General features: G+C 40.1%; 2 protein-coding genes across 2 annotated transcripts; one reads left to right on the top strand and one right to left on the bottom strand.

The window, feature by feature from the left end:
- Nucleotides 1-245: 245 nt before the first annotated feature.
- tgif1 (TGFB-induced factor homeobox 1) lies at nucleotides 246-6,204 on the top strand. Its single transcript, XM_088919577.1, has 3 exons — nucleotides 246-554; nucleotides 3,113-3,339; nucleotides 4,770-6,204. The coding sequence occupies exons 1-3, from the start codon at nucleotides 539-541 to the stop codon at nucleotides 5,331-5,333; spliced, it is 807 nt and encodes a 268-aa protein (XP_088775703.1). The 5' UTR covers nucleotides 246-538; the 3' UTR covers nucleotides 5,334-6,204.
- Nucleotides 6,205-12,052: 5,848 nt separating this feature from the next.
- On the bottom strand, nucleotides 12,053-108,186 carry dlgap1a (DLG associated protein 1a). The gene is made up of 10 exons (XM_088919010.1): nucleotides 107,230-108,186; nucleotides 89,804-90,018; nucleotides 73,424-73,601; nucleotides 70,988-71,228; nucleotides 31,265-31,635; nucleotides 29,795-29,886; nucleotides 20,694-21,118; nucleotides 17,983-18,074; nucleotides 17,135-17,287; nucleotides 12,053-16,121 (listed from the first exon to the last, which is right to left on the bottom strand). Exons 1-10 carry the CDS (start codon nucleotides 108,184-108,186, stop codon nucleotides 15,906-15,908), a joined length of 2,940 nt encoding a protein of 979 aa, XP_088775136.1. The 3' UTR covers nucleotides 12,053-15,905.
- Between the last annotated feature and the right edge of the window lie 13,710 nt (nucleotides 108,187-121,896).

The following is a 121,896-nucleotide window of genomic DNA, read 5'->3' as shown; positions in this document are numbered from 1 at the left end:
AATCATGTGTTTAACCTTTTAAAAAGACCGATTAAACATTACCTCGGCTTCTGTAAAATATTATTTAATTTCTCTTTCAGCAAGCAGCCACCTTCTTCGTAATATACTCCTTTTCAATTACAGTAGCTGATTGCCCTTAACGTACAAGCTGAGTTGGAGAAAATAAGTTTTCATTTCACTGGGTTTAGCATGCTGATGTCAGATTTTTTTTTTCCTTCGCGCTGGTGGGTGGACCCTACAGCGTTGAGTCACGCAGCTGTCAAAGATAGCTGTCACCCTGTTTAATGATCAAACACACATTGAGCAAGAAGAAAAGCCGAGGGTAACTGGAGATTTCAGGTACTTCGACAATGTGTTTTGTTTGCAACAAATGAGCACGCCGGAGAGACATTTAAGACTTCAAGAAACCAGCGCAAAAACGATTTCGCTCTCTGGATTTTCGGTGTGGTTTAACTGGAAAAGACGAACTGCGACTTTGGGATATAAAACTCTCGTATCTGCATTTCTGTTGTAACGTGAAAGGAAATTGGGGACCAGGATGAAAGCAAAAAAAGGTATGTGTCACGTTCGCAAACTGTTGGTTTTTCAAAACCCAGTTTAGTAATATTGTTATACGTAGATGTTGTGTAACCTAGACCCGCACTTTACATTTTGAAAAAGGCTTTGTATGATGTTCGAGGCGTGTGTGCCATTTTTTTTCCGCTCCAGACAAAACATGTTTTTTCCATGTGCTGGCGGGCTGTCAAAAATTGTTTGGTTTCCTTGTTCGCCTTATTTTTTACGCTAACGTAAACTGAAGTAATACAACGGACTAAACGTGTTGAAATTTATTTAAATTCACTTAGCACGTAGGAAAAAAAACCCCAAGATTTTTGTAAAACAAATAGGACTTCGTGAGACATGCTGTTTTCGTTTACAACTTAGTTTGAGACGGGTCGATTTTCATCTGTTAAATTTAAAAAAAAAGACTGAATTTCGACGACCTCAAAAGCACGCGTTTAATAAGAGAAACGCAGTTAAAGTTTTTAGTTTCCGTGTGCTCGAAACGCTAGCTTTATTACGCAGTCTTTTTTTTAAACTTTTCACTTATTCACACTCGGCTGCACTTATCCGTACACGGTCAGCGCAGTGGTTACATATTTTAACTTTCTTTCGGTTTTTTTTTTTTGTATTAGGTTTGGAAACGTGCAGACTCGTGTAACTTGTGTCTAGCTCAGCGTCTGGTAACAAAACGTTATAACCTGACCTCCTTTGTCAAGTTACTGTTTGTCTTCCTTCCTGCCTCAGGCTGGGCTTAGACATTCTTCAACCTCGTGTTACTGAGCACACAATAGAACTAGTTTCGGATCAGCCTTTTCCCTTTTGTTTTTCACCCGTGTTGCAAACGACGTAAAAAATTAAATCGGGACTCGCTGTATTTCCCCCGTAGCAGTTTTTCCCCCCCGGTAAAACCTGGGTATTTTATTTTTCAAATGTGCGGTTTGAAAGTGTGAAATGGCACAGATTGAATTGCACAGGACGCGGACGGAGACTGAGATTCTTTTGTTAAGTCCTGCAACAGGTCTTCAAGGAGCGTGAAGTTTTCTTTTAAGAAAATAAAAACAGATTTGACTCTAGGAAGATAAATCCGAAACTTTTTTGTAACATTTGTTAACCAGGGAATAATCTTTACAAAAAAAAGCATCCACTGATTTCGTGATTTTCGTCTATATGAATTAAAAACGTTTTACGTCATGGCTGCATACTTTGTGGTGCTTGTCTCGTTTTCTACCCCAATTTTAAAGATAACGTCATCGAACCATTGACAGCGATACAGCTATAAAATTACTCATTAATCCGGAGTAGTCAGACGTTTTTTAGGTTGGCCTCTTAGCGATGTGTCCTTTTATGAATTACAGTTTGACAAACCTCGACAGGACTTCATTGAAAACATGCCACGTGTGTCTCAGACATTTTCTGTTTAAAGATGTGTGTGAACATCTATCTATGTTCCTTACTGGAGTAAACGTTCAAAGCAGCTCCCTCTCCTTTTAATGTTTTGTAATGCATTTTTGGTGGATTTATTTGTTCACCAAAGGCTAACGTCGCCTGCTTCGACATTTTGGGAGGCGTTTGGGAAACTGGGCTGCAAAGAGTTAATTACACAGTTGTAACAGCTGTCAAAGAAAGTTGCCTGACAGGATAAAGGATTCAGAGCGCATTTATATAGCTGCTCTTTGGAATTTGATTAGAACTTTGCATGTCGTCTTGGCATCTCTGTATTTGTTGGGACTTTCAGAAATTAATGTATGTTCTATTAGTTGTAAGAGGAAGTTCTGAAGGGAGGGTGAGATTCAAGATTTCGGACAACTGGCTGTTCTGCAGTTTTGAACCTTCTAGGCCTATAAGCTTTGTGAGGAGGCCTTGGCAACCTGATTAATTTGTCAATCTTGTCCCTCTCTTGTGTTTTGAAAATGAGTTAAAGCACATTCAACACACACCACGTGAATTTCTAAAGAAGCTTTAGCAACCCCCCCCCCCCAAAAAAAAAACCCCAAAACAATTCCCATGAAATTGATCAATTCAAGTCTCTTTACAACAATAACTGCTTGCATTTGTATTTGTATTGACTTCACGCATAGTAAAAAAAAAGAATTTCTTACGCTTATATAGCGCTTTTCTGGACACTCCACTCAAAGCGCTTTACAGGTAATGGGGATCCCCTCCACCACCACCAGTGTGCAGCCCCACCTGGTTCACCAGTGAAGTGCACTCACATTCCTGTCCCACTACACACGGCCACTTGGTATTTTCCTGAACAAATTAGGATGATTTTTTTCTATCAAAGGATCTGTCCCAGTGGTTTTGGCCCTGAAGCCCTGAGACAGGCTTCCTGAAGTGTTGTGCGTCTGCCAGAAACGGAGGTGTGTTCTGCGTCTGTTTGGGCAGGTTTTCACTTGACACCTAGTCGCACTGGTGCGTGTGATCCCCTCTCTCCTTGTCTCCCAGCTTCGGATACAAACGTAGCTTGAGGACAGTGACTGTGGATTTTGAGCAGGTTTTTTGGGGGGATCAGCTGTCGGCCTGTCTCGGGCCCGCAGAGCGAACTGAGCCCCGTGCCTTATTTTCACAGCCATGCCATCGCTGTCCGGCAGTGAGACGGAGGACGAGGACAGCATGGACGCTCCGCTGGACTTGTCCTCCAGCACGGGGAGCGGGAAGAGGAAGAGACGGGGCAATCTTCCCAAAGAGTCGGTGCAGATCCTGAGGGAGTGGCTGTATGAGCACCGCTACAATGCCTATCCCTCCGAACAAGAGAAAGCACTTCTCTCCAAGCAAACACGCCTCTCAACACTACAAGTAAGACTCAATTACAGAGTGATATTCAGTTTTTCCAAAAAGTTGTAGTAACTAGATGGCACTGTATTGTCGCTTGAATTTCTGTCGTGCCTTTTTAAAAGCTGTGTGAATAAGCGTGCATGTGACTCAGGCATGCTCTTGAAAGGTACCTAAAATTTGCCTGTTTGCTCACTAGCTTTCAGGAACACACAGTTGACTTGTGTTGACAGAGCTGTCATTCTGTGTTTTTGTGATAAAGCCATGTATAGAAGTTCACAAACCTTCCACTTTTCAGAAAAAGAAACAAACTGTATGTTACTCAGTCCTTTGGCTGCAGAGCAGAAAAGTGGCTTGATATGTAAACAGTGTGATAAAGTCAAATTCAGATGACGTAATGCCTGGCACTGAAGATTACACAGTCAGTTGAGCAAGGAAAATTACTCACTTTCTGTGGGAGGTGCTACAGTATTCACACAGGAATTTCCCCTGCTTTTCATTACCCTGCTGCTTGTGAACAATAGTGTGACAGAGACATTTGCATGTTAAGTGTTGCGCATTTCTGAGCTATCTATTCTAAACCAAGACAGTTGCTCTTCACATTGTTTTCCCTAAGTACTGTAGGGCCTTTGAGTACTTAACCTTATCACATTTATAATTACAGATGATAGTTCAAGTAGCATTAGAACTCAATGGTTAAATTTCACACAGTGCAGCTTTGGTAGTACTTATTTAGTCTTATTATTTTATATCAGTGCATGTGTCCTGCCGACTACAGCGTCCTCCTCACATCGTTGTGCACCTGCACAAAAAAGGAAAAGTGCTGTTTCGCTCTTCCTGGTACTTTTTTTCTGCAATTTCCCTCACGGGATTAATAAAGTACTGGTGTTTCTAGGGCTGACATCTCTCTCTCTCCTTTAAAGAAAATTATTTCTGTGGTTTGGTTGCCGTTTATGCTTATAGACCACTAGTTGATAGTAGTTTCATTATTTCAATCTTTTTTTTAAATAGTTTCATTATTTAAATCTTATGCAAATACAGTAGTGACATTTAGCAGAAGGGTGATTGTCAGTAGATTAAAGTATTTAAATATCCCTTGGTCAGTATGTCCAAAATTAGGTTTTGATTACACTTACTGATTTAGACGTGCCTCATATCATAAAACTGGGATGATTGGGAAGATTTTCCTTCAGTGCTGTAACTGCTATACAGTATGTGAAGTATTGGTGGTTCAGTGTCTCTGTCAAAGTGCACTGGCTTATCCCCTTAGATTTACATCTGGAAAAGATCATCTAGTTATGTGTGAGTTGACAACAGTCCATGCTGTATAAAAGCTGTGTATTTTGGGTGTCTAATTGTCCGAAGCAAAAGTAGTTTAAAAAAGCTGTATCCGTAAAAAAAAAAGCTTTGAAGACCTTTGTTAAAACCAGGCCTCCTGACGTTGTGCTCTCTAGGTCTGTAACTGGTTCATCAATGCCCGCCGGAGACTGCTCCCAGAAATGCTGAGGAAAGACGGGAAGGACCCGAACCAGTTCACCATCTCGCGCAAGGGGAGTAAGGTTTGTGAGGCCGGTGCGACGGAGAGCTCTCTGTCCCCCAAGTCTCTCGTTTCAGAAGGCGTGGACAAGAGGTCCTTCCACCCTTCCAGCATGGATCCCGTCCTGGCTAAGAAAAGCCCGTCCCCGAAGGGCCCCTCTCCGGGGCCCGCGCTCCCCCGGCCGTCAGTAATATGCCACACTACGATCACCGCGGTGCAGGGCGGCCCTGTGCACTACTACCAGGCCATCAGCACGGACAGACCCACAGACCTGCATTCCTCGGCGGCTCCCGGCCTGCACAAGTGCCACAGCGCGGGGGCGCTGGAGGGTCACTCCAGCCCTCAGGGCGGGCTTTTCAACACTCCTCCCCCCACCCCCCCGGACCTGACGCAGGACTTCAGTGGCTTTCAGCTGCTGGTGGATGTTGCACTGAAACGGGCGGCGGAGATGGAACTGCAGGCCAAACAGCTCGTGTCTTAAGCGTCAACTGGATTGTCCGAACTGAACTACGCCGCGGACGGGCCGCCTTGGAGACCACGCCTGCTCGTTTTCCATTTCGGTGGACTCATCCAGTCACATTGGGGACCTGGTGGACAGTGTTGTGACGCCTTGTTTACTTTTGTTATTTTCTTGCTTAAACAGAGGACCAAAAAACAAGGCAGACTGCAGCTTTCTTACAATCCCTTATTCTGAGACGGGAGTCTCCTGAACATAAATGGTTTGTTTGTTATTATAAAATCAAGTCTCAGCGGGACTCTTCGTTTTCCAGTTGTGTTTTTTTTTTGCAAACAAGTTTGCAATACTTCTGCCTTGTTCATTTGCACATTAGGGCCAAAAAGGTCATTTCCCTGTCTTAATTTGTACCTTTTTTTGATATAAAAGATGAGCTTAGTCACTACTGTAGTTTAAGAGGTTCTTTGTTTCGTGTTATAAATAAGTATAGTTTTTTTACTTTTGAAAGAGAGGTCATTTTTGTTCAGTTATTTGTTAGCTTTTCTCACTGATAGGGGGCATTTAAACTTTACTTTTGTAGCAGTTCCACATTTATCTGAGCCATGATACTGAGTAGAAATGGCCAGTAACTTTGCTGAGGGAACATGCGCTAGAAGGTGCCTTGTGTCACGTTAGTGGGACCTGTATCATACGCGTGAACTGGAAATACAACACTACGCTAGTTAGAATTCAAGACTTTTTTTATATCACCGCTAAAAACTGTTAGATGAAAATTAAATTACGCTGTGCATCAATAATGTGAGAAGACACCCTATTATGTGATTTCTTACTTTCATACTGTGCAATGTTTGTGGCAAATTTTGGTCACTTTGTTTCAATAAAGATTGTTTTGTACAAATACTTTGGTACTCGGATGAATAACGCACAGTCTGGCAATTTTGCCGCAATACGTCATTATCCTAATATAAACATTATCTTGTTTTTAGAGGAGTATGGAGGATGAGGTTTGTAACAGATAGCTGTTGTTGAAGAAACAAAAGTGTATTGCACAACTTAATTCAGCTTGACCGAAACCTAGACCTAGAAATTTTTACTTGGATCTTTAGAATTGAAACATTTAGTACACCCCAAGACAGACAAAAGTCCTATGATTTGCATTTTTTTGTTCCAAAGGTCTCAATTTTAATTGGTATCTTAAAGTTTAAACCTGAAGTATTTCCAAGATTTAAAAATCTTGGAAAAAGAGTTTAAGAGCTAAAATTTTATATAGTCCAATATTTTGTGAAATATATATAGGTTAGCATGTAAGCAACAACACTATTTTTTTCATTCAGACACAGGTGAATCGCTAAACTTTTTAAATGACCTGTAGTTAATGGTATTCTAAAGGAACGCAGATGAAATTAAAGGATTACTTAACCAGCAATGAGAGTAGGTATCCCGGATTGTGCTGCTTACATCAGTTTGTAAATGTTTTGGCCCTGCAATAAAAAAAACACTTGAGAGCAAGAAAGATGTGATGTATAGAGTGCTGGTGACGTTAAAGGAATAAGTATGCCCAGATTCCTAATGTATTGGTCTTTTAAGATATATGATTTAATAGCACTTAAGAGATTTTACTACTGTGATGAGGACTGCTCACCATACCCCAGGAAAGAAGTGCTTGAAATGGTACCGGACTTGCTAGTTTTATTTAGGATTCCTTTTGAAATTGCCCTCTCTGTAAATGAATCTAAGCAGGGATGAAACTCTGAAGGGTCTGTATGGTACGAGTATCGATAACCAAGGTAGATGGAAAAGTCATATTTTTGATTTAAGCTGACAACATAAAAGCATACTTAAAATGTTTTTTTAAGCCATTGGCCTCAAACGATTCACTTCAAATACTAGTGTTCTTGGCAGGGATCCTGAGAAAATATAGAGCTTTCCTTTAACTGGTGCAAAATGCAAACTCTGTTATTGTTATTCTTGACACTCATTATCGGGGGCAGAGGTGGCACGGTGGTTAGGGGGTTTGTATGCTCTCTCTGCGTTTGTGGGATCCCTTTCTGCACCCCCTTGTTGCCGAGTGGCGTCCCGCAGGGGGTGCCAGTGGTTTGTCCTGCGCTGGTGTTCCCAGTCCTGGTCCTGCTGGTTTCCATTCCAGCCCACCTTCAGTACATAAGTGAAGCCTTGATCTCAGAAGTGGCTTCACTGGAATATTTACCTTTTCTTCCCTGGCACAAGTTTTGAGATTTTATTTCACTTGCAAAATACAACCGCTGAAGCTCCATGTTGAAGAGCCTGGGAGGCAACAGTCCGAGTCAATGTTAGGAAGTCAGTGGTGGCTTTGATTGCGTAACTGAGGGCTCGGCTGGAACAGAAACCGGCAGGCGTGTTGGTCACCAGCACCAGGACTGGGAACAGATTGCTCTGGATTGCTCTGGAGTCTGCATGTGTTTCCTCCTGCAGAATGTGAATGTGTGCTGTGTTGGGGTTCATGGTATCATGGGGGAATGGGATTCATTTGTGCACCCTGACCTCGATGAGTGCCTGTCTGACAGCGGGGTGTTGCTAACTGCTGAAAAGATTCAGGCCTCCTCCCCTTTACCCCAGCCACCAGCACCTCCAGACAAAGACTGGCTGCTCAGACTGTCAGGATAAAGCATCCAAAACGGATGTCTCCTTTTAACCATTTGAGAGATAGCAAGCCCAGCACAGCAACGTGCATGAAACAAATAATTGCTAAAGTAAAGTTAATTAGGCTGCCGTCAGTAAAACAACCCCTTGCACATAAAGTAACATACAGTATATTACTATTCATACTGTACGTGAAGATGGAGGCTGACTAATACAAAGCTGTTACAGAGGGTCACCATGATCTGTCGCCTTGAAATTTGTCATTTTGTACATGTTTGTCAGCAGTTAATTAAGGAAAGTAAATGAATTATATGTCACACACATCCTCACTTACGTTGCTTCCAGATTGCCAAAAGTCAGTGATGTAGGCCGGGCAGCCTGGATGCGTTTCTGTAGGCGCTGTAGTGGTGCCAGCAGAAGTCACACCACACTCCTCTGCGTCTTCCTGCTCACTGTCTGTAAATTTTGAAGTGCACATGCGTCATCTTATCAATGTAATTGTGTAAACCTTCAAACATGACTGGGAAATCATGTGTTTGTATAACGTGATGTGCTATTTGTGAGCAGCGATGCGTTAGTGAGATTCTTGCTGTGAAAAGACACCTCCACCATCAAGCAGCTGCTGACAGGGATAGCCCTTCCTGGATTACTTTTCAGCAGATCCATTTACAAACTAGGAATAATAACACACTTGTCTGCTGTTTTTCTATTTCTCATGGATGATAGCTATAATTATATGTACATGCATTGGCAACGTACATATATGAAGCTTATTACTGTGCATTATTTGTTATGCATATTATTTCCCCTTTATACGGTAAATTGTTTTGCTATAAGTTGCAGTACTTAAGAACATAATCTGGACTTGTAAAGGGTACCCGCCACATCTGCAACCATAGCGTTTATTCACTATTTCAGGAAATTATATGTGTAAGCACCCTCTTGATTTAGGATGTCTCAGTGTGTATCTTATTTTTTGCATCGTCGCAAAGCAACGAAGGCGTTTTCTTGCATTTTCTTAAATGGAAAGCAAAGCAAGGAGCTGTGGTGTGTTTTTGTACTGTTGTGCGTCTCACCCAGGTGTGTCATTCTCTGAATGGCCTGTCAGAGCTGCAGTTGCTGACAGTGATGGCCCTGCTTGTACCATTTCTTTTTACCGGCGAAAACAAGAGGTTTCAGGTTCCATTCTAAGCTTTTCATTGCATGCTCCCCATCAACATGTTGCAAAGTAATTTTCAGCAAGGCATTTTCACAATTTCATCATGCTTAGCAAGTGTGCTTAAGTAGCCCATGAACAAACGTGTGGGCCACAGGATGCCAGGATGGTTTCTGCTTATGCCCGAGATCATCTGATTTCTAAAGTAAATGAAGTAAAGTTTTAAAAGGGATAAAAAAATGTGCCCTGAAATTTGAGGGGCTTATCTAGGCTTAATGGGAATAAAATCATTTTGTTCTGAAATTATTGGTTGTGCTGACATCCTCAGCCTCATTTAAAGCACATGCAGATTCCATCACAAAATCCTATTATTAGGATTATTAAAAAAAAAGTAAACTATTGACATTTTGCACCGGCTAATATCTGGAAGATTTATGAGTGCGTTTGCAGAAATTACCTGACAAGACCAGTGACTATTGGGAAGCTGTGCCAGTTCCCTTTCCTTTACTTGTGTAAGTATGTATACACAAACCAATAGTGAATCTCGACTCTGCAATGCACATTTATTTGAACTGTCAGATGTGTGGAGGAATAGTTCAGGAGGCAGGGAATTCATGTCATGGAGACCATCGTGACATGATCATCATCATGCTCCTGTCTCTGTGGGGCCACCCAGACAACATACTGGACTTGCATATGGGTGGCTTTTTACACTCTCTAAAGTATCAAGGGCTCTCTCTAATTCTAATGAATATCGGTTGTACTTGATGAGCTCTGCATGGAAGTGCATGGAAAAAAAATTGCCATGTTTTTAAAACTGTTTACTGCCCTTTTTTTAAAAACTATATGAGTTGAAACTATGTAAGTGCATTTCAATCTGTGTGCAGGAGGCACGTCTTTACCCAAAGGGAGGTGGGAGTATGGAACTAGCTCGCCAGCCATGTTGTCAAAGCCGATACCCTGGCTTCTTTCAAAGATCCCTGCACCAGTTAACTCCTAACTACCAACAAAGCTTGATGGGCCAAAAACTGTCTCTCATTTCTGGCCTTTTTGTAGTGCTCTGATGATTCCCATCACTTGTGCTGCTGGCCAATGAGACTTCATGTCAGTGGCCACAGGTCCAGGTTTCTAGGAAGTGGAACTACAGTGTGGGTGGAATAGTGTTGTCTGTTGTGAGTCCCGGTGATTGCTTTAAGTTTGCTGTGCATGGGATCAGCTGCCTGCTGGTTTCTGGCAAATGTTCCTAGGCTCATCTCGCAGTGGCTGTATTTTGCATCTTTTTGTTGCTGCTCTTTTGCCTCCATCTAGATCATGGGTTTCCAGGTCATGGTTAGACATTCTGGAGTGTGGCAGTTGTTACAGTTCAGAAGAGCATTGTTTTTGCTGAGCGCTGGGCATTCTGGGAAATGCCAAAGGGCAGTGGCTATATGGTATTCGGTATTAGAGTTGTTCTGTCATTAACAAGTGAATATGCGCTGTTCGTCACATCTCTTTGAAGTCTGTGTTTGCTTTTTACTTTCTTAGGATTTGACCTATGTCATTGTTATTCAGAATGCTTAATGGAGGGGTCTTTTCTGTCTCTGGGTCTGATCTTATGTGCTTACACAACCATTCTCTATCTCAACCGTTCTATATCCCAGATGCCAGGTTACAGGCTGTCATTGTCACCCTCATCTCTTTGGTTAGCTTTGCTTAATACGATATCCGTTTTCTATAAGAAAGCTTTGCGATAATAATAACAACAATACTAATGCAGTTTTATCTCTGAGTGCATTACAGCAATCCCAAAACACTGTACACAAGCACAGCAATCATCTCTGAAAAAAAGAGTCAAGTGAATTATTGGAAATCACACTGATGAAACGTAGGGATTTAAGCAAGTTTGAAAAATGTCTTCTACTACTGCCTCTAGACTTGGGCAGTGAGTTCCACAGATGAGGTGCTATTCATGAGAAGGCTCAGTCACTCATCAGATCTCAGATTAAGAACTGATTTGTAATCTCTTCTTATATAATACGTCTTTAAGATAACCTGTCACTCAACAGAAGGAAATCATTTGGTCCATCTAGCCTACTAAGTATGGTATAATTACAAAGATTTTGTAACATTGAGTGCCTTATATAGGAGAGCTTTAAAGTCCAATGTAAATTTTACTGGTCACTGGAGTTATATTCTGATGCAGAGTACTTCTAATTTGCTCTCGAACCACAGAATTCTGGGCAAGTCGGGTATTGCAGTTTTTTCTGTCCCAGGGTAGAAAGAGCCGCCTGAATAAGCAATAAATTATCACATGATGTCATATTTTAGTCCAGCATAAAAAACAAGATTATCATCATTTATTATATATTGATATTATCATATATATATATATAAGTTGTCACAGTGATTAGGTTTGCTGCCTTGCAGCACTGGAGCCCTGGGTTCAATTCTGGATCTGGGTGATGTCTGCATAGTTTGCGTGTTCTCCCTGTGTTTATGTGGGTTTCCTCCCACAGTCCAAAGACATACTAGTAGGCTAACTGGCTTCAGGGAAAATTGACCCTGATGGGAATATGTTTGTGTCTGTGTGTGCCCTGTGATGGACTGGCATATTGACGAGGGTGTACCGTTGCTTGTTGGGATAGGCTCTTGTGAATTGGAAGCAGTGGTTGGAAATGGATGGTCATGTATATTATTATGGTTATATTTGTTTATTTCCAGAATGGTACTTTAAAAGCAAAATGCTTTAAAAAAAACCAACAACCTGAGAGTGGATTTGAATGAGACATCAGTTTTTTTTTTCCTGAAAAAAAAGATGTTAGCCACTATGAAAAAAAAAACACTAGGCAAAATGTAACGATTATCTCTGAATAAAATGAAACTCAGTTACCACATAAGTAAAGGCATTAAAGAAGCTCTTTAATGCAGTCCTTTTCATCCACATGCAATCACATTAACATTAATAGTAATAATAATGATACAAAATGTATAATTGTTTAGTAGTTTATTTTTTACATCTGGGAAACATTCATATATTTACAGATATTCCTTCATAATGGTTTGGTCAATCCATACATAAACTATTTCCAGTCTCTTCTGAAAATCACATAGCATATCAAAGCAAAATCCTTGTTTTAGCAACTCACTGTTTCTTACATTCTTCAGAACTGTCACCCCCTTCAGGACAAACTGAAATCAATCAGGGAATACTGGTTTGCTAACTTACATTCAAACTGTATATATAAAATAAAATACATAATTAAACCATACAATACTGAACAAATGAAATCCTATCCTACTTCGCTGAAGAAAAATAAAGGTGAATCGTTCTTAATTTCCTTTTCTTTACAAAAAGCATAAAAACAAAACAAATGAGATTGTAATTGAAGTAAACAAGTGTAATGTTAGTGCATTATCTCAGTTTATTTCACTTGCCTCTCGCAAAACTAATTTGCCCAAGTTATGAAAAAGAAATACTTTAATCCACTAACACAACACAGTGTTAAAATGGACTTCTGTAAATCGGCAGGCATTGAATTTTTAATTATTATAGAAAATACAAAATTGGGCAGATACTTCAATTATACAGCTGGTAGCCCCACTATAACTAAAACTTAGATTAATATACAGTTAAGTATCATAGGGAGCTTTAGTACCCAAAAATTTAAAAGACATGTTCAGTAAGTCAGTTACTGGAAAGTCTAGGAACATGCTACCAAAATGCGTTATTCACTGTAGTACTTGTCAAAAAGTATTTTTTGTAAAACTCTTTCACTTGCCTTAGAACACCATCTGATAGCTTGTCAACAAATCTTTGCCCAGTGAGATTTACTGCAAGATAGCAAAATGACTGTTTTATATCCTGACTGTTAAGGCAAAAGATGGGTCTCAGTAAGGTCTCCATATAAGCTTAATATTTTGCTGATGGGCAGAACATTTCAAAATGAGTTGTGACCTTTTTTTAAAATAAAAACTAATGTAAAAAAAAAAACCTCTATACATTTAAAGAGGGACGAGGTTCTCCTCCCTCTCACCCTGAGTCTTGGTTGTGCTCAACTGCTACATTATAAATTAAGGCAAATAGATATGATGACTACCTTTTTATATACCGGAGAGAAATGTCTCTGTCTCTACATTGTGAAAGTTTTTTTTGCATTGTATTTTTTTTCTTTGGGCAACTTGAAGCTATAGTTAATTCTGATGTTGTCATGTGTTCCCTTTGTAGAGAATGGACTGCCTATGTTTCTAAGCGGCTGTATAATCAGATGGTTGCACCTATATGCTAGAGGTCAAGTCCGAAACAGCATTTGGAGTTCCTGTTCATTAACTTGTTTAAACAAATCATCAAACAATTCAAAGATATAAAATATGAAAAAAAGTTGCTGTAAGAAATTAGATACAGAAATATGTTTGTGCGTAGAATGGAATAAACCATTATTAATCTTACTGCGACCCATCTTATGTGCATTCACTTAAAAAAAAGCACTATCAATTGATCTCTTAGAGAGAACTGAAAGATGATAATGCCTGTATCCTGGAAGCTTTAATACTCGTCAAGTTAATTTTATCACATCTTTCAATTGTAATGCATTACTTTCTTGTTCTTCTCTTGGCACACAGACAAGTTTTTAGTAGCATGGTACTTATCGGGATCGGCTTCTGAGCCAGCTGTGAGTTCAAGTAATGGCAGCTTTTTTAACTGTACATTTATCATTATCAATCCTTTGCAAACCTGCTAGCAGCTCATATAGTATTGCAATAAATACTGACTCTTATTCCCTGTACAAAATACCTGACAATCAGGTTAATTCTGCACACAAAGGAAAGTCCTTCAAGGAATCAGGAGTTACAATAAAACATGGATTTAAGGGCAGACAAAATAAATGCAGTTTTTTCAGGAGAGACTGAGAATCAATTGGAAGGTTCTTCAGTTTTGAAACCAGGGAACAATAAAAAAGAAACACAATTGAATTGAGCATATTTATTTTGTCTGTCTAAACAAAAACAAAACATAAAAACCAAAAATAATTTCCAGGTAAATGCAGAGCAACAGTGCACATAAAATTGAACTGGTACAAAAAACATAAATAAAAATAGATCAGATCTCCTAAAATAATGATGAAAATTCGTTTCTACATGCTCTGGGGTATACCTTTTTCTATTTGATTTTCCTACATACATTAATTTAAAATAAATACACGTGGGTCTGGATTTTCTATAATACAGTATGTCTTTGAGGCTACTTCATTACATCCAAAAAATAGGTCAATATCAACCTTGAAAATTAGGAAGCACTTGAAAGACACACACTCACACACACACACACACACACACACACACACTCACACACATAAATACACGCGTACTTAACACCACGCCTGTTTTCTGGGAGATCCGGATTTAGCTCCACTGGCTTTGCCCCAACTCTTCCTGAGAGTTAATACTAACACAGCCCACCATGCACAAGGCAGGAGAGGATGAGTAACACTGTCTTCTTGATGCACCAGGCTAGCCCCGGGCCATATATCACAAAGGCCTTCTGCTGAAGAAGGTTCAATAAGAGAGTTCAATAATATTTTGAGCCACTGTACTACCTACTGGAAAGACTTTGTTTAAAAAGTTAAATAAACCAGTTTGTGTTAAATGTTTTGATGACTCTTCAGAGTCCCGTATAGATGATCAATAAACATGTCAGTTAGGAGCCTCTTCCCAAGTCCTCAGCTGAACCAAAAGTAGCAAAAGTTTTGATGAATGAAGAATTACAACTTGTAGAGGGCCTGCCATCATCTTTGTAATTACCGATTATAAACACTTACAACAACAAGCGTGCTCATGATTAACAAAACATAGCTACAGACAAGTGAAATGATCGTGTTAATGCAAATCATTGATAATGTACATGGAACCCTTAATCTAAGGTGTTATCTTGTACAGTTTCTTGTCTCCTTGCTTTATAATGCAGGTTTCAAAAGGTACAGTAGCACACCTTCCTCTCTTTCTACTCTTGAGAATGATGACAACCTTGAAGAAAGAGCTTCAGCTGAACGTTTCAGGAAAGCAAGTGAGTCTGATGTCTTCACGTTTTCATGAATTAACGCACAGCGGCTTGTTGTTCCCTTTCCACCTTTGCCCAAGAATGCCCATTCAGTTTTTGCGTTTCAGACACCGCTTATTCAGGTACAAAGATATGACTAAACAAAAGAAAATGAATTTCCAGCTGCTCTTAAATTTCCTAGTTTCTACAAAATTGCTAAATTCAATTACCAGAGCAGAATCCAGTACCAACCTCCGGCTGCCCGAAAAAGGGATATTTTGGCTTTTGCCTTACTGTTGCTCACAAAGACATCATACAGCGTACTCAAGTTAACAGGAGTACCGCAGGGTAATTATTATAGCATTATAGAGATACTGCATCTGTTCAATACTGCATCTGCTGCACTTAGCTTTGTTTTGTAACACTTTCTTTTCTACGGCTGTTCTCAAGAGCAAGGTCAAGAAATAAAAAAAAAATGTGCACAGCAGCTATGGTACATTAGATATGTGGCTAAGCTATATTGGTTAGGAAGTTAGGAAACTAAGAAGTAGGTTCACAAAACAGTTTTCTGGGAGTCGGGAGAACAGCTACATCACATAGGTGGAAACAAACCTGATCATAACTCTTAGTGATCAGAGAGAGAGAGAAAATGAAAAAGAAATACGACTGGCTTTATTGTGTTTCCGCCCCCACGCCCCCCGCAGAAGGGGGGATAGAGGAGTGATTGGATTACAAGCACCCTGTCCTTGACCTGCATGTGTGTGTGTCTGTGTGTCGGTGTCTGTGTAGGGAGGGGGTGTTGCAGGGCGGTTCATAGCCGGGTCTGAGCCTCGGGGATGTAGATTTCGATGCTGTCCGCGCTCTCGGTGGCGGAGTTCTGCCGCACGGACGCGGCGCGCTTCGCGGCCATCAGCCTCTTCCGGGCCTCCTGCCGCTGCTTCTCTGTGCTCTCCAGGGACCGGTCTCTCGCCAGGGGAGGGTGACCTTTCGGGGGTTTCTTTGGCACAGGAGGAGGCATCTTTCTCTCCTGGACAGGGACGAGAATCATTCCGTTAGCCGCTCGGAGGCCAGAGCGCTCTCAGGCGCCACCCGCGCCGGTAAGGTGAAGTCTAAAGACCACCCGCGCCGGTAAGGGGAAGTCTAAAGACCACCTGCGCCGGTAAGGTGAAGTCTAAAGACCACCCGCGCTGGTAAGGTGAAGTCTAAAGACCACCCGCGCCGGTAAGGTGAAGTCTAAAGACCACCCGTGCCGCAAAGTGCCCAACTGCATTTGACAGGACTGGCCCCGGGAGGCCAGGCCGATGGCGAGTGCCACGTGGGACGCCCTCTTAAAACTGGCTCACCGTCAACAAAACAAACAAAATAAAAAGATTTCAGGAAATGAAATGCAAAACAGACAGAATTTACCTTATCTGGTTGTTTCGAAGTCATGAAAGTAGTGCGTCTGACAAACGTTTAGAGAAAATAAGAAAAACAATGGTTCAAAATTAACACAAAGCGAAATAATAATAAAATAATGAAGAAAGGAAGAAGGGTGGACAGCAGAACTTTTATAGAGAAGACAACCTGTTCCACGGACAGTACTTCATGGGAAACATTAAAGCACGTATGATCGCTCATTGAGATACAGTATTACCGCCCATGTGGCATTTGATATTGGCACAGTTTTACAGTGTTGACTGATTTAGGATTCATTTTTTTCCTACAGTAGATGTTCAAAATGAAGCAGGCATCTTTTAGGGACGACAAAGTAGTGAGAGCAATTCAGAAACAGATAAATGAGAGCTTATCAAGGAGCCATGCAGTGTAGTCCATCCTGGAGTTTTACATGGAAGACTGAAGACTGTAATCTAGGAGCATTTCCTCTGTGGTTTGCCTGATCAGTAACTCCTCACAGTTTTTTGGAATTATCTACTTGTCAGAGGTGTTGCATAAATACTTTATAGAGATCCCACACTATTTTCCCGCAGTGTGCTGCCGACATGGAGCAGACAGTGGGCGGGTTAGGACGGGCCACTGCTCAGGGTTCAGCTGCGTCACCTTTCGTTCTGGGGGATCCAGGGGTTTCCAGTTGTTTGCCTTGAGCTGGTGCAGTTCGTCAAACTTCAGGCTGATGTTCTCGATGGAGAGCTGCAGCATGTCCCAGAATCCTGCGAGGTCCTGCGATATGGGTCGCGGGTGTGCGTGGGGGTTCTGTAAACAGCAGCATGGAAGTCACGACGTTTGTGAATTTTATTTTGAAAAAACTGCGCTTATTTGATTTCTGACAGGTAGATAGTAGATAAGAAATGAAACACATAGAATACACGTTACGATATTGCAGTACAATCCGAAAAATCACTCTGATACCTACTGTTTACCTTGCCTATAGTCATTTAAAAAGTGGTACCTGGGTATAGAGGAACGCTTTCACATGTAACCAAAGTAAAACAGATAAAGGCACAATAAAAGGTACTATTTTGAAAGTCTGTTCCCCCACCTTAAACAACTGTAATCTTTAACTTCTGTCTCTTGCAGAGGAATGAACAAATTGTTATAATACTTTATTCAAATGTTGCTGCATGATGGCTTAATAATCCCTTCATAACTGCTACACAAGATGCATACTGTACATAATGCTTTACAGGGACATGCACAAATGACAAAATGTGCATTAGAGGTCATTACATTTGTTTTTGCATGACGTACAGTATGGCACTTGGTACGATGAAATGCTAAAATGACCTTCATGACCTCTTACGCACGCTGTGTCATTTGCGCATGTGCCCATAAAGCAATATGTACAGTATGTGATTAAAACATCTTGTGTCGCTGTAATTATGAAGCCATCATGCAGCAACATACAGATAAAGTTTAACCGTGATAAAGTTAATGTCAACAATTTTTACCAGGTTTTCTTCACAGAGCTCCCTGAACTGCTGGAATTTCTGAGACATCAGCAGCTGGGCACTCCCCACAGCACTCCGGATTTTCCCCAGGACTGAATCAAACAGACATGAATTATTAGTGCACCTTCACGGAATCAATGTTGTGAATTGTCATTTCACAGAAAAAGTATGCAGTACATGAAGTAAATTGCATTAAGAGCAAACTCCTTTTCTTTTGTATCGTTGAGTGATTTCCTCCACATTATAAGTGACAAATTCTAGGGTGAAAACTAACAAAATACACTTCATCATTCTGTGTGCTGGGGTAACAACATCTCTGTCTGGGGAAGCAGACATCCTGCTTACAAAGAGTAATACATTTTAGCCTTTCTACTACCAACTAAAAGACACACTTTTTGAACAATAAAGAGATGGGCAAGTTTTCCAAGCTGCTTTTCCACACTCTTATTATTGGAAACTTATTTACAATAAGAATATACAATGAGACTATCAACTGCACAAAAGTAATGTAATATTGGGAGCCAGCTCATTTGTAATGCCACATTTTACACATAAGGATACGCCGGTCAATATCCTGTTTCTTTTTTTCCCCCAAAAGAAGCTGACCGAAAGGAAAAAAAAAATGTTGCTGCAGACTATAGAAATCACAGCAGCAGGATGTGACATCGGCACATATCTCAGGCTGCAAAACGTAAACAGGACTTTTGTCAGTTGGACAGCGTGCAGCTCCTGAATGAGGAAGGACTGGATCGGTTAGACTGAGTGCCAGAATGGATGTTACAGTAGCTTTCCATCAAGAATAAGGCCAACAAAACCCGTGTGCCAGCTACTTCGACTGTGGCATTACAACCTTTCACAAACGTAAAACAAGGCTGTTTGGGCTTGTTGCTGGCAAGGCGAAAGAACCTCCTGCTCCCCGCTCACTGCAGCAGCTTGACACGTGTATAGAGCTGGTAAAAACAGTGATAGCTTACAGATCTGTTTCGAAATAGACTTCCTATAAATAGCCCCAGAACAGGAACAACAACAGTGATTAAACGTAGCCTGACTGTGGAGTTTGCTCATGTAGAAAACACAGTGGAGACTGAAGACACTTTGAAGGTGAGAGGATGCCATCCGCACATCGAGAGGACGGGGACAAGTGGGGTGGAACGATAAGAAATCACTGGCTCAATAAACTGGGTTTCATTATCAGAGGAGAGAAGAACATCCAGTAACGAGCCGAATTCCACTGTGTGGTGAACTAGATGACCCCCCGGAGCATAAGACGGGTTATGTCAGTACTAGACGGCTGAGACTTTCTTTTATTTTTAGAGAACAGACTGTTTAACTCATGCATTTTAAATCAAAGCTGCATTTGTGTTTCGGCAAATGCAAACACTGAAAGGAGCTGTTTCATTCACCATGTGTGCGTATTAGAATTATGTTAATAAAGGATCAAGCCGAAGGAAAGCAAAACGTTTTCTACTGTTCAGCCTGGAACTAAGCTCTACGTGTTTCTTTGGAGCCCAGACGCTGACAAAGCTCTCCGCTCACACCTGTAAAAGTTTCTCACTCTTCTTATGCTAGTTCGAGATCGTGACTTGCCTTCAGAGACGAAAAACGTGTCAAGATCCAAATTTACAATAAACAGTACTTGGTAACAGAGGTTCAATTAGTGTTTTGTTACTGTGACCTTGCACCTCCTGGTTTCTTTATGCTGGATTTCTGGATTGGCGCAAGGAAATAAATGACATTTTGAAGAATTGTGGCATGTTAAAGTACTGATACTTGATATTACACACAAGGGCATTTCTGAAGCAGGTTTACAATAAATCAGCTGCCAGCTCAGTTTGGTGCATTAGTTTAATTTTTTGTTTTTAATTTTGTTGTAAAAATGAAAGAGAATTAAACTCAAACCATTTGTTCTCACAGAGGAGAATAAAGTGGTTATGCTGTTGTCTAATTCTATATCTATCAAAATGCACTGATAACCTGTTAAAACATTAAGAATCAGCTTGCCGTCCTTTAAAACACAATTCCTTTAACTTTCTAAAATACTGTACACATACATACAACTGCCAGCAGCAAATTCAAAAGGCTCATTAAGAGGAGCTGAGTGATGAAGACCAGTATTCAGAGTGCTCAGGGGACTATTATGTATCATGAAGACAGATGTTCATTCAACTAACACCCTGATAATAAAAATTCTTGGTATGCCTACTGAACTGCTGAATGAGGATAATAGAACAACAAAGCTTTGTGACTTTTCACCACAAAATATATTTGTATGTTTGCTTGCATTACTGTGCAACACAGAGAGAGGTGGAGCTCACACTAGCAATCTGTAATTTCATTAGTGCGCAAAAGATGAAGGTTTGCTTGAAAAGGTATGTTTTGTTTTTCTGCATCTTTTTCATAGCTTACCCACTCGCCATTAATAGTAAACAGCTCTTCAATACTGAAGGGCTCAAAGCAGCTTTAATGCCGCCTTTACATCTCCCGACACTCCCATCATGTATCTCTCTGTACGTCTGTATTTCGATTTCTTCCGGCTTAATGTCTGTGTCCTTAAACTTGAAAGATGAGCGGCCTAAATTATGATCAGCTTCTTCACGAAGACGGAGCAGAGATGAGTAACCGGGAAGACAAGGACCCTCTCTGCATCAAGGCATCAACTGTCTCCCGACTGTCAACGGCATGGACCAGTACAACACCGCCAGCTCACTTACTGTCATCAGGCAGCTCGTTCTCCTGCTCGTCCTGCTCCATCTGCTGACACCAGCCTTCCATTCGGTCCGTCTCGGCCTGCAGCAGCTTCAGAAACCAGCGCCCGTCCCTGTGGCACACGGACCTCTGCACCACCTCCATGGGGTCTTCGGTCACACTGTCGATCCAGGGGTCCGGGGGTGGAAGGATGGAGGGGTCGAAGCCCACATCGAAGTCGTCGTCCGCGGCGCAGGCGTGATAGTGGTTCCCCGAGCCCTGGATGCTGACCGTGGAAGTGCTGGCGTCGCGGGAGAACTGCCTGGACACCGAGCCGGAGGACGGCACGTCGGTCTCTGGCGATTCTGCCGAGCCGTACAAGACCTCGTGGGTATCCAGATCGGCCTGCACAGCCGTCGTCACGCTATTGGACCTCGTGAACCTTCGGAAGCTGCAAAACGCGGGCAAGCAGATATTACAGACAAGCAATTAAAAAAAAATCTGTTTTACAGTAAGTTGGGATTCTGTTGTCTTAAAGCAGCGCAGCTTCAGATGTTCCTTTGCAAACAGGATACTGAAGAGTTTCCCTTTAAACGAGGTAGCAGTAGGTGTCTGCATGAAAAGTAAGTTTCTTGGGAAACACAAAGCTTCATAGTTCTCTTTGATGAGTTATAAGGCCGCCTTTAAAAATACTAAATAATGAAGCCGATTTGAGGAACCTTTGTACCTTTAACTATTGTTTTCTTGAAGTCTGAAATTAAGAAACTCAGTACTGCAAACATCAGAGTAAAGAGGAAGTTTAAGATTGTTTTTTTTAGTTAAATACATTTTCATTACCCTTTAAAAACCCACTAATAGCTTTAAAGTGCAGCAACTGACAGCTCAGCGCTAACAAGAAAAGCTCAGACACCATAAAGAAATCCTACTGTCCATTCTAACCACTCCTACATTGATAAAAATAACAATGCTTAAAAAATCTCAACCATATAACATCAGATCATTCCACTCTGAGGGCACCTTGAAACCTGAGAGACTATTACCAAACCCATAGTTTGGAAAGTTCACTCTTCATCCAGCTGAAAAATATCTTTGTACTTCTAAAAAGAAGCTGATTATTTAAAGATCTTAATTTAAATACAATATTTAGACATGAATCTCACAAACTGTAAAATGATGAGCAAAGAAGGTTCTAATTCTTCTTTGAACTAGTTTGAAGCGCTGTGAGTATATAAAGTTGAAGGTAATTAGAAAATAAAATAAAGAACAAAATTAACGAGCGCATCCAGAAAACCCATTTCAAAGCCAGGTTTTTGAGGATGCCTTTCAAGAGGGTGTGTTCAAATTTAGAAACATCTAATAATTCTCCACAGAAGACAGCGCTCCGCCATCGGTACAACTGATGTGTGTTGTGTTAAAAAAGACAGTATTGACAGCAGCATTGAATCACTGAAATCTCTGAGTTGCCTGGAGTGGTCTCTGCCGATGATAGATCTCAATGGCAGAAGTGAGAAGAGAAACTTAAGCAGAGCAAGATAATGTCAACAGAATGAAATCTTATCACTTTGCCAAAGGAGCTCTTGGCATTGTGGTCTCTGCATCCTCCTGGGACAAATGGTTTATAATCCTTTAGCAAGTGAAGTGTTTCACATCTTCCTGCCTGCTCACCGCAGAATGATTTCATTCACCGAGATTTCACTGCCTCTTAGGAAACAAGGGCATGTATAAAAATCCATTTGTAGATTTCACTTATTATGCTGTTTTTTCCTATTTGTTTTCACTTACATTAAGAATCTGTAAAACGGCATATTTCTGACTTATGAAACAACACACAAAAGTATTTCAATAACTAGTTCAAGCAGGCAGCTGCTTCAGCATGTGTAGACTGTCTCACACCTGAAGAAGGCACCACAGCCGAAATGTTGTGTTTCTTTTCTTCTCTTTTCAGCATGGAATTTTCAGCATTACTTGTTCCTTTTCAATAACTAGCACCATTTCCAGCTTCTGCTTAATGTTTTTTATTAGAAATATAAAACCTTAAATTTAGAAATACAATACAACTAATAAGGAAGAAATGTGATTTCCCTGTTTATACTGTTTTTCAGTCAGACATTTTACATGACATTCCTAAGTGTAACTGAGCAGTACTGCTTTTAGAAAAAAACATGCATTAAATAGTACTATAAATTTCCTATTAAAGAATGAATATATATTGACAGAAAAAACGCTAATTCGTTTTTTCCCCTCTTTACTGTCAGTTATAATTCTATAATTGTGTTTTACTGTGAAGCAATTTGTATTTATGATCAGGAGACTAATATGAATGACAAGTACAGTACAATATCCTTTTTATTTTTGACTAATTTAATCCATATATTTGATCACATCAGAACAAAAACATACTCTTGTAAATATATGGGGACACATTCATTTTAAGTACATTTCAGAGTGTAAAAGTAATTATTTGTATACTAATTGATAGGCTTTGCTGAGTTCTTGTCTATTGTTGGAATGTTCTGGGTGAGATCTGAAACATTCAAAACAACGTTCTTCATCATGTAAAATGCATGCTTAAAGGATTGGACTGAACTTGATAGGACTGGGTATATGATTTGGTTTATTGCCATGCTGAAACGCCAACCAATAAATATGGAAGCATTTTCCATAAGCGGACAGAATACTTCTAAAATGAAAAGAATAAAACCACATAAGTTTCATTACATGTTTGTTCGGCACTTACAAACATACCAATATATGTGGTCATTATTACATATTAATATATTAAATATTATATAGTATATTGTATGAAATGTGTAATATAAAATATTCTGAAAGGTACTTTAGAAAATGTTAGAGAGAACATTCCAAAATATTAGAGCTCACATTCCCCTTTTGCACTTCTTTATATGAAATGCCAATACGTACATTCATACATATGACAAAAAAAATGCTGCCTCTGAGTTTGGATGGACAAAAGCAATGGTCCCACAGCCAAAGGGGCTGTAATGACAGGAGTACCTCAAAGAGAGAAGCTCGGAGAACAGGACTGTCGAAACATGAAAGCCCTGGGACCTTCTGATCGACATGCAGGGACTGCCTAGCTACCATCACCGACTGCCAACAAGCAGGAAGCAACCCTGATCAACCCAGGTCCTGTCGACCACATGAACACCCAACAACCACAGTTGCCAACCAACAACTGATTACATTCACCAGCCGAGTCCAAGTGGGCACCCCAGAAATGGTTAAAAACTGACTCCAGACCACTGGGCATCACAAGGCTGGGTGGTGGCAGTGTATGCATCAGCATGAAAGACAATCTCATGGATACTTGCAAAGGGCAGAGCCTACACTATCGGTCAGCTCCTTGCTTTGCTTGAACAAGAACTTCTCTGAACAGTTCGAATGAGAGACATTTTGAAGCCTGTCCTCTACTGCAGATTGTAACAGCAACAGCATCAATGTCATCCCATGTAATTCCAAGAAGATGGTGTGACTTCCGACATGGTAATGATGTCTCAATACTTTCTCCTTCAGTCTAGAAAATTACTGGATCTTGACTCCATCGAGCACCAGCTGAGGAGCCACGTATGTAAAAGCTAACTACCAAAACATATCATTCATCTTTCTGCAGCACTGCAGACTGGATGAATGGCTATCCCTGTAGCCCATGTCCACTGCCTTTGCCTGTCTGTGCAAGATCATACTGTCTGCATGTTTGTGTTCGAGCTAATGGTTTGACAACATGAGTTGATCTCTTACGGATGTCTGTCAGACATGTGACCATTCCACATGTTTTAGCTTCCTTTCAGAAACACATTTATAAATGATTCAATAAATACCGGCACTATGTATCCTCTTTTTTCTCATCTATGCTTCTATTAATTTTATTTCTATGTGCAACATAATTGAAACGTTAAGTAAAACTGCTGACGCTATTTCATTCTGTGTACTAGCGGGTTTGGCGATGATGGTGATCAGGTGCAGCTGTGTGAGATTGAAATGCCGTTGTTATCCCTCCCCAACTTCAGCTAATAACTTCCATGTACTGTTTGTTTTATACCGAATTACAGTGTAAAGGCACTATTCTTGCCTTTTAGAACATCATAGATATAATAACATAAGACAGGTTCAAACAAAAGGAGGCCACTTGGCCACTTGGTACTTAATAGCTAATTGATCCAAGGATCACATCCAGCCATGTCTTGAAGGAAGCCAGGGGTATTAAATGTAAGGATTTATGAAAACAAACAGCAAGAAGGCTGCTCGAACTGAACACACCCGAACATGATGTCCTGTAGTTTTTGGTGAACGTTTCCTGAAGTATTATCGCTTGAGATATAAACATGTGTGCGAAAATATTGCATAAAACACACAAAGACGTATGTTATTAAACCAACACACACTTGAACGTTTACCTGCCTGAAAGGTGGCCCTGCCCTTTTGCAAGACGCTAGGACATGCCTCCATGAATGACACATGAAAGGATGTCAATGACTGGGAAAAAAACAGTAGGGCCACAGAGTTATGACTGAAGATGTCACATGGTCTCTGAACTGTTGTCATTACAATCACATCGGCTTCTTCAGAGATTTAACACTACCGGGCTCAGAAACCACAAAGACTGGATAAACGAGTATGAAGTACAATGCAGAGTCTGTTCTGCAGCGCCCTTCATGGTTGACACCGACTCTTCAATTTTTAACACTGTTTCCTTTAAAACACTGGGCAAGTTCTCCTCCCGCATGATCAAACAGTCTGCTTTCACAAGTTAAAGAATAACTCGGCAAAACAGGTGGTGAGTAGGGGTGCCGCACTTTAATAATTTCAGGCTGCATTTTATCAGCCTCCTAACAACTTCCTGGATGGGATGTGTGTGCCAAGGTCACTATGTTGCTGAAGAAAACAAGCTTCAGAGAGATTTAACATTATCTGTGTTCACTGGTGTAAAGCTCATGTTACAGTCAGGTGGAGTCAATCAAACAGGATCATAAATCACACAGCTGAATGCCCAAGTTAGTTGAGACTGGAGAGAAAGCGGTGCACATTAGTCGAACCAAAAGAACTGCCACCCAGCCTTGAAAAAGATTTTTAGTAATTATTACTGGTGGTCTTGGCCAGCTTGGTTTTCAGTGGAAAATGTCTGCCGTTTCATAAGAAATTACATACAGTTAATCAGATTTCTGATGGAAACCATTGAAGTTGACCTAATTTGTTTTTGTAACTGAAACAAACAAATATTAAGCAACTGGTTCTGACACACCAAGGTGACATGGAGAGATATCTTTACAGGAAAATAAGAGACTGCTGCAGTACTCTGGTAACACTGACAGGATCCAGATGTGAGTACTTGACCTATGAACTTGCACGCTAAAACAACTGGACTGTGAGTGAACAGACTGAAAGCCCACACTCTTTGGTGTTATTGCATTTTAATTAACTGGGCTAGAAACGCATCTTCTGCCATGTGTGTTTGACAAACTAGCGTACCTTTGCAGGGCAGCACGGAAGACAAATATATCTGCATATTTATAAATCATTCATCATTGAATTCAAGACCAAAAAAATACTGCAAAAGTAACATGAGACATTAAAACAAATAGGTAGGCTGATAAGTGAATCATAATATTTAATATAGTGTTAATTAGTTGGTATTAAAGACCATAAGACTTTTATGTCCTTTATCTTAATACAATAAGTACTGTTCAATTTAACATTTAGGAGAAATACAAGTGCCAGAGATTCAAGAGAAAGCAAAACTGATTTTTTATATGCCTTGTGAACATAAGACAGTACTGTATGTACTAGAATCTTCCTTGTTCAAAAATATTTACTAAAAATAAACATATATATGCTTAAATGATATATTTGATATCTAGTATGACGGTAAAACTTTGAAGGATGTAATTTTCTAAATACAGTATATATCAATTTGCCGTTAACTCATCAAATCCTAATTATCCAAGACCATGGTGCAGATCTTCTACTTAAACTAAAAACCTTTCTAAACACACCCAAGAAACACATAAAAAATTACATGAAACTTTTGATGGCCTTTTCCAGGTTTCAACACCAGCAATTAACAAAGGTAGTGTATCTACTCCTTATCCCTTTTTCTGATGTACAAGTGTTTGTAATAATCGAAATAATTAGTGCCGTAGGCAACAAAAAGCCTATCACTCCAAATCTGTTTCTTCTTGCAAAGGGAAAGGATTTTATTATGGGCTAATTTTAACGTATACAATTATTATTAATAACAGCATGCTTAGAACAGTTGTTCATTTAAGGAAATGGTACGCTGGAAAGTTCATGGCAGGTTGCCAATATTTTTTTTTTCAACCAGCAGCAAAAGGAAGCACTTTCAAAACCGTTTTTAAGAGGACCCGAACAAAACAGTCGCACCTTAAAGATAACAGATGCTCAAGTAATTGCTTACGCTAACGTTTCACACCCTGCATGTTATCCAAGAAGAAACACTTTGCCTAAAGAACTGCCTTCAAAAAGAAGTGGTTTGGTGAGGCTACTATAAGCTTTCTGCTTTCCTGAAACCAAAAGGCTGCAGCCCTTTTTAATCATTGAAGTGATCTGCCCTACCCCACACCCCTACCTCCAAGACTGTTAAGTAAGTTAAATGATTACTTGGTGTCTGGTGTTGAGTTACAGTCAGATTTACTGTCAGGAGCACAGGAGGATTTAGAGATTCTCACTGTCTGGGAATCTCTTGCCAGGGTCCACACAGCCTCTGGTAAAAATGTTAAGACCTCCCAGGAACTGGCCTACTATTGCGAGACAATACAACTTTAAAGTCCCAGATAAACAGCAAGGACTCAGGCAGGGGTCAAACAGCACACACACAGTTAATGCCTAACTTGTTTATACTGGGCTGTCTTCTTCTAAGAGTGACCTGGCACAGATTTCCATAGCAGTGGCCTGGATCTTTGGCACTGAGAGTAATTACAGCTGCAACCTTGCAAGTCTTAACAACAATGAGAAACGGACCCCTTCACACTGTGGTATAGGATGTGCAGTTTTGCAAGACGATTTTTGCTAACTGAAAGGTAAAGTCAGTTACAGGCACCTAAACCTAATTTTGAGGAGTCTTCAGAGTGTATTTAGCCGAAACTATCATCCATGCCACTTAACACTGTAACATTAGAGACAAAACCATTATGGAACAGTCGCTATCCTTCCCCATTGGATTTCTAGACTGATTTCTCTTGTATGCGACTTCCTAATTAGTTCACTAATCAGTGGTCGTGGAGTCTGGTGTGCGATTGTGAAAGAAAGGCGCGATTCAGTTGTTAAAGAATTACACTTTCCCATCCTCAGCAGCTTTGTGCATCGAGAATATGGGAAAGATGGCATTTCGATTCTCAAAGTCGAATTCCGAACAGCAAGGCCGAACAAAGGCCAAATTTTCATTTTTGTCTTATTAAAGTAACAGGTGAGGGGGAATGGTTTAGTCTATGCTGATATGATAAGTACAGTGGTGCTCTGCCATGATCACACTTGATGCCTTTACTTGAAGGCTGAGACCACAAAAAGACCACATCTTTTAGAATTTAGAATACTTTTGAGTGCTTATTTTCAAAATAGTATTATCAGTGTTAATAATTTTATAAATCAATAACATTAATTCATTATAATTAATCGTTTAGAACATTTAGTCATTTATCATTTACACGATTATTCTCATAGACAATTAACTAGTTAAATCATTTATTACTCAGAAGAACTGAGAGTTAGAATCCTCTGCTGTCTAGGCTTCAAGGGGATGAGGTCACTCTTACAGCACACTCAGTGCCGCTGAGCACTGAGCCAGCGTATGCGTATGCCAGCAGCGATACACATTGGCCTGGCGGCAGCAGTGTGAGGAGCTTTCATCATGGGGGCACAAGCATAAAGCCCTGGGATTTTTAATGACCACATAGTCAGGACTTCGGTTTTATGTCTCATCCGAAGGATGGCATCTTTTTACAGTACAGTGTCCCCGTCACTATATTGGGGCATTAGGACCCACACAGTCTGCAGGGTGAGCGCCCCCTGCTGGCCCCACTAACACCTCTTCCACCAGCAGCCTTAGCTTTCTCTAGGAGGTCTCCCATCCAGGTACTGACCAGGCTTCCATCTGCTGAGCTTCAGTGGGCTGCCAGTGGTGCGCTGCAGGGTGATAGGGCTGCTGGCCATAAATTGTACAAAGTACTGTAACGGGAGAATGCCTGAGCTTCCAACCAGCAGCACAGGCCAACTATCCTACACGCACTGAATATGACAGATGGCAGGGCAAGGAAGTTGGCTGAAAGCTTCCAGGACCAATGGCTGCAGCCCCAGATTCTCCTTTCTCCACTGGAAGCAGCTGCACTGCCGGTACACACTGGGTAACATCACACTCAGGCAGTGCCAGGGACTCTGACAGCACCTGCAACAACCTGCGTGTTGGCAGACAGCTAGCCCAAGCTGAAGGGAAACAGCTACATCTCTCTCACATTTCATCGGTCCTAAGTGTCTGCCGACACATCTAAGCGACATTTAAGCCATAGCGTGAGTAACTAGAAGCTAGAAATATAAATGAAACTCACAGTGCAGCATACTATATTTAAAAAGAACATTTGATATAAAGTCAGCATTTATATTTGCTGCCAAAAATGAGCAAAACAGGAAAATAAAAAAGCCTTCAGTACTTTTAAATGCTACAGTGGTTATGTTCTGTGCCTGTTCTCTTAACTAACAGGTGGAGGTCAAATTCTAATCTCGCACTCCTGCAGTTGATGTGTTTTTCAGTTTTCCATGCTGCACACACGTTCAGCTCTGCTCTAGCGAGAGGACAGCTGAGTCAGCGCGCTCTGAGCTCAGCGTTTGAAATCTGTGTTGGTGGTTTGGGGATTCTTCCGGGGGGAAATAACAGGTCCGATCTTTGACAAGCACTGTCATTTCCTCAGCCAGGAAAGTAAAAGCCAAATTATTCAGCACGCTATCTCTTTAGTTTCATTACAAAAAACAGTAACAAAACCCTCGGCGAACAGTCACAATGTTTGTTTTGAAATGGAACAATGAAATTAAAAAATATATGAAGTCAAATGCACCTTTAACAAACAAAACAATCTCCTACTTGATAAAAGGTCTTACTCACCATCTCTCCTCCTCAACTTGAATCCCCACGGACTGGAACTTATGTGAAACAGAATTTTCTTCCATATCAGGTGACTCATCAGGTCCATCAACCTGAGACAAAAAAAGAAGGAAGCATTATTTTCCACAAACTGCTGTAAAATATTACCTGATTTTTTTTACCCAATCTATTACCTATTATTACCTGATGATAACTTACAAAAAGTGTCTTATGAGCAAGATGAGCATAGAGATCACATGTACTAATGAAAAGCTCAAGACAGCTGGATTCCCATAATGTACAAAAGTCTGCTGTCCATAAGTTTGCTGAATTTAGAAAAAGTAGGTCTTGTTTTACTAAATTGTTCAATCAGGTTCAATCAATTATTCACAATTCTCGAAGGTATTCAGAAACTCCAGCCAGTGAACTTCTTCAGTATCAACAGTGAAACAAACACAAACCTGAGGGTGGAAACTCAGCAAGTGCAAGTGCTGCTATTGTTGTTTTTGCATTAAAATTGAAAGAGAAGAAGAATTTGCATCAGCACCCAATGACCTGCTAGGGTCATAGGTCAGGGGTAAGGGGTCATGTAGTAATGTGTACAGTGTGGAAACACACAACATGATTTGATCGCAGCTGGTGACTTCCACGCGCACATTTATAAACCATTCAAAACTGAGGCCGATGGGAACAGCTTCTACCCTACTGCACTGCACATTCTTAACGGCTACTGTAACTGCACTGCCTCAGAACTCAATGCATCTCTGCACAAAGCACTTTTTGCATGGCCTACCAAGTTTTTTGCTGTCACTACCACATATGTATTGTTATCTACAACGCATTTATTGTTCTGGTTGTTACTATTTATTATGTACTGTTTTGTGATGCACTGTCTACATTGTGTGGTGTTGTCTGTTGTACTGTGTTGCCTGCACACCACCACCAGTGTGCAGCCCCACCTGGATGATACGACAGCAGCTGAAGTGCACCAGAACGCTCACCACACACCTGCTACCAGTGCGGAGGACAACAGAGTGATGAAGCCAGTTTAGAGATGGGGATTATTAGGAGGCTATGATTGGTAAAGGCCAATGGCAAATTTGGCCAGGATGCCGGGGTTACAGCACTACTCTTTTCGAGAAACACCCTGGGATTTTTAATGACCACAGAGAGTCAGGACCTTGGTTTTACATCTCATCCAAAGGACAGTATAGTGTCCCCGTCACTATACTGAGGCATTAGGACCCAGACAGACTGCTGGCCCCACTAACACCTCTTCCAGCAGCAGCCTTAGTTTTTCCCAGGAGGTCACCCATCCAGGTACTGACCAGGGTCACACCTGCTGAGCTTCAGTGGGGCTGCCAGCGGTGAGCTGCAGGGCGATCTGGCAAATAAACTCCTCTCCTCACCTACTCTACTCCTCCGCTGCACAGCCGCTGAGAGGAAGCCACAGTCAGGTACCGGCGTACCTTCCTCCGAGGAGCGCCGTACCTGTATCCCAATGGACAAGCACTTGCTCTTGCGCAGCAGGTCTTTCTTGCTGTCCCCGGGGGCCTGCACCAGCGCGGAGGCGGAGGCCAGGGCGATGGTGCTGCTGCTGACGTGCTGGCTGGCGGGGCCGTGGATCTGGGCGTTGGCGGCCTCAATGGCGGCCGTCAGGGCCTTCATGCTGTCGATGCTCTCCGTGGAGTTGCTGAGGCCCGACTGGCTGGTGATGTCCCCCCGCTGGCCCTGGCCGTCCATGTAGGCGTCCTGGGCCGACTCAGTGCTGCTCTGCGCCGTGATGGAGATGAAGGGCTTGGTGGTGGTCCTGGGGGGGACAGGCGGGGGCGTCTTCTTGTAGGTGGTGATGCATGACGACACTGGAGAGAAGACAGACGTGGCAGGGGAGTCACAGCCAGCCCTGTGCCACCGAGACCATGCAGAAGAAAGCAAGTACCCTCTTCTCCAGGACAGGCAACGGTTGGTAGCAGAGATTTTTTTCCCCCATCTCGAAGAACACTTTACTACGACACCGCCATCGAATCTGGGGGGGGCTCTCTGTTTAGGGAATAAACAAGCTGATACTTGTCTGCTCTGTAACCATACGAATCATCCTCTGTTGTTTCTATGGCGTGAATACAAGTCAGCAGTTTACAGCAGGTAGCATCAATAGAAATCATGATATGTGAAAGCTATATGAAAAAGCTCAATGGTAATACTGTACCAGAGGAACTGTACAGTACATTACAATAGATCCACGTTTCAAAGTGCTGACATCAAGGAAGATTTCACCATTTTAATTTCTAATGGTATGCAGCAAGTAAAGGCGTGACACATAGTTTCAATAAAAGAGTAAACAGCTGATTTGGTTATTTAACTACATACGCAATAATACAGTACAGAGGACAGGATGCTTAACTTAACTTTAGAGCATCTTACATTTCATAGCAAGCAGGTGTGGAGTCTTTGTCACAGTTCCAGAGTGATGGAGATATTTTAAAACATCTCCATTATAACCCCTCAGAATGGCATTTGGAAATATGCTTATTCAATTTAGCACATACTTTGTGGCTCTGAAATCTTTGCAGTGTAAAGTTGCTAGAATTGTAACTTGTAGTTCTTACTAATGGGAATTTGCCTGCAATCAAATTGAGAAGAAATTAAACAATTTAATTCTAAAAATATTTCCACTCTTTAAAAAAACTAGATAAAAAAACACTTTTTTGACATTCATGTTTTTTTCTTCAAATACTTTGTTCATGGTGAGGAAAACATGAAAAGAGCTCAAGACATGATTTCACATTTAGAGTGTCTCTAGTCTTCCATCAAGATGCTCTACACCTCACATTAGCTCTTATTGTGGAGGAGAACAGAGTGATGAAGCCAGTTCATAGATGGGGATTGTAAGGAGGCCATGATAGGTAAAGGCCAATAGGAAATTTGGTCAGAACAATGGAGTAACACCCCTACTCTTTTCAATAAAGCCTTGGGATTTTTAATGACCACAGAGAGTCAGGATTTCAGGTTTACATCTCACCTGAAGGACGGCACCTTTTTTACAGTACAGTGTCCCCATCACTATACTGGGGCATTAGGACCCACACAGACTGCAGGGTGAGCACCCCCTACTGGTCCCACTAACACCTCTTCTAGCAGCAGCCTTAGTTTTTCCCAGGAGGTCTCTCATCCAGGTACTGACCAGTCTCACACCTGCTGAGCTCCAATGGAGCTGCCAGATGCGAGTTGCAGGGTGATATAGTTCCTGGCTACATATACCAAATGTATACCAAAATCATTTCAATATGACACAGAAGCATTCTAAGAATAATATGTAGTTGTTTATGCTAAGACTTTTTTTAACTTTAGGGTTTTCCAACCCTCGGCCTAAATGTAGCAATGTTAGATCTTTACATTTCTGGAGGAAAACTGCAATGTCTTCTCTTTGTAGCACAGACCACAGATAAATTACACTGACCCAAGGGAGGGAAATTAGCTACAGGATGCCTGTGAACTCACTGACTTACTGGGGATCTGGAGCAAAGAATTTAAAGTATGAGTCAGACCAAATATTGTCCATATTATCACTCAGTGAAAATTTGAGGTTACCTTTTAGGGTTCAAATTGCCCTGTAATTGCTACAGAAATATTTTGAACTGAAAAATTAGTCTACTAACAAAGTTAAGATGAGCTACACAATGCTAAGAATTATAAAATAGAGAAAGTTTTTAAATCATTCTTAAAAAACATGTAGAAGGCTACAACAATATGCAGTTTAATCTCTGAAAGTTTCATATAAAATACTAAAAACTTATTAACATGAACAAGAATTGTAGTTCTTGACCAGCATAACTTTAATATATTTTTAGAAATGTTCAATGGAAAATAAGCTTGAATAATAGTGACTATTGCAATAAATAATGTTATTGTCACTTTAATGTTAATGGTATACAGTATATATACAAGTGACAGTAATAAAAAGGCAGTATGCAGCCATACTTCATGCAATACATTTTTACGTTCCTTAAAATTAGACTTTGGAGGAGGCTTTTTTTTAATCTAGAACTTTTTTTGTTAAATGGAAAACTTCAAAGGCTGGCAATGTTTTATAAAGTTAATGGACAGTTTAGAGTTGATGTTCCAGGCCTATAGGGCCTTTCTGTCTCAGGGCTGTGAGAGCTCCCCGAAAGAATCTAGTTAATAAGAAACCAGCTGCCTGAAGCAGACAAAACAAAGCCCTAGCGCTGCAGAGCTGTGTGGGCTTCTCCTTCATTTCCTGGTCCAAGAGTGCAGACACACAGCTGCACCGGCAGGTTATCACAGGTCCTGGCACTTGTTAGGGCTGGGGAGGGGGTGGCTCAATTCTGATCTCCTGATGGCTGAGCACACATCACAAAGCTCTCTGAGTCTGGTCATGCAAACCGAGCCTTGCCGGCTTTCTTCAGGGCTGGAAACAATTCAAGCTGCCACTCCTGTCTCAGATTACAACAGCAGAACATAGGTTAGCGAAGAGGAAGCCTTTTCACTGATCTTCTGCAGTGCCAGAAAGAAGCAAGTAATCACTGCTGTTGTTTGAATTACTTACAGTACATACATCCATAGAAATCTAGAATCACTGACTGTCCCCTTTCTACCCCCTCCCTTTGGAAATCTCAGGTGTTCACAACTTTGTTATAACCCTTGTACCTGTACAGGAGGGATAAAGAGCACGCAGACTATTATCCAATACACAGACTGTCAGCATCTCCCACGTCTTTATTCACACTGTGAGCTTCACACGATCCAGAGTTAGCAGCAATTAGAGATGAGATATTTCTCTCACTGACAGCAATGCAAACTAGAGGTGACAGTGAGAGAAGAGGTTTTTAGTCCAGTTGGGCTTTGACGTATGCAGAATCTGGTTGACAACCAATAAAAGACGTAGCCTTTACTTAAACTAGCATTTTTCTGGCCAGGGGGCTGACTTGGAATCTTGAACGATACTTTTTACTGGCTGAGCAATACTGCATGGCTTGGCACCTCAGGACCAGTCGGAATTATTATCTTCCTGCTCTCCACCTTGCAACCTTCATTCGCCTGACTCTGGTCTCTCCTCTCTCCCAAGCTCTTCTACACTCTGGGGGTGACAGGGTCTTCTCCTGCTGTGCCCCAGAGCTGTGGAATTCTATCCCCAAGGATATCAGAGAGTCCCCTTCCCTGAGCTAAAAAACTTCTTCTTCAAAAGGGCTTTTACTTAACTGATGTCTGTGTCTGCGCCTTTGCATCTTCCAACACACTCAAAAACCTTGTATTTTAATGTACTCTTTTCTTTTTTTAATCATTTTTGTTTTTGTTTCTAACCGTAAAGTGCTTTGAGAAACTACTTTAAAAGGTGCTATACAAAATCGTACATGCTATACATGTTTATTTTTTATCACCACCACCATCATCATCATCACATTATTATAATTTTATCAAATCATTTTTTATTAAAAAGAGACACTGTAAATTAATCATCATTCCACAAATGAAAGCAACCAGAATGTAAAGACTTTCAATTATTTAAAAAGGAAGATAATTCAAATTATGCATCTTAAAACATCCTTTGGGATGAAAAGTGTTGTATAATTTAAATTGATTATTACTGAGAACTACTAGAACTCAAGTAGTGAAATTTCATACATACGATTTAAAATGAATGAATGTTCTAGGGTTGAATGGTAATTCTAAGGGAATTACAAACTTGCAAAATTCCTTTTCATGTTTTCTTTTTTTAATATAGACCTGTTCTAGGTAACGGAAAAATCTTACACTGTCCACACTAACACATGCAAGAAGTTCCTTTTTATTTCATTTTGTAAAAACAATTATACAAAACATACCTAGAGGGTACCTTTTGACTATACTCAACTCCCAACCAGAACAAACAAAGATAACAAGTGACACTGATGCCTCTTCTAAGTGAATGTCAGCAGTAATAAAAACCACAAGGAAATCCTTAAACAAAAAACTTTCTGATCTTCTCATTTATACAGAAGACTAATATTAATTTTTCGGTAGGGGGTCTTGACTTTCTTAAAGGTTTACTGTGTATAACAACAATATTTATAATTATTTGTATCTGGCTTGGCTTTTGAAAATGTACTGGATTTGTAAATGTATTCCCCAAGACCGAGCTGTGAGGCACCCATTGTGTTGTTCATGTTTGTCAGACAAACAGACCTTGGATTAATTTATTATTTAACTTCTCAAATCTGTCATCTCTCTGCAGCCCGGGTGTTTCAGAAACATCGATAGTGTTTTGTCAACGTGATAAAGATTTACTGTAAACAATAAAAAACAAAAATGAAAACTTCACTGTGCATTTTTTTTAGATACAAAAAACATGAATCAGAAAGAGGGGAAATCGTGCAGTAGTTTGTCAACAGGAAGAGTAAAACATTCTGCATCTTGAACATCCAGCACATCCTTCCCTCCCATGGAAATCATAAGTCAATATTTGTAAATGCAGAAAAGAAAAAACACAACAAATGTTATACCAGCCACAACTGACAACTTTGCTTTTAAGGTGCACACAATTAGAATAGCCTGGCTCCTGTTCCAGCCTGAGTGACTCAAGGACATATTGTTTTCATGGTACAGGAAGCGATCAGAGAAGTAGGATCGTGACACTGGAACTCCAAGTGTCATTAAGCAGATGCAAACCAATCAGCGTCCAACTGAGATAATTCCAGTGAACATTTTGCTCCCATTTTGCCTCTTTCCCCTTATCGTGAGAGTGTTTGAGCTACACATTGTCTTAGAATGCCTTACTCGCATGCCTTCTGTCTATTCATCCATCACAACCTTCATTTTCTCCCAGAAACCTATTTTAAAAGCACATATTGTTCAATTTGTTTGGATTGAGTTTCTATTTCATTCTGTTTGGCAGTTTTTCATATTACAGTTCCAACGCGGTTTGAAAATGCTCTTGCCTTGAGAGCAGAAACATGTTTTATGCCTTGTTTGTGCTTTGGCCCAGAAGAGGCAATGAGGGACAGCTCCTCTGACTGGTGCTCAGGACTTGCTTTCTTTGATGAATGGTTCAAAAACCCCAACAAGGGGGTGTGAAAAGCACTGCTCTTCAGGATGATCCCATCCCCCAGGCCTTCCAGAGTGTCAAAGACACCCCTTCCCCCAGAAATTCATTCAACATGCCCTTTATTCAGTCCAAATGGGGGAATGATGCCTACTGCTTCCTCTATTTCCATTTAGCGGAAACATTTGTTGAAAGCAACCCTTAAGCAGATCCAGTCTTAGGTCACAGTTCTACTAAAAACAGCAACGAAGTTAAAGGCTCTCACCACTTTATAAAGTTTCAAAAACTACAAAGAGACCACAGCTCACCCACACAGAGCTCTGTGAATCTGATTTCATTTCGCACATGGGGTTTCCTAACACATGCGTAGAAAGGCAAAGAAACCTCGAAGTTGGATGAAAAACAGCTTTTGTACTTTCTCCCTCGTTTACAATTCAGCTTAAACAGACTGACAGACTGACAGCCGAATCTGGCCGCACTTTAGTGAAGCACTAAACGGCGAGGAAGGAGAATTACAGTTTGTGTGGTTTCTGGCTCTGTGCTCCCCCTGCCTGTCTGTTTGCTGTTTGCGCCTGTTGTTACCATCCAGTCAGCTAAAATGCTTTGTACTGCTGTCTCCACAGCAACGCCTGCACCATTAAAAATCTACCCTCTACAGTGAAGTTAATTTAATTATAGCGCGGACCGTTCATAGACTAAATGAAAAAAGTAAACAGACTGCTATCTCTCGCATGCACCGGTAGAATTTATTCAAACAAAGCAGGGACTCTTTCTGATTTTGAAGTGAGACTGGTGTAATGAGGCTTGGGGGCATGAGTAATTAGAGCTTGTGTTAGACGTGAGCGTGTGTACTTACTGTTTGTCTTCTGCAAGCAAAAATCTGAACGCTCTCCCTGTTGAATCACAGCCTGCTGACTACCTCTGAAGATACGATGCAACAGTCTCCCCCAGAGCCAAACATATGAGACACACGGAACTGCTATCCCCTTACAAACAATCTATACATGTAAACGTGAATAGAACTTCCAAAAAAACACAATAACAATCGTTATTGTTATATAAAGGTAATCTTTAAAAAAGAGGAAAAATTATGAGGCTAGGTTAAAAAATAATGCCTTCTATTTCTCACCAAATATTTGAACAAAAAAATTCTAGCATGGACTGAGAAATGCTGTTCTCTCAGTGACAATTTTTTGCTTTGCTACAGGGCATAACCTGATAGAAACGAGAACGTTGCACCTTCATCAATTGTGTCTCAGTTTTTCTCAATAAAACTACTTGGTAGTACGCTCATGACTCATGTAGTTTTCAGTTTTCTTAGCAATCAATTTAAACTTTGGTAAAATCTATGGTAAATGAAAGAAAAAAACGACCCTACTATTCGGTTTGCAGGTATAAAAAAGCAAGACTCACAGCAGCCTAATGCTTACTCAGACAGCAATGAGCTGGCAATGCCACGCTATTACATGTTTTATTGGGGGTTTTTTCCCCCATCACCAGTAAACGGGTTAAAATATGCAAGTAAAGAACAATGTAGAATGTCTGGTGCTTCACAGCTGAAGAAAAGTTCAGTTTAAAACCTCCCCACTAAACTCCAAACACAGCCACAATGACACTTGGAGCGACTGTCATATTTCTCTCAGGTCAGCTGTGGTCCTTGTGCTCTTCTCTGCCTCACCCCCCACGCTCTTTAAACTGTACTTCTCTCCCCCCCAGGGTGTTGACCTCCACTGGAATCTGAAACCACTGGTCCATTCCCTCCAACAGTTGCTTTTCATTAGCAACAGTAAATCCTTTGTGTAAATGCAATTGTTCCTGTGGAAAAAGGGGCATCTGCACTAAAGACTTCCAAGGACCTCTGACCTATTATTTGTTTGTGGTGAAGAATAATGAGGAGAGCTTTGCATTTTATTCAGGTGAGTCACATCATTGTCTACGGAGTGGAATTTCTAGCTGGGCAGAATTTGATTGAAAGTGTAGCGGGACCACATTTTAATTAAAGCACCCGACTCCAAGTCATCCAAAGGACAAAAATGGAAGATCCCTGGACAGGAAAGTTAGGGGTCTGGCACTGCTGGAGCGCGGAGCTGCTTCGACACCTGCTCCTGCAAGCCCTCCAGCTCTCGGTTTGAGTCCGTAGAGGAGGTGGCATGAAGAGTCCTGCGTTCACACTGCTGAAGGTTGGCTTGCAGTAGCTGTTTAAGACCCACATCACGCGCTGATATCACCGTCATGAGTCAGTGTAAGGCACAAATGGTATTCAGTGAACGGCTAATTTTATAGTTACACGTCTTATGGAAATCACCCTGCTGTTCTACATTTCTTAAAGTGAAATACATGCTCTTATCCGAGGAAACTGGGACTGAGTGACAGTGATGTAATGAACAGCAAAATGAACCTACAGATCATCTGCTTCTGTTTTACAGAATCTGAGATCTGAATCTGAGGGGCATGTTAAGCCAGAGCAGCTCCTTATAATCGTCACCAGAGTCGCCTACATTTTCCTGTGCCAGGTTCAGATGTACAGAGTTGTTTACTTGGTCTGTCTCCAGAAGAGGGTGATTTCAAGCAACTACAGTAAATTACATACTAGCCTGGTTCCAAGATGATAAGACCAACCTGCTTCAAAGGAAGTCAAGACTTGACCAAAGTACTCTGACATAATTCAGTATCTAAGGTGATATTAATGTAAATAATCCAAAATAAATGTAGTGATTTGATTATGTCAGAATACAGCAGTCTACTTATTTTTTCATTAACCATGTGTAAGGTGGTTTAAAGCCACTACACAACAAATAGTAATTTGAAAAAAAAAATCCCTCATTACTGTTTCTCAGTAGTTATAAATGTGTTCTTTTTTTTCTGGGTTTATCAAAGAGAAGAGAAACTCACAGAAGCAAGGCAGCCCATGGCATCCCCTCCCCCTTGCCCAGCCTGAGCTCTCTGCCATGAGAACCTGAAATCTGACCATTCCTTTCAGCTATGTGCAGTCAGCCAGACTTGGAAACCAGAAACGAGAGGAGATGACTCTGATATGAGCTGTGCGCACAGCTGGGCCTGAGGGTACCGGGGATGGGAACAGCTCAAAGATCTTTCTGACTCACTGATAATAAGCTTGCCTGGTAACCAGTAGGAATAAGGCACTTCTTGTCAGCTATCTCACTGGCCTGTCAAACAAAGCAAACTGACTGCCACTGGCTGGAGGGAGGAGGAGCTGCAGTCTCTCAGCTGACAGGTAAACAGAGGTGTCCTGGTGACACACAGAGATAACTTTTAATGACAGGAAGTATCATTCGCGTGTTACATATTTCGCTAGAGCAAGATACTAGAAGGGTCATAAAACCAAGTAAAGATCTTTTCACCACTGCAGAACAACATTACATAAAAAGAAAAGACATATTATTTTCCCTCCACAGGCAAAGCTGCGATGTGCCTGAATCCACTAGCACCAAGAAAACTTACAATTCATCAACTCTGCTGTTCTAGAAAACTAAACCGTCTCCTTAATGGTGATAAGTTATTTTAGTGAGGAAAGTGTGCTTACACTACAAATTACATTTATATGAATCATACAGAAACGCAATGTTTTTCTAGAGTTTGTGATGCAGATTGTGCCTTGACTGTTATTGCTGGTAACAGCTGAGCCTTACACAGGGTTAACCTTCCCACTACTTTAATGTCTGTTTATCCTGTACAAAGTCAAAATGAAACCAGGAGGTTCCTGTACCTATTTTAACCTCGAAGAGGTTCTCATTACATCAATAACAGTGCCCTGGGGGCACAGACAATACCTATTACACAAATTCAAAATTATCTACTGTCAACTGCAACTTGGCGATCTTTAACCAAATGAAGAAATCTATCACCCTGTCGTTTCAGGCAAACAAGCTTTGACAGCCTCAGGGAGAGCAGAAGCCACTGAACCCTGGTGCCTAAGCAGCACCTTCAGACACAGAGAGCATCTGATTAGGGAGCACTGATCTCCGGCTCCTCTTTATTGTTCTTGACAGGAGGCGAATGCACCCCAAATACTGCATTCCCACTACAGCCGATCATTTTGCTGTGTTTTTCACTGTGAAGCTACAATCTGTCTCTCAGAAGCATGCTGCTTCATGTTCAAACTCTACCTTGAGGAAACGCGCCTTGACAATTTTGTGAATGACTCCTCTTAGGAATAGGCTCTTCCTGTGGTCATGCCACTCAAATATCTCCTTTCTTTCACAGAGATACTTTCTGTGTACTCAGTCGTTAGTGTTTTCAATTTTGACTAAATTCATCGTTTCTGCATGAAAAAGTGGGAGTATCTATTCTCAAGGTTTAAAATTTCAACTTTGATGATGACTTGAAGAGCATTCCAGTGTTTTCTGATTGTTATATGTGGAAATATACTCTTACCTGTCAGGTTAATTCATAAAGACTGTACTGACAAATTAAGTAATTTGAATATTATTGCTTACAATTCTGTGTGTCATTTAAAGTGTTGTATTGCACAGTTTGTACCTGAGACATCATACAAGTTACTAGACCTGTGTAGCTCTGCAGCACACAAATGACATGTTTATTAAGGTCTGGTGAGCCCGTGGAATGGAGGGGTGTCATGTAGTTATCTCCAGGAGATTAGGTTTCAGTTGGCGGGTGCAGATGTAAAAAGATTAGGAAGTTCAGTGAAAGAAACGGGGTTTGAACACATTTATTTAAAAGTAGCCTTGATGCAAATCAAGAATGTGCTAATAGTTAAGTAGTATTCATGATTTCCTTTGAAGGAGTGTTCATAACACATTCCTCACCAGTTTTCTTGTGTGACACCTAAAAGTCTGCCTTTGGACTGGCTTTCACAAGCAGATAATTTAGTCCGCTTAGCGTCTGTGTGGTGACTAAAAATGTACCAGTCAGGACCGAGAACCTGCCAGCAGCCATGATTTAATCAACTACAGACGAGCAAAGGAAATAAGCCCAGAGAGGCTTCAGTTCAGAAAACAACAGGATAACCAGTTTGCAGCACCTCCAGCTAGATATTCCTAGAGCAGGGATGGAGAGCAGATATACAGGGAGAACAATCAAGCTTCATGATTGAGCCGCGTCAGCCTGTGAGCAACACAGGAACAGGAAGAGGCTACTGTACGGCCATGTCCATGGTAGCAAAAACACATGACACATCATTAACTCTAACAATCATCACGTTCTATAGAATGAAAACATATGGAGAGGATTTTGTCCAAAAGGACACTCTTGACTTTGGCAGTGAATTATTATTATTATTATTATTAATAATAATAATAATAATAATAATAATATAGGGCTTTAGATCCCTTTATCCACCTTTTAATTGCAGCACCCACGTGAGAAATGTGCGGCCCCAATTGACAGCATATCAGGTGGTGAAACACAGCATCACCATCATCACCAGTCAAATGAATCGGAAATAAAAAATATTTATTTAATGCAGTTTGTTGTAAAGAATACTTAACCATGTTTGTTTTTAAAAGAGTGATACAAGTATTGCTGTTTTTTTAGAGCTGAAATTTAAAATGCCTTTGAGCATGTGGCATGAATTTGTCCAAGACCCTCAGCAGTATTTTAATATGGCTGTTCACAAATGTGTAAAAGGTAGACCCAGCTCTAAAGCTCTTTCATATTTTCTAAGACAATGTGTATGCAGCTATTTATGGATTCTTTGAGCCACACTGTGATTCTTTGTAATACTGTCTTTGTGCATGCTTAACAAAGGTTAAGGCTTGTTTGCTTATACCTGATATATACCTGATATTTGCTTATACCTGGGGGCGGAGCGGTGGCTCTGAGGCTAAGGATCTGTGCCTGTGGCAAGAAGGTTGCTGGTTCAAATCCTGCAGCTGGCAGAGGAATCCTACTCCATTGGGCCCTTAAGCAAGGCCCTTAACCCCAACTGCTCCAGGGGTGCTGTACAATGGCTGACCCTGCGCTCTGACCCCCAGCTTCTCTCCTTGTCTGTGTGTCTCATGGAGAGCAAGCTGGGGTATATGAAAAGACAAATTCCTAATGCAAGAAATTGTAAAGGGTTAATAAAGTGGTGTTATTATTATATAGAAATGTATTTAGGCTATTCACAATAAATGCATCACCTTCTTTTTCAATTCTTATAACACTTTCTGAGACCTTGATCATGTTTCTTGACTGACCTGTTGTCTACTAGAAATGCAGTATTACCAAAGTAAGAAGCTGAAAGATCTAAATAAGAAGCAAGAGATTTCACAATTTGCTTATTCTTTTACACTCCATAAAAAATGTATTAATTTATGTTGCAGTAAAGACTGAATAACTGTCCTGTGGCTTTCTATTGAATGTTGTTTCTAACATTATTTTAAATTCAATAATACTAATGAAATATTTAAAAGTTTCAGAAAATGCATCTGATGGAGGCATAGTTCAATGTCAGCTCCTCCTACAGTAATATATGGCTTTTCATGTGTTAACAGAGCCTCTGGATATCTCCTGTACTTGCCATGACGAACTCTGAAGGAATCTGAAAAACGACAAATTTAACTTACAGTTTCAAAAATCAGAACTGTAACATCATAAAGGAAAGGGGTGGATAACAGCTTGGCCTCAAAAGCTAAACCATAACTTATTATCACAGAACCTTGGGTAATATATTAAAGAATGAAAGCCACACAGTTCATTGGCTAAATTCAATTGCGAGTTTACTTATCAGTTCACTTAAACTCTAAACATTGTGTGCAACGCATTTTTTTCTAAGGAAGTTAAGCTTTCCATTATCTACAGTATATATTTAGTGGAGAGCGTTGTAGCAGCAAAAATTAGCTTCAGAGCATAAAGCTCCACCAAACGGCTACAGCAACATATACTTGCACTTCCTGTGAGCTTGTTCTCAGCCTTGAGAAAGGTAGGCAGGAAATGTAATAAACTACACTGTGCAGATGATTCAAGCTACTGTCACTTTAGTGACTAAGTTATATCATAATTGCCTCGCTGGAAGAGTCAGATAGAAAACTCTACATACATGTGACATGTTTTAAATTTTCATTGTTAACCTCTGACATGGCATTCTGCAAACAGGAAAGGTCCTGGGTACCAGTGAAGACCTCTGACTTCTTAAGAGCTCATGTTTACATCCCCTGCAGAATCTCTGACACACCGTCGTTTCACACATTCCTCTGCTCCTGCTGAGACGTCTCGTTTGTTTCCCACATTCTTTGGCCATTGAGCTTTTCTTTAGCCTCTTGCCCACAATAAATGGCCGGCCCATTGTATAGGGTCTTAAAATGAGGAGGAATAAGTCCCCCCAAGCAGAAAATCCCTCAGACCAATAGAGCTGCAAATCAGGAAGAAATCCTCATTTCACTCTGAATGTGACCTCATCATACCCCATTCCTAAACAGCAAAGGGTTAAGAACAAATCCTTACTGGAGGCAGTTTCATGCAGACTTTGGGGAAAGAGGAGCCAAGGCAAGAGACACATGCATATGTTTTCAAGCAAAGTGATACTCCATATGTTTACCGGTTTAGCAGTCTTTACTGAAGAACATAACAAAGGTTACAAACGGGAGGAGGCCATTTGGCCCACATACAGTAGCTCATTTGTTTGCTAGTTACATTTGAAAAAAGAAAACTATCCCCCCTACCACTTCCACAAAGCAGACAGATTAATTCCCATCCCAGCACATATTTGTCCAGCTGGGTAATAAAACAGGAAGTGCCCCACCCGATAATGTGATTACAGAAGAGGAGGGCAAGGCACATGCACACTGTGACAACATGCTGCGTTTCTGTTCAATCACTAAGCTCCCTCGGGCAGGGGAAGCAGCTTAAGCAATCAAGGAATTGTCTGTGAAGAAAAGACTTACAGTTATTCCGAGCCCTTTAATACAAGAAACTAAAGTTTCATAAGTGGTGCCAGAACAAAAAAAAAAAAAAATAACACGGCATTGTTTTTTTGTTGAAGAAATGAAATATGTTTTTGACAGTAAATAGCTGTCACATTACTTTGAGAAAGCTATCCGACCTGTAGACATATAACTGATTTTAAAATGACAAAACGCTTTTTTGTAATCGAACACACCACAGTTCTAGTCTTTGGCTGAGCTCCACTGGCTAGAAATTCCAAATGCCTTCACATTGCTTTTACTTTCCTTATGGATGTTTCATTTTCTCTGTGAAGTGAAGTTACTTTTCACATCCTGTCACTACAATGCGAGATGACCATTTCAAGTGCCCTTGAGGTTACTGCCTACTTCCTCCCCTCACAGAAGAATCAAAGCATTCCGCAGAAGACAAAGGTGCAATTAAGTTGTAAGCAATGCAAAATCCAAGTTTTCTTCCAGCCGCTTAATTCTGATAGGAGACACAAGGCTTCTGACAATACCGAATATATCCTTCGCTGCTAAGAGCTCCTCTGATCTAAATGAACACATGCTGTCGTGGAATTAAAAACTGCTTTAACAGATTTGACACTAGCTAGTCTAAACGTGCAATATATATGATGACTCTAATAATGAACAGTCACCTATGCATCATGCTGGTGTATCAGGCACTTCTCCATTTATATTAATTTGGGTCAACGCTTATCAAACATTTCTGAACTGTTAATTTATTTTGAAATGTATTTATCTCTAAAAATTGTTCTCAGTCAATAGGATTTTAAAATATCAAGAAAGTATCACTTTATACTTTGGATGTTGAGTGTTTTAAACCAGACTTAAAAGAGGTATACATACTGTGTAAAACATATTTGACATCTTCAGACGCTTTAAAACATTTCTCATTCAAACTTTGAATAGAGACTAATAGTACAAGTTTCCACAAGATAACATTCTCAGACAGCGAATGACACAGTAGGTGTAATTACTAAGTATCTGACAGCAGGGCATGTGTAATCTTAAAAGCAAAGAGAAGTAACCCAATGGTTGTTTACTGAGATATGTTTACAGTATGTTCATTATATGATAGCATGGGCAGACAGCCATCTTTAAACAAAAACACTCAGAAAAAGCTCACAAGACAATTGCACAGTCATCTTTGCATTATTATTCTGGTATAATTCCAAAAACATTATTCCAGCACTCAAATGTTTCTGCCGGAGCGGAAGAATGTATCAATCGATGCTGTTTCTGTATTTAGGATGGTCACAGCCCTCTGTGTGCTCCTAGGCAAACCACATCAGAGATCTCCAGACTATTTATGTGTTCAAAGAAGCAGTTCCTGCCAGCAGCAGTGTGTTACAACACGTCTGTCTCAGCGCTCAGACCAGATGCAGCTGGGAACAGGCAAATCTTTCAACAAGCATCTGCCCCCACCACCAGGAAGGGAACGTTCTGACAGGAATGCCCTCACACACCAAGAGCTGCAGCGAATGTTTTTAGCAACCATTCAGTACCTTTACTCCGAAAAATCTCACCATCTCTCTCCTCGCACCCTCTGCCCTTTCTATGCACAATCTGTCTCTTTCACTGTTTACAGAGATATGTATATATATAAAGAAATATAGAAGTTAACTGCCTTGTAATTAGAAACAGATAATGACAGGGTGCTTTGTACTTTTCTTTTTAAAATATCTTTCCTTTGTGGGCCTTTTTGATCTCTGGAACATTTGCAAAGCATTGAGGTAATGGATTGGAGTCAGGAATGGCTGGCAGGTCTGTGTGCTGCCGTGAACTGCATTCCAGTGCTGACTGAGTAACCCCATTATAGTCTGAAACTTGATCTGTCGCAGCCACAAATGTTCTGAAAAACTTGACAAACATCGGCAAAGCCTGCACACAGCATACCACAGGGGCAGGATCTGTGTGAGTTTGTGTGTATTCATATGTGTTGAAGAGACGTTTTTACATTTCAAGACACGCGTCTTGTTCATAGCAAATCTTTTTTTTTTTCAAAGATATATGCTAAGTATAAATGAAAAAATGCAAAGGGCAAATATATGGAGAAAGACTTCTGCACATCTGGCTGATTTTAACAACTCTTACATTTAAATCTTAAAATGGACAGCGTATTTGAAATCATAGAACAACACATTAGCTCCCTGAGGTAAGTTTGTGGGGATCTTTATGAACCCAGTACCATCATTATGTCTTATCTTAATGACCCTGAACAAAAGCAGCCGTGCTCCAATACACAGTACTGCTCTAATAGTTGCTCTGATGAGATTGCCCAGGTGCCCTGTGCATTTCCTAAAACAGTGATATCTTGGCCCCATCAATAATGCAGGTGTAAATATTAAAATGATGGAGTCAAGGACCTTTGGATAAATTTAGAAAAGCTAGCCCAGAATATCTATTTTGGAGGAACACACATCAATTTCCTGTACTGATGCATCCTGGAACGGTTCTTCCTGATGTTAAAATACACAGGCTGACAAGCACACTACTTTAACTCATCACAACTAGAAATTTCACACACACGGTTTAGATTTCTTCTAGTGAAACAGAATTAAATCCTACATTGCTGGCTTAGCCACCTCTGGTATTCCATTCAGTACCTTTTGTTTTGCTGCCTGCCCAGGGCCCAGTAAGTTAGTTCAAAGTTGAAGGAGTGTTTGAATACAGGATTCCAGTCATCATACCGCCTCCAGTTAGTCAGCACAAGCTCAACTTTAATGTTTTCGTAAAACAGACACCAGGTTTTAAAAAAGGAAAGTTGTCAGACTTGTCTTTATAGCCGCTTCAGAAGACAGTTTTTCAAACAAATCTTTTAACAGTTAAACAGAAACAAAGGAATCTTGCTATAAGATGACCATGATCTCCAGCTAGCGGGAGTTTTAGCGGTTCAAAACCCTTTTTTATAAACTGATGTTGGTTTTCAAGCTTTCAGAAACAACCACTCACAAGCTGTGCTATGGTTGTACGGCCTTTCAGATATCTAAAAATAAAATGTCCTTCTTAGAAGAAACTGAAAGCGAATAATTAATATTACACTAAGGTACATTACAGTGTACAGGTGTAACAGAGTTCCTCTTGCTTTTTAATTCTCTTTAGTGTAAAACATTAGGTTATGTTTAGTATAATACACCTGAATTCATGGCTAAACCTTATATGCGTTTATTAAAAGATAAGAAATGAAGAAGAAACCATTCTGTACTATGTCAAGAGACGGTTTCAGGTGGGAAATTAGTTCTACCTTTGAACAGATTGCAAGTAGCATTATTTGTGGGTTCCTGCTTGCTGCAAATGAACTGTTTGGACAGAGAATAAAGGTTTCTGAGTTTTTCTTTATTAGAGCAAAATAAATGGATACTGAAAAGGATCCTGGAAGTTGGCTCGTCTTGCAAACCCACAATTAAAAAAAACCCAAAGAAAATTTTTACACTAGTATAAAACACTTAGTGAAAGGTATAAAAAAGCTTGAATTCACAATGAAAACAATAACGTTGCAATAAACATAGTGACAGTAGGAGAACAGCCCAAATTAAGAATGGAAAAGAGAAATTATATCCCCCTCTAGTGTTCATGAAGTAGTATTGCTTCGAAATACTCTTGAAACAGGATCCTATGTAGAACTTAATGAATCACTATTCACAAGTGCCTGTTTTCACATTCAAAGCAAATACATTTGCCATTTAGATTTTTCATATACATTTGCCTGGACATGTATTCTTTTAAATCTAAAAGTTGTAGAGTTTTAGCTCATAAAATATTAGATTAATGTTGACATTTCACATTCGGCACTGGCAATGAATGACAACCATGATTGTATACCTTTTTCACTATGTGTTTGGGTGGCTTTTGAGGTGTTCAGGATTAAAAATAACTCACTTATTTTCTAGTCACAATGTCAAATTATCAATGCCTTCGAATTATGCAATGTCTAATGAAGGGCTGTCCAGTCCTGGTCCAAGAGGGCCAGAATATGCAACAGTTTGCATTGTACCTCAGCTGTTAATGAGCTAGTGAGCTACTTACCAGTTTCATAGGACCAGCTCCACAGGTGTTACTGTGGGCACAACTGCCCTCTGGGATCAGGACAGGACTGCTGTAATGTGAATCGTTTGAGTGTGTCTCTCAGGAGAACCAGATGTTTTCCAGAGCAAGTGAATCCATTCCAGAATGCATCCTTCTAAGCCAAGAGTCTCCATCCCTGTGCTTGAAGAGACCTCATCTTGCAACAGCAAAAAAGCCATTCGGTTAGCAACTGAATGACCTTGATTGAATTAGACCTGGGGAGAACTTAACCAGGGTCAGTGAAGTAGATGATTTTTAAAGTAATTTAGTGATTATTTAAAGCAAAAAAGCTGAAGACCCTCATAATTAAATAAATGATTGCTTAATAGATAAATAATTTACAAGTGTTCCTGATCTTAAAAAACAGGTGATTTGAGGTGACCTATAAGACAAGCTGGGCTCAAGGCCATGGTTGGTGACCTCTGTCCCATACCCTCCTAAACTATATCCACAGAAAAACTTCTATAACAGAGCTTTAATCAATATATTTTGTAATACAGCTATATTTTAACCCGACTTTTGAGGAGTAATAACCATAAAGTAAAGCCTTAGCTTGAATGGGAAGAGAACATTAGACATCATTAAATCAGCAGGAACATTTCCAGAAAGACATCCTTGATTGTTGGTGTCACTGAATGACAAAAATCATCGTATTGTATACCAAAATTACATTTATCAAATCCTCTTAGCCAATCTAATATCCTCAAAGCAATCTAATAAATAAAATAATCAATTAAACTCCAAAAAATCAGGTCATTTTTCAATTTTACAACAGTGTGATGCACTAGGTCAACCACTTCAATTTTAAAAAAAACATGAGAAAGATAATAATGAGTGTAAAGTGTAAATCTCTTCACATATCCTCTTTTGTTCTCAAGTGTCTTGCACAGTACATTTGAGTTTATAATTATTTTAACGCTTGCAGAGTACAAAAAGGACCTTGCTATGTGTTTAAATAAGGAGATGATTCTAGACCATCTCTATTATTTTGTAATGTAGCTATTTTTCTATTTTAAAATACAAAAATAACACATACATGCTGTCATTCTTATATTACTACATTATTAAATGAGAAAAATCACAAGAATGATTCCTGTAAGACCACACGTGACTTTCTACTTTTAATAGATCTTTAATCTCTAAAAGATGTTTCACAATGCCAGTTAAAATGTCAATAGTTCACAAATGAGTGCTTTAGACTTCAGCAATTGCTAAATGTAGCTGCAAAGTATTAGTATCAGCTAAAACTGAACAAATTTGCCATCCGGCAAGGACTGGGTAATTAATGTCACAAAAAGCTGCACATGACTGAAATGGTAGTAGTTCAGGTGGGTAGCTGCGTCAGCATGCGTAGGCTGCAAAGGAACAAGTAATAGGTTTATTCCATGCTGAAAAAAAGAAGAAAGAGAACACAACGTTTCGGCCGTGGAGCCTTCTTCAGGTGTGAGAGAGACAGGGCAGTAGGCAAAGGTAAAGTAGCGGGAGAACAAAGGTTGGGAGGGAGGAGGAGTGAGAGGCGGGAGCAGGGGACAGAAAGAGAGGCCAATCAAGAGGTGTTAAGTCAGAATGGGTGCAGAGAGGTGTGAAATGAAACTTCCAATGAATGGAGAAAATTTAAAAGAACAGTAGTCTGTCGTTAAGGGAAGGGAGAAGGTGTGATCCTAGCTGCAGAATAATTTTAGTTTCGGTGGTCTTTCTGATGTATGAGTTTGGAAAACCGTCTTTGAGAACACAGACGGAGAGATTAGAGTGGTCGTGGCCGTCAGAGGTGAAATGAGAAACAATGGGCTTGGAGAGATCTTTAATCTTTACAGCCCTGACGTGTTCTCTGAAACGGTCTCCGAGTCTCCTTCCTGTTTCTCCAATGTAGATGGCTGGGCATTTACTGCAAGAGATACAGTAAATAAGGTTGCTGGAGGTACAAGATGCTGTCTGGGTGATCCGGAATTGTCCTGAGGGGCCTTGAATGAGTGTGGTGGTGGCTGTGTATTTGCAGGTGATACAGCGAGCTCTGTTGCAAGGGAAAGTGCCTGGTGTGGATGGTTGTTGAGGGCGGTCAAGGGAGCTGTGAACAAGGAGGTTACGCAGATTAGGTGGTCGGCGATATGAGATGATAGGGCGATCAGAAAAGAGGGCCCCAATGGAGGGATCATCCTGTAGGATGGAAAAGTTGTGGTTAATGGTCCTGGGGATAGGAAGTGTTTTAGGGTGGTAAGGAAGCACCAGAGGAATGCGGTTGTTACGGCGGGAGTTCCTGATCGGGTTGATGGTCCGGGGGGTGTTTTTGGCTCGGGCAAGGGCCCTGTCAATCACACTGCTGGGGTATCCTCTGTTGATGAAAAATGAGTACATTTCGAGGGCTTGGTTCTCGAAGTCGATGTCGTCGCTGCATAACCGTCGTAACCTAAGGAACTGTGAAAAAGGAAGAGAGTTTTTAGTGTGGTTGGGGTGAAATGAGCTGTACAGGAGGTAGCTGTGTGAATCCGTGGGTTTGTAATAAACTGAAGTGGACAGTCGGGGGTAGTTGATAGACAAGTGGATGTCTAGAAACGGAAGAGTAGTGGAAGATATGTTAATCGTATATTTGAGGGACGGGTGGAAGTTGGTGAAATGGTGCAGGAAGAACTCAAGCTGATCGTTGGAGCATGTGGCGGCACCGACGCAGTCATCAATATATCGTTTGTAGAGGTCAGGGACATAGCCAGTGTAGGAAGCGAAGAAGCGTTCTTCTACCCAGCCGACAAAAATGTTGGCATAGCTGGGTCCCATTCTGGTGCCCATGGCAACTCCACTGACCTGTTGGTAAAAAAGATTATTGAAAGAGAATGCGTTCAGTGTGAGGACCAATTCTGCAAGGCGTACCAGGGTGTGGGTGGGTGGATCAAGCTCTGGATCACTCTACCAGTTTCTCACTACAGAGAAGGACAAAAAACTCAGTCATCTTCTACAGAAGAAAACCATCAACACCCCGAACACCCTCACCAACCCTAACCTTGTTGTCACCATACCTTCTGACCTTTCCCTTTCACAGGATGAGCGATCCCTCCTCAGCAAAGGGCTCAGTTTTGTACCAGTTCCCAGGAAGCTGGACATCCCCCAGACCAATGTCGACCTTAACCGCTTTTACCGCAGGATCCGTCTCAGAGCACATTTTGCCGACAATTCCTCTTCACAGGCAGCTGATAACAACCCGGTTATTGATGTCATTAACAACATTAATCCCAAACAGAGCTGTTGGACTCCCTCCTCTGGCCGTTTTCCACCAGTTGATTATTTCATCAACCAATGCACTAATCAAGCTCCCAAGGCACTCTCTATACCCAGTAAACATAGGTCTAACCTCACCCAAGGAGAAAATCAGGCGCTCCAGTCTCTCCGCAACAGGGATGATATCGTCATCAAACCAGCGGACAAAGGAGGCGCTGTTGTGGTGTGGCGTAAGGATCTATACATCTCTGAAGCCTCTAGACAACTAACTGACACTTCTGCCTACCTCCCTCTCCAACAGGACCCTACCACTGACTACCAAAAGGAAGTGGTATCCACCATTTCTCTTCTTATCAGCAGTAATGAGCTCCCCCAGGAGGCAAACCGGCTCATCATGGAACATCCACAGGTATCTCAATTTTACCTCCTCCCCAAAATCCACAAACCGGACACCCCTGGACGCCCCATCGTATCAGCATGTAACTGTCCAACTACTTACATCTCAGCCTTTCTCGACAGCCTCATGAGACCGCTGGTTGAAGATCTTCCCTCATACATCAAAGACACCAACCACGCGCTCCAACTTTTTAATGATTTCCAATTTCAGGGTACCGAATGCTACATTTTTACCATGGACATCACATCTCTGTACACCGTCATTCCCCATAATGACGGCCTTACACCACTCAAGCACATGCTGGACAAACGCACAGTGCTTGATCCACCCACCCACACCCTGGTACGCCTTGCAGAATTGGTCCTCACACTGAACGCATTCTCTTTCAATAATCTTTTTTACCAACAGGTCAGTGGAGTTGCCATGGGCACCAGAATGGGACCCAGCTATGCCAACATTTTTGTCGGCTGGGTAGAAGAACGCTTCTTCGCTTCCTACACTGGCTATGTCCCTGACCTCTACAAACGATATATTGATGACTGCGTCGGTGCCGCCACATGCTCCAACGATCAGCTTGAGTTCTTCCTGCACCATTTCACCAACTTCCACCCGTCCCTCAAATATACGATTAACATATCTTCCACTACTCTTCCGTTTCTAGACATCCACTTGTCTATCAACTACCCCCGACTGTCCACTTCAGTTTATTACAAACCCACGGATTCACACAGCTACCTCCTGTACAGCTCATTTCACCCCAACCACACTAAAAACTCTCTTCCTTTTTCACAGTTCCTTAGGTTACGACGGTTATGCAGCGACGACATCGACTTCGAGAACCAAGCCCTCGAAATGTACTCATTTTTCATCAACAGAGGATACCCCAGCAGTGTGATTGACAGGGCCCTTGCCCGAGCCAAAAACACCCCCCGGACCATCAACCCGATCAGGAACTCCCGCCGTAACAACCGCATTCCTCTGGTGCTTCCTTACCACCCTAAAACACTTCCTATCCCCAGGACCATTAACCACAACTTTTCCATCCTACAGGATGATCCCTCCATTGGGGCCCTCTTTTCTGATCGCCCTATCATCTCATATCGCCGACCACCTAATCTGCGTAACCTCCTTGTTCACAGCTCCCTTGACCGCCCTCAACAACCATCCACACCAGGCACTTTCCCTTGCAACAGAGCTCGCTGTATCACCTGCAAATACACAGCCACCACCACACTCATTCAAGGCCCCTCAGGACAATTCCGGATCACCCAGACAGCATCTTGTACCTCCAGCAACCTTATTTACTGTATCTCTTGCAGTAAATGCCCAGCCATCTACATTGGAGAAACAGGAAGGAGACTCGGAGACCGTTTCAGAGAACACGTCAGGGCTGTAAAGATTAAAGATCTCTCCAAGCCCATTGTTTCTCATTTCACCTCTGACGGCCACGACCACTCTAATCTCTCCGTCTGTGTTCTCAAAGACGGTTTTCCAAACTCATACATCAGAAAGACCACCGAAACTAAAATTATTCTGCAGCTAGGATCACACCTTCTCCCTTCCCTTAACGACAGACTACTGTTCTTTTAAATTTTCTCCATTCATTGGAAGTTTCATTTCACACCTCTCTGCACCCATTCTGACTTAACACCTCTTGATTGGCCTCTCTTTCTGTCCCCTGCTCCCGCCTCTCACTCCTCCTCCCTCCCAACCTTTGTTTTCCCGCTACTTTACCTTTGCCTACTGCCCTGTCTCTCTCACACCTGAAGAAGGCTCCACGGCCGAAACGTTGTGTTCTCTTTCTTCTTTTTTTCAGCATGGAATAAACCTATTACTTGTTCCATGACTGAAATGAACACTTTAGTCACAGCTGAGAACCAAACAATTAACTTTCTTTAATCAGTTTTGTCAATGGAGAACACATTCTCATTTACTAAAACAACATGGGGGTGCCCATTTATACAACAGGGCATTTTGCTGGAGCATATGGAATCTGCAAAAGCACTTCCCCTCTTAGGATCTGAACCTATAATCTAGCCCTAGCTTAGACAATTCGACCCTAGGCCTTACTACCAATGAAGCTGCACATTCATCTTGATATACCCTAACAATATACAATAAGACACTCTTTGTACAGAGCCAAGGACACTTTACAGAGTAAAGCATCTCTCTTAGGTGGTTGGAATTTTTGCCTTTGTAATCTACCAAAAAATGTATATGTTACATGACATTTGCATAGTATACAGTATGTGCAAAGAGAGAGAGAGAGAGAAAACTGATGATGTCTCCCCAGAAGAAGTAACCTTATCAAGAAACAGAAAATATAGAATAGTGAATTCTACAACAAGGAATAATAATGAAAACACAAAGAGGAAAATGAATATATTCTACTAAAACTGAGCATGTAAAGAAATAATTAACAAAATACAACCAAACTATTACTTTTTACTCACTTGAATAATTGTGTATATATGGATAAACATGAATGTTAAGGAATTATTTTACTAAAGATGAAAATATTTGAATTGTATTTATAAATTTCCTGAATATATAGATGCAAGGAGTGGATTTATAGCTTTAAATTAGTAAATGATGAGAAAAGGGGGCTTCTGACAAATGCACAAAGTTATTCTTGCATTTGACATGGGTTTCTTTACTGATTAGGGCTAGTTTCTTTTCTCTAGTCTCTGTGACACAACAGTTCAGGCTGATGTTGATAAGATAAGATCAGATCACTTTATTGGCATATACAATGTCTTGCATTAGGAATTTGTCTTTTCACATACCCCAGCCTCCTCTCCATGAGACACACAGACAGGGAGAGAAGCTTGGGGTCAGAGCGCAGGGTCAGCCATTTATACAGCACCCCTGGAGCAGCTGGGGTTAAGGGCCTTGCTCAGGGGCCCAACGGAGTAGGATTCCTCTGCGGGATTTAAACCAACAACCTTCCAGCCACAGGCCCAGATCCTTAGCCACAGTGCCACAGCTCCACCCAAAGCTGTGGGCAAACAGCAAGTGTGACCACTTCTTATTCGTCTTCTTGGTTGGGCCTACATCACTGATGCACAAGCGGAGAAACACTCTGCTTCAGTAGCTGTACAGTGCTTCAGGAGCAGTACTGCACGTCTTACTAGTACTTGATGCTGAGAAAATGTGTAAACTGACAATAAAAAAGAAGGCAGAAGCTCTTGCAGCTATCACATTCCTTGCACTCTAGGCGAAATGAATCATTGTAAAACATATTGAATGGGCAACTTGGAAATAATCATATTCAATATTTTTTATAAAACGAGCTATGAGATGGAGCAACTAGGAGTTTCAAAATCTGTAGCACAAGAAGTACATGCTCATCCGCAGCCTTGAAGAAATGTACTTTTAGAATGGAGATAAGAGGACAAAGCCAGACATTGTGAAGGTGGTAAACTAAATTACACTGAGAGACAGGTACAAATGAGTCAGTTCCAGTAAGACAATCGATCTTCATTCATATGGCAATCTTTTCAGTGCCCTACATTTTTTCTTGCCGGAATATTATGAACCCAAACGTATCTCTATGGACAAAACAGAGATGGGCAAATCACTGACATTAGTCACGATATCATGTTCAGGACACCAGTGTACAGACCACCATAACAGACTATTAAACACATATATCTTGTAGGTCTGTTTCATAACTCCATCCTTCAAACTGTTCTCTTCAGCAGGACGTCAGTGACATCTAATCAATCAAAAGAGGGGGACCTAAAAGTCAAGGAAAATGGACTCACTTGTTCGTGGTCACTTTGTATTCTAAGCAGCGTATATCACAGAATGCATATAACGGTGCTTGATCAGTACAGCTACAATATTAACGACTATAATTCATAATTATTGGCTGTTGGCTGTTGTTCTCTCATTAGGTAAAGGTGCCAGCAGAGGCAGAGGACCACCACGGAGTTAAAAATAAAGACGTTATTAGGGGATCAGCACCAAACCATTACAAGCAAGGGATCAAACCCTTCTCTCAGATAGTCTCCTCGGCAGCGTCTGTGCTGTGGGCGCTCAGGACTGACTGACTGACTGACCTTGCGGGGAGAGCACGGAATGTGTCTGCATTCTCATGCTGGCCATTCAGCCAGTCACTCTCCTGAGAGCCCCTCGCTCCAGCACAGCTGCCTGCCTGCTATCAATCAGGGCGTGGCAGGACCCCGCCTGCCACAGCCATTCACTCTCGGGAAAGGGAATAAGAGCTCCATTTACTGGTGTTTGAAGATAATTTCCCTGTGTATCTGGAGGTAGATTGTTTGTCTGCGTGTGTTTAATAGTAAACGTTTGCAATAAACATTGTGAAATAGAAACGTGTATGTCCTTTGGTAGCTCCATCTGAGCTTTTGTTGCTGAAGAATCCATTAATAATTGGATTTATGATACTCAGGTACTATATCCTGTCGTTGTCTTTGATAAATCATACAGCTGCGTATATTATAATTTCACCAACTTCCTGCATGTACTGGTATGATAAGTTCGGCCACTGAGGATTACTATAGCAAGATTGATTGAGGATGACTCGTCCTAAATCTTTTTTCTAAAAGAAAAAAAAAACATTTACCTAATCAGTTTGAAGCAGCTTTAGATAGTGGTCCGTCATGCTGTTCAATGTATATAATTCACATGAAGAATAAAAACTTAACAACATTCACTAGTTTGCCATGTTTTATATCCTAAAATCACATACTGCTAACTAAGACAATGGTTTTACCTGACGCATTTTTTCTTTGTTTTAACAGCTACAATAACTAAGAACAAATCCTCACTTATAGTGATGACCTGGAGAATCATGTACTGCAGCGGTCTGAGTGAATCTATAGGTTCAAGAACACAACATTAGCATCCCATCCAAGTACTTAGCCCAGCTCCCCAGTCCATTATCTCTACCAGTACTACCGGCTGCTGCTAAATTCCTAATTCAGCTCTCCACCAAACAGCAGCATCACCCTGTTCAATGTTAGATAAGGTCAGCTGTGTTTCATTTTAATCTTGTGTTGTGCATTCTCTTTATTGCGTATATTGTTTGGCATCTAGTTCACTACACAACTGGGAGGAGATTAAGCTTTCTGACCAGGGAGCAGGAGGAAAGGCTTCTGATTCCAAAGAAATGGTTGTGAGCCTCCTATACGTTTGCTCCACCCCCTTCACGGGAGATTATGTGATCGTCTTTAACCTTTCCACGCGCCTGGTGTAGCGGACTGAGTGTTTATTTACACTGGCCATTCGAAAGACTTGTCTCCTTGAAAGGAAGTCACGGACGGAAACTGTTCCACGACATTTTCGACTCCACAGCAGAAGCATGCTATGAGAGAATACCGAATACACTGAACAACTTTCATAAGGCGTCACATGTTTTTGACTGTTCTGAATCTGTGCCAACATTCTAATGTAATTGCTTGAAACCATAAAACAGCAGCACATCCTTCATTTGTTATTGCTGGATATCATCTCAAAGTGCAGGGGACAGTTTTCAGAAATTGGTGCAGTGTGTTGAAGGAAAACCAGACCATGCGGCACTGTCTATGTGAAAGGGGAAATAACAGATGTCTTACCACAGCAAAGAGATCACCGGTTCTGTCTGTCTGCTGTTAATTCTCCTAGACTTTCAGAGCTTTGTTTATCATTCCTCTAGTTTCAAGTCGGGGATCATGTGATTACCCTGATATAAAGGCACAACATTGTATCAAGTGTCAAAAACCAGAGGATAGTTGTACTAGTGTAGAAGCATCGCTTGTTTCATAAGCAAAAATCCCAACTCATTACAGAAAAAAAAGTATCATTTTTGTAGGTAAAAAACGAAGACATTTGGGCTTCATGGACAATGTCAACTGGTGTTAGACAAGGGGATAACATGAACATAAAAGCAGTTTTAAATTAATTTGGCAAGAGAACTAGGCAATTCTAGAGAAAAATCCCGACATTAAGACATTAATCCTAATGAATGGGGTTTGTACTGTAGCTTTCAGGGCACATTAGTCGGGAGACAGCCAGTCTGACATACATGGAAAAGGCATACCGTCTGTCTCGAATGGCAGCTGTTCCTATCATTTTACCCTCTCTCGCCAAGACACGGTAAAAAAACCCTCCAGCACGGACCTTTCGTTTTTAAAGGGAAGGATTGAAAAGTCACATTTTAAACACATTAAAATAACGTAACTCAAAGGAGCTATTTCAGTGCTGCGCTGTGGGATGTGCACCTGCTTCAACTAATCAAAAACAAGCTACTAAAATAGTTGCAGTGGAGAGAAGTTAAAGATGGCAGCTTCGCCAGTGACCACAGAACAAAAACCAGCCAAACATAGACGAGTGAGTGTCTCTTTGGAAGAATAACAGGAACTTATTTTGGAACAAATGTAGATGTCAGCCTAAAACTGTCAAATACGGCTCACATGAAAAAGGAACAGTAATTAAAAAAACAGCAAGTAGTAAATGACAGAAACTACAAAGTTGAACGAATATTTACTTCTGCACTTTATGAAGTCATTTTTACAGATCAAAACCATAAAGAACGCAAGAAGATTTTACCATTACAACCTGTGAACAGTGTACTGTGCAGAGAGTGCGGGCTCATTTCTGAAACTACATTTTATGATGCCAGCAGTCTCATTTTGACAAATAAATGTAGATGTTTTGACAGACAATGAAGGTAAAGTTTGCGGAATTTCTTTCGAATTCGGTAATGCAGATGAAAAACACATCTGAACAGATGAACAACCGGGTAAATAACACAGGAATGAATCAGTGTTCTTCTGTTTCATTCAACACACCACTGATTACACCACTGGTGGAGACAGGGATGAGTAAGCAGAGTGGCGTCAGCGGGCTGGAGGCCACTTCCCTGGTCAGATCAATAAAATCACAAGAACAACAAACCGTACGGACAAAGACACTCATTTGCAGAATGAAAGAGGCAAGGAGGATGAACATTACTTACAAAAGCGTATCCAGTTGTGACACATACCCTACAATTCAACAGAAACGCAAGAAAAGGAAAAACAACCGGCTTTCCCCTCCTAGTGCTGTTGTGGCTGCTGCTTGCTAGTGGTCACCCCTGCACAACCTCGCAAAGCACATCCCAGTGCCTGCTCAGTTACGAGTCGTGCACTCAGTCTTATTACGGGCTTTCAAACTGCCGCTGCTCTCTCTAATCCATTCCTATTCCACCCTCCAGTGACTCATGGACAGTGCTGCCAAGTGGGACAGCTCCCATCACACCTCAGCGCCGGCACAGACGGATCTGGGACAGCAGCCCATGACCCTGAGAGAGCAATTGCCTGCAAGTCATTTAACTCCTCTCTTCCAGTGCGGAAGGAAGAGAGAGCCAGTGAAGCCAACAATTACCTAAAATGATCTAAAAAAAGGAAAAGAGCTACTTTCTTCTGGTTTCTTTTCTGTTCCAGAACTGTCATGACTTACAAGTATTTTTAATGACAATGATGAAAATTTATTAATGTAGTAAAGTCACATTTTTCAGCTTACTGCTTCAGAACAGATGTTTGGAGGTTCGTGTGTTTCTGTTGCAGTCTGCCCTAGCCATAAGAAATTTTATCTCTCGGGCTACACTCTGACTCAGGATACAGAAAATTGTCATGGTTGGATTTCCAAAACAACATGGAAAACAATGTCATAAGAAGAGGCAAAGCATAGTCTCCACAACCGCACCTCTCTCTGCATTTTCTGTCCAACCGGTTTGAACAACTCGGCAAGATTTGTGACAGTGCTGAAAAAGACAGTAATGTGTATATTCGTAGAACCGCAATGGACAAACTCCATCTGTGGCACTAAATGGAAAGCTTAACGCACTGATGAATGAGGGCACTCAAAGGGCTCCAAGAGATTGATGACCTGACAGAACCAACATTCAGGGAAGGTGAGCACCCTGGATTGTCAGACACCCATCATGGGGAAATGGCATGAGAGTAGCAGGTTGCAGGTGGTGAAAGGAAATAGATTTTGCCAATCCATCCAGACAATATCACCCAGCATCACATTGCCAAAAAATGTGGGAGCCAGAGACCAAAATCTCTCCATCACTAAGAATCCAAGTGCTAAGGAAATGGAATATTTAGGTTTTCAGAAGGCTTTTGACATAAGTTACGCTAAAAGATTAATTCTCAAATTGTAGAGAAAAGGGAGTGTTTGAATTGAGAGTTGGTTTCTACATAAAAAACAGAGGGTACAGATAAGGGGTGAATACTTGGACTGGGGTGATGTAATTAGTGGAGATCAGTGGTGTACCACAGGGATCTGTATTGGGACCCCTTCTCTTTTTAAATATATCAATGATCTAGACTCTTGAATAGTTAGCAAACTAATCAGGTTGGCAATGATAACAAATAAGGAGGATCATAAAACACTGTACAAGCAGCAAATGTTATTCAAAAAGATTTACATAATATTCCCAACTGGGCAAACACCTGGCAAATGATGTTTAGTGCAGACAAGTATGGGGTATTGCATGCAAGTAGAAAGAACGTACACTATAAACTCAATATGGGAAACACGGACCTGGAAGAGGCTACTTGTAAAAAGACTTAGGTGTTTATGGCATGGGAAAGTTTCTATCAAGCTTTGGGAACTGTCTTGATGCACTCTAGGATTTTGTTTTTGAGAAAGGTCAAAACTTCCACCAACTGCCCAATGCAAAATGGGTTGCACAATTAATATTTCTAACCAACATCATATGACCGCCTATGAACAAATTCCACCTCTGTCTGCAGGGCACAGATCAAACGGTTATGGGTCTTTTTGAAATGTGGAAGGCATTTCTTGGGGCAGTGACACCTCAACTTTCTGCTATTTCCAACATATTACAGAATTTTCAAAACATTGCTGAGTTTGGAGTTGTTGCTGACTTTGGGGTGTACATGCACAACTGGCATCAGAAATGCTGGGATATATAGTTATGTAGTTACTGACCTGGAATCTGTCCAGAGAAGAGCCACCTGTTGTGGCTGCAGCTGGTCTAAATCAACCCCTCATTATCCAATTTCCCTTACACACCCCTTCCTTCACTATTTAAACCCTCAGTTCACCCAGTAACATCGCTCGGTATTTAGATCTCTTCCGCTTCCTGAGCTCACCTCACCCTTTCCTCCTCAGTACCTTCTTCTACCTCGTCTGGACATCCTCAATGCCGTCCTTGACGGCGACTCTTTGGTTTTGGTTTTGGATTTCTTGCTCTTGCCTCATCCCAGTCGGACTTGTTTGCCTCTCCTCTTGCCTACCACTCTACCTCGTCGCCTGCCTTGGATACGTCAGCTACCGGACCTCGCCTGGAGACCCGCACAGGGTTCGTCAATTACATCGTTCTCACACCACCAGGTACATTCAGGTGCTGAAGGGAGTGTCCTACACTGACAGGATGAAGGAACAGCACCTGAGTTGAGTTGAGTCTTGAACAGAGAAGAGCACGATGGGACCTGACACGAGTATTCACCATCCTCAAAGGCAATGACAAAGTTAACCCAGCGGATTTCTCCAGACTGAAGAAGCCTGAGCCAGAGGGCACAAACGTGGAAGTGTGTTTAAACCTCAGAACAGGAGGCACTTCTTTATCCAAAGGGTTGTGGGAGTCTGGAACAAGTTAGCCAGCCAATAGTCTGGTTTCTTTCAAGAAACACCTGGGTGACATCCTTGGATCAATCGACCAATCAGGGATTTGGCTACAAATGGTACATTTACATCTGGTCTGTAAATTTAAATTTTTAGAAAGGTAGTGTTTTATCCTCTGTCTCATTTTAAATGTTTTACATTTATTTAATTTTAGTGTAAAGTTCCTTTTATTTTTTATAAAGCACATTAGGATAATTGGTTTTAAGGGTGCTATATAAAATAAAGTTGATCATTTTTATTTAACTTTTTGTATATTGTATAAATAAAATTTGCATGACCAAGAATGTTTGCCATATCCTTCATCACATTTTAAGCAATTTATTATTTGTTGAGAGGTTCAAAAAAGCTCATACCTTGTTAGCACTCAACCTTAGGAGTGTTGCACTCAGTTTTCCTCTGCAGAAGCTAAACAAGCTTTACACCGCCCTCTAGTGGCAGCTAATGCCTGTCCCGTCCTTTTTTCATAAAACACGAGAAAACACCTTCTAAAACATTTAGATTCATTGATATATGAAGACACAGACATTCTGCTAATTATCATTTAATTGAATTATTCTTGATTTCTGGACAGGGCATAGATCAGTGACGCAAACTGCATAATCTGCTGCATTTTATCACGTTTGTCAGTGCTTGATCACTTCCTGGCATCAGCTTAATCACATGGCTCACAAGATGTAAAATACAGCTTGCGTTTGCGAGCTTTAATCAATCTCCTTGGTGTTTCCTGGCTACTGGTGATTGCAATGTATGTAGCCAGAACAAAAACAAGTCAGAAATCACAAATGTCTTGATTTGCTTAACCCTCTATCTGTCTGATTAACCACACAGCAGAAACGCGTTTTGCCTTTTCACAACATCCTACATTCTATATCAAATGTCAGCATCATGAGTATTCTGTAAGGGATAACAGAAAGTTAACACGTTTGACTTGCATTCAGATCATGGATGGTGGCATATCAGGGATTATTCAAAAAGAAAATAAAAAACTCTGCCATTTAAGAGAAATTGACAGCTATACTGTATTATCTGGCTCATTTATTCTTGTTACAAGACAATCGTTATGAAACTGGAGTTCAGACTACTTGTACAAATAAAATGCAATTTTTGAAGGCTTTAAGATTAATATTTGAGTGTCAAATCTGATGGATACTGTACATTAAGAGGTGATTATTGCCATCTATGCTTTTCAAGTGACCAAAAAATAAGATTTCTTCTAGTTTAAAACTTGATATTTTATCCATGTAATTTGAATATAAATTGGAATGCATCTTTTTTTAAAGGGTAAAAGCCCAGAATTAAGATACATGTTTGACCTTAAAAATGCATACATAAAATATCAGCTTCTCAACCGCTTCATATGTAAAATATAATGGTTGGTTTCTGAAAGAAAAGCCAGAATTAAGGCTTTAAGGGTCTGGAACAGGTACCTTTTATTCAGAGAAACAGATGCTACCTCCTGCAAGGAACCAACAGCAATGCAATCACAGAGGAAGAAGGACTCATCAATGTCATCTTTGACTGGATCCTGCACTTATTTACTGATAATTTGTCTTTTCATTCAGGTGCATCTAGTGTGTCAACACAGACATCGGGATTGGTGATTGGTTGTCTTCTATTAGCATATCTGTAAATGTTTTAGAGAATACTGCTGTCAACCACAGTAAAAAACAAAATGACAAACAATGGCTATAGTGAGTGATACTAAAAATAACTCAAGCTAAAAAGAAACAAAAGCTTAATTAAAATGTTTTATTTTATGACAGTGTATACTAAGGGGGTACAAGACAGATTGCATCTACTTTAAAACCTAAATAATTTTGAAATAAACCTAATGCAAATGTACTGAGAGAAAATGGGAATAATGACAGCTCACAAGATATTTTAATTACTCACCTGAATAATTGTCAACGATTCAACAAGGTTTGTACACCAGACTAGTTACAGATGAAATTAAAAACTGAAAGGTCAATGTATTGATGCATTCAATCAATACAGTAACTCCAGGAGCAACTTCAAAGACTTAGAGTTAATGAAGAGTCTTAGGTTTCTGCATCTCCTAATAATGTTTTTTATTAGTGTATGTGAAAAGGAATGTTTATAATTTCCATTAAATAAAAAAAATAAAAACCTCATTTATTCTACAACTCAATATAATCCATTGCAAGATGATTAAAATAAAAGTTACAGTTTTGGGATATAAATCAAATAATCCTTTATTTAGCAAAATATCTTTGAGCCAAAGGAATAAATACATAATCCCCAATCCAATCTAATCTGTTTTAAAACTATTCTTAAACTAAAGCTGGTGAGAAAAATAACAGAACATAATTAATTGTTGGTTGAATATTTGGGAGGATTATAGATAACGGGAAACAGCAAGAAGTAAATGTGATTTTGATGGCTTTAGATCTCAATGTGATTTTAATTGAAGGTCACCTTCTGAAAAGGAGAGGAAAAATGATCTTCACTGCCTAATTACTATCAAGGCTTAATCTCCACAATGAATGCACAGTTGTTTTCCCAGCAGTGTAAGGAAAGTCAGGTAACGAGCATCAGTAAATCTACAGCGTCTGGCATATTAAACTATACAAGTAGTCAAATATTTGAGAGTCTGTAACGACAGCCATAAGATCTGACACATAATACCAGTCAATCAATCAATGAGTGCTACAGCATATATATAGAGAGAGAGGATAAATTATACAGGGTACACTTTAGGTCCTATGGGACGTTACAGAACAGTAAAACGTTTGCAAAGAAAACAAATGATGGGTATTTGACTAATTATTTTCCATAGCTTTTTTATTTTTGTTTTGTGCAAAATAATGCCTGAAGCCTTCCGTCACTGGGTGAAATGCGCTGGAAATGCTGGCTCACAGGCAACTTGTTTTTTAACATACAGTATGTACTAAATATGTGCCCTGAACACTGACTGTAAGTGGACTGAAAGCTCTGTTTAGCCAGTTTGTGTGATCACAATTTCCACAGCACATTCCCTGTGACAGAAAGATTGGTGTGGTCTCAAGCTCCAAAGCAGGCGACACAGTACAGGTTGTTTATGTCATGCTGTCTAATGAATCTTCTCAACCATGTTATTGGAGGCCCAGCAAGGTGAAAAACACTCACAGTAGCGCCTGAAAGTAAAAGGTTCAGTTCTTATATATCGTATTTATTTATTACTATAAATCGGAGCTCATATTTATGCCTTGGTGATATTTCCTAGCAATTAAGCTAAACACCAGGGCTGATGGATGCCTTTGTAAGTTTCACTTCTCAATAATAACACCAGCTGTTTCATTAAACTACAGATGTCCTTAAGGAATATAATATCCCAACGGGATCCGAGGAAGTAAAAAAAATATTTCAAGGACAATTCCAAAATTTCTCCAGGGTCAATTCAAATAATATCATCATATTAGTGTTTTTATTTTGGCCATCTTTTACTTTACACAACTCCAAATCAGAAATAGGGGGAATCTGATCGAGATTTTTATGTGTTACCTTTTACAAACAGATTAAATATCAATTGCAGGAGTTCAGCTAATCTCTAAGTAAGGCAGAGAAGGGGTGTGATTTGAACTTGCTTTCTTTATTGACTAAATCGCCTGGCTGGGCCACTGACTTTTCTGTGAACACAGGAATGATGGAACCCCCATCCTAAAGCAGTGAGGGGACCGAGGAGGCAGGAATGCGGGATCTGGTTTCCTTTGAGCAGGTGGAAGCAGAAGGAAGTCATAGAGAGCAGCACAGGAGGGTCTGTCTCTTGCATGAACGAGCAGCTGAAGGGTAACGCGAGATGAAACGCATGAGCAGGTAATCTAGAATTGTGATGTTTACCTGCAGGGAGGTGGAAGTGGGTGAGATCAGGGCTTGACCTCTTCCCAGTTTGTTGTCCACAACTCCACGGTAATATTCTAACAATATTTGTATTGACAAAACGAATATTAACACTATTTATTAATAAATAAAACTCCGTAAATATTTTAAGTGAACGATTCTAACCATGTCAGGACTTTTACAATTAGAGGTCAGCTTTAGAATTTGGATGCACATTTTGTTTTAATATATCTGGGCAAGACAAAAAAAAGTGTTCATTCTTTATCTGCACTGGAGGTCAGATTGAGTTCTCTTCCTACATGGTCACAATAATTCCAAAAGCGCTAAGATTTTTTCAATACAAAGGCCATCATAAAATATTAAGAATAATAGGACACAATTCCACAAGATTCTTCCTAGCACTCTTAGGATCCACACCATATGTCTTCTTTCAGTAGCTCCAGGCAGTGAGGAAGATGGGAAATAAAAGCACCTGCTTCAGAATGTACATCACATCTTAATTCAGCTATGCATATTTCAACGCAGACCTTAGAGCGACTGAATGCTGTTCCCTTCAGAGAAATCTACTTCCACACAGCAAGGACTAAATATATTATGTGATTTGGGAGTTGCACCGTCCAGGGAAATACTGTAAGCTTCCAATTCTCTGACTCATGCTGAATGCATTTAATTTTAATTGCTTACCTAAGTATAATGGATTTAAGTGACACCTAACAAACAATAACTCACAAACAAACAATAATTCAGAAGAGAAGGATCAGTCTTCTTTGATGGCACAAGCTGCACATTGCTTTCCAAATACGGTGTTATGGTTCTTCTTGTTAATATTATTGTTTCACTTTTTGTTGTTAAACAGCACCGTAAATGAACAATCATAATCATACTTCCAAAGCTTTTTTTTACAAAGGTGTAATAAAAATAGACGCTGGCTCAATAAATATGACCGTGAATGAGATGGAAAGCAAACTACGAAGCTGCTGGTGTAGACAACAGGCTGGGAACAGTTTTGGAACTGCACTGGGAAACAGATTCCTAATTGTAAAAAGTTTCTTGCATGAAAACCACGTGTACTGCAGGATGCTGTGTTGGTCCTCTACATTGCAGAGTTCATTCAAATCTCAGAGAGAATGGGCTTTCAATGATTTTTTTGTCAAGTCTGTCTCAAGAATGTGAAATCAAAATCAAATTCAAAGGTTCTTCTGGTGCATTGTATCTTATGCTCTAAATAATTAACTAAAAACATTCTAAGGGCTGGGGGAAAAAAAACAATATTTGTTTGGTTTATTTGGTTCCTTCAAGTAGACTAGTCAAGAAACTGACGACTCAGATGGAACCAAACTGAAAAAGATTTTGTGACGCTCCAGAAAGTAATATTGACATTTATACATTAGTGCATATACAATGCACAAACAGGTTCTATTACAAGCAACACCTTTTCATTACAGAGAACATATTTCTGGACTGTGGTACCTTCCATTTGGTTGAACTTTTAGTCATCTGACTCCAAATTCTTAAGCTCTTCATGATCTTAAGAATTTGGTGCTAATTACATGTAAATGTCAGCAACTACTAAAATCTGTTCTTTGAGCCCAGCTGACCAGCAGTGGAGAAGGAAGGGGACAGTGGGAGGCTTATTTTTTAAAGGAGTGTATTTCTCCATAGGGAAATAGATGCAATTAAAAACAAGAATAAATTAATTGGAACTAAAAAACGGCATTACTGCCAAAAACAAGGCAGTATTCTACAATCATCCCCACTGGGCTGGGTTTTATTGCTTAAATAATGTTCTGTTAGACTCCACATGCTCTCCTCTGACATCCATCGAGGTTATATCACCTGCATGTCACTACACCCTGGGATAAATGAACAGAAACCTGGCTTGGCAGCCAATGACAATAAAAGACCTGCTTTCCAATGAAACAAAACAGCAACTGGCTTGGATTAAGGGGGGGCATTATACCTTGCACTTTTGCCTGCTTGATGGAATTGGAATTCTAACACATAGCCTTAAATCTGCACAAAAAGGAACTTGTTATCTGAAGATAATATAATACTAAAATATTGCAAATGCATAACAGTTTTTCCTTCAAACTAAGTTTAATCAGCATCTAAACTCAGCACATTGACTGAAGAGCTTACGAGTTTAAACTTAAGAGTTTTGTGGACAACACAACTCTTAACATCACCCACGAAACAAAACAAATGAAGGATTTCTCTCGAATGTATTGGGATGCCGTCACAGACGCATCAGATCTTATAGCTCCAACCCTGCTTTCTCCCACCAGCTCATAAAGCCACTTACGGGTTATAATCCAAATTACAAGCTACTAAGCAGGTTAATTTCTGAACGGAAAAAAAAATGCTGAGGTGTGTTATTAAGTACATTACATAAACAGTGTAATTTGCATACATTTACAAGGGAGAAGAGTCTTGCAAATAGCAACACGATGTATCTTGTGCTGTCTCCCTGGTCACAGAGAGACTTTCATGTAAAATCAGTGTTTGGCTCTCTGGGTGCTCAGCGGCTCATACTACAGCTGGAAAAATATCAGCCCATATGGCCACTTTTCTTTTATGTGATAGAGGTGAAAGTGTAGGGTTTAGTGCTTCTACCGCCAAAAATACATGTAGCTGGTGGTACAGTAAGTGAAACATTTACTGGAGTGAACTGGGCCATTAGGGGGCAGCGATTGTTTTTTTAAGCTAAAGTATTTTTTAAAAAATATAGAATAAAACAGACCAGCTCGCTGTACAAGTCGAGGGAGTGACGAATTTATGAACAGGCAGTGGAAGAATCTGTAATTAGAATGTGCTGTGGAAGAGCAGAGAGCGAGACAGAATTTCTTAGAAATGATGGATGTGTCCCTGACATGCTGTGAAGATGGAGGGAACAAAGGAAGTACAGAAGTGCAGGAGTACAGGACAGATCTTTCCAGGAGGGCTGGGGGTCTTCACACACAGTAAATGGATGGAATATGACAGTGTGAAAGATTGCACGGTTAGGGTAAAAATGAATGACACGAGCGAAGAATAGCTTTTCGTCACGGAACGAAGCTTTAAGAAACGGTCTCAAGCTATGAAACATCATTCTTATCACACGACTGCTGCTCAGAGCATATTTGCAACCAAATGAGGAGAGGACACACGTAACACACAGCGTGCCAGATTTTCTTTGCTGAACACGAAAAAGCCACTGCAGCTTTTAACCACAGCAGTATTTTACGCAAAACAACTCTGATACGCACAGATTACAACGTCACAAAGCCATGTTCCTGGACTCAGCTTGGAGGAAAAGAATCTCATTCTCCAGCACGCACTGCACTATGGCTTCCATATGTTCTAAAACTTGAAAAAATTAAAGCCTGTGGAATGTACTACTTGCACAAAGGAAAACATTTAAGTGTTTCTATTCCTGTTTAAAAAATCTTTTTTTTACACAACACAACAAGCTTTTGTGCTGTTCAAAAATGGCTTGAACATCAGGTTTACTATACTGTGTATGTTTCTTTCTACACTGCTGAATTAGGCCATGTTTTTAACAATTGAATCTTTTACTCATATATTTTTTTACCATTTTTACTTTTTTCTTTTATTTGGTACACTGCCTGCACTGTCTTGTCTGAAACAATACATTACTATATACGTTGAACCTCAGGGAAGGTAATTCAGCCGGGTAACAGTATTATGATTGATTTATTACTTTTTTATCGAGTTATTGATTTTATTTTTCTATACAGTAGTGGCAAGGAAACATGTCCCTTGTATCCATTTGAATTTTCTCTCTTCTGGCTGGCAAAGTTTTGAATTACATTGTCACCCCTTTATAGTTAATGTGTGAAACTAAAAGTGTGAAATCTATTATACACAGGCTTCTTTGAACTATATTTTGTATTCCACAGAAATCTCAGTAAAAAGTGATATGGTTACAGGCTATACCTTCCTAAAACCTACTTGGTCATTGAAGGAAAGGAGGGCCAAATTACTTCTCAGAGAAATGTGAACAGGCCACCTTTATAATCAGTAACACAAATTACCTTTAGATTAAAATGTAAAACATCTATGAATGTACAACATTAAATAATTGGCCATGAAGCTAAATCTCCTAAGGAGTCAACTGGATAGAAAAAGCGTTAAGTGAATATCTTCTATTTATTTTGAATTCACATCATAAAGAACTGCTTAGAACTGAAATGACTGCACTTAAATTATTCATGGGTTCTGCAAATATTACTAATATGTGTACCTTTTATCCATATATAAATGAACCATGGCAGGAATGGGATCTGAGCGCTGCATTTCTGTCAAAATCATGAACACTTATTTAATAAATACATATACAGTAAGTGGAACAGACTGGCAATTGCGTTTTTTTTTTGCCAAGTCCCATTATTTTCCAATTGAACACTCCGACTACTGTTACTACTACTACCATGCTATTACTAACAATCATTTGTGCTGAAATGCTTCACCCGGGATCGCAAAGTACTGCAGAGGGTGGTGAAGTCAGCGCAGCTCATTACCGGCTGTGAGCTACCAAACATCCAGGAGATCTACTCAGCTAGATGTCTGAAGAAGGCCAGGTCCATTCTCAAGGACCCCAGTCATCCCAGTCACAAACTGTTTTCTCTCCTACCGTCCGGTAAACGGTACCAAAGCATTCGGTCCAAGTCGAACAGACTACGGAACAGCTTCTACCTCCAGGCAATAAGACTGCTAAATAGCCAACCTGCAGCTCCTTTAGCAAATCACCTGTAATGGCTACATGGACACACAGTCTTCACTGTATTCAGCATAACCGCACTACTTGTATATATTGCACACACCATGGACACATAGCAGCTCTACTCATATTGAGTTTTATTCCGTTTCTATTCCATCTATTAATATGTAACCTTATTTTCATAACCTCAATTTTGTGATTTTTGTGTTTTTGTGATTTTTGTGATTCTTGTGAGCTCGCGGAAGAGACATTTAATTGCCAGCAACTACTGCTGCACGCTGTATTGTTGTGCATTTGATAAATAAACTTTGATTTGATTTGATTTTTGATTTTTCCTCTTTCCTTGACTCTAGCTTGTCTCTTTTATCTCAATGCTTTTAGCCTCTCTTCGCCGTCCTCCCCGCCTCAGCCCAGACGCCGGTGCGTGCCGCGGGTGACTCACCGGTGCTGCTCTGAATGGTCCGGACGGTGGTGGTGGTGCGCGGGGGCGACGCGGAGCGCAGGGAGACGCACTCGTCATCCTGAGAGCAGCCCTTCTCGATGGCCCTCACGTAGCTGTGGCTCCGCATCCGGAAGCAGCCGGGCATGGGCAGGTCCAGGGCGTCCACTGCCTGGGACTCCATCTCGCTGAACACGGACTCGCACACCGACTCAAACTGGCCGTTCACCTCCACCTCACTCACCTGGGGACACAGAGGCACAGCTGGCACATGGAGGACAGCTGGTAGCGTGACTGCTCGGCGCTGCATCGGAATGTACTGCTGCCTACAGTAGGTCCGGCGCCTGGCACGGATCTACTTTGTCATTTCTTCTGATGCTATGAGTTAGATCTCCTGAGACCCCACACAGTTATTTAATCAACTAACACCAGGGCTGTAAATGACCTAAAAGCCCTTTCCTTGTAAGGCTCTCTCCAGTCACTGAAAAAAAAAAGCTGCAGACATAAGGCAGATTTATAAAAACCAGATGAATAAATGCAACTGAGCCGGGAATGTGTTGTACAGGTACATTGCGACAGTATTTATCTTATTTCTGACACCGCCAAACTAAGTCTCCACTCATCCTTCCATTTTGACTGCTTACTCCAATACAGGAGTTGAGCCTAATCCAGCTCAATAGATCCAAGGAAGAATAAACTCTGAACAGGACGCCTGTCCTTTGAAAGCGCATACACAAAAACATATACAGGAGACGAACGTGGACAGTTATGCCAGTTAACTTAGACACCATGTCTTTGAACTGTTTGAGAAACCCATAGTTTCTCAAAGAAAACACCAGGGCCAATTGTCCCAGGAGCCAATTAATTAGGACCCTAGGACCCTACCAGTGTGTCTTTGGACTGTGGGAGGAAACTGGAGCACCGAGAGGAAACCCACGTGAACACAGTGAGAACACACAAACTCCACACATATAGTACCCCAGGAACTGAACCCAGGGCACCAGCGCTGTGAAGCTGCAGTGCTACACACAGTGCACCACCCTGCCCCCTCTTTTAATGAATCCACATTTCTACATGTAAGAGATGAAATTCTACATTCCCTTTACTAACCTCACTCTCCTTGTGGTTTATGTTGATTAAAGGTATTGGGATATTTAAAGAAAGGCTTCTCACACAAAACAGAAGGTTAGTTAACTGCAACAAAAACATGAAAATGAAGTCCTTTCCTGTAATAGAGTTGTCTTTGTTTCCTTATTTTGACCAAGGACTTATTTCACGGTGTAAATCACTCTGACAACTGCATTGTGACATCACAATCCTGAGAACAGAGCTAACCCCTTTGTTAGGAGGAGTGACCTTAAATATGAAATAAAATACAGCAGCAAATTGTTCACAAAGTCATAGACTTGTATTCATGTTTAATTTCTATCATTATTTAGAACACCATGACAAATAATCTCTAGTAGTTACATTTTTGCATGAAGAGAGACTGTTTTGCATAATAATATGGGAAGCATACTGCAGTAAGAATTATTTTCTGACATCATACTTGCTCAGTAATGAAAAGGCCTGTACGTAAACAGGTTTTATTATATTAACAAACATTACCATGTAACTAAAAATAATTAACATTTTTCTTTAAATTCCAGAATTTTAGAAAGGTTTAGGGATATGAGAACTAAATAATATTTTTTGTCTCTTAGTTCAATACAAACAGAACATTAAGGGAGTGTACTACACTGACTGGCTAAAGCACCTGAACCTTTAAATGTTGAACAAAGAAAACACCACAAAGGGACTTGATACGAGTATTCAGAATTTTCAGATGAACTGACAAAGTAAAGCCAGTGGACTTCTTCAGAATGAACAGTGAACCACAAACTACAGGACACAAGTGGAATCTTTCTAGAAGTATATTTAAAACAAAAAACAGAACACAGTTCTCTCATTAAAGGTTTGAAGGGGGATCGATCAAGCTGCCCTGGCTTCATTTGGGAAATGGCTGGATGAGCTATGTACCAAGAGGGTTGTATGGGCTCAAGGGCTACTCTCATTTGTAACTGCTCTAATGTTCTTGCTTCATTTGAATTTCTTTCAAAGGTATCACGTTTATAAAACTGGCCCATAAAAGTATCTCCTCCATTTTTTTTTTGCAGCACTATTTTCGTGCTGCCTGTTTGGATGAATTTATATTGCCTGACTGGGATATTTCTCCAGAGCACGCCGACCTGCTCCACAGACAGCAGTGCAGTGGGAGTGGAGCTTGCCTTTTCTTTCCTGCTAATTAGTGCTGTGAACTTCACTCCTCTCGCCGAGCCCGAGAAGAATAGCTGGAAACAGTCAACTTAATTAGCGCTTGATTTTATTTTTTTGCTGCAAAGAAGCCTCGAAGGTATAACAGGTGCTTAGAGAAGATCTCTTCAAGCCTAATGCACCAACCTGACTGATGGTGCTCATGGCTCTCATGTAGCTCTCATTTCGTGATCGGAATTTAGGAGAAGCCAGCAGGCCTGCAGGGTCCAGGCTGTCCAGGCTCCTGTTGATCGAGACTTCACTCACCGCCCTCAGGTAGCTGTGACTTCGGATCTGGAGTTTGGGCGAATGCTCAGTCGAAATCCTAGAGAGAGATGGAGAGACTTTATTGTTCAGACAGGCCTTTCAGAGACGAACAGCGCACCCGCCAGTGGGCTCCTGCCAGGCCGAAGAAAAAAGGACAAAATAATCTGTTAAAAAGCAAGGCCACCTGCAGTTTTATGTGTATTTTCCAGCATTCGAAATGGAACAATGGAACTGGAGAATTTCTTGTCTCAAAGAGTCACGTTTCAAAATAAATTCATTCAAATACCAAGAGAACCTATTTCAATACGGAAATAAACAATACATTGAGTATATTGTACTGTTATTTAAATATACCACAGATGGCTGGGTTTACATGCAGTTTGGAAACTTCACATTCTCTCACTGTGGTCATGACCATAACTGCTCGGAGGAATGGCATCAGTGCAGCTCAGCCCACATCACCAGCACGTGGTCATTGCTGTGCCCTTCTGGCTTGACTGGCACACTGTGCCCCGACTGAGGCGAATTCTGCAAAATGAGTATCCAGCCAGGTCATTTCAACACAGGTTCCAAGGAGGTAATGTCACCTTCAGTAACAGGCTCAACGCCAATGAGTCCTGTTTCATGTTCACGCCAAGGACTGACCATATCATTCACAAGTCTACAGCAATTAACATCTTTTTGCACTTCTTTCCAACAATAAAGACCATGCCAGGAAAACATGTGTTTAATACTCATGCTGCCCAGCTGCACAGGTTTAAAGGGAAAAAAAAAAATCAACCCTTCATTAAGTGTATATTTGTGGTTTTGAAAAATGGCAAAGATTTGGGATCAAGCACATTTTTTTTCACAAGCACAGATTTATCACAGCAACAGAAGTCAATTCTGTTTTTGTGCAGTGCTGTATTGATGCATTACCCTGACATTGCCCCATAATCGCCTGTCATATCGCCTGCCATGTGAAATATACTGATCTAAGAAGAACAGGCCCTATTGATTGTTTTTACTTTTATTAAGGTATGTATCAATACTGATGAATGAAGCATGTATTAAACTCAGATCAACAACAGTTAGAGAGGAACAGAACTCAAAAAGACTGATGACAAAGTATAAAACACAAATTATTCATCACCTTTGAAATAAACCTAAAAGGCGAAATACTATACTAATACCCCCTGTTTTGTCTGTGGTTATTTAAGCCTGGCGCTCCCGCTATTCCTGGCTCAGCAGTGGGAGATGGACGCCCGGAAGCCCGTCTACCAGCAGGTCCAGGAGAGACCCAACGGCACAGGCTTCCTCACGGTGTCCTGACCATCTGAGTCCGGGGCTCGGAGCGCCTGGCCTCGTTACCCTGGTTTTTATTCCCTGTTCCTGTTCCGGATCCCATTCCGGTTTTTAACCTTGTTTGTCTCATCTTGGATGGATCCCCCGGTCCCTGGACTCTGGACTGCGTCCCGGATTCCCCCCTTGGACTGTCTGAATTTGTTTGCCTGCACCACGCCCCCCGAGCACCAGATCACCGCCGCCATGCCCCCCCTGTCTATCCACCCGTCCTGATCCTCTATGTCTTTTCCCTTTTCCACTTACTCCCAGATTATACCGTCTGCATATGGTCCTGAACTACGCTTACAGTTTGCCTACTTGGCCACGTAGAGCAGCGTTATAAGTTTGAATCAGTTACCCCCTCCTGAATTTTGCAGTCAGTTTCTGTGCTTCTGTCTTTCTTTAAATTTCTCTGTGAATCCAGAATTAGGCAACTCTGAACATTTCCCTCTGGAGATTATTCAAGCATAATTAAATAACTTAAATAACAAAACAAGCAGTTTTATTAAAATTCAGAATAATACAGTATCTCACTCACCGGCAGCGTGTTAACCTTCATTTCCGGTATCAGAATTATTCCAGTATTCAAAAGTGAAGATAAAAAATTCCTATTTAGACAGAAATTGCTAAAAGCATCTGATCATGAACACTAACTTATATTGTTTCACTGCTTAACAAGTGCACCCGAGAAAAGGAGCAATATGATTGGACCTTTAACTCTCTTAAAGGGGTCTTGTTGTAGGATTCCACTCTGTCATATGGAGTTTGAGCCCTCTAAAGTTAATTCAAAGTAATTCAAAACCTATAAAAAAATCAGCAGAGTATAGGTTAAACTAAGTACATGCTTATTTTGTATTTGACAGTATTTAATTTGCATTTCTACTCACACTTATTTCACTTATTCTCTGAGATGCAGGCATATCACATGTTTTCTGGCTACATGTGGAGGGGTTTCCCCTCAGTGGCAATAGCTATGGCTTTATAGAGAGTAAAGATGGATATCCAGGTCTCACCCAGGGAGCTATGTCAGGTGTTGAAGTGTTACTTTCTACTGAAATAAAGCTTGGACAATCTGGTCAGATCACTGATAGAGATGTACAACACTAGAAATGCCACTTTACTTTAAGCTGTATATTTCTTCTCTCGAGAAAGTTTGTTTCTTCACATTATCAGAATTGAGTTCTAAATAATTACACGGCACTACTTCAAAAGATTTACTGTTTTATTTGTACTATGATGGTGATGTGCTGGGCCCGTTCATCCTGAAAACTACATCATAATTCTGGGTAAGAATGGCTCTGTCTTCTTCCGATTTGTTTTTTTCTAACTCTTTCCTAATAATAACATATACTAGTAATACTACCATTGTATCAATAGAGCACAAGCTCATTTTTTGGATATGATCAAAATCAAAATCTGTTGAAATCCTCAAATTGATAACACATTCATATTATAATGTAAAACGCTGCTGCTTGCAGATGCATATTAAATTACTGGAATAAATTCTCACACATTATCATTATTGTAGACAATGTGATACAGCAATGACAGCTTTAGGAGCAAAAGCCTTGTCACAGGGAATTTGATGATCAAGACAACTATATAATGCATTGAAAATAAGCTGTTGCAGAACAAATTAATAAAAAAAGTGTGATCCTTGTCAGGAAGATCATTAAAATCTGCAATGTTGTTATTGTTATTAATAATTTATTTGTAAAACTGACTTCACTTCAGAACAACTTGTGGTGGTTTACAAGAGTATGGAAAAAAAACGGTGCAGTTGCACTGATTCTGGTGTAGCTATATTATGAAATTCTCCACTGTTTAATTAAATGTTCAGTAAAACATAAATAAATACAATAAAACTAATTGTAAACTTTTATTTAGTAAAATTACAGACAATCTAGAGGTAGGTCCTTTTACATAAAGAGAGCCTAGATAATAATGTATATTTACAGCAATAATGTATCTGTAACATTAGATACAAAAATAAATTGTATAATATTTTGGGAATATGACATTCCTAAAGGTTGCTATTTAAAACAGAAATTATTTTTCATTCATAATGAGTACTGCAGAAAAATCAAGATATTCTAACCACACATATTAAATTACTGTTGTTTCATTTCAACTCTTATTTACTAATATGCCATTTTGAATATTTAGCCAATGATTGTAATTAAAAACAGACAATTGCTAAATTGACAAAATTCTAGAATCATGGCAAAACTGGGGGACTTCTTACACAGGATACTTTCCAAACAGCACGATACATCACAAATCATCTGCATGTGTAAAGAACTGGAAGGAATTACTACTATGTATTCATAATTCAGATATGTTGTTGCTTCCTCTGATTAAGCAGAATATAGGAAACATCAAACTTCTTATCAGTTCACAGTGGCTGTAATGTGATGGATAGCATTCATCTTAACACATTAACTCACCCATGACCCTCTCAGATGACACAGAAGCACAGAAAGATAATGTTGCCCACACCTCCAAGTAAGTGGGGCTCAGTTCTAACTCTGTCAATCATCATAAATGCAATAATTAGCACAATGTATTAATCATGAAATATGCATCATGAACTAATTATTCACAAAATTGGCGCTAAACCATTTGTAGCTGTTGATGACCATTTAATGATCTGCATCCTTCAGTCTTCAATGTATTTGATATCTCAGACCATAAATGCCAGAATAAATCTTTAATCATGTGTATTTTAAAACTCTGCTGGTATGCTCTTATTCTAAATGTACTGATCTCTAAAAAAGGGTAGAGGCTCAGCATATATTTATATAACTACAGTTGTGAGCATACACTTTGTGATAAAGAATGCAATGTTTGCTTGAATATACAGTATATAGCAGAATTCTCTCTTGTTGAACTTGTTAACAACTGTGACACACAAAGTAACGTTTTTTTTCCAAGGAAATGAAAGGGATTTAAGATTCAATCTACAGATTTTATAGGCTATAATGAATTAACATAATTATCTGGTACTTCAACACAATAAGCACACGTTTATATTGTTTCCTTATAACATTTATTAAGCTACTGCTACTGTTTCATTCATTTGCGCTTCGGTATAAATGACCATTTAACTTGTGCGATTTGTAATTTAAATTTCTAATTCACTCATGGGGCACTTAACCTTAACTAGGCCATGCTGTTTAGCAGCATGAGCTACAGTATAATATAGTGAGGAAGCAATATATTCATAGTTAAATAAAATTGAGTTTTGTAATGTAAAAACTCCAGGAAAAAAAGGAGTATTTGAAAAAGCTGAAATCAATTATTTTACTATATTAACTAGTGATAATGTACTGTATAATATTTACTGTATAAGTAAAGAGGTGTAGCTGTGTAGAGGGCTCTGTACACTAGAGGCAGTACAAGTGTGAATACGTGTAGCAATAAAATAAAATCAATAGACCTTGTCTAAGGATAGCAGCTTATACACTTTAGGCAAAATGCTTGTAAGGTGGAAAAAACAAGAGCTTAATCCTATTATCATAAATCATCTGTTTTCAAAACCAAAGAAAATATAAACAATTAATGTTGTAAAGGTCTCTTGATTAATTTTATGGGGATATTTTGCAGGACAGCCAGAGACCTGAGCTTTACTGAGTTGCATTAAGAGGAAATGAAAATAAAATCATACGCACAGGCTGTATTGTATTAAAAATTTCAACACTACTACAAAGAGGCAGAATCAAATACATATTCTGTTACTCTGGATATGTTTGGTACTTTTAATTTGTAAAGTTATAGTGAAATACACTATTATTGGCACAGAAATTGTATTTTACAATATGCAAAATAAGTATTCATATATAGTAAAATGATATGTGGTGTTAGTTTCTCTCATCCATCAGACATTTTGAATTCGTCAATCCTTCGGTTTTCTTAGCGCCACAATTTAAACTTATCTGTGTTACTTTAAATGTGTACATTTAAATTACAGCTAAATTATCATGTTGCAGTGTGGTGCCTAACACCATGTTTTACAGTGTTGTCTACATTTTAAAATTGCATTGAAAGATATCAGGCCCATCACTTTTTGGCTTAATGCCACAGAAGACAAAAAAAAAAGATTTACTTCATTGTATTATTATTGTTATCAAACAGGATTGCTATGCCAATGGCTTAAAATTGTCAGGTAAGCATCATTCAATAGTATCTTTAACTGTCCACATGTTTACCTTGTGATAAAACCTACTGTATGTGATATAAAAAACAACATTTTTACTGGGTAATTGAATAGTCAGTCAAGGAAGATAGCTTGCGAATGATGTTTATACACATTTGAGGGTTACTGTTAATAAATGTGCTGCATCAGAGGAGCTTAATTTGATACAGAATATATGTGTGTATATGTGGCTGGAAGGTTGCTGGTTCAAATCCCTCGGCCGGCACATGAATCCTACTCTGTGCTCCCACCCCTGAGCAAGCCCCTTAACCCCAACTGCTCCAGGCTGACCCTGCACTCTGACCCCAAGCTTCTCTCTCCCTGTCTGTGTGCCTGTGTGTCTCATGGAGAGCAAGTTGGGGTATGCGAAAAGACAAATTCCTAATGCAAGAAATTGTATATGGCTAATAAAGGGATCTGGTCTTATCTTATTTTATTATAATCTCACACTTCTACTTCCCTACACGTATAAGATGTCCAGGTGCAAATGGCGCTGCATGGGTCTTTCCTAGCTGTCCTCCCTCCACCCCCAGCTTCACTGCTAAAGCACTTTCTCCCTAGCTCATCCTGCATATGTGACAGCTCTGATCTCTGACCAGCACAACTTTTTTAGAATTTTATAGCATTTGTTTTAATCACAGATTAATGTATTTTGCACTCAGCACCACTGGTACCATACCTTCATCTTGTTCATCTAGGAACAGAATCACTTTCTTACCTCTTAAGCCTCAGTCTTCCACTGAAAACCTTCCTCAGCACATTTTTTTAACTTCTCCTGGTGTCATCAAGCCTTCCACAATCTCAGAACAACTGCGGCAGTTTCATCTTCTCTTTTCTTTCCTTTTTCTCTCTTCCTAATCCTGCTCATTCGACTCTCCCTCCTTTCCCTTTTTTTGCTCCGTTTATGTGGTCCAACCCACTGCACCTACAGCCACAGCCTATATATGTTGTTTTGTCCTTCTTTTCACTGTCCCCATAAGAAACCCTAGTTGCTGACTCCTACTCTGCCCCTCAGATAAGGGCATCCTTATTCATACTCAACTTTGTCCCTAGCTCCCCTAGAATCCCAAAAGTGCTACGGAGATAAGTGCCCCCACTAAACCCTCCTTAAGTTGGTGTCCAACTGGAGTGGTATTGGCCCTCAACTCTTCCCCCCTTCTGCTGCCCACCACAGGGTTTCAATCTCAAGATAGCAGGTCCTGCTAGTGCTGCCATCTGTTCCCTGACTTGTGTTCTATCACCCACACTATATTTGCTTTTCATTCACTTCACTCAACAGTTGTGTTTCTCCAAAGCACTATCCAAATGTATTAGATCAAACAAGCTCAAGCCTGCATTACAATATTATCATTTACTCCATGCTACAGCTGTGTTCTGCTTGGTTCTTGCAAAACAGCAGCCGAACCAACTCGCTCCGATCTCAGTGGTCAATATCTCTAACAGTGTGTTTTGGAGATTCTTTTGGGGAGATTTGACAGCTCTGATCTCTGAGCAGCACTGTCATTTTATCCACCAGGCACCTTTAAGCCAGTGTATTAAGTACATCCCTTCATATTCATCATCTCATTTAGTCATTAGAGTATGACAGAACTACTGAAGTGAAAATTATGGCTCCCATATTGGTGTCTTAAATGGAGAATTCCCAACTTCATCTACTGTATATAGTGCAGTCTGGTTCAGGTAAAAGCATTTGAAACAGAGCATTTAAGAAAACCACTGAGTCATTGTATCTGTCCGCAGAGGGAGATACTCCGTATGAAATGCTGAATTTTTTTGTGATATTCCTCAAACTGAAAAAGTGCTTGAGATGTAGACTCAGGTATATGAACATTATTAACACTGAAATATTATGGTTGCATTGGGAACAAAATAAAAGTTGCTACATGTACTGTAGTCAGTTATTTAAATAATCCTAGTTGGGTTTTTATATTTTTTACTAAGACAGTTAAAAGAGGTATGTTTTAAACTATGAGATTAATGTCACTATGAATTTACAAGTGTTAGAAGGAGGACATTATTACTGAGATGAGTCCTAATGCTTTTGGGATTAACGCCACAAAAACACTAACATCTGGTTTGAAGGTGACACCTAATGGAGCCTCCTCCCTAATGGAATGAGAACTAACACCATCAAAAGCACTTAAATGTTATATAAAAAGATAGTGTTAGAACAGTATTTTATTTGTCCTAATAATGACAACTAACTGCTGTTATGAGAATCCTTAAATTCTAATCTAGTGTTTTCTATTTTTTATAGCATATTGAAAAACAGATCTAAAAAGGGAACAGGGTTCATTCTAATGATTTCCAGTTATTAGTCATTTCATTTGCAGTCTATTTTAAATATGCACAGTATGAGTTTCTGAGTTAAGTAGATACTCATTAAAGTTCAAGATGTAAAATAAACTTGATAGCGCACTTGAGTACAAAATGAATCCAGCAACCATATTCTGGAAATAGAGTGAAATGCACTTGGGTTTCTAACATTAAGTTAAAGCTAATGTGTCTGAAAAGTGAGACACCTAGAAAAAATCAGTTCTAAACCAATAGAGACAACTTATATAGATGGGATTTAAAACGTGAAAGGTCTACGGAAAGATAAAATCTTTACCTGAAATCAGAAAAATTAAGAGTTTAAACTATTGTAAAACTGTTTCTGCTGTAAGCCTTTTGGGAACCTTTTCCAAGAACAAAGGAAAGTTAAAATTGAGTGCTGTATATTCTATATTTGGATCATGAGGGATTTAGCTATGCATTAAACTTGATGTGGGGTAGACCACAGCTTTTGGTGCACTGGAAAAGTAATGATTTTTTCAATCTGTATGAGTTAATTTAGCATCAGACTACCACAGACAGTAACTTGCACCACTTGTAACCTCAACTCATCACATTTCAGATGTAGAGGAAGTTCGGGCCTGGTCAGCACTTGAATGGGACTGAGAGAGCTCTACAGAAGCCTGGTTGCTGCCGTGAGTATAAGTGTAAGTGGACAACTGGGGGTGCTCCCCAGGACCAAAGTTTCTAAAATTAATACCCCAGTATGACAAGGAAGACACAGGACACTGTGCTACACCCCCAGGAGTGTTCACCGGTGTACAGTATAACCAAATTCTATTTTCCACATATTCAGTCTGGCCTTTCCAAAATTCCCCCTTAATTCAATTGGTAAAGTAATTTTTTACTCATCCATCTGATCTGCTGTATACTGGGTCTGCTGTACATCACCACTGTGGGTCATTCACTTCAGGGTGGACTTTGGAATCTTTGAAACGGAAAGAGCTACATTAAAGCAAGACGTTATTACTGTGTATGATTTCCTCACTACAACAGACGCACAGGTTTCCTCTTACAGGCAAAAAGAAGTGAAAATAAAACAACAAACTGTAGCAAACTGATATAACACACCCATTGTCCAAAACATATTCATAATACAACACTCTCAATCTCAAAAAGTAGTCTTCTTAGTTGTAATAGAAATTACAACTTAAATGCTGTAGTAAAAAACAACTTGTGGCAAGATTGCTTGGGACATTATGGTGTCACAAAATAAACAAAGGCAGCTGATGTTTTCTGAAGTCTGCATCAAAAACCCACTGTGCTTCCCGAATGTGTACCTTGTTGAAATAGAGTAGATCTCTATAAAGAGTCACAGTGACATCCATAACCAGCTCACTACACCTACTAGACCTTATTAATACGATGAGGTAAGATCTGTCATTGGTGCAGAATTTCACACCTTCTGCACTCATCACACATCACGCCTATCACTTCCTCATTAACAAAGGAGGAAAAAGCCAAGAAACTACTTGCTGCCAAAGATCTAGATAAAGTGTGGATATATTAATTATCTGTGGCTCATCTTTGTAAAACACAGATTTTTTATTCATGTACTCTGCAAACAAAAAATAGGGTTACCAAACTCGCAGAGAGTGATCTTCTACACTACTGCTATGAGCAACACAGCTTTATATAGAATAAACAGCCTTATTTGCCATTGAAGCTTTTCCGAACATGACCAACAATTAGTTTTAAGACTCAAAGACTATAGTTGCTTAGAGACAGAAAAAGAAAATGTCTCTAAAAATAGACTTTAGTGAGGTTTACATGATCTCTGCAAGCATCTTCTTTATTGACTGACTGGGCATGCCAACTAAGTTCATAAAATTCTACAGAAAGACTTATGATGTCAGGGTAGGTCAAACTTAATAGACTGGATAAGCTTCAGGAGGTGTCGAAGATGAAACTCGCAGCAGGATTTGTATTGTCATTTCATCATGGCCCTTTCAAAGCCAGGGACATGAAATAAAAATAACTGTGAGATATGCTTAATAGTCCTCTGTGGCATGGACAGCAAGCTTTCTATTAGACAGTAGTGCACGTTTCTAACCGGTGATATGGAAAAAAAAATCTTTTAATTTGATTTTTCTTATGCAAAGTAAGGTTTTTAATATGCACCATGCTGCTAAATAGCTTGAGTTAATAACATTTCATTACAGGGAAACATTTCAATTGTCTCATCTTTCCCACTTTCTCATATTTTAAGCACAAATGTATTCTTTTCCTCAGGTGTTTACATTCTTGAAATTTGCTGTCGGACTGAAGAATATTAAAGACTGTCAAACGCATTATTATTCAATGAAATATATTGTTATTGGTATATCTATTTAATTATTTACAATATGAATGAAAATGTAATTGTGTGAATTACATTGTCAATGTTTATTTTGGTCAGTAAATACAACAAAAGTCAGATAAGACATAGGGAATTGGAAGAGTTCATGCTTATGTTTTTCCTAGATATGAATTCATCTCCGGACATCATCCTGAACAGCCCCTGCAGTTAAGACGATATAATGAGACTCCTCTGTGTACAGTCTGTAACACTCCAAATCAGACTGATTGGAAAATTCCCTTTTCTTCATTTCATACCTCAGTCAGATTTGTGCTCTTTTAAATGAACTTCACTTAGCAAAACTCTAAACATCAAATTAACCAAAAATTACTTTTCACAAATAAAAAAGCCTTTTCACAAATAAAAAAAGCCAAAAGCTGAACAATAATGAATGAAGTTAAAGCCTGTAAATAACACTAAAAACAGAGGAAAGTTGTTTTCCTAACAATGTTTTTGCATAAAGTATTTATTCAGTATATAAAAGTATTTATAGGAATAATCATTTTTATATCTGAATATCTAAACAATATTCAATACATAAAAAAGCTACATACAACATCAGGTAAATTAGGAACAAGTATTTATTCCATGCTGAATAATTTTTTCTTCTTTTTTTTTAGCATGGAATAAACTCAATACCTCCCAGCACTGATTTGTCCAATATATATTGGATAAATGATCAAACAGAATAAACTTTACTTTCATATAATTTTTTTACCTTTAGCTATATAATTGAATATTTAATCACCCTCAGCGACTTTATTAGTTAAACTTCAATCATGTCTTCTTCCGGGTATAATGTGTGCTGTACTCCACGTCAACATAGAAAGATTCAAGTGTAGTTTTATCTTATCCTCTCTGTGTAAGCTTTAACTTCTGCTCCATTGAGCATTTTTGTAGTTCTTCTCTAAATTTACTGCAGTCTAAAACGCAACTGTATTAGCGTCACTAGGGTAAAAAAAAAACACTAATTTTAGAAAAGCAGTTACTACAGAGGATTTCAATAAGCATTTCAACAAACATCATCATCTGAGTTATCACGTGGCCCTGGAAGAATGCTTCCTTTTGGGACAATAATCCAACAAGGTGATCCACAACATGGAGTATAGGGACCCCCAGTCTTGTCAAAGAATCAGGTGTGGATCCAGTGCTGTATCTGCAGTAAAGCAGTGTTTCATCCCAAAGTGCGTTACTTTAAGAGGCCCCATTAGAGGAGACTCAATTCATCCAGTACTAAACCGCTGAACCCACCACAGTGATGCACGGCATCCATTCTACGCCACACCCCTTCCTCCCCCCACTATAGATGAGAGATTAGAGACTTTACTCCACCAATTTAAGAAGGGCTTGTGGAATACAGACGCATGAAGATGTCATAGCAAATAAACTTAACATCCACGCACTGGTGTAGTACTATGAAATGTGTCTCTCAGTGTCGAAAGACTTCCTTAGGTGAAGAAACCTCCGCGGTATGCTACTTCTTCACCTTCTCGCCCGCTGGAACGAAGGGGACAGAACTTGCTCCTGGCTAGCCCAGGTCAGACAGACCACCTGTCGAGGTGACAGCTGGGACTGTGAATGTTCAGACAAGGTGGCAGCCACTAACGAGTGCAGGGTGTGAGGACTAGTCACGCGTCATGCTGCCACAAGGTGGCACTCTTGGCGGCACCAATGTGATGCGGGCTGACTCACATAACCACTCCTGTGGAAGAACTGATGAGAGACGAGTTCGGCTCTGACCATCAGCTACGGGTTTCCAAATTCACCCGACCTCAGATATGGAGACTTCTGGTTATGGATACAGAAAAGGATCGGTTCTATCACTAATGACGTCTCTGCCATTTTTGAATCTGCCACTGTTGCCATTCCCAAGGATCTGCTTAGGCCCATATCTTGAATGATACAGTTCACAGTCCCAGTCATGGTGGGGTTCAGTCTGAACAGTGACAGTAACACAGCAACCCCTGGTGGTGATTCTTCTCCCTGCCATCCTACACTGGTGATCTGAGAAATTATTTGGATGGTTATTCTTGTCGGCGATAATTGTTTTGTTTTAATTTTTTCTTCATTTTTTCCCAATAAATCAATACTTTAAAAATTTCAATAAATCAACTGTCCCTCCTCTTCCCACCCTCAACTAACAAAACAAAATAATATTTACAAAATAAAAATTAGTAAAAAAATATACTGTACAAAATACGGGCTCCCCAAGGATCCCACACTGCAAACCCAGAACCTAATAAAAAATATATCCAACTCTTCAATTCTGATAATTTTATTTGTATTTTCCTCTTCTCCTAGTCCGCTTTTCTTCTTTTTTTTGTCAGTCGTAATTGTAAGGCTTTATACATTTTTAAAAACGTTATAAATAAAAAAAAAATAATTACACTTCCAACTGAAGGGCATTAATGGCTAGAAATCAATTAAATCAATTTCTCCACAAAACAGAACTTGAGGAAGTAGAAATTGTACAAGGTTAATCAAGGTAAAACCATACTTCATCAGTTGACACCCAATTGTAGATTAGCATTCTGAAAAAGGGAAATACTGCAAAGGACATAACATGGCTCAATATAATCTTGTAGGAAGTTGTAAATTGACTGTGTGTAACCTAAATAATACATTTTGAATGATTTCCAGTGATTTTCAGATTAAAAAATGCTTGGTTCCTAATCATTTAATAATGTGCAATTGCTTTTTAAGTAGCCTCTTAAGTCATCCATTCCCCTTAAAAAGATAACAAATTTATAGTGAAATGTGATGTAAATTATTTACACTGTAAGATTTGTTAAGTCTCATACTCAAGTAAAACCAAAATGCATTTCCTTATGTCAGAACAGAAGCCTTAAACCATCCCCAGGCCAATAAAAATAATTAATCACACCTTCAAATGCTGTGCTGTTAGTTAACCAAAGGCATTCTTGGCTCTTCTAGTGATAATGATGGCCATTTCTGCAGAGATTTTAATTGATATTTGTTCTATGGAACATTGCCTTCAAATCTTTTCACTCAAAGACAAGGAACTATTCTATTTTGTTGCTTGTAAGAGAAAGTATCAGCATTGCACTTCATTACTGCCTTATTTTAAAAGGAATAACTTTATAACTCCATGAACATTGAAATCTCTCCAAATTTACATATGGCCTAGACCACATCAAGGTTTTACACACTGAAAATTTGATTCACTGTGTAATACAGAAAAAAACAAAGACAGCTTTTTTAAAAACCACTATTGGTTGCAATGAAACATTTCTCATCTTCACTATCACTGTGAATGGTTTCTCAATTACTCCCTACTAGTATGACAGTGAACCTTTGAGCTGGTCTTGGTTTAAAACCTGCAAGGAAATATTACACATGGAAAGAATATATCATAGTGTGGTATAACACAGGGGCGTGTTTGGTGTGGAGGCGGAGCCCTGGATTAAGAGTGATCCGTTGCCTTAGCAACCAACTCTGTCCTGGCTAATTAAGGACAACCCACAGCTGTGGGGGCCCTTTAAGACACACTCAGCACCCCCCGGAGGGACGAGCAAGCAGGGCTCCAGTCTGGTCAGCCCCGCAAGGGGAGAATATTCCAGCGACAGTCCCGGAGGGGGGTGTGACACGAGCGTAAGGCCGTCATTTTGCTTCTTTTTATTTTATTTTTTTTGCTTCTTTTTATTATTTTATTTTTTTCCTCCCCTGTCCCTCCGTGTATAAGATAAGATCATTTTATTGGCCATATATAATTTCATGCATTAGGAATTTGTCTTTTTGCATACCCCAGCTTGGGGTCAGAGCGCAGGGTCAGCCATTTATACGGCGCCCCTGGAGCAGCTGGGGTTAAGGGCCTTGCTCAGGGGCCCAACGGAGTAGGATTCCTCTGCTGGCCATAGGATACGAACCAGCAACCTTCCAGCCACAGGCCCAGATCCTGAGCCACAGAGCCACTGCTCTGCCACAGGACAATATCTGCACCGGGACAGATTGAGTTCTCTTTGTGTTTTGGCTGCATGCTCCTTTTCTTCCAGACAGGTCCCCGTTAGACTGGGAAAGTCCTGCCTGGACGCCGCAGTTCCAAGTGATGCACTTTTCGTTTTCCTTTTTTTGTTTTTTCGGTTTCCGCTAACCTCACACCGGTAAACCTCTGCCCCCTCAGAAGTTACAATAGGAATTTGGAAGGATGCCAGGAATGCAATACAAAGGGGTATACAGGGATAACCCAACAACTGTATGAAAGACATAATGATGTGACTTTGTATTTTTTTGTAATGAATGAACCCTACTTGATGGTGAAGGGTTAATTCATCCTTTTCCATTTTTCGTAAATGCAGTAGTTCAAGAATAGTATATGACAAACAGCACAATTTAGATGTTCAGACTGTACTTCCTATAAAAGGTACAACTGACTAAGTAGGTACCACCTAATTTTCACAATAGTGGCAGAGTCAGGACAGGACTCACTGGTTTTTAGTGCAAACCTGTCACTCCAGCAATCTGGAAGAACACCCCACCAAAATCTGCTTTTTTCAGATGCCCAAGCTTAATCTAGGGCTATCTATTATGTCAGTGCATTTATTACAAGAATCATATAATAAATAAGACGCAAATGTTCAAAAGACATGGTCATAAAACCCAACAAACAGAAACAATATGCTTTGTTTGAATTGTGCTGTGGGAAGAGCTAGCCTCTTAATAAGCTTAAAATATTTTAAACAAACAATTCATATAAATAAATATATGTATTGGAATAAAACGCAGCAGATTTCACACCTGCTAAATGTTCAATTTGCTTAAGTAATTTTGTCGCGTAAAGATGCAGTTGCCTGGCTTCCTTTAATAGAATCATTAGCATTTAATCCAAAAAAAGAAAAAAATGTAAAAATCTAAGGTTAAATCGTAATTCTATATCACAGTACCAAGCAATCAGCAGTGGTATTTTCTGTTAGGAAATTAGGAATTAGGAACTCGGATGGTATAATGTTGGGCCTCTAAAAACAGCCAGGACAGCTTGAGGGGGTCCAGCTCGTATTCCACATGGTCCAGTTCCCATCAGAACTGAGGTCTGAGGAGCAGTCTGCTAAGGAATGCAAAGGACGTTGTCTCTTGTAAGTGTGCGTTCTTGTACATTTTCAAACCAAAATAAACCTCACAAAATATCCAGCGTCTGGAAATCCCCCCAAGTATCGAAACCCTTCAGCACGGCTGCCCAATGTGCAGTCCAAACAGATCAGGATAAAATGAATAACTCTGCTGCTCCCCTGTTAGGGTTTGAATGGTTTGTCTCCTGTCTGCGAACTCCCTACACACCTCCGCACCTCCGCACCTCCTGCCTTCCTTCAGTTGTGAATATGAGGCTGTGAACCCTGGGTGGCTCTGCTTCTCTTTCTGTTGTCACAGGGCGAAACAATGATCTCCCAGCCTATATTGGATCTTGCATGTCAACGAACACTTTCAAATCCTGTCTTACAAAGCCCTTTTATACTCAGCATACTTTTATACCGCTGAAGTTGTGTTCATTATGCTTTTGATGGAAACGTACAGTAACTTACACATGAAAGATTATATGTATTTAGATATAATTTCTTTAAGTGTAATGTTGAGTGCAAATTGCTATAAAAATTCCTTTCAACACGTACCTTTTTGTACACAATTGCGGATACAGTAAAAGAGCACTGCAGTGGGGAGAGCTTTACAGATAAAATTCAGAAACATTTGCAGCATTTGGCTTATACCGGAGACTTGAAAGTATTATCAACGATTTACAAAATATCACCCTTCCTTGTCTCTGCACGCTTCTGACCGGAAACACCCAGCTGAGAAAGAAAAGTAGTAAACAGGAGCAACCACAAAACAAGGATCTTTAAACAGCCAGAGCACAAATCAACACCGAACACTCTTGCTTTTGGTACTTCTCACTGTGCTTTTGGGCTCCTCCCAAATTGATATTAAATGATCAATAATGTAAGGCAAACCCAAAACACAGGTATGATTATAGTGCCATCCCTCTCGTGGGCATTTTAACCGGGAGGTCTCCAAAGCCACGTACAGACTGGCTGGAAACTGAGTAACACCTGAAATGGCTTACTTGAGAGTGGTCAGCTCGGTCAGAGACGGCTGGGTGGCCTTGAGATAGCTCGCTCTCCGCGCCTGGATCTTCGGAGAGGGCTTCGGGCTGGTGTCCGAGTCCCCACTGTCATCGTCTCCCATGGCTTTTATGTAGCTGCCGCTGCGCATCCGGCGGCAGGGGATCTCGTCGTCCTTACCTGAGGGTGCAAAGCCACTCCATTCATCCTGGGGGACCTGCGGGGATGCGGAGAGCAGGTCTTCAGACATTTCTGGCACTTTGCGCGCTGGGATTTCCTGCGCTCAGGCAGCTTTGCACTCCTTCTTTATTTACTGCATTCTCTGTCTGAGCAAAGTAATTAGATGTTCTTGTGGTTATGCCTGATTGAGCTAAAACGCCTCCTTAGCAACCTGGGCATCTGTTTCAGCAGAGTCACCTGCAAGCGTGGCTTCATCAGCAAGGCCAGCCATGAGAGGCATATTAGAAAAAAGCCATGAGAGTCTTCAGAAATGCACAGGCTCAGCTAATAAATATGTCAACATCCTGGTCAATGAAGTAATCAGAGACATGCTTTTTAATTGAAGGTAGTGACACTTGCGGTGCCTGAAGGGGGAAATTCATTTTCAGGTCACCAAGAATAGGCCGACTTACCAGACAGCAACTCACTCATAATATCACCGAAAGATCTCGTCGCTTTGGATTAAAAGCTTTACACTTGTGTTTTTTTTGGTAGGATTAATGTTTTCGATTTATAATCCTTCAAGTACAAATTAGAAATAAATTATGATATGATAACCATTTTGAAAGAAGTATTTGCTGTCCCCAGTTGGATCCGACCAAATACTCTTGTGGCCTTTCAATGTGATAAAAATAAAGTAATAAAAACCTTTTTATAACTTAGGAAGCTACACAAAATCATAAATAAATGTCAAACTCTTTGGAGGGTTTTTTCTGGCTTATAATGATATTGGTGTTGTAGTCGGCTGCAATTGTAGAAGTGATAAATAACTAGACTGCTACAGTATATAACCAATATGTAACTTCCTATATTCTTAATTCTTGTCACTGACATTCTTAAAATCTATTATCTTTCTAACTGCAGAAAGCTCTGAAGTTTAATCGCGAGTTCACAGATTTCTATATTCCTTTATTTCTATCCAATAAAGCAGTGGCTCTCAAACTGTGGTACGCATACCAGGAGTAACAGAACTATGGTAATATGTTTAATGAACCTTTGGAATGTCACACAGTTCTTCATAATTTTATTTTTTAAATTATACCAAATAAAAATATTTAACATACACCCTTGGCTCAACAAAATGAGCTTTTATGTACATTCAGTCATTCTAACAATGTTAATTGCAAGACAAACGATGAACTGCAAAGCACCTTTGATGTGTGACAGCTAAGAAAAGTGATTGCCGGTCAAGCATTTACAGTTCCATACTTCAGAGGCTCATTCTGCCCCCTCTGGCATCACAATGCTATTTTTCTTACTCCACAAAAAAAAACAACCTCTTGACAAGAAACTAAAATAAAACGTAAATGGATTTCTCTGAAAAATGTAGTCCCTAAAAAATGCATGATCTAAAAGCTCTTAATCAGCTTCTATTTTGTGCTTTTTTAAGGTACCTTATATTTAATATCCCATAAAAGCTGGTTGTCTCGATATGGAGCCTTTCTCTTCTCCCCTCAGGAGGACAGGAGAAGAAGAGTTAATGTGCAAAAGCTCTACCTTACACCCCTTTTCAACTCTGCTACAGTATGTCTGGTGGCAAAACACCTTTTCCAAAGTGTTTCAGGACTGATAAACCACCATATGTGTTAGACATCTTAGAATGTATTTCCCTTGCCTTATGTTCAGAGCTAGAGGCATCAGAGTGGTGATTATGCACTAGTTCTTTCTTCTTCATAGTAAAATCTCTCGAAGGAAACTTTTAAATGGGTCAAAGTTTTATTTTAATGAGGGAAATCGTGAGACGCTGTCAGACTGAGCACTCTCTCAAGCTTCACCAACAATTAATTTCAACCATAAACCAGAGGTTTACTACAAAAGCAGCGCCTTTTTAAACAAAAATAAAGCGGGACTTAATTATTGCTGGTTTGCAAAGATATTTCTATTTTCTATTCACAACGACCAAAATTTTTACCTGCTTTAGTTTACAATATGTTTTTACAAACAAAACTGTTACAAGTTCTAATGATGTTTTCAGAAACATTGTGTGGCTGGTATCTGTAAAGTACTCAAGGGAAGGAGGAATATTTAGTAGTTCAGGTCATAACACTGGGATCTTTCCCAATGCTGTCTCTCAGTACTAATCTAGTTTAAGCGTGAAATGCCACATTCATACAATACACTATAATGCCATACGTTGGTCAGTATGAATAATACATTTATTACATCATGTCACTTCACACTGTCTCCAAAAGTACTAATATAGCCCAATATTAATCATTTTATTTCTCAGAATTCTTTTCTCTTGGTTTATTATAGTACAAAGTGTATCCAGTGCCACACATAATGGTCAGAGACCAAAAATATTAAGTATACTCCCAACACTGAAATAAGCAACACAATCATTGAATAGCCAACTGCTTCTTCCATGTCTCTAAATAAGTCAAAACTCAGTGCAAAAATGACTTAATAAATGGCATTCATTGATCACATGATCATGTGATCTCATAATCCCAACATATATCTGGACTGGAACTGGTTGAAATGCAGTTATTTCTTGACAATGGTATTCTGGCCATCTATCAAAACTGAAAAATGGAAACGGATCCCTATCATTATCATAATTAACAGGTTCAATTAATTGATTCACTTAAATTGATAAATTCTTCAGGTCCTTGTACATACACATATACAGTGGATATAAAAAGTCTACACACCCTTATTGAAATTGCAGGTTTTTGTGGTGTAAAGCCAGAAATCAAGATATATCATGTCAGACATTTTTCCATCTTTAATGTGACCTTGCAACCAACAAAATTCAAGAGAAAAACAAATAGATAATTATTAGGAAAAATAATTGAAATTAAAAAACCTACAACACCCTGGTTGCATAAGTGTGCACACCCTTTTATAATGGGGGGTGTAGCTGTGTTCAGAGTTAACCAATCACATTCAAAATCATGTCCAAAGGTAAGTAGCATACACCTGCCATCAATGAAAGTGACTCTGATTAACCCCAAATAAAAATCAGATGTTCCTGTAGGATTTCCTTGAAATTTCCATGGTTGCATTGTACTGGGATAGCCATGGTCCACAAGGAGCTGACAAAACATCTACGGGATCTTATTGTGAAAGGTACCGATCAGGAGAGGGGCATAAAAGAATATCAAAGGCATTGGATGTACCTTGGAGCACTGTGGAGACTATCGTCAATAAGTGGAGAAAATGTGGCACCACAGGGACATTGCCAAGATCAGGACAACCCTCCAAAGTTGATGACAGGACAAGGAGAAAACCTATCAGGGAGGCTACCAAGAGGCCTACAGCAACATTAAAGGAGCTACAGGAATTTCTGGCAGGTACTGTTCACTCCTTGCATGTGACAACAATCTCCCGTATTCTACACACGTCTGGGCTATGGAGTAGGGTGGCAAGACGGAAGCCATTTCTCACAAAAAAGAACATCCAAGCCCATCTAAATTTAGCAAAAAAATACATTCAATCACCCTAAAACATGTGGGAAAATGTCTTATGGTCTGATGAGACAAACGGTGAACTTTTTGGCCTTAATTCTAAAAGATATGTTTGGTGCAAAGACAACACAGCTCATCATCCAAAGAACACCATACCTACTGTGAAGCATGGTGGTGGCAGCGTCATGCTTTGGGGCTGCTTCTCTTCAGCTGGGACAGGGGCTCTAGTCAAGATAGATGGGATAATGACTAGCTCCAAATCTCAAGATATTTTGGCACAAAACCTGCCGGCCTCTGTCGGAAAGCTGAAGATGAAGAGGAATTTCACCTTCCAACATGATAATGACCCAAAGCACACATCCAAGTCAACCAAGGAATGGCTTCAGAAAAGGAAGATCAAAGTCTTGGAATGGTCCAGTCAGAGCCCAGACCTCAATCCCATAGAAAACCTGTGGAAAGACCTAAAGAGGGCTGTGCACAGGAGATCCCTTGGCAATATGAAGGAGCTTGCAAGGAAGAGTGGGATAAAATTGCAAAGTCCAGGTGCGTAAAGTTGATAGAGACTTATTCACAAAGACTTACTGCTGTAATAAATGCAAAAGGTGCTTCCACAAAGTATTAGGTGTGCACACCTATGCAACCAGGGTGTTGTAGGTTTTTTAATTTTAATTAATGAAATTTCAATAAGGGTGTGTAGACTTTTTATAGCCACTGTAGCATAATCAGTACACAGTATAAACACACTTGCTTGTTATTCAGTTTGAAAACAAATGCTGTGTATTTATTTTCTAATGCATCTGACCCATGCATATTTAGAATATAATTTTAATTTCTTCTAATCAACCAAGAATATAACAAGGCCAGACAATCTTTGCTTTATAATTGAACCAATGCTGGCTTCTGCAGCGGGATGAGAAAAAATGCTGGAGTTTCCATCACATATCAGTGAAATCCATTGTGGATGTTAAAAGAGAAAACACCGTTAAAAAAAGAAAAGTCACTGAACGTTTATATGAATCAGACAAGAGTGTTGGTAACTAAGGAAACCTACGGTTAACGTCAGAGCAAAAATCACCAGATTGAGCACAAAAGCTGTTAGAGGAAGCAGATGACATTATAAGCAAGGAGCCCACACAGTACATAATGTCACAGATGTACAATTGCAAACTGGAGTGAAAGTATATTAAAGATAAATATATAGTGCTGAGACTTAAGTTTAGGGCTTGTAACTTTTAAATTTCACCTTAACTTCAAGTATAAAAGAAACAGTTCTACAAACTAAAACAAAAGCATGTGAATGAGGTGTTGGTAATCTAAAATGTAAGCAACTATTCTCTCCAACTACAACAAAATAAACTGCACACATGACATAGATGTATTGTAACATTTTCATTTTCCAGCATTAAACGACATAGTACTGTAAAACTGCGGTGTATCAGTCATTGGCTAGTCAGCTCGTTCACCTGTAACTTCAAAGTAAAAGTCACCCTGGGCTCCAGCGAACTCTTGCCCTGATGGAATGAGCCAGGTGTGGCCACACCCTGCAGCAACGACCACAATCCATTTACAGTACATCCCATTGACACAATCACAGCCTCAGCTCAGATCTGAGCTTACTTTGCCTTCCACGCTCCCAAAACACACTTTGTCACAGGAAAATTAAACAATTTGCAAACAAAAGGCCAGTCTGACCACCTAGCTTCTAGCTAACTGATTTGATCTAGCTGAGGATCCTCACCCACCTTTTCTGAGAATACGCAAGTATATCAACTCTGACAATACGGGCGGGTATCTCTTTTCAAACTCACACCAATCCCCTGTGTGAAGAAACACATTGTGTTCTCCGGCCTAGACGCACATCCCCTTGTCAATCTCTGCTACACTCAGGTGTTGCTTTTGAAGACCACAAGTCTCCCGGAGTGGGAATTTAAATCTTGGTCCATCAAGGAACAGCCCATTAGCACAATGTATCCGATCCACATGAGGTGTTCACATTAGGCATGGTTAGTGAACAGGTCAATGGGCATAGATTCTTCCTCCTTCAAGCCGCTGCCCCAGACTAGTACTGGCACTAATCTCCCATGTCCGGTGAGTGTTGAGTGCTTTGATAACTTTAAAGGAGGCTGCAAAGAAACTTCTCTTATTAATCTAAGCTTGGCTGTCATTTCTGTCTGCCCAAGTTTAATTAAGTCATGTTTAGTTTCAGTCTCACGGTTGCTCAGCGCACACTGACCGTGCAATGAATGTGAAATTGAAGAGCCTGCCTGTAACCGTACAATCCAGTACAGAGCAGAGCCCAGAGTATACAAAGGGCCACCTTCTGACAGTGATAAACTCTGCTAGGGCTGAAGGCTGGGGCGAGACACAGTCTAGTTTCAATGGAGGAGACATCCTTTCTGTAACATAGCACACAACATGTTCCTGTTACACAACGAACAAACTAAGCACAATACTTAGAATAGTTTCAGGTTCGTATCAACTAAAAACATTCTCCAGTATTTCTCAAGTTTTCTGTCTTTACTACTGTGATAACTATTTTATTAAAACACATACAAATGTCTACCTATATGGTTTCTTTTAATGATTAGTATAAAAATAAACAACATTTTGTGAGTTACAGATCCGGTGTCAAGTAATTTTCCTGAATCAACACAGTGGTTTAGCACTCTAAGTTCAGTAAAGTTTGATGCTGGATGTTTAAGTCTTGATATTCTGATAATGTATCAGCAGAAGGATTTTTTCCTTGAGTAGGCTTCAAGCAGAAGGAAGATGTAAAAAAGAATGTCCGGGAAATAAACTACTGTATGTATATTTGCCAGACCATGCACAAATCACCTTTTACAATCCTGGTGGATTCTAACTTTGTCACAGAGTCAAAAATAATACAGAAGATAGAAAATGAAAGCATCTTGCTCAGATTCGCTATTAGGGGCCTTTGAAAAATATGAGAAGATCTCTGCCAAGAAAGTTCTCACTAAAGCTAATCAAGCAAAAACTCATGATAAAACTAAAACTGAAAATAAAAAGGTAATGATTACAGGAGCTGTAGATAGAGCATACTAATGTTAAACAGAAGAACCAAAAAATATTCAGTATCCCATTTTAGAAGGGCCACAGACTGCCTTCATTAAAATTCACAGGAGTTCAGGAACCTTGAAGTAAGAGCTTTTTCTGAGTGAGGCTCTCTGCTTTCTAAATGGAGGCTGAAAGTTCATCTCTGTTAAAAGTGCTCTGAAAAAGTTTCCTTTTCTTTGAAAGGTTTTCTGTTTTCCTTGACTGTTTGCAATGCATTTAGTTTGATGGAAAGCAAAGAAAACATCTTCAAAGCTATTTATCAGGATGCTAATGACACAATGGTGAAATCCAGTAAAGCAGATTCATTTCTTCATAGTTTCAAGTCTTCACCAGGCTACCTCATCAAAAATTACAGAAACTTTGTAAAGCTTAGTAGATCTGATCATAGGGATTTCGGTACATACTATTTTTGCTTTGAATGCGATGATTTGAAGACAAGTCACATTAGGAACAGAATGTTAAGCACCTCTGACAGACCTTGATTGCTGACTAATTTAATTAAAAAAGCCTTTCAATTTAGAGCAACTACAGCAGATGAAACAGATTAGAATGCTAAGCCCTCCAGATTTATTCATACCCTCAATGAAATAGGAACAATAATACATCATATTGCAAAGTTTTTATAGGATTAGATCATGTATTTTTCTTAAAAATTCAAAATATTTTACACTACAACCATAACAACATTTCACAGGACAAAGTTATATTACTCACAAGGAATTCATTGAACTCCAGAACGCCTGAGGGCCACATTTACTTAGACCTCCAAGTATTCCTTTAAATAAAATACAATACAAACATATCTACAAAAAGATTCTGTTTGCTGGAAGTTTAAGGAAAGAAGCTGGAAATACATACTGTAGATGCCTCCAACGTTTTCCATTTCAGTGCTTTACCACTTCAGTAGCAGCATGCACAATCATACTTAACGTTAGAGAGCACTCGGAAGGTCACTGACCTCTGCTACTTCGGCAGTTTAGCAACGCTAAAAAATCTACAAAAAACTGAAACTGGCACTTTGCACTCTAGTGTACATTATTAGTAAGATACAGTATGTGAGTCTACTGCCATTAATGGCAGCCCCGCAAAGTAAAGGATGCAAGTGTATCTTGTCACCATGGTATGCAAGACAAGTGATTTAGGAGGCGAATGTAAATCCAAAGGTAACGGTTAGAGATCTTTAGCACCAAAGGGCATCTACAGGATACAAAGTGTGAAGAACCAGCATTTCCATATTGCCTCATGAATGTAGCCATTGTGGTGGGTTCACAGAGGAGTTCTATCTAAGAGGAGAACCACCACAGGAAGAGACAACTCAGATTCACCAGACTACATGTGAATGACAAATAAAACCACTTCTTATGGTCAGAATAAATGAAAATTGAGTTTTTTGGACCAGACTCATCAGTATTACGTCTGGCATGGAAAAGGTGAAGCTCATTTTGAGAAGACACTCATTTTCACTGAATGACAAGCAGCCTGTTATGACTTAGGACTGTTCCGTTTCTCTGTATCCTAGAAGCACTGTAAGGATTGGGGGAATTTACCAGGATCTTTTGGCCTAACACCAAGCTCAAATTTGACCAAATAATGGACATCCCAGCATGACAATGATCGTAATCATACTTCGAAATCAACAAAATAATGTTTAAGTGCACACAAAAATATGTTCTCAACTTCTAGACCTAATTGCTGTTGTACAAGCCTTCCCTTCCCTGAAACCTGAATGAATTTGTGTCATACCACATATAGTACATTTTCAACAAAATGACAGGGAATTTAAAGTTACTATAGTGCATTAATGTCAACATTACAAACTACGATACAATACTGTCTTTAGATACAAAATGTCCTTCACAAGATCTTAATCCAAACCCAATTTCACTAAGGCTACATTTATGAAGTTTCAACTAAAAGGTCGAGATGAAGTCAAACCATAATCTCGTCCTCCTACATATAAATTGTAGATTTCTAGTTTACTGCACATTTCATTGCAGGTTACCCCTCAGCTGCTTGTTCATGCGAAAGACAGACCTTCCTGTGCCGTTCTCCCTTGCTCCCTTGTGTTTTTCACCTGCTGGAAGGACACCATATCCCAGCACGCCTGCCAACTGGGCAAGACACAGAATTCCAGCCTGATTCGGAAGCCGATTTTCTCCCAGAACACAACACTCTCTAGAACTCCCAATTCCTATCTGCAATTGCTCCTACTCAACTGCTTTCCAGTGTCCCAGTGGTCAGTCTCGTCGTATTGACCTCTGGATGTTCCCATCCCGCCATAGCAGTAAACCTGTAACTCTCGCCGCAGCCAAATCCATTTTCATCCTGCGTGACTTTTTCTGGGCTTGTCTCTTCTGTTTTCCCAGCCACCCCACCGCCCTTGCAGTTCTGACCTTCCCCAAGGTCATGTCACAGCAAACCTGCTCGCCGGGGTCCCCATGCTGTCTACCCTACTTTTTCAGCTCGTCCCAGTGTCACTCCTGAGCGGAGTGGAGCAGCATGGCCGCACTTTCTCAAATTTCCTTTCTCGGTGTCTCACTCTTGCAATAGCAACTACCTCACTGGGCGGAGCGGTGGCACTATGGCTAAAGATCTGCACCTGTGGCTGGAAGGTTGCCAGTTCAAATCCCATGGCTGGCAGAGGAATCCTATTCCATTGGACCCCTGAGCAAGGCCCTAAACTCCAGCTGCTCCAGGTGCTGACCCTGTGCTCTGACCCCAAGACTACTTCAGTCTATTAACCATGTTGTCAACAACTATCTTTGTCTTTGTTCTTTGTACTTTAGTTTGTTGACGTAATACTGTATCGAAGAAGTTCAAGCAGGTAGCTGCGTCAGCATGCGCAGGCTGCAATGGAACAGGTAAAGGTTTATTCCATGCTGAATGGAAAAGAAAAGAGACACAACGTTTTAGCTGTGGAGCCTTCTTCAGGTGTGAGCCTGAAACCTTCACCCTTTCCTTTCCACAATACTGTATCTAACCACTGATATTCTGCACAGTCCGCTTCAGAAAGAGGTTACATACAGTACAGTATATTAAATAACTAAATAATAATTGAATAACTGCTTTCATTAAAGCAGTTAGAGTAGCTGTCTCACAGCTACTGTGTGATGTTTCAGTTCCAGAGTGGAGCCCCATCTATGTGATGGTCTTCCTCTGCCTGTGCAAGCTTTCTCACTGAGCTCCAAAAGACACACTGGCCAGGTGTGATTAGCTTTTCTAAACTGTGCCTTTCTCTGTGGCCCTGTGATGATGTGGTGCCCCATCTAGGACGAGAGCATTTGTGTGCTCCCAGTCTCACCCTGTGCCCTATGCTTCTAGGACAGGTTTCAGCTTGCTTGCTCCAACACTCAGAGAAAGAAGCCTGATAACATTTACAGTAAATACAAAGGAAGGGACAGAATGATATATGTACAAATGAGAATATGTGAAGATCATTAGGGTTGTAACAGCTTTCCAAGGTCCCAGGTGACAAAATTAAAGTTTGGCTGTGACAGCTTCCATCTGTCCTCTCTTTTATTCCACTGTTTGTGAGGTTATTCTATAGTATCCAACGTTTATTTGAGATAGACGTTAGGGAACAGATGGATTTCAATTTGGAAGCAATTCTAATGAATGATTCTCAAAACAATGGTGCTCAGCCACTGAGCATTTTCCAACGAAGATGATATGAAAGACTGAAATATTTAAAGGTGTACCTCCTGTAATATTAAAAACAATTGAGAACAGGAATCCAAGCGAAGATATAAAGTTCAATCTTCATGCATTATCAAATACTGTAACATGCAAGAAGGTGCTCTGTTTTTCTTCAAACACTATAGTGACAAAATGTAATCTATAGGGAAGAGTGTAAAATGTTTCTTTAGTAATTGTTGTCCAACCAAATATTTAATGTAAACTCCCTTGACTTTCATTTAGGTCATCTAACATGCAGTTTAGTCAAGACTTTTCTAAGATTCTTTACTGTGATTATTATTTTATTATTTGCCAGCAGCCATATCACCCTGCAACTCACCTCTGGCAGCCCACTGACACTCAGCAGGTGTGAGCCTGGCCAGTACCTGGATGGGAGACATCCTGGGAAAAACTAAGGCTGCTGCTGGAAGAGGTGTTAGTGGGTCCCTCTGTGTGGGCCCTAATGCCCCAGTATAGTGACAGGGACACTTAACTGTAAAAAGGTGCCGTCCTTCGGATGAGACGTAAAACTGAGGTCTTGACTCTCTGTGGTCATTAAAAATCCTGGGTGTTTCTCGAACACTCGTAGGGGTGTAACCCTGGCACCCTGGCTAAACTGGACTGTGGAAGGAAACCAGAGCACCAGGAGAAAACCTACATGAACATGGTGAAAACACACAAGCTTAAAATCATCATATTCTGATTCAAAGCAAAACTGTGTACTGAAATGCCTATGATCAGATATACTAAACTTTCCAAAGTTTACGTAATTTTAGCCTGATGAAGATTTGAAACTATGGAGAAATAAATCTGCTTTTCTGGATTTCACCATTGTGTCATTAGCATCCTGATCGATGTCTTTGAAGATGTTTCAATGACATTCTTTTTTCAGTAATGTCCATTGAAATTGTGTGTACTGTATATACTGTTCTTATCTATGAAGTGGCATGAAAATGTATTATAAATGTGTATTCAGTACATTTTGCTCATGTTAATTTACTAATGTAGCAAGTTGTAAATGTTTGCAAATTTACTTGACATTAAAATTATTTTAAAACAAACTTGAGTTGTCATTGATGAACATTCTAAATCTCCACAGGAAACAATTAAAAAGCAGAAAAAAGTTTGGAATTTTTAGAAGACTCTAAATTCTAGGGAAAACGTAATTTGTTCCCTGAAGCAATGTAATTTATAATAATGAGTAATCACTCCATGTCTTGTACTGTATCTGAGAGGACATAGGGAAGATTTGCCTACAGTCTCTCTTTTCAAAATACAGTAATTAAAACAAGATGGTAGTACAGGTTATAAATAAGAAGAGACAAAAATGTTTACATTCTAGCTGTAATGAATGGACCACTTTAAATTAGTTTTAGATACTGCCAGAATTGTAAAGAAAATTTTAAAATACAAATTTTAATATTTTCTTTGGCTTCAAAGGTTTCTCCAATTTTCATTTCCTATTAACAGGCAGTAGAGGCAATTCCCAATCTGTTTTCTCGGCTGCAAAAATTTGTCTTTGCTACTTTGATGTCACTGATTGTTACTATAGAAACCAGAGTCAGAGTGTACTACTGAAAACAGATGCCAATTATCACTAATATTAGCACTATGAACCAGAGTGTAAAGAACTATAGACTATATGAGACATCAGCTCTGGACATTTTGCTCTTATATTAGCGCATGCCTTATTAAATGGATCCAAAAAAATATTTATGAACCTACACTCTGTCACTGTAGTTCAAATCCTGAACTTTCAGCCTTTGCTGAATTAGAATGTTATTCTCTAAGTCAGAACAGGGAATCACGAGGCTCATCTTTTAACGCTGTAAGTGCACATCAAAAAGAATGCAGTCTCAACGAAAACGTGCATTTCCTCTCGCATGATGCCATCCAGTCGCTTGCTCTCAGCAGAGACAGACCTTCCCATGCAGTTCTCTGTAGCTCCCTTCTTCTCCCAGCCGACAGAAATAAGCCAGACCCCGGTACTCCCTCCAACTCAGCAAGCTCATGGAACTCCAGCCCGGCTCAGAAGCCGAATTTCTCCCAGAACTCCAGTTCCAATCTGCTTCCCTCCAAGTCCTCTGCCCACTGGCTTCCCACTGTTTGGTTGTCTTGCAGGTCTCCTCCTCTGCAACTCCTCGCTACTCCTCTAGCAGGTGTCAGTCTTGCTTCTGTTCTCCAAGAGCAACTGTTCTCCAGCCTTCACCCCTACAACTTCTACCACCCCTGAACACCTCCCCCCCGACTCACACAGACGCTAGACTGGAATGGACTAACAACACTGAGGCCATCTTCATGAAGGGCCAGAGCCGACATTACTTCTTGAGGAGGCTCAGGTCATTCAACGTGTGTAGTAAGATGCCTCACAACTGACAATCAGTCGGTGGTGGCGAGTGACATTTTCTATGTGGTGGTGTGCTGGGACTCTGGGATTAGAGCAGGGGTTGCTAACAGGTTGAACAAACCCATCAAAAAAGCAAGTTCTGTCATTGGGTCTGATTTAGACCCTCTGGAGGTAGTGGCTGAGAGGAGAATTGTGTCCAAACTATTGACCATCACGGACAATGTCACCCACCCCCTCTATGACATTCTTGTCGGAATGAAGAGCACGTTCAGCAATAGGCTGATCCAACCACTGTGCGACAGGGAGCGCTATAGAAGGTCATTCTTTCTTACTGCCATAAGACTTTATAACTCATCCACTGCATGTCTGGGCAGGGGCAACATTGATCTGTTTTGGGACTAAACATGAATTCTCTGTTTACAATTGGTGTTTTGTTTACAACTGGTGTGCAATATGTGGAAGTGGATTGGGCAATTTATCTATAATTGTGTAATATATATTTACACCCGTGTAATATGCTTGTGGATTGTGCAATATATCTATATTGTGCAATACATTCTTTTTGCACTGTACATTCTGGTTTATTTGGTATATTTTGCATTGTGTGCAATTCTATCTATCTATCTCAACCCAACAACATCACTCCTCCTCAGGGCTCCAGTGCAATCACACCCAGAGGGCTGCCCTCCATTCCGCCCTATGGACCTGGTCCTTCTCTCCCTACTTCACTGGCATTCAATTTCAATTAGTTTTATTAGCATGAGCGATGGGTTGACAGTGTTGTCAAAGCAAAAAAAACATTGACAAGACAGTTACAACAAAAACATTATCATTATTCCCTGGCTCGTTTTCTGCTCCTCGGTCTCTGACAGCCCATCACATCCTAGGCTGTCAGCTCTATTGAGTTTCCTCCCTCTTCCCCCAGTAGGACTGGAAGCAATTCTGACTGTAGCAGATGCGGGAATTCTATGATTAGATGAGTTATTCTAGGGAAGGCCGTGTCCTAATCCCAGCGTGTTTCTTGCAGTACAGCAGGAAGTGCGTGACCCTGCAGGCAGCGGGAGCACAGCCTGTCCTCTCTGGACAGTCCGGTCTCTCTGTGTTGCCCAGCTTCTATGGCCAGGCTGTGGACACTGAGCCTGCTCTTCTTCAGGGTCTGTTTCTCCTTACTGTTGTTCCTCCTTCACTCTGGTCTCGCATGTGGCCACTGCGTGTTGGCTTTTTAGGGCCCAGTCACATTCCAGTTTGTGTTGTGTTTATGTGCAGTTGAGGTACTTGTCTGGTATGTGCTGTTGACTCTGATGTTTCAGCAGTGCTGCCCGGGAGCTGGCTAGTGTCAGTGTTTCTCCAGGTAGTAAGGGTCAGGACCAGCTGCCTGAGTAGGCTCCTCTGTGAGCTCAGTAGGACCTTCCGGTGGTCACTACTTTTCTGCAGTCCCTGCATGGCTAACTCTTTTCCCCTTCCAATATCTTCTCTTCCCCCCTTTTGTGTCTTCAGGCACCCTAACCACTGATCTATGGCGCCTGCGATGTCCTTCATGACTTGTCTCCTGCTCTTCATTGTCCCACATGTTTCACACTATCCCCCGGAAGCTAGCTCGACCTCTGATTCTCACGGTCTCTCCCACCTCCGTCCTGAACATGCAGCTCTGGGCTCCTTGTTATTTATTGCAAGAGACTGTGACAGCTCTTTCCCCACCATCACTCAAAACGATGCTCTTGCGACTCTCGCAACTAGAATTCTCCAGTTCCACCTGTTGGCTCAGAAATGTTACCAAGGCTTCATTTCCCTTTGAGTCATTCCGCCTGGTAACCGCATCTTCACTCGTACTCCATTCTTAGCCTAACTTCACAATTTTCTCTCTCACTCCTTTCGAGGGTTTCGTCAGCCTCATCTTCACTGGCAGGTTATGGGCCTGCTCAGCCAGAGGAGTTACCACATATTACTTCATATCCCACCTCTATTTCACCTTTAAATTAAGGTTTGGCTGGACCACCGAAATGAAACTTTCTGCAATGAGGACACACACTAATTTTGCCCACTTCTGCCTCTCATAAAGACAGGGAAGTTCTGATAGCCTCATCCTCACCGACCAGGTGGCCTCAGCCAAAGGTGTTTCTCCTCACGCCTCTGGTGCAACCTAAATTGGAGTTTGGCTGAACTACCGAACAAACTTGAAGCATGTTTATAACATACACATTGTAATAAAAAACATTCTAAAAGCACAATGTTAGGAGGATGCTACAGCCTCACAAATGCACACATTAATGATAATTCGTCACTGCATAATGCAATTAAGAATGTCAAGTAAGTCATGGTTTTTATGGGAGACTTCAACTTTCCCCTCATAGATTGGGAAAGACTTTTAGGAATGTGAGCAGCAGAATGGTAGATACAGTAGATATAGTTAACGAATGCTTTCTTACCCCGTTTGCTGGATCACCTACAAGAGGAGAAGTTTGTATTGATCTTGTCGGTTTTAAACAATTTAAGACAAAGTGAGGCAAACAGAAGTGAGAGAACCATTTGGGGACTGTGATTATTATGCACTTTGAAGTATACTTGGAAATTGTCTAAATTAAGCAAAAGCGAAAACGCAGACTTTCAAGGAAAGGGACAGAGCTTGAGAGAAGTAGAATGGAACATGATGGATATTGAATCAGCACAGAATACACCTCTCCGAAGATTGATTATAGCAACAAAAGACAGTTTCTCAAATGTTTCAACAAATGCATTAGGAAAAAAATCAAGGAAAATAAAGCATTTCATAACATTATTAGAAACATCAGGACACAGTTCAAGTTAAAGAGCATAATGAATTGCAAGCACAGGGAAGGAACGTGGATATGGAATAAGAATGAGATGAGGGAGATGAGGAAAAAGAATAATGTGATGGAAGCTCAAACAAACAAAACATCTTTTTAGGGTGGCAAAAGCAGGAACATGCTGTAAATGATGAAGTAAAATGTAACCAGGGCAATAACTTCTGGACAATGAATGGGAACTGTCTGATGTATTAAATGAGCATTTCACACAGATGTTCAGTAGGGACAATATCAACAACATGACTGAGACAGCGCAACACAGTTCTGTATTAAATAGAATTAACATAGAGGAGGCAGAAGTATAAAATATACTAGGAATGTCCAAGATTAATAAATCTTTAGGGTTTGATGGTATGCTGCCAATTGGACAAGAAATACTATTCAAAAGCTACCGATGCAACACTTCCAACAGTCGCACCCAGGGACTGATGAATTGCTAATGGACAGTATCGCCCATCCTTAAAAAGGATGACCAAACTGAAATTGAGCTAAAAGAGTTTTTTTTTTTAACAAGCAACAACAGTAATAGAGACAGAAACAGAACATATGAATTGCTGACTATGTTATGATAACAACAAAAAGGCTTTTTTTATGGGATTTAGTTCAAAGTACAGATTTGAAATAAAGGGAAGTTGTTTTAAAAACATACAATGCACTGGAATTATATGATGCTGACCTAGACAATCCAGAGACAAGCAACCAGATATATTCTGGTGCTTAAATAATGTACTAATCTGACGGGTTTAAAGAACTGAACATGAACCAGGGATCACTAGTGGAAAATATGTAGAACTGCTTTTAAATCTGAACAGAAGGCACTCCTTTAAACAAAGGCTTGTTGCAGTATGGAACAAGCTATCCAGCCATGTTGCTGAAGATGAAACCCTAACTTCTTTGAGGAATTAGCTATCAAACAGGCTAATCACTAACTGGGTTGAATTGCATTGTCTTTGTAGACTTTATTATATTCTTATGTGATATACAGTACATATGATAAACTGTATATCCTGTAAGGGCTATAAGAAAAGCAGAATTATTTGACATTTGCACAACAAATAGTGTGGCATTATGTTTTCAACTTGAATACCCTTACTTTAAATTTTTTTTTCATTTATCATTTTTTACGAAACATAACTATCATGATGTGGTAGTCCAGTCACTGGTAAGGTTAGAAAACTATTTCAGAGCATCTGAGAACTAAGTAGTTTTTATAAAGATGCTCCAGTGCTGATACTCTAATACAAAATAACTTTGTGCACTTTTAAAAAATCTCAAAGCTGCTCAATGAAAAAATATTTTATTACTTTGTACAACTGCTTCAATTATCTTTTGTTCCGCAGTATGTCAGTTGCTTCCTTTATTAAAAAAATACTATAAGTACTCAATATAAAACCGAATATGTACGAACTGCAAATTAGATACAATGTATATGCACATGAGAGATATATTTTAGGCAACTACTTAACAAATAAAAATAACTGAATTGAACTACAGTACATTACTAAATTCACTGCAAAGCTTACACCCCAGCAGCTAACATGACAATTTGTATGTCTTTCTTCCTCCACAGAAGATCTGGGTGTTGGGATCATGAATGAGAAAAGATAGGAAAGCCTTTGAAATAGGTTTCCTTGTCTCAATAGCATACATTCCCGATGCATGTCGAAAATCATACATGCATATTGGTTAATGCCCATTTTGTAATGGGACATTTTAAGTCCCAGTAATGGATCTAATGCAAATTAAACTGTGTGTGATGCGTGCCTGGAAAGAAAGTAAGGCTGTTGGATTTTGCACTTACTTTGCTCTGAGTTCATATGAAACTGGATGGCCTCTAGGTATGAAAGCTTTAAAAATTTTAAAAAAACGGTGCATACCTGCAAATACTGACATGCCCGCTCCCGCTGACAAGTCTCAGATTTCATTACAGTTTTATCTACATTTACAGAGGCCTTCTGGTAGACTTCACGTGCTCTGCTCACCGTAAGAGTTGACGACCATGAACTTTTCTTCATGAGCTGTGCGTCCAAGTTTATGGGGATACTCGCACAGGTCGTACATTTTACATCGTTATTGCTCCGGGACGTTTTAAGGGTGTGTTCACTGATTGTGTTGTAGGCTTCCAGGAAGTACTGAGACGCGGACCGGTCGGGACACCGGCCCATGGTCATGACGCCCGAGGGGGCGTGGTAAAGGCATACGTCGCTGTCTAGGTTATCGTCTGAGCTCCACCAGCCGGATATGTTCGACCGCGGCTTGATCTCCGGCTTACACCTGTCTTTGCTCTTGCTGCGCTTGCCGTGTTTCGGCGCGTGGGGCTCGTCGGGGCTGGCCTTGCTGCCGTTGAGGCTGCCCTTCGAGGGCCCCTCGAGGGAGTGGGACTTGGTGAACAGCTTCTGAACGGAGTGCACCAGGTGGCGGATCCTCCCGGGGCTGTCGCTCCGGTGCTCCACCGCCGTCCGCTTGTACTGGAGGGTGTGGTACCCGTCGCGGTTGATGGGCAGCTGCCGCTCGAACTGGTCGATCAGGGTGGTGGGGATGCGGTTGCCCTTGCTGGCCGCGCCGTGCGGCACCACGGCGCACTCCTCCTTCAGCTCGTGGTGGGAGCTGTAGTGTCTCCTGGGGAACGTGCTGCTCGCAAGCTGGTCGTTGAACGGCACCGCGCACTCGGACTGGAAGGAGTTCCTCTGGGTGTAGTAGGGGTGGTCCGCCGGGTGCGAGTCCATGGGGTTCAACATGTACGGCTTCCGGTCCGGATGGTGGGTCAGGGGATCATAGGACGGGTCACAGGTGACCATGTGGTGATGGCTTCGGCTACTCGATAACCCTTTCATTGCTGCCACCGACGGTGAGCCAGAGTCATTTAACGGCTGCTGAGGATATCCCGAAAGGTGCTATCCAAGCTCTGTGGAATGAAAAGCAAAGAGAAGTACATTACCTGCAGAAATAAAAACGGTGAGCCACTTTTAAAAAAAAAAATCAAAAGCCTGTCATAATGCCTTCAGCAGTGCTCTACGTGAGACAGACCCCTGTAGCATTCACTGAAATGCCCACACTGGTAATACCTGCTTAGTATTCACTATGACTCTTGTAAACAAAATAGGTCATCGACATATGAACAGCCAGTTAATTCCACATGCCGCTCCTGAGTTCAGCGTTACCTTTTAAGCTCTTTTAACATTTATGTTTGCTTTAGTGAATGACTGCATGTGTGTGCGTCTCTGTGTGAGTATGCACGAGTGGGTGGCTTCTCTAGTGCACTGCATCTGTCTCTGTAAGTTATTTCTGTCCTAAGATAGGAAATGGGAATCATGCACTAAGCTCTGAATAAAAATGAACACTTAATAACACAGCTGGAAGTCTGTGGCACTTTAGTACAGAACCAAGGCTGACTGTACCATAAAACAGAATAGATCTGTATTTCTCAGATGTTTACAGAACTTGTTCTTATCTAAAATCAGTGCACTGGATAAAAAGTAGTCATTTCATTTCAAAAGTAGTCATAGTGTGGTGCCATGAATTTTTTTCAGCTGCATTTACAAAACTAAGCATTAACTGTACAACACTGAAATTCAATCAGGTGCAGTGATGGACAAATGTCTAGAATCTCATTTTGTATATGGTGTATGCACTTCATACTGAATTAACATATATGCTATATTAAAATTACATTTGCTCATGCACTTCAAAATATAATTCCAAACAGTACACACTGAACTGGCATAAAATATGTCATACAGTATAGTTGTATACACAACATACTGAATTTTTTGTGTTGAAGCAACAAATTAAAATCTCAGTGTAAAAAGTAAAATTTAGATGGATATGCTACACACTGAAAGCTGGCTAGAAACACTTCCATATTTGCTGAAACATGAGTATATACTGTACACCACATTCAGAAATTTATTCCAGGTTAACAATATCCCAACATACTGTACAAAACCTCCTACGTCAGATGCAGGAGTGGTTTTCAACAGAACGGATGAACCAAGAGTTGATGCTCTAGCACAATCAATTTAATACATTTTAAATAGAGTGGTCACCTTTTCTATGTTTTTACCAACACGAAGCATTTCCACAAATCTGTTCTTTCAATAACTAAACTCCCCATTCATAAGCTCATCTGTAGGATAATATTGTTTCATTAACAGTTTTCATACTGTACTACCCTCGGTAACTAATAAAAAAATATTTTGCAGACAAAGCACACATAAGCAACCTAATGAAGCAATCATTTCTTGATGGCAGCTTTCTATATTTTGCCTGGCTTCTAAACTTTGATTTATCTTTCTGACTGTTTACACAGCCTGGAGTCACAACAAAATTACACAAACACCCTGACAACCTCTGGGGAAAAGCAAAGAAAAACAAAACATAATCCACTTTTTACACCATTCAGTCTTCTGAGATATTTTTGCTCATGCAGATCCCAGGACAAGAACATGATACAGCTTTGCTCTTTCAATAACGCTGTTTGAATTAGAAGCAATTAACAGCAGGAATAGTTTTGAGTGGTATTGTTAATAACTTATTTGCTGAAGCAGTATCACATGCACTTAAAAACAGGAACACAAGTTAAATATTAAGAGGTAAAAAATGCAAATTAATTTAGAGAACTTGTTTGCCAGCAACTATCTGGCAGATTTGCAGTTCATTTTTCTGTGTCAATGTCTCAGCTCAGAAGGCTTTGTTATTTCAAATCTTGCAAGTCTCAACTCTGATTTTGACAGGTACTTTGAAGTATCTGTCATTTCTCCTTTACTATGCAAATATTACACACTTAAAGATGGTAGGCTGATTGAATCTGTGTTTTTTTTTAAAGCAGATGATAATTCCTTAAACACCACATGCAGAAGAGTAGTGAGGGGATGGGTGGAAGAGGGATACATCAGAAATTATTTCTGTCTCACCCTGTGAGTATCAGTCTGTACCACTTTCTGTACCACATCAGAAAGAAAAGAAGTAGAACATCCATTCTTTGGCAACACTGGAATGATACATTTCTAATTGTTCTCTTTTGACATATCTACAGGGCTGGCTCTAGTTTATTATCATCTCCCAGCACAACTTTTTAATTTTGCTCATTAGAACAATTCAACAAATGACTTCACTTGAAAACTTTTATTAACTAGCTTTGAAGAACACAATAAATAAGCTACACACAAGAATAAGAAGCACACATTTGTAATATGTAAGTAAGAAATAAGTTCACCCAATAACAATAACAAGGGAGGTGGGATCAGAAAGGCTGAGCAGATGGGAAAGTTTTATTAAAAAAAACATTCTATCAATCAGTTCGACTAGATTTTCTGGAGGCGAGTGCATCTTCATACGATAGTACTCGACACGCTGCGTGATTGAGGCTCATGCTGGCCAGTCCACAGAGACGGACTTGTGCCAGGGCTGACCTCAGGTATGTTTCAATCATCTTGAGCTCTGAAAACCTACCTCTCCGCTCCGCCGCTGTCAGTGGGAGACTGACTGCAACCCGAAGAGCGACAGTTTGGGTTCACAACACCCCCAGTTAATGACATACAGGCGAAACCACGAGAAAGTTTTTGTTTGGCCGGGCAGCGACAGTTTTTAGGCTGACGACCGTTTCGGAAAACGTGAATTTGTTATCTTCCAAGTAAAACATCTCTAGTTGTCTACGTGTGTAGCTTAAAAGTGTGGCTTGTCTACCGTTCGCTAGTTACATGGATTCAAAACCAAATAAAATACAAAGTATTACGTTATTACTATGTCTTGATCGTACCCCTGTTCTGATATCGCTTGACCCGCTCTTCTTTTCTGCGCTTCAGAAACATATTATGTACTCGATTATGATTGGTCTTTTTTTTTTTTTACCTCGGATACATTATTGATAATTTACAGCAGCAACAGAAAGAGCCGCTATAGGGAATTTTTCGCTCACAGTTGAACTTGCCGATTAAACATATGTTGTGTCGCACGTTGAGGGCGCCCCCTGCCGGCCTCGGGGCCCGAGGCAGTCGCCTGGTACGCCTGTGCCCAGGAGCGGTCCTGCCACGGTTTGAATGTCCAGACCTTTAACACTTCTTTTGCATGAAAGTGCAAAAATAAATCACAATACTGTTGTGACTGGGGAGGAAGCTGAGTTTAGCAACACTTGCACTTCCCTGATTGATTGCTCTACCCAGGTGGGTTGAGATACTGGATAGTGCTTTGCTCTATTTTATGTATTCGTCTTTGGGTTAGGAGGCAAGTAAACATGGAGGAAGATACTGATGCTCAAAACGAGTCCTAATATTACTGTAACTTACTAAGGTTAATTAATTTCGCTATAAACCTTTAAGACCACCGTATTAAATAATAAGCATTCAACAGTGACCTGCCCATTCAAGAGAGAAGAAAGGAAGAGAACACATATACTCTGAACATTCAGTATCGCCTGACCTTAGAGGGAGAGATTATTAATCATCATTATTTGCTTCCTTAGCAAGTTTATGTGAGAGTCTGACTCTTAACACCCCCTTATTGAAACATTACTTTGGCCTATATATAGGACAGTATACTCCATATCTTGTGGTTCCTGTGTTACTCAGCAATTATCTGCCTATTTAATACATTTATACACCATGCCTCAGGTGCATAAATACATACATCATAATTTTGAATGCTTTAGTGAGGAAACAGGGGAGCCTTGTCTTATGAAATGACATACAGTATATATAGAAAACATACAGTGGATACAGTACATGTGCCTCATATAAATTACATATAGAAAAAATATATTAGAAGAGATGTTATGAATAATAAAAAATAATATAGTACTTTGCCAAATGACTAAGGCTGTTTAAACAGGTCAATACAAATTAACCATGAAATGTTCAGAAGAATGTTTCTCCTTGTACGCTGTGCCTATCGGGTCAGGCTCTGATTCACAGAGATGCTGTAAGAATGATGCAGTTGCTGAAAATAACTAGAAGGATATTACGAATATCACAGAATTTATGGTTTTCTTAATTAACCCGGTTACTATACACATTCCTCATAAACTAGTTCAAGTTACACTGTATGATACAATTCCCTTCTTTTCAAAATATTGTAAACTGTTTCACACAGCAATTGCAGTTTTACTTACTGTATATCCAACTTGTGAATAACAAAGTTCTTGTTATATCCCATTCCCCATTCCCTTACAAAGACTAAAGCTGAAAAAGAGCTTGTCTGTGCAAGAAACTGTACACACTTTAAAAGAAAGGTATAACCATTCAGGCATTTAATATGGGCTTTGGCCAAAAATAACAATATTTATGTTGACACAGCTATCCAGGCACCATTCAAACCAAAAGCAGAATCTCCACTTAGATAAAAAAAGCTTCATAAGTAAAAGTCAAATTCAGAAAGATGCTGAGGCTGACGGTTGTAGCAGAATCCCCAGTGTACAGGCACAGGAAAATTACCAAGTAAAAGGCAGATTTAGGAGTGAAAAATGCAGACAGGAAATATCCATGTGAAATACAAGTAAAAGAAACAGGAAAATGTAGAAAACAAAGAAAGTATACCTAACAGAAACTGGAAAGAGAAGTCCAACAGAGAGGACAAAGGGAAGATGTTTGAACTGAGACTTCAGATTTGAAGATCATAACAGGGGGGTTAGCAAACAAATAGAAAAAAATAAATATTTAAGTAAAATTCAATACTGGGCAAAAAATAATTTGTTTAATGTATACAAGTGTGGACTATTACATGCAGGTAGCATTAAAAATTTAAACTAATTCACTACTAAATACTAAAATGGAATGTTACGTTTGAAGAGGTTACTTATGGCAAGGACATACAGTACAGTCACCTCTAGAATTTTAACACTCAATTTAAATAAGCACAATAAGCTGTATAAAATGAACAACACAGGGAATTAGCTATATACCACGGGTTTTTCAATGGGGTTCAAATCTGGACAGTGTGTTGGCCATTGAAAATATTGATTTAGTGGTCAATTAACCATTTTTTTATGGATTTTGATGTTTGGGGTCAATGCCTTGTGGCAGAAGCAACCAGAGTTTTGTCTAAAATATCCTGGTACTTCATAGAGGTCATGATACCCATGACCGAAACAAGGGCCCCAGGACTAGTGGAAGCAAAATGGCCCTATAACATCAAAAATCCACCACCATATTCTACAACAAGCATTATGCTTTTTTTTGCACACACATTCTCCTCTCAGTGCCAAGCCCACTCCTGCTGTGCTGCTGTGACCAAAGAGCTCTATTTTCTTCTCATCTGACCACAGCACCCAGGTCCAATCCCAGCTCCAATGACGTGGAGCAAACTTCATCCGCTTACATTTGCTGGTTGGTTTCAGTAAAACTTTGTTTCTGTCAGCCCTTCCAAATAATGGTGGATCTGGAGACTTGGTGACCCCAAGATGCAACCAAGTTCTGTAGATTCTCCATCTGTGAGTTTGTAACTTTGGGTTTTTCTTTGCTGACAGGACCATCCTCCTCCTTGTGTGGGTGCAAGATAGACTTGCGTCCTCTATCAGGCAAGTATACCACGATTGCAGAGATTTAGAACTTTTTAAATAAACGTATTTATTTACTAATATTTGTGTTATATTGATTTTTTATGTATTGTTCCCATTGCCTGATTTTTGAATGTCAACAGCCATTTGTCTCTTTTCATTTGTGAGTTCTCTGCCTTTCCTCACAGTGTGGATGACAAAGGGATGTTACATACTGTACGTGTTCCCTTATGTTTGTACCCTAGGGAAACAGGAAGCCATGGAAAGACATAATATAGTTCCTTAAGACTACGCTGAACATAATAAAATAGAATGTTCATGTGCATTTAATTTTGTTTGATTTTATTTATACAAAATTTTTTTACAAATATCTTATTTTAAGAAATAAAACTTCTGCACTGTTCATGTTAATGACAGTCTTTTTCTCTGAGCAATTGCAGTAGAATATTGTTCTCCCATATTTTTGAGCATGAAATACAGCTCATTATCCAGGCTGTTTCACACTGCCTCTGTCAAGGGTGCCAGTACTTTTAGAGGTGTCTGAGGATGCTGTTGATGATTCTTTATCTGCATCTTCTAGACAGTGTGGGGAAGCAATTAAAAGGCAAACCAAATAGGATTTAACTTGAGGGATGTTATGTTAAATTTGCACAATTGTGGTGAACAAAAAAGAAAAGAAAATATTGCTGCTCTGTAACCAGCATGGAAAAGAGCAACCTGATACAGTCCAGAGTTAATGGAACCTCCTGCGCTGACAGGCTGAAGGACCCCAAGATGTGTTGTCTTGAACAGAAGAAACCACAGAGGGACCTGACACAAGAATCCAAAATCATCAGCCCAGTCCGCTTCTAGAGAATCAAGAGTGAAACACGAACCCAAGCACAGAAGTGTGAAAAGTTTGTAAGTGCATTTAAAACCAAGAAGAGGAGACGATTCTTCGTACAAAGGATGGTGGGAAAATGGAACCTGCTGCCCGTAAATGTTGCTGAAGCAAATTACCTGGCGTTTTTCACAAAACGACTGGATGAGCTCCTAGGATCAATTAACTACTAGCTGCCAAATGTGCTAAAAGGCCAAAAGAGCCACTGTTTTAACCCTTTTCTTATACTCTTATGGGATCATCTGCAGGCAATGGCTCCTTGGGAATACTGCAGTGGGATGAGGTCATCTGAAGGAGCTGAGCAGACTGGGAGTTACCAGAAGAGACCCCAGAGCAGAGGGCTGGTGAGCCTGGTAGAGTAAACCTCTGTTCATTGTAAGGGCAAGCCACAAGAATGCAGACACCAGCACTACAGGCTGAAGCAGAGAATTGGAATTGCTGGAAATGGTAGCTCCAGAGACCTTGGGTTCTGTAAGGTGGAAATTAGACACGGCATGAACATGTGTTTCAGGTGCGTAAATATGACAGGCCATGGGTGAACAGGAAGGAACAGGCAAAAGGAGAATGGCAAGTAAGATGCCAACAGCAAGCAAAAAGACTCGAGGACTACCTCTATGCCAACTCTATACTTCTATACTAACTGTGTACCTCTGTACTACCTCTATACCTCTATACCACCTCTATACCTCTACAGTTTTCTATTAAGCAGAGTCTTTCTTCTTCCAAAACCTTCATTACTAACCTCAATAATATATTTTTAGAAGGGGTCAATCAGATATGAGATAATGGACAAAATGGAGTCAAAAAGGTGAAAGTTTGTCTGCCACAATAGAATTTGAAAGAGTATTTAAGTCAAACTTTTATTTACTATTAGATCAACTCTCTTTATTGCAGAAATATATTTCTAGTGCAGTGCAATAATCCATGTGTTTATCTGTTAATATACAACAAATGTACACACACATTTCAGTTATCCTTAAAGGGGCACTGCAATGCTGTTTTTATACTCGATAGAATCAGCACTGATGAGTGCATTTCAAACCACAGTAAGAGTAAAATGTACACAGCAACTTATAAAACCTCCAATTTACATCACAAAATAGATGAAATTTCCAGGTATGTGCAGCATTTTATTCAGTGATTCAGAATGAGGCAACCAAATGTCCGGTGAGGTGAAGCAGCCATATTACATTGTAAACAAGCAGGCTTGTGAACACATCTCTTTTTATCCAATAGAAATATTGCTCTCGACTTTGAGACCGTTTTGCCACCAAAACACAACTTGTTAACTCTGCATGCAGATCACGTTGGAGTAGGTGAGCAGGAAGGGCTACATCACGTAATTCGCACAAAACGTTTGTAAAATTTTTCTATACCGTCAATGAATTTATTTTGTTACCGCGATTTAATAACCAGTCTGAGGATCTAAAAAAAAAACTAAATCAAAATTATTTATGTAGAATTTCACTTTAATTTAAGGATGAAGTATTATCCTTAGTTTTATAAAGATAATATGATATTAACCTTCATATTGAATCATAAAACATTGTATAGCATTTCAACAGCATTTCCAATGCATCTGGGAAGGCTTATTATGAGAGTACTCAAAAGCACATCTTAGCTGTAAAACCAATAAGTAAGACACAGCACAACTACTGTCAAAAGCTTAATTCCCAAAGGTTGATAGTTTGAGAATCCAACAGACACATAATTTAAGATTGAGTTGTGTTTTGTATCACGTCATTTGTCCTCATTTTCTATTTTTTAAATTTCAAACATACCCACTGTGGTAGGCTGGTCTTTAGAAGGACTCTAATGACCCAGTGCATGTAGAGATGGCCTAATAAGATATTATTATTCATTACACTTACATAGCACTTTTCTGGACACTCCACTTAAAGCTCTTTACAGGTAATGGGGTCTACATTCTCGCATGGGTATTAATTAGTGATGTCTTGGGTATCTTAAGTATGTCGCAATGTTAGATGAGGCTGGACTTGGGAAGCACGTAAGCTACGTTACTTTTCAAGCTTAGAAAGTAGGGAGGAAGACCTGCTGTAACTGCAATAAACCTGTTCTGCCCAGATCACAAATACAGAGTACAGGAATACAGGTGACCTTTATCAATACAAGCAGTATTCAGTGTGTTGTAGGTTTAGTGGAAATTCACTGTGCATGAAACCACAGTGACAATGGTATAATCTTGTTGACTGAAATGCACCATCCTTGGACTTGTTAAAGCCATTTAAATGATGTCCCACTTTTTATTTCAAATGCAGACAATTTAGATTTATTTCTCCTTTTTCCATGCAAATATGACATAAAATAATTGCAGTATATTGACAACAAAACAGTATAAGAGAACTTCATTGTTTAAGAAACCACAGCTACTTCAATTAAAAGTGAAAAGCTCATAGGAGAAGCTAGTCTGGGCTGGGGATCAAACCAGGACCACAAGCACCATGGGCAAGCTTGTTACCTCTTTGCCAACAGGCCCGAGCTCCTGTGCAAGGTGGTAATAGGCTACTAAGTGTATTCTTGGAACTATACCATTTCTTGCTATAATGACATTTTGACAATTGTGTTGAGGTACAGTAACGTTATTCCAGCATTTCTGACATGAAGGATTTGCAGATGCATAGTACTTGCTAAAATACATGGGAATAAGCTTTATCTTGGTTGAAATGAATTTCCTTCCTTAAACCGACATATGTACAGTAAGTAACATCGTCCCTACACTAACCTTGTGCTACTTTATCTAACTAATGATAGCATGTTTATTCTAAGGTCTTCTGCTCTTATAAACAGCTACATTATGGACCACAAAACAGAGTACAAGTGTTGTTAAAGCGCTTTATAGAAAAAGTCACACTTCACAGATTTTCAAAAGAATGAGAAAAAAAGTAGCATTCATTCATTTGTGTGCCTGCTTGGCGGCCAAACCGTGTCTGAATAATTGCTAATGGTACAGAATTTCTCATTCAGGCTGTCTCTCACTTTGCTTCCTTACTCTGTAAAGTACACTCTGCGCAGGAACAGAGAAACAATAGATGGCAGTTGTGCAAGCTGAAGCACCATTATTATAGAGCTTTTCTTGTAGTCTCTGTGCGTTTCTGTCATTGCAAGTCACATCAGTCGAGCGCCAGACTACCGTGCTATTACAGGAACAGTGGAGTTCAATTAAAGCATCCCAGATAGCATAAAGAGGGTGAGACTTCCTGTTTCTAAAATCGCTGTGAAACATTAAGGCATTATATATCAGGGTTTCAGACTGTTACTCTCACAAGAATTGTAGTGGAGTCTTCATTTCACAGCAAGAGAAGGAATGTAAAATATATTCAAAATGCAAAACACACATCCAATAATTGGTTTCAGGTTTCTACAAACTACATAAACAGTGGCCTAAAATATGAATATTCAAGCAACTTTCATCAATCAGTTACTGGATTTAGTTCATTTTCCGTTCTTTTGACAACATTTTGAAGAAATCAGAAAGGCGGTTTTCAAAGATCATCTATTCAAGAATTCAAGAATTACAGGTACAGGACAAGCTGTTGAATTATAACACTGCACAAATGAACTCCCCACACATAAATTAGTCAGGATTTGTTTGTGAGTATAATACAGCTGTTGTTACAGTGGCTTTTTTACTAACAGAATATGGTTATGAAAAAACATGCTATATTCTTCATTATATTGAAATAATATGTAGCATTTCACGAGGAATAAAGCCATCCAAAAATCAGATGCTTTGCAAATGTTAAAGTATTAAAATATACTACGGTTTGGCTGAACCCGCATGGTTAAGGTGTGGTGTCCTGGCCACATGGACCCCATCCAGAGAGAATTGGCCAGGGGGATAAATCCCCCAAAATATGAGAAGAGGTGTGTGCAAGAGTGATATATACTGTATATATAGCGAAAGTCGGTAATGCCTGTCGGTAAAACAGCTGGATGAGACTGGCTTGTCTGTTGTTATCTCTCCTGAACTTCAGTTAAGAACCTCCATTTAGCAAGTTTCCTCAGTATCCTCAAGGATATAAAAGTTTCTCAGAGAAATGTAATGTTTATTATCATTCCATGAACTGTCTCCTTACATCATGTTTTAGACAGGTTTATTTCTGTACAATTCATCCTTTTGAATCCACTGGCAAAACATTTTGTAAAGGCCGATTTGTATGGGAATATTCTAAAATCCTGCACATCTTTCTTCTTATAAAGCCTTCAATATCAGGCACAACGTTGATAGGCATAGTGGTATTAGACTTTGGGATGCCAGACTGATTAAATATTCTTTAGCTGCAACTCAGCTGGATTTGCGTAATGCTCTACTTGTTGGGTTTTATTTGAAATTTGTGGGCTGACTTCAAATTGGTTCAAGTTGCTACAGCTAGACTCTTGACATGTTAGGACCTTACTGAATATAAGCTTGTTTTGTGAAAGGTTCATAGTTCATTTATCTCAAAGAATAGACTGGGAAATAATTTTGCTCACCTGCAGGACTCAGTACGCCCTAGAACCAGTCAATTTGCGTACAGCATTATGTTCCAAATTGAGGACTTGCAGATAAGGATGAAACTGAAAGTACGTACCTTAATTTTATCCTTTCCTTTCTCTTGATTTTGTAGCTTTAAATATTTAGAACTCTTTCTAGAGATATCAGGAGTAAAGGAGCTAAATTTCCTCGGCTTAAACTAAGAATCAGGTAGTTTTGCAATGGCTACTGGGTGGCACAGTGGTGTGGTGGTAAGCATTGCTGAGTTCAATTCCGGTGCCTGGAGTCTGTATGTTCTCTTCGTGTGTGGGTTTCCTCTGGGTGCTCCGGTTTCCACCCACAGTCCAAAGACATACTACACTTGATCTAGACGTGATACTGCTAGGTTAACTGAGTACATGCATGCTTGTGTCTCTGTGTGTGCCCTGCCATGGACCGGCATCCCAGCCAGGGTGTATCTAACCTGTTGTGTGGTGGGACAGGCTCCGGCAACCCTGAACTTGATCAAGTGGTTAGAAAATGGATGGGAAATGATGGATGGATGGATGAAATTATTACATCTTTGTTCAGGTAGTGCAAAAACCATCCAAACAGTTTATAATACATGAACAGTTAATGTATGTGCATAATTGGTTCTGTTTTTGATGCACTGTTCAGCTGATGAACCAAGCCTGATGTGATAGGCTTAGCAAGGAGGGGAGCACTGGTAATGCATCATGGTGATGAGAAAACGAAAGCACAAATTAGACCCTCTGAGGGGTATTTGACCTGTTTATAATGGTAATCGTGTGTATTTCAGTAGTAATGGAGGCCTAGGTGTAATGTTCAGTCCATTGTTCTGTTACATTACTATAGCAACAGTATTTGGAATCATTTGCACATTAGTGGCAAAGACGTGTTTGCAGGCCACTTTCATTGAAGCAGCACAGAGACTTTCTGGAAGACTGGATGTAGGATATAGTTACAGTATGTGTATACAGAGACTGAGCTGACCTGTGCTGAGACTGAAGTCTGGCAGGCAGGAGAAAAAAGTGAGGGTGAATGTTTAAAGACATTGAGTCAGCATAATAATAATAATAGACACTTATATTGTGCTTTTCTGGACACTCCACTCAAAGCGCTTTATAGGTAATGGGGATCCCCTCCACCACCAGCAGCGTGCACCCCAACCTGGATGATGCAATTGCAGCCATAGTGCACCAGAACGCTCCCCCCACACCAGCTCTCAGTGGGGAGGAGATCAGAGTGATGAAGCCAGTTCATAGAGGGGGATTATTAGAAACCCATGAGTGGTAAGGGCCAATGGGAAATTTAGCCAGGACGCTGGGGTAACACCCCTACTTTTTCTGAGAAACAATTTTTAATGACCACAGCGAGACAGGACCTCAGTTTTTCGTCTCATCCCTGTCACTATACTGTGCCATTAGGATCGAACACAGATTGCAGGGGGGAGTGAGCGCCCCCTACTGGCCCTACTAACACCTCTTCCAGCAGCAACCTTAGTTTTTTCCAGGAGGTCTCCCATCCAGGTACTGACCAGGCTCACACCTGCTGAGCTTCAGTAGGTTACCAGTTGTGAGCTGCGGGGTGATATGGCTGCCCAGTTATGCACGAAGAAGAAAGCAAGGTGGTCTGATGTTGCAAAAAGTATGTTCTGAATCAAGTCACAGTTCCATTCCCTTCATTCCATGACCGTTGTGTCAAAAATCATAAGACCTTACCATACAGGTTGTTATAACAAAATGAAATAAACAGAAGAACATTCAGTTAGATTAAGTGGTAGACTCATTCTTAATTCTTTTCATTTCTCCTGTAACAGGACCACGTGGCGAAGAACTGACATTATGTGTTACAAAGCAGTTTCAGTACTACACGTATTAGAGAGAATCAGCAGTAATTGCTTTGCTTTCAGGAATTTCAAACAGGTTGTAAAAGTAAAAGAAACACAGAGATATACTGTAAAAACGCAAAATGCAATTTCCAGAAAGTCCTAATTTACTTCGCTTCTGCTAATTTAACACTGGCTGAATCCAAGTGACACAATACATTTTTCAAGGCAGACTATCTTCTCATATTGCTGTATAACACTAGCATCTGCTGTACTGAATCCCATGGGAATCTTAAAACCATACATTTAGAAACTACATAGAAAAGGACACCCTCATGGTTAAAAGGCTATAGCCTCTCAACGCTTTTCCAATCACTCTGTGGATTTATATTCTTAGAGAAATAAATTATACAGATCTTAGAAATTGATTAAATGTTTTCCGTATCACTTTGATTAATCGACCATTTGTGACTGACCATGATGTACTCAAGTAAATTTGACTGCCGCACAAGCACTTAATCACCTAAGAGTGGTGAGGAGTTTATGTAGGTGCAGATGATGATATGATTTGAACTGTTAAAGTTCTAGTGTGGTGAAAATTAGGGAAGAACAACTCCAAAATGAATCAAGAGGCTTTGCTAATGAACAGAATGCATTTGTCACATAGGTATGTTGGAAGCTGCACTAAGTCAGCATTCTTGCTCTTGCTCTTGTGTTTACATTGAAGTTGACTGGCAAGATGTTACAGCCGAACATCTGACAGGCCACAGTCTGGGATACCATGCGTGACAAGATCTTGCCATCTACCTGTTTACCTACTACATACACACACACAAGTGTGGAAATTTTACTT

This window comes from Atractosteus spatula, chromosome 6, assembly GCF_055471065.1.
Source record: "Atractosteus spatula isolate fAtrSpa1 chromosome 6, fAtrSpa1.hap1, whole genome shotgun sequence".
In the NCBI taxonomy this organism is placed as follows: domain Eukaryota; kingdom Metazoa; phylum Chordata; class Actinopteri; order Semionotiformes; family Lepisosteidae; genus Atractosteus; species Atractosteus spatula.
The sequence above is the reverse complement of the archived record's forward strand: the minus strand, read 5'-3'. Positions and strand labels throughout refer to the sequence as shown.

Excerpts from the sequence above, each read along its gene's own strand:
- tgif1 (XM_088919577.1), top strand. Across the intron at positions 3,340-4,769 it reads CACGCCTCTCAACACTACAA|GTCTGTAACTGGTTCATCAA; the intron begins GTAAGACTCAAT and ends TGTGCTCTCTAG.
- dlgap1a (XM_088919010.1), bottom strand. The coding sequence starts at position 108,186 with ATGAAAGGGTTATCGAGTAGCCGAAGCCATCACCACATGGTCACCTGT. Across the intron at positions 73,602-89,803 it reads ACCGAGCTGACCACTCTCAA|GATTTCGACTGAGCATTCGC; the intron begins GTAAGCCATTTC and ends ATCTCTCTCTAG. Across the intron at positions 31,636-70,987 it reads GACCATTCAGAGCAGCACCG|TGTCGTCATGCATCACCACC; the intron begins GTGAGTCACCCG and ends TCTTCTCTCCAG.